Source organism: Nomascus leucogenys, chromosome 4 (assembly GCF_006542625.1).
Source record: "Nomascus leucogenys isolate Asia chromosome 4, Asia_NLE_v1, whole genome shotgun sequence".
NCBI lineage: Eukaryota > Metazoa > Chordata > Mammalia > Primates > Hylobatidae > Nomascus > Nomascus leucogenys.
In genome coordinates, this window is record NC_044384.1 from 25,429,068 (window position 1) to 25,573,246 (window position 144,179).

General features: G+C 39.7%; 1 protein-coding gene and 1 non-coding gene across 3 annotated transcripts; both read left to right on the forward strand.

The window, feature by feature from the left end:
- The first annotated feature begins 30,869 nt into the window (after positions 1-30,869).
- On the forward strand, positions 30,870-100,516 carry MBD2 (methyl-CpG binding domain protein 2). Of its 2 annotated transcripts, XM_030810402.1 has the most exons (7): positions 30,870-31,640; positions 49,748-49,907; positions 66,282-66,419; positions 89,159-89,249; positions 90,615-90,792; positions 95,420-95,558; positions 100,042-100,516. In XM_030810402.1, exons 1-6 carry the CDS (start codon positions 31,099-31,101, stop codon positions 95,544-95,546), a joined length of 1,236 nt encoding a protein of 411 aa, XP_030666262.1. In that variant the 5' UTR covers positions 30,870-31,098; the 3' UTR covers positions 95,547-95,558; positions 100,042-100,516. The 2 variants fall into 2 exon arrangements, with proteins under 2 accessions (XP_030666262.1, XP_030666263.1); XM_030810403.1 differs by lacking the exons at positions 66,282-66,419; positions 89,159-89,249; positions 90,615-90,792; positions 95,420-95,558; positions 100,042-100,516 and adding an exon at positions 51,804-52,229 and having other exon boundaries at positions 30,995-31,640.
- Positions 33,269-33,397, forward strand: LOC115834961. The gene has a single exon (XR_004029943.1). It is a non-coding gene; the product is annotated as a small nucleolar RNA SNORA30/SNORA37 family (small nucleolar RNA).
- Positions 100,517-144,179: the final 43,663 nt, after the last annotated feature.

A 144,179-nucleotide genomic window follows, 5' to 3' on the forward strand; every position in this document is an offset into this window, starting at 1 on the left:
ATATTTACCATTCAGAACCATAGTAAAAAATTAATGGGTAATCTCCTTGGCTGAAAGGTATCCTTTCAAAGCAGAAATAAATAATTACCCTTACTCTGATCTCATTGAGAGTTTCTAATAAAATATTTAATTATGGACTTCGGATATGGGAAATATTTTCTAGCTGATCTTTTATTCCAATACGTATGCTCTATAATTGGATTGAGTGACAAAGATCATTTACCTGATAAAGAGGGCAATTAAACCTTGTGGCTATTGTTGCTTTCACCTTACAATTAAAAGTGACATAATTCGATCCTATACTTTAGCACCCTGTTATAAGATACAGGTTTAAACCTATCCCTTACATCATGAAACCAACAAGTTTCACTCCATCTGACCCAGCAGCCCTTCTCAGTGGAGCTGATGTGCATTAAAGTGGTTCTGATATCCTCTTTGCCTGAGTAGACAATGTTCCCTCAAAGCTCTCTAATAAACACAGAACACCAATGTTCCCTACTGGAGTTTTCAAAACTAAAGTGTGACCTAGATGATCAGTTCCCAAACATTCCTGGTCCCAAGAATCACCAATCAGTTATCATTAAAAGTACCTTCTCTTAGGCACCTCATCGAGAAATTATGGTGAAATAGATTGTGCAGGGGCTTGAAGATCTGAATTTTAGACAAATGTCACTGGTGATCAGGCATATTTGAGGCATTGGTCTCAAATTTCAAAACAGTAACATACAATAAAGCATCAGTTACTCCTGTGGGGTGTTATTAGGGTACTGGAAAGAATATGAACTTTGTTATTAGATAATCCTCATGTTTCCCCATTTATGAATTCTTTAACCTCTCTCTTAATGACTGTTTTAAAAGATGATAATATCTATCTCTCAAATTTATTGTAAGTATTAAATATGAAGGATCTGGATTTGTGTGGATAAAGTGTGGTCTGGGAACCAGCAGGTAGCAGTCGCTAAAAGCTTGCAAAAAAAAAAAATGCAGAATCTCAGGTCTCTTCCCAGACCTGCTGGATCAGAATATGCTTGTTAAAACAATCCCCGGATGATTCACATGCACATCAAAGTCGGAGGGAGGCACTGACCTAGTCACTAAGTGTTCAGAAAATGCTAGATTCTTCCCTTCTCATTATGTTTCTTGTACCAATATTTCAACTCAGCTGGGACTCAGTGTCTGTCATCGCTGCTTCTTACTGTTGGTTTAAGTCCATCAGGTACACTTTGAGCTCTTGCATGAAGGAAAGGCATTCATAAATAAACAAATGCATGGGCTGGAAATCAGGCTACTGCAAAAGGTAACTGAGGATTTCTCTCTCAGACCTTTGCCCTCGCACGCTGCTGCAGGCGTGAAGCTGACAACACTCATTTTTCAGTCTTTTCTAAGCCTGGTTTCACGGCTTCTTATATGGGCTTTACTAATAGTTTCCTACACAGCTTTTACTACCATAGGAATTGTTAGCAGGGGAGACCTACAGCTAATAACTAAACCTGTTACTGCTTGAATAAAAATTGGGGGAAGGCTTCGTGAAAAGGTTTTGAGTTTTTTTCATTTCCAGAGTTTATCATTGAACCCTGTGGAGTCAGAGAATTAGGGAGAACCTGTCTTACTGCATCCAAGACATATTCAGTAATTGCCTGTAAGATGTATGGCACATGTTAGTGTATGACAAATGAAAATGAAGATTATATTTTGAATTTTGGGGGTTCACTGAGGGAACAATGGGAAAGGCTTGCTGTTGCAATTAATGTTTTTGCTGGGGCTAATTTTATGAAAATGTCACATGAATTTAATATTGCTTTTAAAATAAATAGACTCACTCTCAGATTTACAAATATTTTAGCCATAGAAAGACTTCTCCAATGCCTTGAGTTTCTTTTTCTTTTTCTTTTTTTTTTGTTTTTTGTTTTTTGTTTTGATACAGAGTCTTGCTGTGTCGCATAGGCTGGAATGCAGTGGTGTGATCTTGGCTCATTGCAACCTCCGCCTCCCAGACTCAAACGATTCTCCTGCCCTGCCTCAGCCTCCTGAGCAGCTGGTATTACAGGTGCATGTCACCAAGCCTGGCTAATTTTTGTATTTTTAGTAGAGACGGAGGTTTCACCGTGTTGGCCAGGCTGGTCTCAAACCCCTAGCCTCAGTGCCTGCCTCAGCCTCCCAAAGTGTTGGGATTACAGGCATGAGCGACCACGCCCAGATGTTGTGTTTCTTAAAGAGTTTGTTGTCCAACAGAATTTATTGAGATCTGGTAATTGTAAGTGTTCTATCACTGATATATTCCCTATAAGAATATTCTTCACCTGAGGTCGGGAGTTCGAGACCAGCCTGACCAACATGGAGAAACCCCGTCTCTACTAAAAATACAAAATTAGCCAGGTGTGGTGGCGCATGCCTGTAATCCCAGCTACTCGGGAGGTTGAGGCAGGATAATCACTTGAAACCGGGAGGCAGAGGTTGCTGTGAGCAGAGATCGCGCCATTGCACTCCAGCCTGGGCAACAAGAGTGAAACTCCGGCTCAGAAAAAAAAATATATATATATTATTTTTTATTTTCCCTTTAACACCAGTGAACACCCATCCTCAGAGGCTTCTGGTTACACTATAGTCTGTAGCTAAGCCCATAGCTTCACTTCAACCATAACACACCTCTTGCATTTTCCACAGGTCATATAGAAAGTTTTAAGGTGTGTTTTCACTTATTGTTCCTAAGTTCTTGGAGAAAGATCTGTATGTTGAAAGACTGACACACCAAGCTGGGTATGTTAGAATTCCACATGGTAGGTCTTTGAATTCACTGTCCGCCATTTACAATACTATGCAGGGTAAGCTTATACTCCTTTGTTTCAATAACATAGATTCAGCGGGATTAATGAGACATGCCTTGAAATTGAGGAAATAAAGAAAGAAGAAGTTTCTTTCACTAAAATCAATGGATTATCATGGCCAAGTGCAGTGGCTCACACCTGTAATTCCAGCACTTTGGGAGGCTGAGGTGGGAGGATCCCTTAAGCCCAGGAGTTCAAGACCAGCCTGGGAAACATGGCAAAAATCTGTCTCTACAAAAAATACAAAAATTAGCTGAGTGTGATGGCACACTCAAGTGATCCCAGCTACTGGGGAGGCTGAGGTGGGAGGATCACTTGAGCCTAGGGGTCAAGGCTGCAGTGAGCCGTGATCATGCCACTGCACGCCAGCCTGGGAGACAGTAAGACACTGTCTCAGAAAGAAAAGAGAACAATTTTCTTTTTGGTCTAAATATCTGGCACAGAAATCACTGAGTGTCCTAAAATTTATAATTTATAATGGTTATTGGTTTTAGTGGCTATTACTTCTACCATAGAGACTGGCAACCATTTTCTATAAGGGCCAGATAATAAATGTCCAGGGCTTCTGGGCATAAGGTCTCTGATGTTTATCACAACTATTCTACTCTGCTGTTTTAAGTGAAAGCAGTCATAGAGACAAAATGTAAACAAATAGGAGTGTTTCAATCAAACATTATGGACACTAAAATTTGAAATTTCATAGAATTTTCACAAATCACGAGGTATTCTTTCTTTTCTAACCATTTAAATAATTTAAAAACCACTCTTAGCTCAGAGTTTCTACAGGAGCCAATGGCTGGGGGATTTGGCCCTTGGGTCTGATATACCACAGTTTCCCCCCAAACAACTGAAGCCTGTGAATTCATGCTTGAAATCAGCCTTAAAGGTCATCTAGTTCACTGGCTTTGGGAGAAAAAAAAAATGTTTTGAAACAATGGGAACTTCAAAAAAAAAAGTAAGTAAAAAAAAAAAAAAAAAAAAGGAATGCTTCTCCAGTTAAACGGGGACAGGGATAGAAGGCACGCCTGGCATACTTCCTGCTTTGCTGTTTTTGGGCCCAAAATACTTTTCCAGAATCCACAGAAGAGTTTTTAAATCACTGATCTAGTCCAAAACCAATTTTTCCAAGAATAGTCCAAGACTGCATAGCTACTTACAGGACAAATGTGAACCAGAATTCAAGTCCATTGATCTGTGTATGAAATACTACATGAAATTCTTCTCAGCTCTATTAAAAGTCTTGTGACATTGCTAAATGGCTTAATGGCTGTGCTCCTATCAGTGCTTTTTTCTTTTACATTTGATTTTGAAACGATTCAGACCTACAGAAAAATTTTAAGAATAATGGAAAAAACTATCACGTATCCTTTACCCAGGTTTATCACTCTTTAACATTTTGAGACACACACACGTGCACACACACAAACACAATTACTTATTTTTTCTTAACTATTTCAGAATACATTTTGCATGTCATGTCCTTTATTCCTTAGTACTTCAGTGTGTGCTTCTTGTGTCCTATCACTTTTTAAAGCTGTAATTCTGTAGGCACAAACTTTGCTTTTACTGCAATCTAACCATCAAGTTTATATCCTTTCCTAGTCTTACTTTTATCCAACATGGTACACGATATGTTTCTCATATGCTATTCCTTTTCAAGTGTTTTTATGCCATTAGTTTTCTCATTAATCTTCACCTAGCTATGTAATGAAGGTTTCCCAATTTTTCCTCTTTCCTCATAGCTTTGCTTCTCCAAACACGTCTGTATATTTTCGGTACATTTCTGGTAAGGGGGGAGCCATAACTGAATCATAACTGTGCTCCACACTGTAGCCTCAAACCTAATCCTCAGAGCTCAGCTGTTATTTTACAAACCATTGTAATTACCCTCCTATTCATATTACAATAAGGCACTGGTTATTTTATTACTTTTATTTCTATTATTAACTTTGAGTTTAAGTGTAGTGTAGTTTCAGTAGTTAAAGGAAGTATCACTTCCTTTAGAAGTAATTCATGCATATGACTAATGATTCCAAGCAGTTATACTTCCTGTTGTGTGTGTTTTTGTGGCCTATGTAGAAATTTGCTGGAATCAGAGCATCTGAGTTTATGTTCCAGTCCTGTTATTTACCAGACAGTTAATTTTTTTTTTTTTTTTTTTTGAGGCTGAATCTCGCTCTGTCACCCAGGCTGGAGTTCAGTGGTGTAATCTCTGCTCACTGCAACCTCCAGCTCCCGGGTTCAAGGGATTGTCCTGCCTTAGCCTCCCAAGTAGCTGGGACTACAGGTATGTGCCACCATGCCCAGCTAATTTTGTATTTTTAGTACAGACGGGTTTTCACCGTGTTAGCCAGGATGGTCTCAATCTCCTGACCTCATGATCTGCCCACCTTGGCCTCCCAAAGTGCTGGGATTACAGGTGTGAGCCACTGCTCCAGGCTCCAGATAGGTAATTTTTACCAATCACCTTGTATTAGTCCATTTTCACACGGCTGATAAAGACTTAACCAAGACTGGACAATTTACAAAAGAAAGGGAGATTTAAGGGACTTATAGTTCCATGTGGCTGGGGGGGGCCTCACAATCATGGCAGAAGGTGAAAAGAATGTCTCACACAGCAGCAGACAAGAGAAGAGAGCTTGTGCAGGGAAACTCACCATTTTAAAACCATCAGATCTCATGAGACTTATTCATTATCACAAGAACAGCATGCGAAGGACCTGCCCCATGATTCAGTTACCTCCCACCAGGTCCCTCCTGCAACATGTGGGAATTCAAGATGAGATTTGGGTGTCGACACAGCCAAACCATATCACACTTAATCTCCCGTAACCTTAGTTACCACATCTAAAATGATACCCAACCTATCTATCCTCTAAACTTCTGCCTTATCTATTTCAGGAATTCCTGTGAGGAAAAAATAATAAATGTGAAAGGGCTTTATAAGAAATGCCAAAATATTTAGAAACAGTAGATATCCAAGTATGCAGAATGTGGAAGGGATCATAGAGATTATCCAATTGAATTGGGTTATTATTTTACAGATAAGGAAACTAAAAACCAGAAAGAACTTGCTCACAATTCTAACTCTTGGGCAGAATCAGGTTTTCTGGTTCCTAGACCAGTACTTTCTAACTTCAGCAAACTGTCTTCCTAGGCAGAGTCCACTTCTTGGTGGCTCATGTTTATCCTCTCCATATCATGGTTTGATGTTATAAAGAACACAAACACAAGAGCCAAGTATTTTTTTAAGCATCCACTGTAGAGAGTTTAAATAAATATGAAATTTAGAAAAAGCTAGATGATTTAAAGAAAATACACAAGAATTGTATGTGGCTTCAAATTATATTTAACATTATTTGAAATATGCCAGGACATTATTCTTGTCCACTGAAGTGCAGGTTTTATAAAAGTGTCAACAACCAGGATCTATATTGAGCTTGTACAGATTAGCCTTTAATTCAAGGTCAATAAATGGCCAATAAAAGCTGCCAATAATATTATCTTTTTACAATTGACTTCATTATAAGATGTTAAAATAGTAAACAGGTTAATAGCAGAATAGTCATGCCTGAAACCCAGTTCAGTATTGATCTGAAAATTTAGACTTGCAATTATTGAAGAGGATGCTGTCATAACTTGTAGATGAAATAGGCAACAAATTAATTTATCTATAGTGTTAGGTGTTGGAAGAATACTCTCTGACGTTGGGTTGAACTACTCTTTAGTCCATTCAAACAGATCTCACTGATTGAATATAAGTAGGTTAAAAGACTGGCAAGACTTGAAGTCCACAAATCTGAAAAGGTTTTTGAACTATTCTGATAGCAAAAGTCTTTTACTGTATTCCCTATTTAATTCAAAGCTTTTATTCACGAGAATTATATAAGGAGATATTAGTAGATTTGAATCAGAGAAAAGACTGCAGTTTACAAAGTTCAGGGCAATTGTCTTAAGATGATAGAACTGAAAAGGCCTCCAAAACGTCTGTCAGATATAGAATCTTCATAATCTCATACACCAGATTAACCCTACTGTCAGTGAGGGTTTGAATGGCCAGATCCAGGATTTTATAGATACTTTTATAGGTAATAAATTTATGATAACACTAAAAATTATTGAATTCTCAGATGGCCTCATATGAGTTTGTACCTCTAGCCAGCTAACTAATCACGGAATTTTTTTTTTTTTTTTTTCTGAGACAGACTCTAACTCTGCCACCCAGGCTAGAGTGCAGTGATGTGATTTTGGCTTACTGCAATCTCCACCTCCTGGATTCAAGCCATTCTCCTGCCTCAGCCTCCCAAGTAGCTGTGACTACAGGTGGGTGCCACCATGCCCAGCAAATTTTCACATTTTTTAATAGAGATGGGGTTTTGCCATGTTGGCCAGGCTGGGCTCCAACTCCTGACCTCAGGTGATCCACCCACCTAGGCCTCTCAAAGTGCTGGGATTACAGGTGTGAGCCACTGCACCCGGCCAGTCATGAAATTTTAAACTTTAGAAGGATAAAGTCAATTTTGAAGTTTTTACTGATTTGTTTTTAAATATCTGGAGAAAATTTCAGGAACAAATCAATATAATTTATAATGTTGATATAATTTACAATTGTATAATGTCAAAGAGGGTATTCTTCCAACACCCACAGGTATTTTAGATGTGCCTCCAGCTTATGATTTTCAATCAGAACATTTAAATTATTTTATTTTTATATTTAATGATTCCCTGACCCCACCGCCCCCCACAAATTTAAAAGCAACATGATAATCCTTCATCAATTGTAGAGGTTATGTTCCTGAATGGGGCTGTGGTTGGCAAAACTATTATTGCTAAGATCATGATCACAAAGAATATACAGTTTTAAGGGGAAAATGTATGCCATAAAAATATTATATGCGTTTTCAACTCAGTAAATAAAAGTAGACGTCATCTGCTTTTGAAACAAACCAGATTTGTTGGCATTCACACCTGCTCTGGTATTTTCCCTGAGTCACCTTTATCAATTCTTCAAGGAAAAATTCCTGAGCTTCTCAGGTTAGCATCATGTTATCAGACTATAGCTCTATTTAATGCTTTTGAATCAGCCCTTTCTGCCTTGAAATTTACTGTTTCTTTTACTGATGCTTTCCTCTGTTTCTTTTAAGTCTCAGCAAATGCCTGTGTAACACCCAGCCTTTTTACAAGGTATCTAAATACTTAAGTATTGGAGGAGAGAGGAGGGAGTCTGATCTTGAAGGCATCTGCAAAGAAGGTGGGACAACAAACAGAGTTCTCCATTACCTGCATTTCCGCCGAGCTGAGCAAGTCGGCCACGGAGGGAACAGAACAGCCACGTGTTTACATAAGTCAATCACAGCGTTTTATTTTTGTTGTTGTTTTTTAACCTCAAAGCCCATAGTTAAAATTCCCTCTAGATTCTACTAACTCAGAAATAGACCCAAGAAGGTAAAAAATGTTTTGGTTCTCAACTTTATTAGCAGTAAAAGTGGTTATGGAGGGGAAAAAGAAGTTTTCTCCTGAGGTCTCCTTCCTACATCTCTCATAGCTCTATCCACGGTGAATTGGAAATGAAGAGCCCCATGTGAACAGCAAACCTGATTCTTCCACTTAGTGGCAGGGTGAGAGGCTGCTTTTGAGAGAACAAAGGCCTGTCGGGGCCTGCAGGAGGCCGAACACACCTGCCAGCTTACTGATGAGAACCTGAAGCACAGTGAGCCCACAATGCCTTGGGGGAGGAAACCCAGAAAGGATTCTAAAGGCTGGGCCACAGCACCATTAACCCCACATATAGCCTTATGATTGTCAGACTCTCCTCCTCTCACTAATTAAGTAAACATCTGTTCTTGCCTTGGGGAAGAACAAAGATGGGGGGTGGGGCTGTGGAGAGACACACACAGAGAGAGAGAGTGTGTGTGTGTGTGTGTGTAAATACAGCATCTCTGAAAGAGGAGAGCAGAACTCTTCATTATTCAAATGATAAAGAGCAAAAGGGTTTAAAAACTCTCCCCTCTCTAGGTTGAAATTTTGTAGAGACAGGGTTTTGCCCTGTGGGCCAGGCTGGTCTCGAACTCTTGGGATCAAGTGATCTGCCCACCTTGGGGCCTCCCAAGATGCTGGGATTCCACACCTGCCCTGAAAAGATGCTTAACATTACTAGTCATCAGGAAAATGTAACTTAAAATCACAATGAGATGCCAAAGCACACCCGTTGAAAGGCTCAACTTTTTTTTTTTTTTTTTTTGTGAGATGGAGTCTCCCTCTCTCCCAGGCTGGAGCAGTGGCGTGATCTTGGCTCACTGCAACCTCTGCCTCCTGGGTTCAAGCGATTCTCCTGCCTCAGGAAAGTCTCAACTCTCTTTTTTGTTTGTTTAAAAAAAAAAAACTGACTCTACCACATGAAAATGAGGATATGGGGCAACTAAAACACTTAGATACTGTTGGTGGGAATGCAAAATGGTGCAGTGACTGTGGAAAGTAGTTCGTAGTTTCTTAAAAAGTTCAATATACATCTATTATGTGTCATTCCTCTTCTAGGTATTTACCCAAAAGAAATGAAAACATATGCTTGTATAAAGACTGCAAATATTCATTGCAGGCTTCTTAGCAATAGTCAAAAACAATCCAAATGTCCATCAATACGTGAATAGATATATTGTGGTGCAACCATGTAGTTGACTACTACTCAACAATAAAAAGGAACAGAGTATTGATGTTCACTGTTTACCACAACATGGATAAATCTTAAAATAAGTTGCTGAATGAAGGCTGGCATTGTGGCTTATGCCTGTAATCTCAGCACCTCGGGAGGCTGAAGTGGGAGGACTGCTTGAGTCCAGGATTTAGAGTTGGAGACCAGCCTCGGCAACATAGTGAGACCCTATCTGTACAAAAAAAAAAAATTAGCCAGGCATGGTGGTACTCACCTGTAGTCCCAGCTACTACTCAGGCGGCTGAGGTGGGAGGATCACTTGATCCCGTGATGTCAAGGCTTCAGTGAATTGTGATCACACCACTGCACTCCAGCCTGGGTGAAAGAGCAAGACCCTATCTCAAAAAAAAAAAAAAAAAAAGAAAGAAAGAAAGAAAGAAGGCCGGGCGCAGTGGCTCACGCTTGTAATCCCAGCACTTTGGGAGGCCGAGGCGGGCGGATCACGAGGTCAGGAGATCAAGACCACGGTGAAACCCTGTCTCTACTGAAAATACAAAAAATTAGCCGGGCATGGTGGCGGGCGCCTGTAGTCCCAGCTACTTGGAGAGGCTGAGGCAGGAGAATGGCGTGAACCCGGGAGGCGGAGCTTGCAGTGAGCTGAGATCGCGCCACTGCACTCCAGCCTGGGTGACAGAGCGAGACTCTGTCTCAAAAAAAAAAAAAAAAAAAAAAAAAAAAGAAAGAAAGAAAGAAAAAAAGTAGCTGAATGAAAAAAGGCCAAAAAAGAAAAAAAAAGTACGTACCGTATAATGCCATTTATGTAGAAGTCTGGAACATACTAATTAATCAATGGTTACAGAAGTCTCAGTGGCTCTCTGGAGAAGGGGTTGGAGGCAGGAAGGATTGCCAAGGGGTAAAGGAAACTTGAGGCTTATGAAAACGTTTGTTACCTTGACTGTGGTATGTATATATGTTAAGACTGATGAAATTGTACTCTTTAAATGTGTGTGGCTTGGTGTACTTCAATTATACCTCAATAAAATTGAAAACAACAACAACAAGATACATTGAAAAAGCTAGCACTTCAGGATCTTTCAATTTAGGTCCTTTCCTGGCCCCATTGCAGAGGAGGAATCTTTGTCAGTTAAAAGCATATACCAAGGAATCTACTCTGTTTTCTCTGTTTGGAAAATTGTATCATGAACCTCTTGCAGCCTACAGTTGACTAAAACTATAGCTGACAGTCAAGACTAGACCTTGTCTGATAAAATGCATATAATCAGCTCTTGGTGGTAGGAGAGTTATTTATTCAGATGTATGGCTTAATCAGCCACACAAGATGGGTTACCATGTGTCACTGTAGGAGAACATGAATGTGATCCTAAGTGGGTTCAATAAACCCATAGGTTAAAGAGGTGACATCAGTAGTCCTGTTATCAGACTAGGTAGATATGGTCAAATTATAAAATAGTGCTATAATCGAAGGAGGAATTGAATGTAATTATTACTTGATGAGGCTCCTGAATTTCTTAGATTCATTTACCAGCTACAGGTCCAGGCTTCCCGATATACTACTATCATTGCTCAAATTGTTTTGTGGCTTTCAAATATTTTTCAAGCAACAGACCCTTTAGTCAAGCAAAATCTCCAAAATCTCACTCAAAACACCCACCTCGGGCCGGGCGCGGTGGCTCACGCCTGTAAACCCAGCACTTTGGGAGGCCAAGGCGGGCGGATCACGAGGTCAGGAGATTGAGGCCATCCTGGCTAACACGGTGAAACCCCGTCTCTACTAAAAATACAAAAAAAAAATTAGCCAGGCATGGTAGCGGGTGCCTGTAGTCCCAGCTACTCAGGAGGCTGAGGCAGGAGAATGGCGTGAACCCGGGAGGCAGAGGTGGCAGTGAGCCAAGATCACGCCACTGCACTCCAGCCTGGGCGACACAGCAAGACTCCGTCTAAAAAAACAAACAACAACAACAAAAAAACCCACCTCAATCACCACCCCTGCTGTGCATAACAGAATAATTTTATGACTATGTATTTACTTTTTAATCCTTATATAATCAATAAAAATAATGTAACTAGAGAATAATGGCCACACGATTTCCCAAAGAGAGTTTGTGGATGACGATTGGTGATGTATCAGCATCGGCATTCATTTCTATACCTTGTCTGTGTGAAATTCCAGATTCACACAAACAAGAAGTTCCAAATGGTGGTGGCTGTTTCTCTTTTTTTTCTTTTTTTTCACCAGTGCCAGCTGAAAACTGAGTATACTCTGCAATTAAACTGATTCAGAAGCTTGAGAGAGGATGACAACAAATATTTGCCTCTAAATTGAATCACTAAGGATATCTAACAATTGATTTCATTCCTTATAAAAAAATTCAGGCAAGAAACACAAAAATTTAAAATAAATGTCAAAATGATCTAATGTGAAAACACCACAATTCAATATGCTGTACATTTACTTGTTACTGATAATTCACAATGGTACCCACATGTTCTAAGAGTGTTTTTAGTTGTACAATTTTATGTGTTCAGACATGCAAAAACCTAAATTAAAATTGACGAGAAAAAACAAAAAGCTAAGTCAGAACAGTCAATAACCATTAAAGCAATACAAAAACTTTGGCCAGGCTCAGTGGCTCACACCTGTAATCCCCAGCACATTGGGAGGCCAAGGCGGGTGGATCACCCGAGGTCAGGAGTTCAAGACCAGCCTGGCCAACATGGCAGGATGCTGTCTCTACCAAAAACACAAAAATTAGCTGGGCGTGATGGCGGGCGCCTGTAATCCCAGCTACTGGGGAGGCTGAGGCAGGAGAATCGCTTGAACCAGGGAGGTGGAGGTTGCGGTGAGCCGAGATCGTGCCACTGCACTCCAGCCTGTGCAACAAGAACGAAACTCCGTCTCAAAAAAACAAAAGAAAACAAAACAAAAAACAAACACTTTAAATATATTCATCCAGATGGCAGAAAAGTTGTGGTGGTCAGAATCTTAGGTGTGACCCTGAAAAGCTACAGATTTTGTATACTCCCCTCCCCTTTGAGTGTGAGCAGAACCTTTAGATAACTTTCAACGAACAGAATATGGCAAAAGTGATGGGCTATCACTCCTGTGATTATGTTATGTCAGCTGACAAAGGTAAAGAAATTTTGCAGATGTAATTAAGGTCCCCGATTAGTTGGCTTTATGTTAATCAAAGGGAAATTATTCTTAGTGGGCCTGATTTAATCAGATGACCCCTTTCAACAAAGGGTATTCAGATGGAAGTCAGAGGCTCTCCTGCGGGTCTTGAAGAAACAAACCATCAAGAATTCTATAGCTAGCTGGCCGGATGTAGTGGCTCACATTTGTAATCCCAGAACATTTGGAGGCTGAGGCAGGAGGATCGCTTGAGTGCAGGAATTTGAAACCAGCCTGGCAACATAGTGAGACTCTGTCTCTATAAAAAATACAGAAATTAGCTGGATGTGGTGGCTGTGCCTGTAGTCCCAGCTCCTCGGGAGGCTGAGGCAGAAGGATCTCCTGTGCTGGGGAGGTTGTTGCTGCAGTATGCTGTGATCGTGCTATTGTACTCCAGCCCCAGTAACAGAGTGAGATCCTGGCTCAAAAAAGGGGGTTTGGTAGCTGCAAGGAATGAACTGTGCTAACCACCACATGTGCTTGGAAGAGGAGTCTGAGCCTCAGATGAGACTGTAGCCCTTGTCAACACCTTCAATACACCCAAGAGCATAATATTCAGAAATGAGACTGATGGCAACGGCAGGCCGTCTGGAGCGGCTGCTACCATCATGCTGGCTGCAGCAGGGAGGCACGAGCAGTGGCAGCAGGGGTGGCTGTGGGAGCAGCGGTGGTGGCGGTGGGTGCTCTGTGCCCCGCATTTCCGACGCAGCCAAATGTGCCACCCCTACCTCGCACGGCTGGGCAGGACCTGCTCTCAGGTCTGGAGCCTCCACTGTGGCCTCAACCTCACTACCCGCTGCATCCCAGGAGCCCACGAGCACCCAGCTGAGGGCGCAGCCGGGACTCACAGGGCCAGCCCTGGAAGCACTGGGTTCATTTGTGTGGGGATGGCCGGGGCCAACGCACTGCGGGGAAAATATGAAGAGAAGGAACCCCAGGGCTGTGCGGGGTTCCACTGAGCCTGCTGGAGCCGGGGACAAGTGGAAGCTGCGCCCCTTCTGAGTTGGTGGGGCAGGAACTCCCCAGGTGTGACTGCAGCCGCTGAAGCCTTCTGTGACCTGAGCACCCCTGTTCTCTTGGGAGCCAGGAGTTCCCCAGGCCCAACTGCAGCTGCCCAAGTCACGGCTGCCACCCAGGTACCCCTGTGCTCTTGGGAGCCAGGAGCAGGCAGAAGCTCTACCCTCCCAGGCACAGCTGCAGCCACCCAAGCTGTGGCTGTGGACCCAGGGATCTCTGCACTCTTGGGGGCCCAGGAAGCCCCCGCTTCCCCTGCAGGCTTGGAAGTGCCTGTTCCCGCTGTCTGGTTTCTCCCCACTGTTGGCTCCCACTCCGATTGCCCAATCCAATCTTGAAGCAAAGTTGGGGCTGAACCCGAGTGCTGTTGCAGCCTGGCAGGGTGTGCACAGGCTTGGGGCAGTGCTGACACAGCAGCCTCCTGCCATCTCAGACCCCTCCAGACTTTGGGTGCCGACAAACATGAGAGGGAGGCCAAGGGGGTGCTGAGGACAGCCCAGCACTGGCCTGCAGGCGGCCCTTGGCATGAACAGCCTGGGCATCATGAACAATGGCAGGAGGCAGACAGGCTCCTGGATGGAAGGGGGTGGGTCCCTGGTGAAGCGCCACCTTCAAGCCTATTGGGCCTGAAAGCCTGGGGTCCAGGCTGCCCATCCCGGGGATCAGAGTGGGAACCTGTGGTGCTTTGCCCTGGGCCTGCCCATGGCCACCCATAGACCAATCAGTACACACTTCCTCCCCTCTGAGGCCCATACCCCCACCTCACTCAGCCAGACTTGAGGTGAGGATGGAGAGAGACACGGGACAACCAGCTTCCAAGAGGGGCTACCCTCTCTGCTGAGAGCTGAACACTCATCAGGACACCCTGGCTATGGAGAGGAGCTACCCACCATGGGTCTCCTCTAAGCTGTTCCATCACTCAATAAAGCTCCTCTTTGTCTTGATTAGCCTCCACTTGTCTGCATACCTCATTCTTCCTGGATGCAGGACAAGAGCTCAGGATCCGCTGAATGGCAGGGCTAAAAGAGCTGTAACACAAACAGGGCTAAAACATGCCCCTTGTTTGCCACATTGAGGGTGACTAGAAGAGAGAAGCAGAGAAGAGCTGCAACCCTTCAGGGAGCCCAGACCTAGACGCTCCCCAAGCCGGGGCTGTGACACCCTCTTTAGGGATCCATGGTTCCTAGTGTCTCCAAGCTTTTGGGCACCACTGCATTCCCCAGTGTCAGCTGTGGAAGCTGCTTATGGTACACCTGGTCTAGCTGCAGCATCTCAGGGAGCCGGTGCCTGTGCTGGGCCTGGAGCTGCCCGCCCCACTGCAGCCAGCATGCCTGGCTATGCGCAGTGGCCAGCCTCCACGCTTGCTCACAAACCCCTCGCTGCTCCGTGCCTGGCTCACCCTTGGCAGACATGGGATCCAAGCCGGTAGTGGAAGCTGAGCGCAGCCTGCCAGGCCGAGTGGGTGGAACAAGCCCAGCGGGCCAGAGCAAAACTCGGGCAAAGGCTCCACTAACCACAGAGGTTTCCAGCTGGCAAAGCAACGCCCCAAGGATCCCATGACAAGACCATTAGTAGAGGACCCAGTGAAGCCATTTCCACACTCCTGACCCATGTAAATTGTGTAATAACAAATGTGTGTTGCTTTAAGTGGCTAAATTTGTGGTAATTTGTTATCTAGCAAAAGAAAACTAACACAGATGGTTTATTCCCAGGCAAATAAATACTGAGAACAGTTCAGGGTTGTCATTCAGTGTTAAAATTTCTTTAAGCTCAGAATTATAGCTGAGCATAATCTCTGAAATGCAGCTCAGTTAGAGAAAAATACAATATGAAGAGTCCTTCAATATTATACTAAGAACCTGAGGAAAACAATAAACTGCTTGCTAAGCTCTATGCAAAAATTAGTTAAGCCAGCCGCATAAAATGACCTCCAATAAATTAAAAGTTGATGTATGGCTGGACGCAGTGGCTCACGCCTATAATCCCAGCAGTTTGGGAGGCAGAGGCAGGCACATGACGAGGTCAGAAGATCGAGATCATCCTGGTTAACACGGTGAAACCCTGTCTCCATTAAAAGTACAAAAAAATTAGCCGGGTGTAGTGACACGTCATTGTAGTCCCAGCTACTCAGGAGGCTGAGGCAGGAGAATCGCTTAAACCTGGGAGGCGGAGGTTGCAGTAAGCTGAGATCGTGCCACTGCACACCAGCCTGGGTGACAGAGCAAGACTCTGTCTCAAACGAACAAAAACAAAAACAAAAAATATCGTTGAGACAATTGTCAGAACTTGAATGTTGTCTGAGGATCATAGTAATATATCAATTTTAATTTCTTTATTTTGATGGTTACATTGCCATTATTAAGTAGGAGAATGTATTTGTAAGAATTACAGATTAAAATATTTGGGGTTATAGAAGGTCATGTTAGCAATTTTGTTTTAAAATGGTGAGGAAACAGATGTTCTTGCAATCTTTCCGGAAGTTTGAGATTGCTTTAAAATGAAAAGTATACAAAAAGCTATAACTTGGACTTTAAAAAAATTATGCATTTGGGAAACGCCTCAAAAAATTCCCATGAAGCAGTTTTAAAAGCCTTTTCTTCAGAAAAATAACAGTGTTTAGTGAAACTATTTCTCATCTATATGGCAACCGTATAATTTTTTATTCATTTTTAAAACTAAAATTTATCATTTTTTAATTTGTGGTTTCACTAATTACTTGTTTCCTTTGTGATAGATTATGATTTGGCTTTGAAAAGTTTGCAGAAGATATATGCTAAAATAAGAACAAATTTCTCTTTTCATATTTTCACACATCTATTAATTCTCCATTTCTCTCTATAATTAGTTTGATGCCAGGCGTAGTGGATCATGTCTGTAATTCCAGCACTTTCAGAGGCTGGGGCAACAGGATCGCTTAAGCCAGAAGTTTGCTATGGCAACACAGCAAAACTCCTGTCTCTACAGAAAAATTTAAAATATAGAAATTAGCCAGGCATGGTGGCACATGCCTCTGGTCTCAGCTACTCAGGAGGCTGAAGCTGGGGGATTGCTCGAGCAATTTTAAAAAATTGCCACTAGATTCCAAGAAGTGTTATCTTCCTATGTATTTACTCTAGACAAATGGCATGTTTAGAAACATTTGCAAACATTTCTGTTTATATGTCTTTTAAAGAAAAAATATTTCTCATTAAATGCTTTGATATTGCTTTAATCTTTTTATTTACTTTTATCTTCATGAAACTCCAATATTAGAACTCCCTGATTAATAGATGAAGGAGATGAGTAAGGGGAAGGAATGAGGGCATAATTCTCACTCAAAGAGCAAGCTTTCGTCTCTGTCTCTCCTAAGACTGCTGCTCTAATATTCAGCTTTGTAGTCATTGAACCTACAGGGACTCTGATTTTCTAGACACAACTCTCCTTCTTTAACAAATATTTTTATTCTCCCTTCACCAAGCAATCAGACTTGCCAGTAAACACCATGAACAGTTCAGAGCTATCACTCAGTGCTAAAAATTTATTTTGGCTCAGAATTACAGCCGAGAGCAATCTCTGAACCTCAGGTCAGCTAAAGGAAAAACAGGAAGAGTCCTCCAGTACTATATACTAGGAGCCTGAAGAAGATAGTAAGCTACATGCTGAATACGTCGATTTAAGGAATAATGCCATCACAAACAACAGTGACTCAAATGTACATAAAGTGAACACAGGGAATAATTAGTTAACGTACAAAAATTAAAATTGCATATAAACAAAGGTATAGTTGTACTTACCCACAATGTGTAATGGAAAGAGCCTAGGTTTTAAAACTAGATGGACCTAGGCTCAACTTCAAATTTATTATTTGTCATTTGGGTAAACAGCGATGGGTAATTTAATCTTTCAACGCCTTAGTTTTCTCATCTGTACACTGAAGATAATAATATCTACTTTGCATGGTGTTGTGATGATTAAACATAATGCATGCATAGTGTCTAACACAGGCTGGCATGTAATAGCCACTCAGGAAAAAGAGATAATTAACCTTAATATCATTAGGTTGTAAGTGAAGGTACCAAAAGAAAATCACATTACAATTTTTAAAAATTGTCAAATTTTATTCAAAATAATACAGGTACATGGTTCAAAAAGTTAAAGAACAGAAGTATATAAAGGAAATATGCAGTACCTTGTTGCATCTCTTTATTTCTTAGTCCCACTCCCCAGAGGTAACACATTTCTGCTTTTTTAGCTGCTTCCTCTAGTGTAGGTTCACCTTTCTAATTTTTGATTCAATCACTTAACCACTGTTACATACCACAAAATATCACTATATTATGACCATGATTATATTTCTTTTCTTTTTTCCCTTCATCAAGGAAGTTCATCAAAGAATTTCATCAAAGTTCAATGATGACCTCTTTTTAAAATTTTCTTAGTATTCTATGTAACTATCACTGATCTTTTCCCCACACGCTCCAAGAGCTTTTTAATATAATTTTCTACATAGCCATCAGCACAGATAACCAATTCTCTTTTTTTCCCCACTAGAGATGTGCCTTCCGTAACCTCTGTCCTCTTCCTTTAACCTGGAATATTGCTCTTCAGGCCTGTTGTGCAGATAAGAGCTTCATTCCTCATCATCCTGGAGTTCCTTTCCCTCTCTCTTGTGCTGGACTCCCTCTTGCCTGGATCCCCCATCTTTATAAATCTAGTTTACTCTTTTGTTTTGGTAGAACACATCCTCCAGCAACTTTCTAGGGAAGGGTGCTTGAGAAACATATTTTTTGAGATCTGCCTTGTAGTTCTGAGGATGATTGTTGACTGGGTATAGAATACTAGTTTGAAAATAATTTAAAAGCAAATTTTTAAATGCATTGTTTCTTTGCCTTGTAGCTTTCAGTGTTGTTGAGAATTTCAACGATATTCTTACTGTCAATCCTTTATATGCGAATTTTCTTATCTCTGAAGCTTTTATGGCCTTTATTTGTGATGTTCTGAAGTTTCATGACATTGCATGTAGGCATGGGATTGCATTTTCTTCATTATGCTGGGTTCTCAGTGGGCCTTTCAATCTGGAGGACTCATGTCATGAAAAATTCTTTAATTAGAAAAAAATCATTTCTCTATGTAATGTCTGTTATTTGTTTCTGGAACGTCTGTTTTGTTTCTGGACCTCCTTGTTTGACCTCCTTTTTTTTTTTAACATCCTTTTCCGGGAGATTTTCTTAACAATTTTCTAATATTTCTATTGATTTTTTAAAAAATTATGCTATTATAGTTACATTCCTAAGAGCTCTTCTTTATCCTCCAATTGTTCTTTTTTGTTTTGTTCTGTTTTGTTTTTGAGACTGAGTCTCAGTCTGTCGCCCAGGCTGGAGTGCAACGGCATGATCTGGGCTCACTGCAAGCTCCGCCTCCCGGGTTCATGCCATTCTCCTGCCTCAGCCTCCCGAGTAGCTGGGACTACAGGCGTCCACCACCATGCCCAGCTAATTTTTTGTATTTTTAGTAGAGACGGGGTTTCACCGTGTTAGCCAGGATGGTCTCAATCTCCTGACCTCGTAATCAGCCTGCCTCGGCCTCCCAAAGTGCTGGGATTACAGGCGTGAGCCACCGTGGCCGGCCAATTGTTCTTTTCTAATATTGTCTGGTTCATCCTAAAGGATTTTCAGAGTATGTTAATCTCTGAATAATATTATATCATCAGATTTTTTAAAAGGTTCTTCAGTTCCCTTTGTTGCTTCTGTTTCTGCCAAAGTTATTTTTTCCGCTGTTTTTTTTTTTTTTTTCTTGCTCTGTTTTTCCATGTTAAAGGCTTTCTTCAAATGCCTGGAGATCCTGGCTGCCCATATTAGTGAGTAAAACATAGGAAAGCTGTTTGGAAGCTCTGCGTATACGGGCAGGAAAGACCCTTAAAATGTCTTGAACGAATAAGAAAATAGTACAATATACAGAAAGCAGGGCTTCTACGTACCTAGAAAAAAAACTTGGAGATATGTGCTGAAAAGTTAAATAGTGTCCTCCTAGAAAAATCTATTTTATATAAAAAAAAAATGGAAGAAACAAGATAGGAAGACGCCAACGTGTTCTGGCCAACCTGCTGACGCATTTGAAATGTAATCAGCTGAAGGACTTTATCTGTTTAAGACAAAGTGAGAAGGCACAGTAAGAACCTAAGAATGGGATGGCCTGATCAAGAAGATAGTGGGAGAAAACATTTGGAAGTGATCAAGAAGATAGTGAGAGAAAACATTTGGAAGTGATCAAGATGATAGTGAGAGAAAACATTTGGAAGTGAGTTAAGAACAGGCTGTTGTGCTGAAGAATCTGGTGATATCATAATGTTAGTTCAAGGAAGTGAAGTTAGTAGCCTGCACATTCTGCTATTTCTATGGGGCTGAAAATCATCTGCCCTCTGCCTATGGAAATAAGAGCAACGCCAAAGTATCCATGAGTAAAAGGAATGTTAAAATTTGACATCCTGATTATTTCTTTTATTTCTACAATCCAATTATCTGAGCAAGGGACATGCAAAAAGTACCATCTGCACAACCCAGTCCCCCTCCAATTCAGCTGTATCTTGGAAGAGTAAATAACACATATTCTAAAGTCATAGTTCTTTGGCAAAGAAAATATATATATTCTCACAGTGGTCACAAAAGGCTCATTTAAAAGAAGTATGTTCAGAGATTATCTCCTTATCTTAACTGTTTCATGATAAAACAAGGTTAGGCAAAAACTAGACCTGAATAAAATTGTATTTCTTTTAAATCACATTACTGACTTTTTTTTGTGCTACCCCTACCTTTACAATATATGTCCCAGTGAAATCTCCAAACTTGCTTTACTTTACTGAAATAATACGGCAATATCTTGTCCTTCTATCTTTTTGGACCATTTAGATTTTATAGTCTGGTATTCTAAATTTAGTATTAATTCATCTGAATATTTTCCAAACTTCTGAGAAAAAATACCAACACTTTAACATATAATTTTTTTAAATTTCTTTTAAAATTGTCCTGGGTCTGTAGTAGATATATATTTATGGGGTAACATGATTTTGAAACAACAAGGAAACAGTTTTTGGCACTCACAAATGATATTACTATTAAAGGGGAATGTCACCTTTCTACTCCTGTTTTTAAACAGTGTTTTGTTGTTGTTGTTGTTGTTGTTTTCCTTCTTCTTCTCTTCACACTTGTGGTCTCTTTCCCCAATCCCCTGAAGAGACAGAGTGAATGGTGAATTTGGAAAGAACAGGATCTTGGTAGCTCAGCTCCTTCCTCTCTTTTCTTCCTTTTTTGGCATTTTCCTGCCTGCTTAGCACATTTGTTCTTGGTTATTCTTGGTCATGTTACAAAATGTAAGAGTAAAGGCCAGACCTCAAGAAGTGGATGGAGAGAGACTGTCGAAAGCCTAATTATAGCAAGGTAGATTAGGCCATTAAATTTTGGAATTCAGTGACAAGCCCATTCAGCTTTCACACATCCTCTAAGTGATACTTCCTCAAGATGGAGTTATTCTGGATGTCATTTTCTCATTCCTTTTCTTGTTTCTTAATTAGTTTCACTACTGAGGAGGGACAGAGGGGTACTAGATTTGGGACCTCCTCAAGACCTCAAAAGTAGCCAATGAGTGTGATCTTTCATCTGGAAAACTGCTATAGGGTTATCTATAGCATATATAGGATGATCTTGCCGATGCTGCACAAGCCATGTTGTCATTGGAGGGCAAGGGTGAGTTCCTGTAGCTAAAGCTGGTGAGTAGGTGACATTGACAAGGCAAAGCAGGTAGAACAAGCAGAAAGGCACGTAAAGATGGAACCTGGGAGAACAGATCATTTGAGGAATTATCCAAGAAAAAAGGTATACCAAACAGAACTGGAAAGTAATAGAAGGAGAATCAGAAGGGTATAGTATCTCATAAGCCAAGGAGAGAATTTCAAGATGGGTCATGAGAGACACATTTATTAATTTCTCAGAAATCTCATCACATAGGAAGAAAGAATTTGATGGTGAGACTGAAAATTAGAGAACTGTTTCTCAAAATTGAAAAAGGATATAAATTTCTTTTTCAAGGAAAAAATTACTGAGGACTCTATTCCACAGTGTTGAGTTAAATAACAATACGAATTACTATTATTTTGAGACAGGGTCTCACTCTGTTGCTCAGGCTGGAGTTCAGTGGCACCATCTTAGGTCACTGCAGCCTTGACCTCCTGGGCTCAAGCAAGTCTCCAGCCTCAGCCTCCTGAGTAGCTGGGACAACAGGCAGGCACCACCATGCCTGGCTAATTTTTTGTTTTATTTTTAGTAGTGACTAGGTCGCACTATTTTGCCCATGCTTGTCTTGAGTCTTGAGTTCCTGAACTGAAGCAATCCTCCTGCCTCGGCCTCCCAAAGTGCTGTAATTACAGGCATGAACCACCACACCCAACCTGTGTTATATTATTGTTCTGATGTTACATAAATATGTGAAAACATAAAACTCATTTTAACCTCATTTAACTCATTTTAACCTTATGGCTCTTACGTAATTATAAAAATTGAATAAATTTATAAGTTAAATACAAGTAAAATTATTAAACAGTAGTCAAGTCAAATCACTATTGTAGATTATTATTTTCCCAGAAACCAAATTATTGATCCCAAAGTGATGATACAAATTGACACTAGTCAGATACTTTGGGTTTTGGCCTATAGATGCCACTGTGTTCTTCAGGTGATTAAGTTTTCCCACCACTTTTCTCTGATGGAATGAATACAAAACTTTCATTCAATGTGCCCTGAAGTCTTCATATGCACAAACTCATTATTTGCATATTATGTTGGCATCTGTTCCTTTATCATTAGTCAATGTCATTCAAAGTAGCACCGCTTATTACCAACTAGATCAAGCTGGGGCAGTGAAATAAGGAAACATGACTCAGATACCAGATAGTTATGCAGACAGTCCGTTGTATGCTTATGTTGGTGCTTAAAAGAAAATAAAAACATTATTATTGAAATGAAAATTTTACGCTAAAATTTTGTGGTAGGGAATTGGCAAACTGAGTCTATCTGTGGATGTCAGTTGGAGAAACGCTGATCAAGGGTCTTCTTCCCCATACCTGTTACTGTATTCAGAAAAGAGGACAGTTGCTATGAAATGGTCAAGTTCAAAGATAATTTACTGGGCCATACCTTCTGGAGCTGGAGCTTGCATTGTGCCTAGCAAGGGAATTAGAGCCCAGGTAGAAGTGGCCCCTTGGAATGCCTTTCTTTCCACCAGAGTGTGAAAGGGAGATTTCTCCTGGACTGCTGCTACTAGGGGAAAGCCTACTAATCACTTTCCCCTGCTCTCTCTCTCTTTATATTTCTCTCTGGCTTCTTCCTTTACTCTTTGCAATCCCTTACACTGAGGTCTCAAGCTTAGGAGCTGCCTGAATTTTAGCAAGATTTAAACAATCCATTAAAGGAAGAAATTTTATTTCAGCAAAAAATGCTTTCTGCTGCAGGTATCCAAAAACTAAACAGTGGTTTAATCAAACATGGCCTTTCTCATATAACAAAAAGTCTGGAGATAAACAGTTGCAAGACAGTTCAGCTGCTCAATAATGTCATTCAGCTCTCCATTTTCTGGTTCTGCTATTCTTAGGCTGCTGGCCTTTTATCTTAGTGTTCTTTGCTTCATAGTTGCCAGACGGCTGTCACAGCTTCAGAAATCACGCCCAAGTTCCAGCAAGAACAAGGGCAAAAGGGGGATGCCGATCATATCTTTTTTATTTCTTTTATTTATTTATTTATTTTTTGAGATGGAGTTTTGCTCTTGTTGCCTAGGCTGGAGTGCAATGGCACGATCTCGGTTCCCTGCGACCTCCATCTCCCAAGTTCAAGCAATTCTCCTGCTTCAGCCTCTTGAGTAGCTGGGACTACAGGCGCCCATCACCATGCTTGGCTAATTTTTTGTATTTTTAGTAGATACGTGGTTTCACCATGTGGGCCAGGCTGGTCTTGAACTCCTGACCTCAAGTGATCCACCCACTTCGGCCTCCCAAAGTGCTGGGATTATAGGCCTGAGCCACTATGCCCAGTCTCTCTCTTTTGTTTTTTTTTGATAAAGAAGTAAACGGTTTCCCACAGTCACTCTTGCTTCTCTCCTATTCTTGCCTAAGCAAGATTGGGAGAGTGAGTATTTATACTTTCTAGTTTCTATAGAGAAGGTAGGCAAGGGAAACTCAAATTGCTAATGGGTGCTTGATTTTGCCAACCAGTGTGTCTGCCACAGATGGTGACAGAGAAAGTTGCTGGGTCACCATTGATCTAATCCCCCACTCCAGAGGACAGACTTCCAAGATATGTAGAAGGATATGAGGCAATAATAACAGCTGCCTGGAGAGAAGCAATTGTGTACAATGGTGTATAATTGTGATTAACTTGTTGGGGAGTCTTGAGGTAGGTAACGATTTGGGATACAAAGTCTGAAAGTGTTTCAGAACAAGGTCACTGGGCCAAATCATGAGCCCTCTATTAGGTTTTTAAACTATGCTCAAAAGTACTACAGATTAGGGGCCCATTAGAAATGAGCAAAGCCATAAAGAAAATACCCTGACAACTTTGAAGATGGTTCCAAAATAAAAAGACATGAGACACATGTGAGTATATATAACTTAGACTATTAGGAGGAGTCAAATTATTTGAAGTCAAATGAGTGGAAACATGAATGCAGATAAATATTTCAATTCAGAAATAGTTTTTTAGAAGTAGTCATTTCGTGATTATCTTTTATGATATATAATCTACAATATTTTTGAGGAGCTAATGAACAGTTCAAGTTAAAGTTGATGTAGAAGAGACTAAATAAAACATTATAACTGTTATAATCAAGTATATTTATAAAATGAATTTAAGCCTCATTTTTAATTAAAATAAAGTTAAATTCTGCTTATCTACCCAAAGTTAAAGAAATTATTAGAAATCATTATATCCAAAATATATCCATACTCATATGTTTATTGCAGCACTATTCACAATAGCAAAGATATGGAATCAATGTAAGTGTTCACCAACAGATAACTGGATGAAGAAAATGTGGCATGTACATACAATGGAATACTATTCAGCCATAAATAAGAATGAAATCATGTCTTTTGCAGCAATGCAGATGGAACTGGAGGTCATTACCTTAAGCAAAACAAGCCAGACACAAAAAGTCAAATATCACTGTTCTCACTTACAAGTGGGTATGGACATAGAGTGTGGAATAATAGACTATGGGGATTTGGAAGAGTGATGGGTGGGGGAGGGTGGTTGCTGAGAAATTACTTAATGGGTACAATATATATTATATGGTTGATGGATACCTTAAAAGCCCTGACTATCACTACACAATAGATGCAAGTAACAAAATCGCGCTTGTATGCCACATTTATGCAAAAAAGTAAAATTTATTGTTAAATATCTCTTAGGCATGGAAACTTTTTCAAATTTTCAAAGATTGGATGAACTGTGAATTTCTTTTTTATATAATCCATGTGATTATACTTCACTGAGAAGGAAATATGCTGCTCATTATTTTAAGACTTTACAATTTTTACAAAAGGGTCACCTAAGGTCAGGAATTCGAGACCAGCCTGTCCAACATAGTGAAACCCTGTCTGTACTAAAAATACAAAAATTAGCTGAGCATGATGGCAGGTGCCTGTAATCCCAGCTCCTCAGGAGCCTGAGGCAGGAGAATCTCTTGAACCCAGGAAGTGGAGGTTGCTGTGAGCTGAAATCATGCCACTGCACTCCAGCATGACAGTGACAAGAGCAAAACTCCGTCTCAAAAAAAAAAAAAAAGTATTAATTCAATGTATTCATCAGGTATCTAACGAACCCTTCCCATGTGCCCGACAAGTCCAGTAATAGGCACGGAGAATGCAGTGGTGAATATGAAAAGTGCCTTGTGGGCTGGTGGGGGACAAAAGACAATTAAAAAACTAATTCAAAAAGTACAATAAATGGATGAGGAAGTACCAAATGATACTAGTGTGGCGCACGGTATACAACCTGGGGGGCACCGAATCAGCAGTGGGGTTTCTGAGGAGGTTAGAAAAGGCAACTTGGATGAAGTGATGTCTAAGGTGAAACCTAAGAGATAAGTGGAAATTAGCCAAATGGAAGGTTGGGGTGAGAGTGTGGGTGGAAACAGACAATCTTTTTCCAATTTGAAGTAGCAGCAAGCGTGAGAGTGAAGAGGCCATTGAAGGTGGAACAGGCAGTGAAAGCAGATAAAGCTCTAAACTTGGAGTCAGGAAACTGGAGTTCTCATCTTTGCCTTGCCTCTTGTAAGGTATGCGTGAGGACTTGGGAAAGCCATTTTAGGTACAAAGTCTCTTTTGGTGAGATGTATTTTCTGATTTACTCAGTGACTACTCCTCCCTCACTTGTGAACTGCAATCATAGCATAGTCAGCTCTCATTTCTGATGGATCATATGTCCTAGCATTCTGGTGTTTGGCAGCCAGAATTAAAGTTAAAAACCACTGTTCAGCATATTAGCTGGCATCCGAGGGCTCTAAAACCTAAAGATCATTTTCTTTCTACCGGTTGCACTGCTTTGTTTTTTGTTTTTTTATTTTGGGGGAGTTAAATAAAATAAGTATGTCTCCATCCTTTATTCCTAAACGTTTACTTATGACAAATGTAACAACTGACAGAAATTTCAAAAATACCAGACACTTCTTAAATGATTTCCGTTTGTTCAAAATTTACCCCTTCTTGTTTTCTCTTGCTTTTCAGGTAATTAACTCTTCTCTTTTTAGTTTGAACTATGCAGTGCAAGATTCCTCTGTAGTCTTTCCAAGTGGATCATAAAAAAAAACCAAAACTTTATATTATGCCAGGTGAGGTGTCAGAGCCCTGGCATCGGAAACTGGTTGGCTCACGGGTCACAGGGTAGTAAGAAGAATTTACAGAAGACAGTATAGGTTCAAAAAAGAAAGTTTTATTAGAAAGAAAGAACAGTGCAGAAGAGTACAGCAGGGCGCCTCAGCAAGAGAGGACTGAGTGGATTTTCCTTAGGGATATTTATGAACCTTAAAGCAGAAGCTTAAAGGGAATTTGGGCCATATTAACCACTTAGGTCATGATAAATGATTACATTTTTAGACATTTTGGTGTCTTAATGTCAGCAAGGGTTGCACGATAAGTTTTGACATGCATGCATGGGAGACATGTAGAAATTCTAGTTACTTACAAGTTTTTGGGAAAGAAGCCTGGACCCAGATGCCAGCTTTAGATAATAGGGAGTCTAATTACTTCTAAATTTCTCACATAAGGAGTTTTGCCTCTGGATGGCCTGCTTGATGGTCACTAGGTGATCTCTGCCCTCTTCATACTACAAGCACTTGCACTGGAAAGTGTCATTTGGCCTCCTGACGTGCTGTGCCTGGGAATTAGGTGAGAACAGTAGTTGGGCCAACCTAGCGAATCATAAAACCTGTTAATTAGTGCTGGAAAATGTCCACCCCCGTCCCCCCCTCCCGCTGTGCCCTTACTCCTATGTAATGTCTTGATAAATTCTGACCTTACTGTTTGGAGTCTAAGAGGAAAAAACCCTAATGTCCCTGTTACCCTTTGATGCAAAAATGCTCATTTGAAAAAGTAAGGTTTTCCAATATTTGAAACGTTTTTCTGGCTGGGTGCGGTGGCTCACTCCCATAATCCTAGGGCTTTGGGAAGTGGGGCAGGAGGATGGCTTGAGCCCAGGAGTTTGAGACCGGCCTGGGCAATACGGGGAGACTCCCCTCTCTACAAAAAAAAAAAAAAAATTGTCTTAATTAGCTGAGTGTGGTGGCATGTACCTGTGGTACCAGTTACACAGGAGGCCAAAACAACAACAACAAACCAATAAACCAATCAACCAATCAAACGAAAAACCGAAAAACAAAAACCAAATCAAACCAACCAACCAACCAAACAAAAAAACCCCCCAGCTTTTATTGGGTATTTTATCACACTCAAAGATTTAAATACAGGTTATATATTTGACAAAATATATAGTTCTCAAAATCAGTCTCACCTCCTAATATTCTTCGAAGTTTCATTACCTGAATTTGTTCTAATTTTCAAAATAAAAATCCAGATTAACACCTTTCTTTAAAACAACTTTTTCTTTTCCTTAATTTTTTTTTTGAGACTGTTGCCCAGGCTGGAGTGCAGTGGTGTGATCTCAGCTCACTGCAAGCACCACCTCCTGGGTTCACGCCATTCTCCTGCCTCAGCCTCCTGAGTAGCTGGGACTACAGGCGCCCGCCACTACGCCCAGCTAATTTTTTTGTATTTTTAGTAGAGACGGAGTTTCACCGTGTTAGCCATGATGGTCTCGATTTCCTGACCTTGTGATCCGCCTGCCTCAGCCTCCCAAAGTGCTGGGATTACAGGCGTGAGCCACTGCGCCTGGCCACAACTTTTTCTTTAATGGCTTAACTTCATTCAGCTTTACCTGCTAAACAATAAAGGGAAAAATCAAAGAAAGAATAGTCTTCTAGGGGTGACAGTTGGTGTTTTAGCATCTGCCTTTATACCTGGGAGGCAGAGATCACAGGTGGTTACATCTCTGTTGTTCATTTAGTGGACCAGATTTCATACATAATCCTATCTTGCTTTTGTCTTTCACTTTCTCCAAGAGATAAGCTAGCAAGCCTTCTCCATTGTAAGAGAGACCAAATTGAAAATTTGGTCACAACTTTACTATGTGAGAAAAACAACGTTGCTATGCTTCCTGCAGGAGTGATAGAAAATGCATTTTCCTAGAATTATAAAAGGTTTATTATTTGTCCAGTATTTTAAGAGAAACAAAGGGGTCTGTCTCTCAGGTATTTAGCATCTATTCTTAACACTTTTAGATCTAGCCCCTTTGGAATTTATTGTTGCCTTAATTGGAGTATTTTTTTTTCTTTTAGTGGGAGAATAAATAAGAGCATTTATTTTTATTAAAATTTTTTTTTTTTTTTTTTTACTTTGCTGTATGGTATCACAGCAGAAAAGTTCAAGTGTAACCAAAAAGCTTTTGACATGTCTAAATGAGATTTTTCTTAACAGAGGGAACATTAAGCTACATCTTCTGGGATTTAGCAAATGGAATCTGGTAGTAGAAGTCAAAATAATGACCCGAAAATCCTGTGATTTATTTCTTTAATCATGCTTTTATATCCAATATATCATTTGATCTACAACCTTATTAGCACAGCATGAAAAGGTAGAATTTTCCAAAAGTATACCTGTTCCCATCTGTTGTCTCAACTATCTGTCTCAATTGCCGTTTCTACTGAGATTTTTGCTCATGTTTACCCTTTATTTTCAATTATGTGTGAAAATCAGAGTACTCTCTTATGTCATACAAACTGTTTTCCATTATTCCTTCAGTGGAACCTTAAGTATTGGCATTCCTCAAGATTCAGTTCTTGATCCTCTTTCATTATTAACCACGCAAGTCCTTCCTTGGAGAGCTTACTTACTTACTTGCAGGGCCTCCTTCAATTGTCACTTTCACAAATGAGTTTGTTTGTTTGTTTATTTATTTATTTATTTATTTGAGACGGAATCTCGCTCTGTCGCCCAGGCTGGAGTGCAGTGGCGCAATCTCTGCTCACTGCAAGCTTCGCCTCCTGTGTTCAAGCGATTCTCTTGCCTCAGCCTCCCGAGTAGCTGGGATTACAGGCGCACGCCACTACGCCCAGCTAATTTTTGTATTTTAATGGAGTCAGAGTTTGACCATGTTGGCCAGAATGGTCTCTATCTCTAGACCTCGTGATCAGCTGGCCTCGGCCTCCCAAAGTGCTGGGATTACAGAAGTGAGCCACCGCCCCCGGCCACAAATGACTTCTTTTTTTTTTTTTTTTGAGACAGAGTCTCGCTCTGTCGCCCAGGCTGGAGTGCAGCGGTGTGATCTCAGCTCACTGCAAGCTCCGCCTCCGGGGTTCACGCCATTCTCCTGCGTCAGTCTCCGGAGCAGCTGGGACTACAGACGCCCGCCACCACGCCCGACCAATTTTCTGCATTTTTAGTGGAGACGGGGTTTCACCTAGTTAGCCAGGATGGTCTATAACTCCTGACCGCCTCGGCCTCCCAAAGTGCTGGGATTACAGGGATTACAGGCGTGAGCCACCGCGCCTGGCCCAGAGACGACTTCTAAATGAATGTCTCCAGTACTGATCTCTCTCCTCAGAACTCATTTCTTGATGATTTTTTAGATTCACATTTCTAAATTTCTTGTAGGAAACCATAAATTAGTGTCTTTCAACTAAAGGACATTAAAAGAAGACTAAGGTCAGGTTTAGAGACGGATAAGTTTGTGTGTATGAGTTAATGTTTGCATATACTGCAAAGATAAACCAAATTAATTTTAGATTTTTGTTGCTTTATATTAATCAACTTTTTCTATACGTTAAACTTGGTCCTCAGTTTTTAGGGCATATGAGCATAGAAACCCAAGATAGCTTATCATCAGGCTGATAACATGTGCTTTACATTTTTCAATCTTCCAAACATTTCATAGTATATTATCTTAAATTTCAATAGCACACTTCTATAAATGTTCAACAACTTACAGAAAATTGCATTTCTGAAATTCAAGTTGGCAGACCGAAAAGAATCCCACAGTTTCCTAAAGGCTGTGACAGTAGGTTAGGCTGGACTTTCAACATAAGGGAATATTTACCAAATAAAAGGCCACTGATTTTTGTATTAGACAAAGACATCTGGAAATTTCTAGATGAATTTAGGGATTCTGATCATTCTAAGGAGAATCTAGAGGTAAGCCCCATCTGACACATGGGCATATTCCAAGTTATCATTTCCCTTCCTACCTCCATACAAAGTTCCAGGAGAATCTGTCAATGGCTCTGAAGCCAGGCTCAGGAGGGCACTGGTATTCAGCGAATGGGACACTTTGCTTCATTCCTTCATTATAAGCTCCCCTGCAAGCTTTGTGCAGAGGGGCGGGAAAAGGGGCTATCACCTCCTTAAATGAATAGCCGAGTTAGTATGTAATATAAGATCTATTTTGCTTGTTATTCATTAATTGGGAAGCAAAATAGGTAAAAATCACATAATGGTGGAGGTTACCCCGTTTGAAACAAACTGACCACAGTCACTATAACACCCCCAGCTGGTGACTAGCCCGGCCAACCTTCCCGGCTCCGCGCGCCCAGTGGGGGCCCGGGCCGGAAAAGCGCGGCAGGGGGCGTGGCCCCGAGGAGGCGGAGACAAGATGGCCGCCCAGAGCGCTTGGAGGACCTAAGAGGCGGTGGCCGGGGCCACGCCCCGGGCAGGAGGGCCGCTCTGTGCGCGCCCGCTCTATGATGCTTGCGCGCGTCCCCCGCGCGCCGCGCTGCGGGCGGGGCGGGTCTCCGGGATTCCAAGGGCTCGGTTACGGAAGAAGCGCAGCGCCGGCTGGGGAGGGGGCTGGATGCGCGCGCACCCGGGGGGAGGCCGCTGCTGCCCGGAGCAGGAGGAGGGGGAGAGCGCGGCGGGCGGCAGCGGCGCTGGCGGCGACTCCGCCATAGAGCAGGGGGGCCAGGGCAGCGCGCTCGCCCCGTCCCCGGTGAGCGGCGTGCGCAGGGAAGGCGCTCGGGGCGGCGGCCGTGGCCGGGGGCGGTGGAAGCAGGCGGGCCGGGGCGGCGGCGTCTGTGGCCGTGGCCGGGGCCGGGGCCGTGGCCGGGGACGGGGACGGGGCCGGGGCCGGGGCCGCGGCCGTCCCCCGAGTGGCGGCAGCGGCCTTGGCGGCGACGGCGGCGGCTGCGGCGGCGGCGGCAGCGGTGGCGGCGGCGCCCCCCGGCGGGAGCCGGTCCCTTTCCCGTCGGGGAGCGCGGGGCCGGGGCCCAGGGGACCCCGGGCCACGGAGAGCGGGAAGAGGATGGACTGCCCGGCCCTCCCCCCCGGATGGAAGAAGGAGGAAGTGATCCGAAAATCTGGGCTAAGTGCTGGCAAGAGCGATGTCTACTACTTCAGGTACCTGCCTGGGGGCGGAGAGGGGGGTGGCGGGGTCAGGCCGGGGTCAGGGGTCAAGAGCGGGCCTGGGCAGGGGATGCCAGGATGAGCGCTGGGGCCCGGGGCGCATGTGGCAGGGACAGGCTGGTTTGGTGGTGGAAGGTGGTGGAACCCTTAGGTGAGAGTTGACCCCAGTGCGGTGGGAGGCAGTGTCAAAAGGTGAGGGCCCGCAGGAGGGCATCTTGTGTGGAAGGCGTCGGGGAAGATGGTTTGCGAAGAAAGGGTTGGCCTGGCAGGGATGGTTAGTCCACTGAAGGGTTAAAAGGAGGTGTAATTCATCGAAACTATAAAACCCAGTCACTGTTGGCTCCTGTCCCAGCCTGTCCCAGATTCATCATCACAAGTGTTAAGCATGCACATGTGGAAGAATGAGCTATCTACAGTAACAAGGTTTCATTTACTTCATCCAAGAAAGTTTTGTGTAAAGCAGCTATTTGGAATGCCTGAAGTTTTTCTGGAACTTCCTTGGTATTGCAGAATATACTCTTTTGAAACTGACACACTGTACTAAGTTTTGAGACTCCTAGACCAAAATTTGCTCCCCAGGGAACATTTGTCAATGTCTGGAGACATTTTCGGTTCTCACACCTGGGGAGGGTGTGATACTGGCATCTGGTGGGTAGAGGCCAGAGATGCTGCTACATATTCGATAATACAAAGGAAAGCTCCCACAACAAAGAATGATCTGGCTCAAAATGTCACCTGTGCTGAGGTTGAGACATCCTGTTCTAAATGATTCAAGGTTTTTCACCTTAATGTGATCTTGCAATCCTGTGGTCATGCTGCTGATGTCTTCAGTTTGTGTGACCCAGTAAGCTCAAGAAAGTGCCTATGGCAATTGACATCCTTGGACTTAATACACATTTACTAAATTTTGTAATAAGCCATGCTATTGATAGAAGATAATATAAACTTGTATTCAGTAGTTTGGAGATACGTGTTTGTGGACTGATTGAAGCATTTTTCAGGGAATGTATATGGGTATTGGAGACAATTGTCATTTAGCTATAGTAATAATGTTATGAAGGATTTCCTGTCCTCTTCAAGTAGTTCTGGGAAAATGTGTCTGTACACATACCATGCTTATGAACTAAAAATACTTTTAACTAGATTGAAAAGGTTAAAGAAACGTACATACACATATATACATACATATGCACACACAAGAATGTGATCACTGCTGGTGCAGCATGTAAATACGAACACATTCCTGATGGTTGCTATATATGGATGAGTAGTTGTAGTAAGTTCACTTCACCTCAACTAAAAAGCAAAAGTGATGTTTCATTAGAACTTAGTTTTCCACTTGATCTGGACCTTCATCTTGAAACCTCATAAGATAAAATGGAGAACTTATTTTAAACATATGAAGGTGGTAATCGCCTGTGGTCCCAGTTACTCGTGGGGCTGGGGCGAGAGAATCTCTTGAGTCCAGGAGTTCGAGGCTGCAGTGACCTATGATTGTGCCTGGGCAGTAGAGTGAAACCCCATCTCTTTAAAGAAAAAAAAAGAAAAAAGAAAAAGTGTGATAGTCTTGGTTTGTATTTCCTCATCATTAAATATTTGATTTAATGGTAAGAAAGTTATTGTGAGCACTTTCATAGGTCCTCCCTCAGGCTGTGGGGCCAGGATTTGGTAGCTGGTGCTGAGAGAAAACCTTTGTTGGCATCCTTGCCCTGGGACTGTGCCAGTGGCAGCTGTCATTCAATGGGACAATTTCTTCTGATTAAAAAAAAAAGTTACTGTGGTTGAAAAAAGATTAGTTCTCTCAAGTTCATTAGTTTCATTTAGTGCTGTTCACAACTGTTCATTTTCTAGTATTCTTTCATTAACAGAGCATTCTGTTTTCTTTCTAAGCAGGCAGTCTGCATAACCTTCTGTGAACTATGTGCTGATGTCTTGTAGGCAATTATATTTGACAAGATTATTTTGTATCTGTGATTGAACTCCTTGAGGAATAGATGACTAGGCTATTCTCAGTAGAACATCTTGAACTTTGAATTTTACTCTCTGTGGCAGTTCTCCTGGGATATGGTTTGTTTGGTTTTGGGATGATGTTTTTGTTCAGACTAACTGGGTATTGCAAAGCTTTTTGTTTGTTGGTTTTCTTTGTAGTTGGAAAAGTTATTTCAAGAAGTCAGATTGTTGTAGTGCTCATTTGGATTTGTGGCCACTTAACATTTTCTTGGATGTTGTGTAAATTTTCTGATGTTAAATTTATTTTTTTTTTTTGAGATGGAGTCTCGCTCTGTCGCCCAGGCTGGAGTGCAGTGGTGCGATCTCGGCTCACTGCATCCTCCGCCTCTCGGGTTCAAGTGATTCTTCTGCCTCAGCCTCCCAAGTAGCTGGGACTACAGGTGCCTGCCACAGTGCCCGGCTAATTTGTGTATTTTTAGTAGAGACGGGGTTTCACCATATTGGCCAGGCTGGTGTTGAACTCCCGACCTTGTGATCCACCTGCCTTGGCCTCCCAAAATGCTGAGATTACAGGTGTGAGCCACCAGGCCTGGCCATTAAAGTTTTAAATACAAACTTAATAAGTTTTTTTTTTTTCTTTTTTTTTTTTTTTTTTTTTTTCGAGATGGAGTCTCGCTCTGTCGCCCAGGCTGGAGTGCAGTGGTGTGATCTTGGCTCACTACAAGCTTTGCCTCCCGGGTTCTTGCCATTCTCTTGCCTCAGCCTCCCAAGTAGCTGGGACTACAGGTGCCCGCCACCATGCCCGGCTAATTTTTTGTATCTTTTAGTAGAGACAGGGTTTCACCGTGTTAGCCAGGTTGGTCTCGATCTCCTGACCTCGTGATCCGCCACCTTGGCCTCCCAAAGTGCTGGGATTACAGGCGTGAGCCATCGCGCCCGGCCCCGATATGATCAATTTAAAACAAACTTTCTAAACAAATTCATCTTAAGGCAAGTCGTAAGCCACTATAGTGGTAATTACTCTCTAAAATGAAAGTCTTTTCCTGGGACATTGCAGCATGATTTGCCTTTTATTTGTTTATGTAAAATCGAAAGGACACATTGAACAGATTTGTGCCAAACCTGTTTCGTTCAGGGCCAAAAGGAGCATTGTCTGCTGTTTATTAACTGTCTACAGAGGTTCAGTTACTTTGCAGGATTGTTAACAACCAGTCTTATTTTTCTTCTGAAACGTTACATTCTGAGTCAGTAAGGTGTATGTAGCGTAATATGATAATTGTGATACAGTAGTTAATTTGACTTGTGACTGTAGCTTTCTGTGATGAATGATGGCAGTCACTTATTGTAAAGGAAGACAAATTATTTTTCAGATTACAGTGTCACTGCTTTACATATTAGTGTCCCCATATTTAAAAATTCCATTAGTTCACCAAACACCCACTATCTGCTAAAAGTGGGTTGAGTTAATTCTCCTGTTGGTAATGTGAACACCTGCACCCAGTTGTTCACACAGATTCTAATAATACTAACCCCTGAATTAGCCTGCCCCTGGGGAGATTAATTTAAACAAATCTGTGCCTGTTAATGTAGGGTGTGGCAGGCACTTATTAATTGGACCGAAATTAAGCTCATCGAGAAAGCCTCAAATTTTGGTAGTAGGTTTTTTGGCTGCTGTTTTGAAATTGCCAAGTTCTAATAGGAAGGCGTGCCCCTAGTTGCCAGTTAAGCAATATAATTATGCCTTCTGTCAGGATTACTGATAGTGTTGTGGCGGTTCATATGTTATCATCCAGTGTGTTTGTTTAAAAGGGTGTGGTTTGATTGGATCCATTGGTATATTTTCTGAAAAAGTTTGTTGCCATCATTTGAACCCATTATTTGAACAATAACTTTCTAACTTGTCTACTTGACTCCTGTCGTTTCTAGTTGCTTGCATAACACTTGCTGATTGATATTTTTGAAATATTTTCTTCCTCACATAGTCTTTTAGTAGCCCCCTCTTGCCCTTTTTTAAAAAATCAAGTCTAGGCCGGGCACGGTAGCTCACGCCTGTAATCTCAGCACTTTGGGAGGCCAAGGTGGGTGGATCACGAGGTCAGGAGATCGAGACCATTCTGGCTAACACGGTGAAACCCAGTTTCTACTAAAAATACAAAAAAAATTAGCCAGGCGTGGTGGCAGACGCCTGTAGTCCCAGCTACTTGGGAGGCTGAGGCAGGAGAATAGCGTGAACCTGGGAGGCAGAGCTTGAAGTGAGCTGAGATCACGCCACTGCACTCCAGCCTGGGCGACAGAGCGAGACACAGTTTCAAATATATGTGTGTGTGTGTGTGTGTGTGTGCCATTTGTTGCTAAAGATTAGTATGATGCTTCAAGAGCATGAATTCTGAATCACTGAGGTTCAACCATGCTCCTCTCCTCACCTTGGTTTGCCTTTAAAAACAAACAAAAAATAAATGGACCCTCCACGTAGCCTCTAGAAAACTGACTGAGTGGACCCAGGTAAGCAGTGTGACCATTGTCACAGTTCTTACATATTTGTGTTAAAGTCTTCTTGGCTTTCAATAAAAAGCCTTTTCTGATATTGTCCTCTTTCTCATAATTCCTACGTAGTTAAACTTGGTGTCCCTTGTATAACTGTCATATTCATTTATTTAGAACTTGTGGCTTTCTCACACAGCTGTCTTTCCCCTCGACACAATGCTGAACACTCAGATGCTAAATAAGGGTTTACCAATTGATATTCCACCTAACATTTTGTAAAACAAGCCTTAAAATGAGTTTGTAGTTTTTGCTTTATTTCTGTTCTTGTGGTGGTGTGTTGGGATAAAATTGCTTGAGATATTTTATTAATAAGGCTACGCATTTTGTGGTTTCTAATTTTCATCATCAATGTGAAGGTACTGCAGAAAGCCTTTTTCTGGGATTTTGAATATTAGAGATACAGTGAAAATGGTAAATAGGATGCTTATAGTGCACAGACACAGTGAGAAATTGTCATTTGAATTTCATTGACTGTGTAACGTAGGGTATAGTAGTGTAGGGTCTTCTGTGCCTTAATTCTATGTGTATTTGTGTTACAGCTCTCAGAATTTTGGCAGCTATTAGTAGTATTTTGCTAAATGCTTTACATGAATTATCATACTGGATTTTTTTCTTTTTTTTGAGACAGAGTCTTACTTTGTCACCTAGGCTGGAGTGCAATGGCACAATCTCAGCTCACTGCAACCTCCACCTCCTGGGGTCAAGCAATTCTCCTACCTCAGCCTTCTGAGTAGCTGGGATTACAGGTGCACACGACCACACCTGGCTAATTTTGGTATTTTTAGTAGAGGCAGAGTTTCACCATGTCGGTCAGGCTGGTCTTGAACCCTGACCTTGAGATATGCCCGCCTCACCCTCCGAAAGTGCTGGGATTACAGGCGTGAGGCACCGCGCCCGGCCTATCATATTGGATTCTTATAACCCTATGAAACGTAGGTACAATTGTCTCCATTTTACAGATGGGAAGTTAGCAAAGGGAAGTAGCATGCTTGGGGTTGTGCAGCTAATAAGTGCAAAGTTACAGTCCTGAAGCTGGTGGTTTAACCTCAGAACTCCTAACCACTATGCTCTGTTGCATGGCATAGAGATCCCTACTTGTATTCTCAAATATTGCAACACCCCATGTCTAATCTACTATATTGGGCTTAGTGTTCCATTAAAATAATGTGATTATTTACTATTACACTTGTATCCTGAAGATGTCAAAGGGTAAATTTTAAATCCTATTTGGTAGTGAAGCTATTGTACCAAAGGATAACTCTCCAGCTTTAAATAATCCTGGAGGGGAAAAAAATGTAATAAATCCACATAATTAAAGCAGTATTGTTCTCAGTAATAAAAGTGATCAATTTGTTCAAAAATATTCTCTCTTTGATAAATGTTCAACCTAGGATTAACCCTGTTATTTCTCAGATATTGAGGTTTGAGATACAGTTGAAATATACCCTACAGATCAATTTTTTAAAAATCTCTAGTTGGAGAAAGGAAAGAAATCCAATATTTATTTAGAGCTTAATTGCATAATAGGAAGTTTGTCTTGCTTTAAGTTGTTTCTCTTGATGTTGTGTGATTGAAGCCTGCATCCAGAAATGAAAGACATAGGTGTGGTGGAGATTGTGCTCTGATACATCTTCCTTAGCTGTACTATCACATCTTTTTGTGAGATGCCAAAGGAATTTTTGTGAGGGTGCAGCATTGCTGTCTGTCTTACATCTGATTTTTAGAATCTGACATGCAAAGTCTCACCTGCCACAACACCCACAATACCTGTATTAGAGGAAATACATAGCTCAAAGGAACTGATGCGTATACATTCTAAAAATAATCTCCAACAGAAATTGGTAGATTTTTTCACATTGCTTCTAAAAATTTTATTAATGAGATATAGTCATTTTTTTCATAATTTAGTTTTAATGGAATTTTAAAGGAAGGGATGATTTTTTTGATTTTGTTTTTTAGATTCTATAGTGGGGCTCATAGAAATTCATAACTTTTTTACTCATGTTTAAAATCTTCTCAAGACTTGCATGATGAATTAAAAATAAACCATAAACTCTTGCTGGATGTAGTGTTTGGCTGGGAATCTTAATGCCTCTTACAGCTCTTATGTATTGACCTTTCATTGTTCTTTGCCATTTCCAGTGAGAAACGATTAGGAAAATTTTGTAATATGATGTTTTACTTAATTGTATCAGAACTTCTAAAAACTAAAACTTCCCAAGGAAGGAGAATAAAAATATAGAATAGAATGAAGTTTGGATAATATCTGCAGATTTCATGATTTCATCCTGTCTTCATTCTCAGTATAATACAAATTCAAACTCATTTTGGGAACTTGATGTACATAAACTCTATGTGAATATAAATAATAAAATTTAAAATTAGATTTTAAAATTGAACACTTAGCATTTCTCAGGAGTAATCAAGTGTTTTACAGATGTGAGGAAGAAGAACATCATCCCCTTTTATATTTTATTTTATTTTATTTTATTTTGAGACGGAGTTTCGTTCTTGTTGCCCAGGCTGGAGTGCAGTGGCGTGATCTCCACTCACTGCACCCTCTGCCTCCTGGATTCAAGTGATTATCCTGCCTCAGCTTCCCAGGTAGCTGGGATTACAGGCACGTGCCATCCATGCGCGGCTAATTTTGTATTTTTAGTAGACAGGATTTCACCATGTTGGCCAGGCTGCTCTCGAACTCCTGAACTCAGGTGATCCACCTGCTTTGACCTCCCATAATGCTAAGATTACAGGTGTGTGAATGCTGAGATTACAGGCATGAGCCACTGCGCCTGGCCCATCATCCCCTTTTGAAGATTTTTTTTTTTGAATGCTGTGTCTTGATATTCTTTTCTTTGTTATTTTTACACGGGAAGAATGCATAGATAAGCAAGGATGCATGTCCTTAAAATTCTTTTTAACAGGCATTCATCTCTTTTAAAAAGCCTTTCCTAGAGTGCCCTAGCAGAAATGGAAACTTCTATGGCATTTGAGTATAATTCTGTTAACTCTTACCACATTTGCTTTAAGAAATAGTTGGCAAGTCTTTGTCGCCCATGAGATTCTGAACCTCCTCAGTGTCAGGAGCTGCGTCTGATTCATTTTTGAATCTTCATTATCCAGCATAGTCCCTGGTATAATATGGAACATTTTTGATAAATCTTTGCTAAGTGAAGCAAACAGTAAATACATTTCTCTATTAATCCAAAAACGTATGGTTAATCTGGCTGTATACATAGGCCTGACTGCCCTTATAGGGGCTGTTTTGTGTCCCCTGCAGTTACCAGCATCCTGCCTTGCACTAAATCAGGTATACAAATATTGAATAGCTGAAGTAAATGTAATTTTTTTCCTCAAAGTTGTGTGTATGTGGTGTTAATGTATATATATTACCTAGGCTTTTAGGTCTAAAATGATTTATAGGACTTTTGGTTTCATTTTTAATATTAAAATTCTTTTATATTTTGCTTGAAAAAAATCTATCTTCAAGGGCTGGGTGCGGTGGCTCAAGCCTGTAATCCCAGCACTTTGGGAGGCTGAGGTGGGTGGATCACCTGAGGTCAGGAGTTCAAGACCAGCCTAACCAACATGGTAAAACTCCATCTCTACTAAGAAATACAAGAAAAAATTAGCCGGGCGTGGTGGCAGGTGCCTGTAATCCCAGCTGTTCAGGAGGCTGAGGCAGGAGAATTGCTTGAACCTGGGAGGTGGAGGTTGCAGTGAGCCGAGATTGCACCATTGCACTACATCCTGGGCAACAAGAGCGAAACTCCGTCTCAAAAAAAAAAAAAAAAAGGCCAGGCTTGGTGGCTCACGCCTTTAATCCCAGCACTTTGGGAGGCCGAGGCAGGCAAATCACGAGGTCAGGAGATCGAGACCAGCCTGACCAACAAGGTGAAACCCCTTCTCTACTAAAAATACAAAAATTAGCTGGGCGTGGTGATGTGCGTTTGTAATCCCAGCTACTTGGGAGGCTGAGGCGGGAGAATTGCTTGAACCAGGGAGTTGGAGATTGCAGATTGCAGCTAGCTGAGATCGCGCCGCTGCACTCCAGCCTGGCAGCAGAGGGAGCTCCATCTCAAAAAAAAAAAAAAAAAAAAAAAGTCTGTCTTCAGAAATTGCTTTTGTATCATCTTGGGAGGCTATGTTTCTATGTAGTTTTAACTAATTTATTTTTTGTTTTGCTGTAAATGTGAAGCGTTTGTTAGAGTGGTCTGTATTAAAAAAGAAGAGAAAAATGAAGTAAAAGTGGACATACAAAAAACATGTTGCAACTTCTTAGTACCAGATTCCTGAGTCACATAAACTTACCCTGTCAAATTACCATGACAGTTTTCAAATGGTTTCTCTACACTTGCGGACTTATTTGAGGACCAGTAAGTTTGCACACAGACCACACTTTGGTTGTCCCGGTTTAGAATAAACAATGGAGACTTTTGAGTCAGAAGATCGGGGCTTGTATCTTGCTTTACTGTGTTAATCTTGGATGGATAAGTTTTTGTAAGCTTTTGTTTCCTCAACTATAAATCTAGTGTAAGAATTCTACCTCATGGAGGCCGGGTGCAGTGGCTCACCCCTGTAATCCAAGCACTTTGGTAGGCTGAGGCGGGTGGATCACGAGGTCAGGAGATCGCGACCATCCTGGCTAATACCGTGAAACCCCATTTCTACTAAGAAATACAAAAAATTAGCTGGGCTTGTTGGCTGGTGCCTGTCGTCCCAGCTGCTAGGGAGGCTGAGGCAGGAGAACGGCGTGAACTGGGGAGGTGGAGCTTGCAGTGAGCCGAGGTCGCACCACTGCACTCCAGTCTGGGCGACAGAGCGAGACTCCGTCTAAAAAAAAAAAAACGAAAGAATTCTACCTCGTGGAAATTTTTTGAGATTAAATGTGCTTGCCATGTGTAGGTGGTTAGTGCATCAGTAAAATGTTAGCTCCTTTCTCTTCGTTTAGTTAGCCAACAGAAATAGAAGCGGGTGCTTGGTAATTATGTGAAGGTTTACTGTATTTTGTTGTATTCCGAAATGTGATTAGGGCAGACCTTAGGTTATAAAGGTTCCTCAGAGTTTTAAAAAAATATTATGCATATGTCAGGTATGCTGGCACATACCTGTAATCCCAGCACTTTGGGAGGCTGAAGCAGGAGGATCACTTGAAGACAGGAGTTTGAGACCAGCCTGGCTAACATAATGAGACTCTTGTCCCTACAAAAGATTTTTAAAAATTAGCTGGGCATGTTGGCCTGAGCCTGTACTCCCAGCTACTCTGGAGGCTGAGGTGGGAGGATTCCTTCAGTCGAGGAGTTCAAGGCTGTAGTGAGCCACAATTGCTCCACACCACTCCAACCTGGGCAACAGAGTGAGACCCTGTCTCTAAAAAAAAAAAAAAAAAAATTTATATATATATATATATATATATGTATAATATGTATGGGTTATACATTCCCTGCTCAGTGGGAAAGTTGGGAAAATATAGAAGAGTATAGTGAAGTAATGACAGTCATTATTATAGTCCCAAAGAGAACTACTGTTTTATCAGGCAATGTTTGTTGTTAAAAAAAAAAAAAAAAAAAAAAAAAGAAAGAAAGAAAAGAGAACCACTGTTAATTTTGACGTAGTAGCTTCTAGTCTGGTTTTTCGGCATATTTGTCTAAGTAGATATTAATACGTGTGTATGTATGTATGTAAGATATATGTGTAAGGATATATATGTGTATACACACACATATACCTACATACACACACTTTTAATTATGGAAAAGTTCAGACATAGGCAAAAATAGATGGAAAAGTATAATGAATCCCTATATAGTCATCCAGTTTCAACAGTTACCAGCTCCTGGCCAGTCTTGTTTTGTCTGTATTCACTCTGTTCCCCCTAGTTATATTTTGAAATAATTCCCAAATATACTTGATTTCTGACAGTGTCATAGCAGTGTCTAGTCCCCAATTCAACCAAAATAACCAGTATTTTTCTTTTTTCCTTTCTCAGAAAGCAAATGCCTTAAGGATGAGACTAGGTAGAATTCTACATATATTCATTTTTCACATTTTAGTGGCACACCCTGGTCTTTAATTTTTTAAACATGATACAGAGCAGTGGTCCCCAGCTTTTTCGGCACCAGGGACTGAGTTCATGGAAGACGGTTTTTCCATGGATCCCGAATGGTTTTGAGATGAAACTGATCCACCTCTGATCATCAGGCATTAGTTAGATTCTCATAAGGAGCACGCAACCTAGATCCCTCGCATGTACAGTTCACAGTAGGGTTCATGCTCTTGTGAGAATCTGAAGCTGCCACTGATCTGACACGAGGCAGAGCTCAGGCCGTAATGCTCGTCTCCTGCTGTACCTCCTGGTTCTTAATGGGCCACGGTCAGTGGCCAGAGCTAGGGCTTAGGGATCCGTGAAATAGAGATAATACTATTAGCTATAGTAATTTACTCTAATAAATTTTTTCCTTATACTTTAAAAATAATCCCACCCTGCCCCCGTAATCCTTCCCCACCCATCCCCACTGCCAAGGAATTTTTTTTTTTTTTTTTGAGACAGGGTCTTGCTCTGTTGCCCAGGCTGGAGTGCAGTGATGAGATCATGGCTCCCTGCAGCTTCAAACTCCCAGGCTCAAGCAATCCTCTCACCTCAGCCTCCTGAGTAGCTGGGACTACAGGCATGTGCCACCATGCTCGGCTAATTTTTGTGTTTTTTTGTAGAGACTGAGTTTCGCGTTTTTTGCCCAGGTTTGTCTTGAACTCCTGGCTTAAGTGATCTGCCCGCCTCGGCTTCCCAAAGTACTAGAATTACAGGTGTGAGACACTTTGCCTGACCAGCAAATTCTTTAATGCTCAAATTGACTTGCCCAGAGTCTTGATATTTTTTTTTTAAAGCTTTCCTATTTTGGGGGGAAATCTTCAGCTAGCATACTTAATGTTTAACAAAATAGAGAAATTTTCATACATACATACAAAAGTAATGGGAACTACCCAGCTTAAACAATGTGTCAACACATAGTCAATCTTATTTCATCTCTATCCCAATTTACTACTCCTAACCCAACCTTCATTATTTGAAGCAAATGTGACGTCAAGTAAGTTCATTCATAAATAAGTATTCAATATGCTATTTGAGAAGATTTAACTTGTGAAAATTTCTACCAGTGCAGAACTCAGTGTTTCAAAGCTAGAACGAGGCCAACAGGCAGTTCATGATTATTTGCCTAACATAAGCAATAATTACTATATGGGTTCAGAGGAAAGAGAATTCCTGTTACTGGGTTCTGTGAAGGCTTTGTGGAAGAGGTAGTATATAAGGTGGATTGGTATTTCTGGGCTCTTGGAGACTAGGGGTAGCATCACGCATTATGGACCAAGTAAAAGACGTGGTGCTTGCAAAGAACTGTAGAAGCCATTTAGACTATTCAGAATAGAGTGATTAAACCAATATGGCTGGAGCAAAGGTCACTAGATAAGAGTGGAAAGTAGGGTTGAAGGTTAAGAGGAGGCCATAGGACCAACATAGTGAAACCCCGTCTCTACTAAAAATACAAAAAATTAGCTGGGTTTGGTGGCGGGTGCCTGTAATCCCAGCTACTTGGGAGGCTGAGGCAGGAGAATCGCTTGAAGCCAGGAGGTGGAGGTTACAGTGAGCTGAGATTGTGCCACTGCACTCCAGCCCGGGCTACAGTGCGAGACTCCGTCTCAAAAAAAAAAAGAGGAGGCCATAGGAAAAAGGATCTAAAATGCAAGCCTAAGATGTTTGGCTTTTTTGCTTATGGGGTAAAAGTCCACTGAAGGCTGTTAAGCCAGAGCTGTTGTCAAAGTGGTGTTTTAGGAAGGGCTATGTGGATAGTGTAGAATGCAAAGAGACTAGCAAAGTTAGCTTATCATGGTGATTTAGACCTGAGGTGATGCAGACTTGATTTGGGCAGTGGCAATGGAAAGGAAGGCTGTGTTTGAAGGTGATCACTTAGAAAGTAATCAGACATGGGAGATCCGAATAAAATAAGAGCAGATAAAATCTATCAGGGACAAGCTGTAGAGGAGTACTGAGGATGGTGCATTGTAGGAAAGGCCTACATTTAAAGATTAAGGGGAAAGGAGTTAAGGAGGTGCGGGGAGCTGACTTAGGTATATTTTTCTCGTGTATGAGTGTGTGTGTGCATATAGCAATGATATACATTCTTTTAATTTGGTGGGTTTCTGATTGTTTTGTATCTAAGTACAAAACAGTAATTCTAATTTCATGTTTTTAGTCTCAGATGAAGTTTGATTTCTGAAGAAAATTGTTATTTAAAGTTAGGGAAATGTTTCTTTGAATACTTACTGTTGTAAGTGAGAAGTAAGCGTTAACATTTAAAGAGATTTAAAACAATAGAAAGTTGATGTTTCTTTTAGTCTCAACATTTCCAGTGCTGTAGCTTACAGAATTTTTAGTGTGGAGATTTTTATTATTCCCCATAAAGTATTTCCTGATACTGATGGGAAGCGATGTGCCTCTGAACATGCTGTTTAGCTATCTAGCTAGCCATCTGCCATCTCTGACACCCCTTGTCACTCACAGGCCATTTCATCTTATTCCACTCTGGTGACTGCTACCCCCATCATGTTAGAAACTGATTTGAAAATAGACTTGTGTTTATTTAGAGCCCTGGTCTCCTCATAATGGTTTGACTGAACATTATGATTATCCATGTTATCAAAGAAACAAGGTATCTTCTGCTATATTAGAGCGGTGGTTTCAGAGTACAGTTTCACATGCAGGCAGCAGGTCTTCTGGAGATGTAATTTTATGTCATAGACTGGCAGGGCATATTATAGTTGTCTAGCTCAGGTAATGGTAATTACAAGTAAGTTCACAGTGCGACAAAATGTGAGTACCACTAAATTAAAGTGAGCGTAATCTGAGTATTTCTGGTTTCAATTACTTTTTTTGTTATTTTATTTTTATTTTTAAGTGATGAAATGTTCTTATGTGAACTGGAAAAATACAATTCATGTTTTGATTTTCATTTAATTAGTATATTTCTTCAGGGCTTTTTTCAGAGTTTATTTAAATAGTGGGTAGAAGTTGTTAAAGGTGTGATCACAGTTCAGGAATGGCATATCTAGGGGGCAGTTGATAGGGAATTTTTTTTTGTGGTTGAAAGTGAAATAGTATTTCATTACTGGGATTAGAAGTAATCATAATGGGCAGAGAAAACTGAAAATGACTAATATTCTTCACTCAGTCTTCTAGAGTTAAACAGGTTTTGAACTTCCCTAAGTTACGAATTGATGCTTTTAAAATAAAAGCTTAGTCACTGTAAGTCTTGGTGTTTCTGAGACCAGGACCTACAGCAGCCATTATCGAGGGTAGACAGGTGATTAAACTTAATCACTTTGGGTAAGACTAGAACTTAGGTGACAGTCTTTTTGTTCATTTAGCATTTATTTCCTCAGTTTGCCTCTCCCAGGGTCAGTTTGCTCCTGTACAGCTGGTCTGTATCTCATCTCATGGGCAGAATTCCTACTTAACCATTCCCTTGGGCCTTGCCCTCCTCCGTGTTTGCGTTCACCTCCTGAAGAGTAAGGTCTCTGGCCTAAAATCCCCTGGGGCAGCCAGGTTGACTTTCCTCAAAGCACCACACACAGACTGTAGCAGTTACGGAGAAGAAAATGGCTTGTACTACTGTTCTCTGAAGGCAGCAGTATGTATGATAGATACTTGTAGCTATCCAATACAGATGTTTCATAGAATTCCATCTGTAAAATAGGAAATGGTTATTCATTATGAATAAGAATTTACTGGTTACTAGTGAATATTCCAGCTTTCTTTTGGATATGCTAATAGTTAAAACTTCTACCTTTTTTCCTTCATTGCTAACTTAGTTTATTAGTAGAGGATGTCTAGCCTTTTTGTTTATAATAAATACCTTCCATTTCTTTTTTTTTTTGGAGATGGAGTCTCACTGTGTTGCCCAGGCTGGAGTGCAGTGGCACAATCTCAGCTCACTGCAACCTCCGCCTCCCAGGTTCAATCAATTCTACTGCCTCAGCCTCCCCAAGTAGCTGGGATTATGGGCGCACGCCGCCACACTGGGCTAATGTTTTGTATTTTATTAGAGACGGGGTTTCACCGTGTTGCTCAGGCTGGTCTCAAACTCCTGAGCTCAGGCAATCCGCCCTCCTTGGCCTCCCAAAGTGCTGGGATTACAGGTGTGAGCCACCATGCCTGGCCCCCCATTTCATTTTTAAAATCAATAAACAATAGAAATAATATGAAGCTGTGTTAAACTGCTAATCTAGATGATAAACCTAAGTGATCACATTTCATGAGCATAGCCTTTTAATTGAGTTCAAATTATCTTGATTTGGGGGAGAGATCTAAAATGAACTGATCTCTAATGAGTTTTGTTCTGTAGAGGAACATTGTAGTGAGGCTCTATTATGTTTTCAGCTGCAGTGGATAACTGACATTTCAACTTTAAGATAAGGAACTACTTATTGCATGTTTAATTTGTGAGGTTTGTCAATTGATTCCCTCATAAATAGCTTCCTATTTGTCTCTAAGCCGTAAGCTAAAAACAGTGTGCTGATCTCTTTGGTAAGAGTTACTGCCTGAATATTTCATCTTCTGGAAAATGAATCTGTTGAAATAAGGTGTCTACTCTTGAGCTGTTTTTTATTGCACTAAAGAGATCTATTTGAGGGATAGCTGATTGAGAATTGTCATTTTATTTTATTTTATTGAGACAGAGTTTTGCTCGTTGCTCAGGCTGGAGTGTAGTGGCGCCATCTTGGCTCACCGCAACCTCTGTCTCCTGGGTTCAAGCGATTCTCCTGCCTCAGCCTCCCGAGTAGCTGGGGTTAGAGGCATGCGCCACAACGCCTGGCTAATTTTGTATTTTTAGTACAGATGGGTTTTCTCCATGTTGGTCAGGCTGGTCGCAAATTCCCGAACTCAGGTGATCTGCCTGCCTTGGCCTCCCAAAGTGCTGGGATTACAGGCGTGAGCCACCGTGCCTGGCTATTGCAGCATTTTATAAGTGACATAATAGCAGAGTAATCTTACTAATTTTTCATATTAATTTAGGTCATTAGTAATACTTTATTTCTTATGTGGTAAAACACATTAATCATGAAAATGTTTTCTAGCTTAGTTTTAAAAATTCTTTGCCATATAACTTTTAAATAAACAATAATATTTATCCCATTGTGTCTGCAAATGAAAACTACATCCTTTAGTATTGAACTGATAAGGTTTTTTGCTCTCAGAAAGTTACCTTGTTCATTGCTAGCCTATAATGGTGTTTGAAGTTTAAGAGTGGCATTGTTTGACTCAGCAAGGAAATATATAGGAATTATTGTAATGAAAATAGAATTTTGAGTGGTAGTAGATTATTTCTAACTTGAATTGAAGAATCCCAGAAGACTTCCTAGTTGAGGTGGAGGATATTTTAGCCGGGCTTGGAGGATTTAATAGCTTTTTGATGGGCAGGATGTTGCTGTGCTCATCCTTCCATCTGGAAAGACATGACTAGAAGATTCAAAGGTATATGGCATATTTTGGTGATTTAGAGTTTGGAATGTAGGCTACCAAGGCTGGTGGGAAAAGAGTCTGGGAAAAAATATATAACAGACTGGGAAAAAATATATAAAGCTTTCGATGGCTTATTAAGGAGGTGAAGCTTTTTTGTCAACATTGAGGAGCTTGAACATTTAGAACTTGGTACTGGATGTGTGGCCGAGACATGGGGGCGCTGAAGGATCGTGATGTGGCCTTCTAGCTTGGAGAATGAAGTACTAAGTGGACAGCAGCGCTGCTGACACTGGTGTGGAATATAGAAGATCAGGTTTTGGGGTGGAACTGTGTGGTGGGCAGAGATGATTCAAGTTTCGGACAATATTGTGAGTGACTTGCTATTTTATTTTGTGTTACCGAGTAATCTGGAAATCTAGGTTAGAGTTGGAGTTGAGCTGTGCTTGTGTAGAATCCTGTACTCTTTCCTCTGGTGCTTTCTTGTATTGTTCTTGTTGTTACTGGTTGTTATTTTCATCTGCCTGCTGAACTCTATACCTTGAATTGTGTTTCACGAATACTTAAGTCATGTGGTTGTGGAAAAAGAATGTTGATAGGATCTTCAGTTGTCTTGAAGTGTGTTGGGACAGAATACCAAAGAGTTTGTGACAAGTCAGGGGTGTATTGCTGTGGATTTGACCCAGATAGAAGTTTTATTGTTCCAAGAGAATATTTATTGCTTGGTTTCTCAGCCTTTTTCCTTTTATCTTCTTATGAGTTATTTTTCTTTTATTGTGGTCACTTGGTGCAAGGTTAAGTTCTAAATGTGACACATTGGCTTCCTTGAGAAGTATTCTAGAATTCTCACAATTTTCTTGTGACATATCACACTGACTTTGTTCTAGCACATTTATTTTGTTCAGAAAATTTATTAGGTAACACTTTGGGGCATTATTCCTATACATTTCTTACAGATTAATGCCACACAGGAAAAAAATTTTTTAGGAAAGACTAGTCCTGCGCATAATTCTGGCACTTTTGTAACTTTCCAGCTTTGGCAGTATTACTTACAAGAAGTAAATTGTTCTTCATATGCTTCCCTAAGTGAGGAGTTTGGCTAACAAAACTCATGTCAGCATTGTACAAGCACCTTCACAAATATTTGCTCTAGTTTTCTCATTTTAGTAGTGTTAGAGAGCATTTAAATATTGTCAAGATTTAAGAATTTTTTTATTGTGAGTGTTACGAGCCCAAATTGGTAGCTCAGATATCACATAGATTCCACATATTTGTGTGTGTGTGTGTGTGTATGTGTGTGTTTTAAACAAGGGTTGCTGACTTCAGAAGAATTTGTTCTCAAGTTTTTTCTGATTGCTGGCATAGTTGTATATGTAATACTTGCAGGGGAAAAAAAGCATTTCAAAATCAATTAGGAAAGGAAGTTTGTGAGATTGAAGACATTTTTAGTATGCCTGTTACACTGTGCATGAAGTTTGGATTTAGGTTCTTGCAGTAGTTGCTGAGTGACCAATGGGATAGGCTGTGGCAACATGTTATGTATTCCAGTGGACTACCTAGGGGAGCGTTATATTAGGTGACGTGATTTTTTTCTTACAGGGAAGTTATGGAGTTCCCTGTAAAACTTTAACTTTTTTTTTTTTTTTTGAGATAGAGTTTTGCTCTTGTTGCCCAGGCTGGAGTACAGTGGCGCGGTCTTGGCTCACTGCAACCTCCGCCTCCTGGGTTCAAGCGATTCACCTGCCTCAGCTTCCCGAATAGCTGGGATTACAGGCGCCCACCACCACGCCCGGCTAATTTTTTGTATTTTTTGTATTTTTTTTTTTTGTTTTTAGCAGAGACGGGGTTTTACCATGTTGTCCAGACTGGTCTTGAACTCCTGACCTCAGGTGATCCACCCGCCTCTGCCTCCCAAAGTCTGGGATTATAGGCATGAGCCACCGGGCCTAGCAAAACTTTAACATTTCTTTAAAAATATGTAAAATTAGAATGGAGTATCAACTGAGGGTAGGGGAAGACATGAAGAAAACGCTTATGTAGAGACCTAGAGTAAACATTGTTGCCTTTTGTTCAATTAACCTTATCTTTCTTTTAGTCCAAGTGGTAAGAAGTTCAGAAGCAAGCCTCAGTTGGCAAGGTACCTGGGAAATACTGTTGATCTCAGCAGTTTTGACTTCAGAACTGGAAAGATGATGCCTAGTAAATTACAGAAGAACAAACAGAGACTGCGAAACGATCCTCTCAATCAAAATAAGGTTGGTTAATTTACTTACTGCATGTATATGCTACTTCGAAAGCTCTCCAAAAAGTATCTCACATCATAATTAAGTCACTGGAATTTTGGTTGTCCAAATGTCCCATGCATGTCCCCGTACCCTGCCCACCCTGTCCCAGCAAGAGAGAGCATAAGTAAATTGTGCACAGTAGAAAACCGCATTTCATTATCTCTCTAGGTCAGTGAACATCACACTTTTCTGACCCACTGGGGCTGTTTACAAAAGGTTTCTTTGGTGTTAATTGTCTGCTTTTTTCTTCTTCCCTCAAAATAGTTCCTGTTGTCCAAAAAGTGGCAAAATTTTAATGTGTCAGGTATCTTCGCCCCATAGTTTATAATTACGTATTGATTTTCAGGTTCAGGTTTTGAGAAAGGGCAGTGTTTTTTTGACCTTTGATGATGTTGAGGATAATGACTTTCTGGAATAATATTCTAATTCTGTGTTTGGATATTTTTCCATTAGCGCTTAGTTTTATCAAGCTGTTTGGTTGATAGTTTATTGTATAGCAATTTAAGCAAATCTTATTTGAATTATGATACAGTTTGAACATTCCAAATCTGAAAAATATCTGAAATCTGAAACTCTTCTGGTCCCAGGCATTTCAGATGAGAGATACTTAAGCCTGTACTAATTTAATTGTATTAAAGGACCCAATATCTTTACAAAGAAAGCTGCTTTTTCCCTGGGGACACCTAAACATATGTGACTATTTTTTCTTAGTTTTTCTTCCTCTAAACTTCAGGGATCTCTGTGTATGGGTATTGCCACCACCATTGTCTTCACACTGACAGTGAAAATAGTGGAGGGAGAAGTAGGGGCTCTCTTTCTTAAGATGTGACTGATGTAACCCCGTAAGTCCCTTGGGAGTGTGTGTTCATTTTAGGAACCCATTGGCAGTATAGTGGAGTAAGAAGCGCTTTGGACCCAGGAACGCATGGCTTGGTGAACTGGCTCTGCTACTTATTAGCTGATGCAGTCAGGAGAAACTTTCTTAGGCTCCAAGGGCCTTCGGTTTCTCATTGGTAAAATTAAAGTAAGAAAATTTTCCCTTAGCATTGTTGTGAGGAGTAAATGGGAATTTATATAGAACATCTAGCAAAGTAAATTTGACCCATGTTAATTCCTTTGCTTTCCACACTGCCCTTTCCCTAAGCCACCCCCTTCCTGAGCACCAAGCCACCTTGGTGAATAGTGTTGCCTGGTGGCCTGAGTTGGAAACTTTCTGACCTGAGCTCTCTTCCCTCTTGTCATTTTACATTTTCTGAGGGGCATGGGGTCTCTGCTTCATACCTGTCTTCACTCAATTTGTGCAGTTTACAGTAATATAATTTCTGATCATTGATGCAGAGGTCAAAATGCATTGTTTCTTTATATCATACCTCGCATTGGTTTTCATAGGGACATTGGCAGGTCCTTTGTTTAGAGAGGCAGAATGGGAAGAGAAGGCTAAATTGCCTCTGTATTGCTTAACTATGGGGTGGATTTGAGTTGGTCATTATGAAGGTGTTAAGAAAGGTAAGAATAGCAGTAGAGGGAGCCCAAGTTAGCAAAAGTTAGGACCCTGTGTGTGTGTAAATCACTGTGATTTCAGCTTCAGGAAACCTTTATTCTGGGGTTACTTTGCTTCTTAAATGCACAGAGGAAAATTCAGGTTTATTTTTCTAAAATTGCCATTTTAAAACACAGTGCTGGGTACATATAAAAGGGGCTTCAGTATTTATGAAATGAAGAGTATTTCAGATTACTGTAGTGTTACCAGAACCACAGTTTAGTTACGTTAAGTGTAATGTGAAGATTTATTTTCTGACACTTACGTTTCATCAAAAACCAAACACTAATTCGTCTCTTCAGTTTGTGTGCACCTTTCTGCTCTAGCTGCGCTGGAACACTCATCGTCCTGCACCATGGCATGCGCTTTCAAGACTCTGCTTGCTCATACGCTGTTTGCTCTGCTTGGAATGTGCTTACCCCCTTCCCCTTCATCTGGCGAACTCCTACTCATCCAAGACCCAGCTCCATTGTCTCCATCTCTGGGAAGCCTGCCCTGCATACTCCAGGCTGAACCAATCCTTTACTCCATAATGCTTCCCTGGTGCTTTGCCATTGTATTTGTGACTTGTTTGTCTGCTTCAGCTAGATTGTGAGCTCCATGAGGGCAGGGACCATGTCTTTTTTTGCTTTTGCACACGGTAGGTACTTAATATTGCTTTATGTTTATTTGATTTACCATCCACCTCATTCTAGAAGTGTATAGTGGTAATAAATGTTTATTAAATAAATAAATTAATATACCGTCCATTATTTTGGAAATACCTTTCATTTTCATTGTTTTCTGAAGGTTTCTGCCTGAATTTTTGGAGGCATGGTCTTTTTTTTGCATCTGATTTTATTTAAATGGTCAGAAAGTGGAGTTTTGCATTTTAAAAAATAAGTTCTCTTGGAAAGTAACACCAACAACATGTTGGGTAGCTCTATAAAGCAGAAAATGTATTTGTGGCTAGTTAAGTAATAACTGTATTATGTCTTTTTTATGATAGTACAGTGTAAAGAAAGCTAAGAGCTTTAAAGTAATTAATAGAAATCTGAGGTAATGTTTTGCTTTGTGGTTGTGAATCTGGCTTCAGTACATTACTGTGTTTGTTTTGTTTTGTTTTGAGACAAGAATCTCGCTCTGTCGCCCAGGCTGGAGTGCAGTGGGATGATTTTGGCTCACCGCAACCTCCGCCTCCCAAGTTCAAGCGATTGTCTCTTCCTCAGCCTCCCGAGTAGCTGGGATTACAGGCACCCACCACCACGCCTAGCTAATTTTTGTATTTTTAGTAGATACGGGGTTTCGTCATGTTGGCCAGGCTGGTCTCGAACTCCTGACCTCAGGTGATCCGCCCACCTTGGCCTCTCAAAGTGCTGGGATTACAGGCGTGAGACACCACGCCCAACATGTTTTGTTTTTAAACTCTTATCTTGAAAGAATTAGAGCTTTAATTGACAAAATAAACTTTGAAACAGGCTACATTATAATTTACATTAAGTAATTATAAGCTATGATTTTAACATGTTTTCAATATCGGAGTTGAATTACTGGTGATGAATAATATCTTTCAGTGTGATTGGAAAGATGTCTTTTTTTTTTTTTTTTTTTTTTTTTTTTTTTTTGAGATGGAGTCTCGCTCTGTTGCCCAGGCTGGAGTGCAATGGCGCCATCTCGGCTCACTGCAAGCTCCGCCTCCCAGGTTCACTCCATTCTCCTGCCTCAGCCTCCCGAGTAGCTGGGACTACAGGCGCCCGCCACCACGCCCGGCCAATTTTTTTGTATTTTTAGTAGAGATGGGGTTTCACCATGTTAGCCAGGATGGTCTTGATGTCCTGACCTCGTGATCTGCCCTCCTCGGCCTCCCAAAGTGTTGGGATTACAGGCGTGAGCCACCATGCCCGGCCAGAAAGATATCTTTTTAAGAACTCTTCAGAGTGGTTTTTAATTCTTTTAGGATGGGTGGGTAGGGTGAAGTGGGCATTGTTTTTAATCTCTACTACTATTTTTACAGTACCTATTTAGATTTCTCAAACTCAATCTTAACCTTACCCTGAAAATCGATTCCATTCTTGATTACATTATACCTTATTGATTTTCTTGACTGCCATAATTGTTTCCAACCACCACCTCCATCTCTTCAACTGACATTGTTGGAAATCAAGAAGGTTACTGAAGATATTCCATTAGGTTAATGGAAAAAGACTAGAGAAAGATTTGGAAGTCATCAGCACAGTTTATATTTGAAGTCATGAGCAGGTTTCTCAGACTTTAAAGGGAAAAAGTTACAGAGCAGCATATCCAGGGGAACATTCTATGATGGCGGGACTCTTTTCAGCCACAGGTGGCTGTTGAGTGCTTGACATGTGGCTAGTCTGACTGAATAACTCAATATTTTTTTTTTTTTTTTTTTTTTTTTTTTTTTTTAGAGACAGAGTCTCGCTCTGTTGCCCAGGCTGGAGTGCAGTGGCGTGATCTCGGCTCACTGCAAGCTCTGCCTCCTGGGTTCACGCCATTCTCCTGCCTCAGCCTCCCAAGTAGCTGGGACTACAGGCGCCCGTCACCACGCCCAGCTAATTTTTCGTATTTTTAGTAGAGACAGGTTTCACCCTGTTAGCCAGGATGGTCTCGATCTCCTGACCTCGTGATCCGCCCGCCTCGGCCTCCCAAGATGCTGGGATTACAGGCGTGAGCCACTGTGCCCGGCCTCAATTTTTAGTTTTACTTTAAAATTAAGTAGCCAGATGTACCTAGTCACTATCCTATTGAACAGCACGGAGCTTTGCCTCTCAATATGCAAATAAGCTTTGCCTCTCAATATGCAAATAAAAACCAAACCTTTGCTTCAAAAGCTAAATATTGTTTAGGCATTTATGTTTGATTTTTCAAAGAGGAGATGTTGCAGGGTTTCACAGATGTGACTGTCAACATTTTTAGCAGGGAACTGGGAGGAGAGGCAAGAACATATTAAAATTTAATTGGAGACACTCTAGGATTGGATAAAGAAGAGTACAGTGATTCTAAGTGCAAGATATGTTTAGGGGACTTCAGGTAGCTTGGTTTGTCACTAGAAGTTTAGTGTTTTAGATGTGTAAACATGCTGAATTTGTGTTTCTAGGTCTTAACATCAAATGTTTTGTAAATTAAATCTACAAAACTAATAAAATTCAAGTTCCCTAACATTAATTTAATGTGACATACGACATATTTTACAAATTGCTTACAATGTGAATATGGCATGGAACAAATTATTTTTTAGTTTTGCTTGACAATACTACTGGTATCTTGGAAAGGCTCAGTTCTTTCATCACATTTCTCTATTCACCCAAATTGGATACATTTGAAAATAAAGAACATCATATTCTCTTGAATGGAATCAGTTGTGTGTTAAGTCTGCCATTATTTATTTCTCATGAATGATCTTGGTTTAAGGTGGTAGTATGTTATTGTGAGTATAAACACACACTTGGATTGGTATATGGCTGTATGCTAGGTTCTCAGTCACATGATCTAGAAAGTACTTGTTTTAATTATCCTCAACAGTAATAAAAAATTTTGTGGAGAGCTCATCTATCTTGATGGCAATTTCTGTGTAGTTTGAGAAACTTAGTGGTGATGATAAGAATCAGATTTGGATATATAGAGTGGGGCACAGTATGGAGACTGGATTTGGGAAGGGATGAAACTAGAAGTAGGGAGAATAGTTGGGCTGTTGTAGTCTAGAAAAAAGATGGCCTGAATGAATCCTGTGCAGGAAGTATGGAAAGGTGAGACTTGAGAAATTAGATGTAAGTACCTGATGGTTACACAAAGAGAATGGATGCTGCAACAACCCTGGCTTCGGTCACTTGGGGCAGGGGAGTCAGGGAATAGGGGAATAAGGGCAAGTTTTGGGGGTGGAGTGAGGAAGATCGAGTTAAAATAGTTTTGTTCTTAGACTTCCAAAATGATCTTGGGGACCCCCAGGAATTCTCAGGTCACACTTTGACAACTCCTTTCATAGTGTTTTTGTCATTGATAATGCCCAAAATAAGGACAAATGAAGTGTATCTTGTCACTCTGTAGGCCCATGGATTAAATGAATAAATGAATCTTATGGAGAGTAAGTGAACCTTCCAGAAAAGAAATAGGAGAATCAAGAGAATGTGGTGTTACAACAGCCTGGAAAACAGATTTTTGTTAGAGATTAGGGAGGATAAAGACTTTGTCTAGCCATTGGATTTCTAAATTATGAAGCAACTGGTGACTTTACATTACCAGTTTCAATGGATAGAAAGGATAAGTCGTATTTAGAATTCCAGAAAGTTTCTGGGAAATGAGAGACTAGAAACACAATGTGCCTGTTCTTTCAGATGTTTTAAAATTGTACTGGCCGGGCTTGGTGGCTCAAGCCTGTAATCCTAGCACTTAGGGAGGCCAAGGCGGGCAGATCACAAGGTCAGGAGATCAAGACCATCCTGGCTAACACGGTGAAACCCCGTCTTTACTAAAAATACAAAAATTTAGCTGGGCGTGGTGGCGGTGGGCGCCTGTAGTCCCAGCTTCTCAGGAGACTGAGGCAGGAGAATGGCGTGAACCCGGGAAGCGGAGGCTGCAGTGAGCCAAGATTGTGCCACTGTACTCCAGCCTGGGCAACAGAGCGAGACTCCGTCTCAAAAAAAAAAAAAAATTATTATTATTTGGTTAAGTAATTTGGGCACATAGTGAAAAGGGTATTCAGTGAAAAATGTCTCCCTCTCCTGTCTCTCAGTCCCAATCCTCTTCTTTAGAGGAAACTTGTTAATGAGGCTTTTTGTATGTCTGTCTAGAGCTTATGTGCATTTATGAACATGTACACATACATGCATTTTTACCCCTTTCCACAAAAATGGTTGGCCTACTCTTAAGAAGCTTGAATGAGAATTGGAAGAGAGAAGACAGTATTCAGAAGAGAATGCCTGATCAAAGAACATTATGGTTATTTTTCCTTTAAAGGTTTAAAGAGGTCAGCTTGGAAGGAACCAATAGGCAGGGAGGTTTCTAATCTGGGCGACCATGCCTCAGAAAGACCTCCAGGAACCTTTGAATTGTGTGCAATTTTTGTGTGTGTACATTTTATTGTTGTTGAGACAGGGTCTCACTTTCTCACCCAGGGGGAAGTGCAGTGGTGCATCACAGCTCACTCAGCCTTGACCTCCTGGGCTCAGGTGATCCTCCCATCTCAGCCTCCTGAGTAGCTGGGACTACAGGTGCAAGCCACCACTCCTGGCTAACGTTTTGTATTTTTTGTAGTGACAGGGTTTTGTCATGTTGCCTAGGCTGGTCTCAAACTCCTGGGCTCAATCGATCCACCTGCCTTGGCTTCCAAAGGGCTAGGATTACAGGCGTGAGCCACAGCATCCAGCCTTGTGTACATTTCTCGACGAGAGAGCTTATTTTCCTCAAATTCTCAATGGAATCTATAACTGAAAAATAACCACTTTTTTAAAAGCAGGAGAAGGAGCTTGGCAGAAGATGTGAGGGAGTAGGTGAAGAGCCAGGTCACTTGCTGCAGCTCAGATTAGGCGTTTATTTGACTATGGAGTTTTCAGTTAATGAAGTAATGCCTTACTGGGCTGACTTATTTCTGCCTGAGGTACTTCATGGCCAGTTCACCACCATCGGAGCCCTGTGGTAGGACCATTCTGATGACCAGCTCCTGGTAGAGCACAGTGTGGTAAGAACTGCCTCTTGGCTTCTACCTTCCTAGGATTCCTCCATCCAAACTGAAAACAAAGACTTCATTTATTCCACCAACATTCCTGACCTATGGAGAAAGTAAAATTGTTGCCAAAGATACTGATACCCTTTTTGTCAGTTATTAAAGTCTTTCTCAACTGAGTGTTTTCTGGTCTCTCTAGATAAAGTTGGGGACAGGGAAGGGGAACGAATAGGTCATAGGTGATAAGTCCAGCATTTCTAGGCCCTAAAGTCACTCCAAGGGATAAGTGTGGGCCACTGTTGAGTACAGGTTTCTATTAATTTGATACTGAAATCAAAAGTACAAGTGAGGAGCAAGTAGCTGTTGTAGTATGATGATGATGATGATTTTGATGATGATAATGACAATGATCTAGACACGTGCCCGTGGAGATAGAAGTGGACAGATTCTAAATCTCTTTTGAAAATAGGATTGATTGGTTTTGCTGATGAATTGTGTGTAGAGCGTAACGGAGTACTTAACGGAGAATTCTTGGTTTTTAGATTAAGTGGGTAGATAGAGGTGCCATTTACTGAGGCCACTTTAGGGAAATAATTTATGTGAGTAAATAAAATCAATTTTAAATATTCAACATTTGAGGTGCTATACAAAAACCAGAAGGAGAAGCTTTCCCTGTAGAGGGAGTAGCCAGTGTAAATTCCCTAAGGAAGGATGCACTCATCATGTGAAGACAAAAAGACCAGGTTGGCTGGAGCTTAGTGAGTGGAGGAGTAGTACTAGGTGAGGTTAAAGTAGGCAAGCCTGAAAACAGGGCTGTGCCAGCCAGCATAAGGAATAGTATAGAATGCTGTCTGAGGGTTTTACATAGGGGGAAATAAGACTGCTTTGACCGTGTGTGGAAAATGTAGAGACACAGAAGTGGAAGTCGGAGGCCAGTTAGGAAGCTGTTGTATTTGTCCAGGTGGGGATGATGGTGACTTGGACAGTACTGGTTTAATGAATGAATAAAGGAAGAAAGGGTAAGATGTAGCAAAAGACAGTAGAATGAATTCATGTTCTCTTGTTCAAACAGCTTCTAATTTTCTCTTATATACAGAAATGTTTTTAGTAAGTGAATACATAAAGGATATTTAGCTGATATTCTTTAGCTAATGAAGATAATCAGGTTATTAGCTATTAATAATAGTACTGGTCCATCCTTTTGGCTAATTTGAGTCATGTAGATATTGATGGGATAGAGATTGCTAGGAAGCAAAGAGTGAACAGAAGAATGTTAGCCATGTTAGCAAATAGGCTTGCTGATGAGAGTGATTTGTTCAGTATGATACTAGCTTTATTATATTATAAACTAGTGCTTCAAATGTGTCTAAGTGTGGTAGAACTTTTTGAGAGGCTCTGGACTTGGCTATAGTGATAATCATGAAGGTAGATTCGGAGACAGAGTCGTCCATGGTATGGCTTTAACAAGATTTGTTTGGTATGCCCAGGTGTTAACAGAACTTTTATAGGTCCTGAAGAGTTAGCTTGTAGACTCCAGGTCAGCAATAGAATTAAGCCCTACAGAAAACCATTTGTGTCACTATTTCCATAGTTCTCTCAAGGATGTGTACATAGCTAATGCCAACTGAGAAGAAGATGATTAACTCCATATAATAACTGTCTGAGTTTGAGTAGGACTGTTCTAGGATATCTGGCTGAAACTCTGGCATCTTTGGTGATGTCCGTTACATTAACTAAAGCTCCAGTAAGTTATTTTTCAAGCAGAACTCTTCAAAACTTGTTTTCATTGATGAATTGTAATCATTCTTCTGTGAACAGGTGTAGTCCTTTTTAATGAGCTCAAAGTGTAGTCCATCCATCCTATTAATATTTTAATTAATATGCCATTAATCTCCTTAAAAAAAATCTTGTTCCCCACATAGAATATTAGACTAAGTGGATTTTCTGCATATGCATCGTGAGTACCAGATAATTTTTTCTTTGCTTTTTGTAAAAACCTATGAAGTTGCACAAATTAGTGAATATACTAGAAACCACTGAATTGTATATTTTAAAATGATGAGTTTTATGGTATGTGAATTATATTAATTTAAAACTTATGAAGAATTGTAAGGCACTTTCCATTGTTGGTATTTGGTTTTGTGGAAGGACATTCACTATGGACTACTGTATATATTCCGGAGCAAATCTCCAATTACTTTTTGAGAACAGCCTTGATTTGACCTAAAGGTATCACTCAGGCACACCTTTGTTTGAACCAGGGGATAGCTTTATTTCTGGGAAAACTTAAGAGGTTAAATTTCTAAATTTTAATAGCATGTTCAATAACCTGTTTAGGTTAAAGAAATAACTGCTATTTATTTAGAATTTGTACCAACATGACTATAAACTATAAACTTGTTTTACTAAGGGCCGATGTGTTTTTCTTTTTTTTTATGACTATATATGGATGGTCCAGTCGGTGCCTGCCACATAGTAGGCACTCAGTATTTGTTCAATGATCAACTGAATGAAAGCTGCATTTGTAGCAGCAGCAGCAGCATAACATGCATTATCTCGTTTGATTTTTGTAAGAATTTTATCCAATAGCTATTATTATTCTCGTTTACAGATGAGGAAACCGACCTTAGAGATATAGTCTCTGCTTCTCAAAATGGAGTATCTTTTGGGGAGTGTGCAGTGTATGCAAAAACCGCAGAATTAAAATGACGCTTGAATAATACTTGGAAGTGTCAGTTTTATTTGAACATTTTGGGTAGGTAGAGCAACATTTTTACCTTAAACATGGCTAATGTTTAAGGTAAAGTGCAAAATTTGAGTGAATTTTAAAGATAAAATGAGTCTACTAGGCTTGGACCCTAGAATAATGTACAATTTGAACTGTCATACCACTTTATTTCAAAGCCATACTGAAAAAAAGTGGTATTTACAATATAGTACAGTGTAAGTCCCCGGTGCTCAAACTATGCTGTGTGGAGGCTTTACATGATATTCATAGACATGGATGGTTTTAAAGGAATCCATTTTGATATCTTTAAATTCCGTATACACTCCTTCCTTCAATTGATCTGAGAATGTAACCTGTGATAGAAGTACACATTATTTTTTCTGTAATTCACCTTTATAGTCAACCTCCCATTTTACAGAACAGCATACTTCTCACTTGTGTGCAATATTACCATGGTACAAAATGTTTGATATCATAAAGGGACAGTATGAGATACTGGATTGAGAACACGAATGACTCAGGAACAGTCAGTTCTTTCGACAAGTACAATTACTTGCTTTCAACAAAATTTAGAGGACTTTATGTAGATGTTGACTGATTTTTAATTTTTTTTGATGGTTCACTGTTACATTCTATCATATAACTCAAAAGGAGTTCAGAGAATTTGAATGATGTGGAATAAAATTCATTCTATCTACTCATTTATGTGAACAACATTTCTCAGTGCTACATCTATGAAAAAGGAAGACTAGGAATAGAATTGATGCTATACCTTGTCCCATTCTAGCAATTAGTAATACGCACTTGAGAATATAAAATTATTTAAAAAATTATTTTCATTAAGCTACATATGTATATATACACACACACACACACACACACAATGAATTTCTATATATGTAATTTATGTACTAAAAATGATAATACTTTATTTTGGTCACATATAATTGTAATAAACCAGAAGAAATTTGTTGTTTTATCACTAAGAGCTTTATGGTCACAGAAAGTGAAATAATTTCATGATCCATAAATGATCAGTGAAAGTTTATCAAGTTTAAAATAGGAAATAAGTTTGGAAATGGAATTATTCAAAGAGCAAAGGGAATGAAAATTTATAACCATTGAAGAGTTTGTTTGTATTTAAATAGGTAATGGTGGGTACATTTAGATTCTGTTAGATGTAATAGTTTATTATTAAAGTATTAGCATTTAAATTACTTCTGGTAAGTGCATCCTTTGCAACTGATTACATTAAAATATGAAATATTCTTGCTGACTTTAAAATGCAGGTGGGGTATATATATTTTCAAATTTCTCATAAGGGGTAGAAATACAAAAATATTTGACAGCCACTGGCTTATGGTACATGTTCTTCAGCTGCCTCTTTAGTTATTCTCTTGTATCCTTAATCACGTGAGATCATTGGAAGGTTACACAATAATTAGGCCCTTTCAGACTCACCTTTACTGAGTTGTCCTTTAGTCTTATGTTCTTGGTTTTTATGGAAAGTCACTGAAAAAAGAAAGAGCATTTGGAATCTGCTTAATATTTGTTGTGAAGTTTAGTGTCTTTATCGATTTTCTTCTAGATTTAATACCTGGACATTTTTTGTTTTCCTCATTACTTGGTATGCGTCCTCCTTTCTGACCATGATATCTGAGTAATTGAATGTTTCTCTCTTTGCCCAGGCCCCTTGAAAATTCAGATCCACATTCGATGCTCGGCTCTAGTATCACTATTGATCTTTTCCAAAGGATATCTGTTTTTTTCTTTGTCCTTGATCTTCTGTTTTTAAAAATTAATTTTTGTGTATTTTGTCCTTTCGGAGTGTACAAAAGATATATCTCAGATACTTATGGGAAAGAGAGGAAGTAAAATTTTTAAAAATAAGCAAGATTTATTTTTATGTTCCTCCTTGCAGCTAGGGGATAAAATAGATCCTCAAGAAAAATACTTTCAGCCTAATATACACATTATTATAAAATGTATTACATTTTGATTTGAGGGCTAGTCTGTACATAGATTTGTCAAAGGTTGGAAACTTAGTTCTGGTATTAGAATGTGTTTGCCAGTTTAATTTTGCAACAAAGAATTTCTGCTTCACTTTTTCTCATATTGAAGATACAAGAAGATTGCATATACATAAACAGCTTTAATCTTGTGCCATAAAAAAGTGTCTGGCTTTTAACTCTGAAGCTGATGGTAGATTGGTCCTTTAGATTCTAAACTAAACTGTAGAAAAACTCCGACACACAACTGGGCATAAATTAATAGTGACTCAGGGCAGTCCTCAGGGTAGAGGTAATAGAATTGACTGTTTCTGTGACAGTTTCTGGGAAAACTAGTTAGTCCAGCTTTACAGATTGCTCAGCTTCATGTGATACTGTTTTAGAATAATAAATTAAAGACATTCTTTCTGTCGTCAGAGCTTCTAGGCCAGTTAAAAGGAGAAAAAATACTAAAAACCAAAATAAGATTGAGTGAAGAATAATGCAGCCCATTTTGAATAATGTCTCATTCTGTGCCAGTAGGGAATGAACTGTCTCATTAGACAATGGAAGTTAGTTGTATATCTTAAATATTTTAGCCAGGCTTTTCTTTTAATTTTTTTTATTGCACAGAAACATAAGTGAATGGAAAAACGTCCATCTTACCAGTGTAGCATCAATAGCATTAATAGTTTGACGTGTTCCATGCTTCCTTCCAGTCTTCATGGATTCAGGATTCATCGTTTAAAACAGTTTAGTTGCCTCCAGTCATCCTTGGTAATGAAAATCTCACAGGTTTGAATATGTTTACTCGTGCAGACAGTTGCAAATACTTCTGTGTGTCTGCTGAAGTAGACACGTGATGCCACCTTTGTTCTAATACCAGCAGAGTATATCATTCTTTATTAAGAACAAAGGCCTGGCACAGTGGCTTGCGTCTGTAATCCCAGCACTTTGGGAAGCCGAGGCAGGCGGATCACGAGGTCAAGAGATCGAGACCGTGCTGGCCAACATGGTGAAACCCTGTCTCTACTAAAAATACAAAAATTAGCTGGGTGTGGTGGTGCGCACCTGTAGTCCCAGGTACTCGGGAGGCTGAGGCAGGAACCCAGGAGGCGGAGGTTGCAGTGAGCCAAGATCGCGCCACTGCACTCCAGCCTGGGCGACACAGCGAGACTCTTTCTCCGGTTTAACAAAACATTAAAAGCCAAACAAGGCGTCATTTAGTGATACATATTGATTATACCTAATTAGTGACAAGAAGTTCCCTATAAGCATTTATGTGTGAAGCTGCTTAAGGATTGAATATTGTCTGCTGTTGTTAATAGGTTGGGTGACTTCACTTCGGGCCTCCAAATGGTCTGGATGTCATAAATCAGAGGTGTTCAAACTTCCTTTGCATCACAGAATGACCAGGAGAGCATTTAAAATGCGTACTCCTGAGCCTCACACTTTGTAGAGTTGGCAACCTAAGTGGTTACTTTGTAGCTTGTCAACCAAATTTGCACATTTTATATACTTTTTGAAAATCCATAAAGATAAAACTAAATACTTGAGAAATAATACTGTTAGAGTCATTTGAGATGAGCATATCTTTTAAAGGTAAGCAGAGACATCAGGGGAAAAAAATGAGATGAAGGAATGATGGGATTGCCCAATACAAACAGGAGGGCTGTGTTGTGTGGGGAGGTGTAGAGGTAAGGACACATTTAATAGTGGATCTAAAGAATACTGTAATTGAAATAATTGTCAGATGATTGTGAGGCTTACCTTTCTAGGCATGCTAATGTTCTTTAAGTAGAGGTCACAAACTCAGTGCCTACAGGGCCCAGACAGGTAATGCAAATGTGAGTTGTTGAGGAATGTTACAACAGGAGACCCTGAGGCCTCTACTGGAAAGCCATTTCTAACCAGTCACAGCCTATTGTTGTTGCCAAACCAAGTCCAGTATTTCTAGATCTTTTCAGTTTTTAAGAGAAGCTAGAATTCTGGATTTTATATGAAGACTGTAGATTTTTAGGTGCTGACTTAATTTATTAAAGGCACTAAAAAATGAACACTCATCTCTGGGTTGGGCTTGATCCACCTGCCATCAAGTTGCAATCTTTGTTTTAGAGCTGTGTTTCTCCAGGTGTGGTCCCGGGATTAGCAGCATCAATATTATCTGAGACCTTAATAGAAATGCAAATTCCTAGGCCCTATCTCAGACCTGCCAAATGCCCAGTGCCAGGGGTGAGACTTAGTCATCTGTGTTTTAACAAGCCCTCTGGGTGATTCTGATGCATGCTCAGTTTTGAGAACCCCTGTTTTAGAGCATGGAAGTTGACATTACAATTTATATGTGGGGGTAGTAGTAAAGATAAAAGTTCATCAAATATCCTGTAAATATCAAAAATATATCAGATGTATTTTGTTTTCAGGTATATGTAACTTCATCTTTTTTGCCAGAATCTCAGAAAACACAATAATTGTGTTTTCTCCCTTTTCTTTCTTGTTAAGAGTATTGCAAATGAACTTAATAGCAATTCTGTGCCACATTTTGACCTCACTGGAACACATCTTAGATTTTATTGATTGATTGTTTAAAACTAGGTAAATAAGTTATGTGGCTTTACGAAGCTTCAGTGTTAAATCTCCTTTACAAGTATTAAATATAATATTCAGTAAGTCCTCACTTAGTGTTGTTGATAGGTTCTTGGAAACCGACTTCTAGCCATATGATGTATAATGAAACATATTTACTCTAGGCTAATCGATATAGACAAAAATTAAGTTCCTGTGGCATATTTCTGGTCACAAAACATCCCAAACTTCTAAATGAAGACCAAAACACTTATAATGATAAACACTGAAATTAATGTGAGCTCTCCACACATTTAAGAAAGATTAATATAAACAAGATTATTATTCACCCACTGATTCCAGTTCAGGGTCGTGGGGGCCAGAGCCTCTCCCAGCAACTCAGGGTACCAGGCGGGACCCCACCCTGGACAGGACCCCATCCCATCACAGGTCGCACGCACGCTCACTCAGGCTGGGACCATGTGGATGCACCACTGAACCTAAAGTGCACTCATCTTTGGAATGTGGGAGGAAACAGGAGTACACGGAGAAAACCCAAACAGACCTGGGGAGAACATGCCAACTTCACACAGATAGGCTTAGGCTGGGAATGGATTTTTTTTTTCTCATCATTGTTATAACAAAATGACATTGAACAAAACGACATTATTCAAAGACCTACTGTATATTAAAAATAAGGAACACTTCCTTATCACATTTTTCTAAATTGAGTTCTGTTTGCTGGAATTAGAACTACCATTCATACTTATTTATTTTTATATAAAAGAGGTTAATTTATGTGATTTTATGTAAGTCTGGCTTCCTAATTGCTGATCAGGTTGTTTATATTTTAATGCCCAAATATGCCAATATTTTCCTCCATTCTCAATGTAGAAATGATTGCTATCCTGATTGTTATCCTTAAAGTTCTTGGCCAGGTGTGGTGGCTCACACCTGTAATCCCAGCACTTTGGGAGGCTGAGGCCTGCAGATTGCTGGAGTCCAGGAGTTTGAGACCAGCCTGGTAATGTAGGGAGACCCCATCTCTACAAAAAAAATACAAAAACTTAGCCTGCTGGTGGCACTGCCTGTAGTCCCAGCTACTCGGGAGGCTGAGGTCAGAGGATTGCTCGAGCCCAGGAGGTCGAGGCTGCCGTGAGCCATGATCATGCCACCGTGCTCCAGCCTGGGCAACAGAGTGAGACCCTGTCCCTAAACAAACAAAACCCCAAGTTCTTTTTTTGGATAAACCAATCTTAAACATTTAAAAGTCGTTAGTGCCTTGCTAATCAGACACGAAATTTGTGTAGAGAATTTTCTTACGCTTAAAAGTATACAAAAAGCTTGCCGGGCGCGGTGGCTCACACCTGTAATCCCAGCACTTTGGGAGGCTGAAGCGGGTGGATCATGATGTCAGGAGATCGAGACCATCCTGGCTAACACGGTGAAACCCCATCTCTACTGAAAATACAAAAAATTAGCTGGCTTGGTGGCGGGCGCCTGTAGTCCCAGCTACTCGGGAGGCTGAGGCGGATGGCGTAAGTAGACCCGGGAGGCGGAGATTGTATAAGTGAGCCTAGATTGCGCCACTGCACTCCAGCCTGGGCGACAGAGTGAGACTCCGTCTCAAAAAAAAAAAAAAAAAAAAAAAAACAGAGTATACAAAGTTTTTCATGTATTTTGAGGAAACTTCATACATGTGTCACGTATTAGGTGCTTAAAATGTACTTTAGAGTATTTAAAATGCTGCGATAGACTGAGAAGTTTGGAATAATTTGATTTAAAGTCATAGATATTGAATTAGTAAGAAGTCATCTGATTGTGTTTATATATAATATTTTAAATAAAAATACATGTATATTCACAGGGTAAACCAGACTTGAATACGACATTGCCAATTAGACAAACAGCATCAATTTTCAAACAACCGGTAACCAAAGTCACAAATCATCCTAGTAATAAAGTGAAATCAGACCCACAACGAATGAATGAACAGCCACGTCAGGTAAGGATCTAATTCGTTCTCCAATCTTATTTTTCAGAAAAATGCTGGTATTTTTACCAGAAATAATTCAAATAAAGTCTGGTTAAAATGGAGTATATTTGGAAAGAAAATTATTTTGTGTCCTAGGCTATTGCATGAATGCTGAAGTATGCAAAATTTAGGTAAAATATTTTTAAGAAAAAATTTAAGAAGCTAATTACGAATGAATCTAATTCATAATATGGACTAAATTTTTATGCTTTTCGTGTGGTAATATACATCAGACTTGGTTCTGCTAATCTTAGTTTTTTAAAGATTATCTTTCCAAGGATAATATTTCATAGAAGAATGAAGCATGTAGTTTGTGTTGCTTAGTTTAAAAATATTTTCTATTATTTGGAAGCTAAAACTACTTTTTATTCTGATTTCTTGTTTTGTGAAATCTGTCCCACCCCTTTTGAAAAACAGAATTAGATGAACTTTGTCAATATGGTATATTGTCCTGTGACTTCCATTTTTGTACAAATTCAATTTATTTTTCTCTTTCTTTATTGCTTCAGGCTGTATTCCACCAGAATCTTTTCTTAGAAAAAAAGCATTACCTGAAAGGCCTCCCTGCTGCCTATTAATGCCATATAGCCCGGGGAGGGAGACTGGACAAAATGCTTAAACCTTCCACATAACCTTGCTTATTCACTCCCTAATTGTGGTCAAAAAGCCTAGGTAGTTTATGAATTTTTAGTAGCAATTGGGGTGAGGGAGTGGAGGGAGAAACATCTGTGCGTTTTTTTTTCTCTCCTTTCTCTGCCTCCTCCCACCTGAGTCCACCTAAGGATTAGAAACACTGATTTACCTACGACGGTTATCTTTTGCTCTCGTATTCCCCTTTTAGATATCTCACTCCACCTTTTCATTTGAATTTTGTTTTTCACTAGTCCTTCAAGTGTCTCATCTCCAGACTTCATAAAGGATTGGGCCAAAACTTTCAGACAGTTGCTCTAGAAGAAACTACATAAAGAAATTCAGTTCCCACATCCTCTGTAGTGTTTTTTCCTCTTCAGGTGAGCCAGGAAAACAGAAGATATTTGGAGCCACATTGGATCAGCATCTTGCTATAGATGTCTCAAGATTTGAAGTTCTAAACTTGCTTTACTGTTGGTCCCCAAGAGATTCAACAGGGGCCATGTAAGTGTATCACATCCAACATAAAAGATGCGTACCTGCATGTGCCTTTAGGCTCTTGTCACCACTTAGGTTTTCTTTGGGCCATTCAGCTTTCTGTGTGAGGCTTTTCCCTTCTGTTTTACTACCACACCCAGTGATAGTCACGAAACCACAGGAGGTTGCAGTATATTCATTACAACAGGGAAGGAATTCTGGCATTCTGAACTTTGCCCACCTTCATAAAGCCATTCCCTGGTTGTATTCTTTCTCAGATACTGTCTAAAGTCTTGAACATCTTGTCCTTTGACTTTTTGGTGATTTAAAAATCATTTCCCCACAAAGATATTTATTAATTGAAAATTTTGAAAGTATGTAATTGGGTAAAACAGATTTGCTTCAAAAATTCTGAAAGATAAAGAAGGTGGAATGTAATATTTAATTAATAATATCGTTCCACGTTGGAAATTTGAGTTTCCTTATGAGATCAGATAGTATTTAATAGATTTTATCCTCATCTTTTCTTTGCCAAATCATTCTCAATATAGTCTATAAACCCAAATGTTTTATTTAAAGATCAATTGATTAGCAAATTCTGGCCATTTTAAAAGTAATTTAATTATTTTCTGCACCTAAATTCAGTCACAGTTTTAAAAACCTCTAGTAATTATTTACTGGGTGTTTCCCTGGCCATAGAGATATTGGTAACTTAGAGTTTTAAAGTTGAAATAACCAGACTAGTTGCTCCTTGTTCTTTGGTATGTTGAATAGTTTTAAGTTTTCCTTCTTTTATTATGGTGTATGAGATTATTCTCAAATGAAAGGTATGTGTCCAAAGAGCAAAGTTCCATCTCCTCCATCTCTCCCCAAAAAACTTACGTCATTTCAACCCAGATCTTTTGAGGGTTTAATCTTCTTTTTAGCTTGCATAGACAGGAAGTGTTTAAAATTATTTAGCAGGCCACTTCTCCAAAAGCTTTGGCTGTTTTTTACTTTATCCTTATGGTACCTGACAATTTTTGCTGGATGCTTTTGATTGTGCTAAGACATTAGTTGTCTTTCCTCTTTCTTTATCGTCAATGTAAGAATTAATATTTAACCAATGTCTCACCAATAGGACTGTGCATTGGGCAGAATATTGGAAAATAGTAAAAAGACAATTTTCATGTTACTGTTTTAAAAATCATGATCTGTCATCCAAAGTATTCCAGTTTAGATTCAGTTTGTTAGTAAAGGAAAGATGTTGGTTTTAATTCTATTTTGATATACATATGGCAGATGACTGCTAATCAGCTATTGTAATTGAGGAGATAGTTGGCAAAATATACATAGGCAAAAATGATTCTTCCAATTTTGCTATCCATTACTTAGATTCATTGAATTCAGTTGATAATATAAATTGCCAAATATTCCAATTGGAGAAGTTATTTTTATGAGAGAGTAAATGAATTAGACAGTGAGGTTTCTATTTTTGAGGTTCCCATAGATATAAATGTTTTTATTCTTTATATCACATTCTTTTAATAAGATGTTCAAGATAGTGATATTGTAATTCATTTTAAAGTGTTGAATTTTGAGGCCTGTAACTAGGATTAGGCTTCTGAATATTAACTAGGCTTTACTGTGAAAAGATTTGAAATGTTTAATTTAGACGAGAAGCAATCATTAAAAATAATAATTCTGTCTTTTATAACCAACATCCTATGCCCAGGTCATTTATATAGCAGCCTAATTTGAATTCTATGAAATACATAAATTATGAATTTTTAATGCATTGACTCCTTGAAAATGCCTTAGCTTTAAAAGTGCAAATTAGGGAATGTAAAGAAAAGCATTAAACAAAATTCAGCAGTGATTTCTACTTATAATTAAAATTATAAGGTAGTGATGGAATTTGTAAAACCTAGTTATAATAGGGTAGTAGCCAGCCATTTTTGTATGTAGCATCAGTGTATTTGATGATTGCTTGTCTTTTCTTTAGATTAAAAAGACCCCTGTAGTGGGGAGGAGGGAACTCTGCCAGTTATCAGACTATTATCCCAAACAGTAATCACTGAAATATCCTTATTCAGCTAGATGCATAAAACACATCTCAAGATCTTTTTAGTCTAATTGAGTTGTAATTTTTGCTGGTAACAATGCCTTTCCTAGTTTACCCCCTTCATAATGTGAAGAACTACCATTTCTGTTTCTTATTTCTTTGCTGCTGTCATCTTTGATACTATCTGATCTCTTGATTGCTTGTTTTTCTCTTTTAGCCTCAAACCAAAGAAGCTTCATCTTTGAACTATTACTTCTTACTTTTAATTATTAGATTATAGAGGGCTAAAAGGCTTTTGTGTTTTTGACAGTCTTTGAATATTAATTACATTTCTTACAGAATATTCACTTTTTTGTAGGAGTAATTGTTTAACAGTAAAAAAGCAGATTTGAATCTTCCACTTGATCTTAGATTTTTTTCCTTTTATTTCATTTTGCCAATTCCCCTTTCAGGGATATGAAACTTTCCTTCACCTACTTCCAGAAGCCAGCCTTTTCTTTTAGAAGGAATGTTTTAAAATGTATTAGAAGAAACTTTCCTGATTAAAGATAAATTTTGTAAATGTGCAGTTTAAAGTCACTGTGTATGAAAAGTGTGTAAAATAGTTCAGCTTTCAGTTGCTAAAACTCTGAGGGTTACTATTTCAGGCATTCTAGCAACATTTTCTTGTTTCTAATCTCTAACAGTTGTTTCTACTATAGTCTCATTATAATGTTCTTAATGATTGACAAATAGATAAGCTAAAGCACAGAGTCTCATGGTGGATATATTTCTTTGCTCCGGACAGAAAAATTGACTGCCTGGGCAGAGAAAATAGAGGATGTGTCCTATAACACTTAAAAATATTACTCTGGGTACTGTTGGGAAGATGCCATATACAAAGTGCCAAATGAATAGTAGAATAGTACAGGCAAGTGCTATAGGTGTTTAAGAAAAGTGAGGTTACTGTTGCTAGGAGGCTTGAGGAAATCTTTAGAACAGGCATGAAACATATGCTGGACATATTTTTAAAATGTAAAAAATATTTTCTAACAATATTTTATAATGTTTCCTTGGGCTAGATTCCCAGAAATATAATTAGTGTGAATATTTACATTTTTGATACATACTAGCAAATTGATTCCAAAGAGCTGTACCAAATTAAAAGACTATCAATAAGTTAGATACTTTCCAGTTTCAGCTTACCTTCTATAGCAGCAGTCCCCAACCTTTTTGACATCAGGGACTGGTTTCATGGAAGACAATTTTTCCATGGACCAGGTGAGGGGGAGGGGGATGGTTTTGGGATGAAACCATCCCACCTCAGATCATTGGGCATTAGATTTTTATAAGGAGCATGCAACCTAGATCCCTCACATGCGCAGAGCACAGTGGGGTTTGTGCCCCTATGAGAATTTACTGCTGCCTCTGATTGGACAGGAGGTGGAACCCAGGCAGTAATGCTTACCTCCTGCTGTGCCACCCAGCTCCCAACAGGCCATGGAACCACTACCCGTCTGTGGCCTGGGAGTTGGGGACTCTTTTTCTATAGCTTTGAGTATTATTAGTACTTTTTTTTGGGGGGGGGAGTAATTCAGTAGTTTAAAGGGGTATTTTATTTTAAATTTATATTTATTTCAATATGTATAAAGTTAAATAGACTGAGGCATTTGTGTTAAATTTAAAAAATGAGAAACGTTTAGAGCTTTTTTAACTAGGGAGTAGCTTTTATATTACCCATCTGAACTGAACTTAAAGGTATCTCCTGGTGGCTTAAAGCTAATTCCAACACCTGTACTCCGCAGATACACTTCCTCCTTCCTTCCCAGAGACCCCATCCAATGGAGTACGTCACTTACCTTTTATCTTCAACCTGTCTCTAAACTGGCTTCTTCCCAAAGCATTTAAATATATTCAAATCCACCCCATCTTAAAAAAAATTATCCACTTCACTGCTCCCCTTTTAGTGTTTATTCTCTTTCTTTTCTTGTTAAAGTCAAACTTCTTGGCATTGTGTGTGTTTACTATCTGCCTTACCTCTTACTCAGTATGTTTATGTCTCTGAAATAATAGCTTTTGTTCTCACTGAAACTGTTCTTTTCAGGATTGCTGATGTTCCTCGTTAAACTGAATGGACAAGTTTCGGTCTTTAAATTTCTTGCCCTGCTTTCACATTAAACAATATAACTACCCCTCTTTCTGAAACATTTGCTTTCGTTCTTTGACGCTGCACTTTCTTGCTTTTCCTCCATACTTTTTTTTCTCAATCCCCTTCTTAGGTTCTTCTTTCTCTGTCTTTTAAAATGTTGAGGTTTCCCAGGGAATACTATGCATTTTTTTTTGTATGTAAACCCTCCATGGGTGATTTCATTCATTCCCATGGCTTCAGTTATCATCCATATGTTAATGATCCCCAAATTTATATCTTCATCCTGAGCTTCAGTCGTTTGTGTCAGTTCTCCTACTAACATTGTTCACTTGGAAGTCTCACCAGCACCTGTAATCTATCGCTTTATCTCTATTAACTCCTTTGTCATTCAGTCAAATCTGCCTTTTATTAGATGTGCTTTATCTCAGTGAAAGGACCACTGTCCACGTGGCTGCCTAAGCTGGAAACCTGAGCATCATCCTTGATTCTTCCTGTCTTTCACCCCAAGCGTCTATTTAGCCAGCAAGTCCTATTGATCCTACCTCCTGAATGTTCTCTTGCTCCATTCTGAGACTAGGTAACTATCATTCATTTCATCTAATCTCTCTGCTTTTTGTCTTTTTTTTTTTGCAGACAGGGTCTTGCTTAGCTACCCAGGCTGGAGTGCAGTGGTGCAGTCACGACTCATTGCAGCTTCAACCTCCTGGGCTCAAGGGATGCTCCCACCTCAGCCTCCTGAGTAGCCAGTACCACAGGTGCACACCACCATGCCTGGCTAATTTTGTGTTTTTCATAGAGATGGGATTTCACTATTTTGCCCAGGGTGGTCTTGAACTCCTGGGTGCAAGTGCTTCCTGTCTTGTTCCCTTACTTCACTCTTCATATTGCAGCCAGGTGTTCCTCTGGCATGATGGTCTGATAGTGGTAATAGTGTTATACTGCTGAAAACCCTGCAGTGCTTTCTGGTGGCTTTTAGGGTAAATTCAGAACACTTTAACATGACTGCCAAGCCCTTTTGCTTACCTCTCTGGCCTCACCTTCTTCTTTTGTTCTACATTCAAATCATATAGAACATTTTTCAGATTTTTGCATATGCTATTCATCTCCTACCCCTGACCCTTACATACCTTGATCAGATTTCATGCTGTTTCCTTTCCCTCCTTCAGCTGGGTGTTTCTTACTCATCTCTCAAGTGACATCAAGAACTTAGATGTCACTTCTTCTGTTCAGAAAACCCCTGATTTACTAAGTTTGGATTTAGAGACCTTCCTTAGTGTTTCTTCTTTCTTCTTTTGTGACCACAACTGTGTTAGGTTATTCATTGCTTTATCCACAATTTCTCTATTATGTAAGTGCTTAATATGTAAATTTGTTGAATTAGTGAATTAAATTATTCATTCATTCAAAAATTATTTATTGAGCCTTCACCTTGTACTTTTCTAAACAATGGGATACTGCAGTGAACAAGACAAAGTCCCTGTTGTCATGGAACTTTCCATCTAGTGTGAGGATAGGAAGTGAGTCAGACAAATACATGTATAGATAATGTATCATGTTGTGTTAAGTGCAATGAAAAAACACCAGAAAAGTGAGAGAGCATGTGGTCTTCAAAAGCAGAGAAATATGGAGGGAACATTCTAGACAGATGTCTGTCAATTGTATATAGTATGAGGACTGACAGGGTTAGGAGATCATTGAAGAAACTCTTACAGGAAGTTAGGGCATAAGTGATAAGGTGTGTTTTATGCTGTTCATAAAATAACTGATGGCCGGGCACAGTGGCTCATGCCTGTAATCCCAGCACTTTGGGAGGCTGAGGCGGGTGGATCACGTGGTCAGGAGTTCAAGACCAGCCTGGCCAAGATGGTGAAACCCTGTCTCTACCAAAAATACAAAAAAAAATTAGCTGGGCGTGGTGGCAAGTGCCTGTAATCCCAGCTACTTGAGAGGCTGAGGCAGAGAATTGCCTGAACCTGGGAGGTGGAGGTTGTAGTGAGCCGAGATCGCACCACTGCACTCCAGCCTGGGTGACAGAGCAAGAATCCATCTAAAAAAAAAGAATAAAATAAATAATTGACAAAATTTATTGACTTATCAGCTCTGCCTATATGAAGAATCTTAGAATAAAGTGGAAGAATGATATCTTTGACAGAAATATGGACATAATAAAGGGTAGCTCAATATTTTTTAAAAATAATAAAATATGAATTTGAGTGGTAGAAAATTTATACTCTTAAAGTAATTGTTTCATGTTGAGCTAGTAAAAGATGATGGGCTAGAGCCCAAGAGAGTCTGGAGATATGGTCAGTCTTTACGGAGGGAAGAATTGCAATTGAGACATCACATGTGAATTTTTAAAAATTAAGGAATGAGGCTAGATGCAGTGGCTCAACATGTGTAATCCCAGCACTTTGGGAGGCTGAGGCAGGCACATTTCTTGAGGCCAGGAGTTCGAAACCAACCTGGCCAACATGGTGAAGACCCATCTCTACTAAAAATGACAAAAATTAGCTGAGCATGGTGGCGCATGCCTGTAGTCCCAGCTTGGGAGGCTGAGGCATGAGAATTGCTTGAACCCAGGAGGCAGCGGTTGCAGTGAGCTGAGATCAGGCCACTGCACTCTAGAATGAGACCCTGTCTCAAAAAAAAAAAAAAAAGAAAGAAAAAAAGAAAAAAAAAGAAAAAATTAAGGAATGCATAGGCCGTTGGTTCATAGTTACCAATAATTGTGTATTTTTCTAGTTCATTTTAAAAACATGGCAACTGTCAATGTGGGAGGATCTGTGAACTTTATTTCTCTAAGTAACATAGGAATACAGATGAAAAAATCGAAGTGTTTTTAAAAACTACTTCTCAAAACAGTAGTTTACTACTCCAGTTAAGTCTTCTAGTCTTTGCCAGAAACATTTATTCTTAATTCTTATCATATCTCTTTATAATTATCTTCATATTTCTAATTAATATACTTATTAGGCTATGTCTTTGTTAATTTTAGCCATTATTTCTTTACTTTCCCCAAGGACAGGTGACTACATAGTTCTCTCTCTCTGCCGTCATGCTCCCAACCTAGATGTATCACAATTTTAGGTAAATAGGTTAAATAGAGTTTACATTATTGTGAATGAAAATTTTTCTGGGTAGGGTAAGTAATGCCCTGCCACTCCTTTCTGTCATAATTCTTTGTTGTTTTTAATCTTAATAACTCTATGTTAGGTTTTCTAATATAATTACAGTTAACCTTTTCTGATTTTAAAATTTCTGCCACATGCTCATCAATAATATTTTCTTTATGCTGCTAGGATGTAAATCTGTGGGGAGAATTAATATTTTTATAATATTAAGTGTTACAGTCCACAAATCTTGCGTATTCCTCCAGTAAGCTTTTACAGTTTTCATTCTAGTGATCTTATATATCTTTAATTGATTCTTAGATATTTGATGTTACTGTAAATGGTGTCATTTATAAAATTTTTATTTTCTAATTATCTTTTGCTAATATTAGAAATGAATTGATTTTGTGTATTGACTCTGAATTCAGTTATCCTTCTAAATTATTAAGTCATCTATGATTCTTTTGGACTTTACATGTGAATAAACGTGTCATCTGTCAATGAGAGTTTCTTTCTTTCTTTCTTTCTTTCTTTCTTTCTTTCTTTCTTTCTTTCTTTTTCTTTCCTTCTTGCTTTCTTAACAATCTTTAAACTTTGATTTTTTGTCCTTGTTTTATTTTATTAGTTAGAACTTCCAGTACAATCTTGAATGGAATTGATGATAACAGATATTCTAGTCTCATTCGTGATGTCAGGGAACATTTTTAATGTTTCTCCATTAAACGTGATACTTGCTCTAGGCTTTTTTTGTAAATATTCTTTGTCAGATTAAGGAAATTTGCTTCTATTTCTATTTTACTAAGAACATTTCTTATGAATGGATATTAAATTCTATCAATTATTTTCCTCTACCTAGTTAAGTGATCAAATAATGTTTATTTATTCTGTTAATAAAGTGTATCATATTGATTGGTTTATGTGATTAATTTCACTGTTTGATGTTTTTGAATGTTAAACAGATCTAGAATTCCTGGAGTAAGCCCAATGTGGTTGTAACGTGTTATCATTTTTATCACTGTTTTAGAGTTGCTGTTACTAGGTTTAGGATGTTTTGCCTTTATATTCATGATTGAAATTGACTTGTACTTTTCTTTTCTTGTAATGTTCTTCTCAAGCTTTAGTATCAAGGTTTTCTGGCTTTGTAAAATGAGCTTGGAGGTGATCCCTCTTCTTATATTCTCTGGAAGAGTTTCTATAAAATTGGCATTTTTGAAAAACAAAAAAATTTCTTTTTGGAATAATTAATTGGGAGGTCATCTCGGCCTATTTTTTTTATGGAAAAGTTTTAACTTACAGATTCACTTTTTTTCTTTGTTTTTGAGACAGGGTCTCGCTCTGTCGCTCAGGCTGGAGTGTAATGGTGTGATCACAGCTCACTGCAGCCTTGCCCTCCTGGGCTCAAGTGAGCCTCACACCTCAGCCTCTGGAGTAGCTGGGACTACAGGTGCACACCACCATGCCTGGCTAGTTTTTAAAAATTTTGTTACTTTTTGTAGGGATGGGGTCTCACTATGTTGCTCAGGCTTCAATTTTTAAAATAGATACATGGAAGAATATTCATTTTTTCTTTCTAGTTTTTTTCATGTGATTTTCTAGGAATTTGTGCATTTTATAATTTTCAAAGTTAGTGGCAAAAGGTTGTTTATATATTTCTAGTAATATTTTTAATGTTTGCAGTATCTATTGTGATATTCTTTTCTCTGATATTGGTAGTATCCAAATGAAAAGTGGAATGAGGTATTGGGGAGACCTTTCCTAACAAGTTTTGAACTCAGTCTGTATATGAGCTTTTCCTCATTGAAATTCAAATCCAATTCTATCAAATTTCTTTCTATAAGAAAACATTTCTTTTATAGAAGTTATTTCTTTATAATGGATTATGCTTTGTCTTATTTGACACTGTTGCCTTAAAGTAATCTTATAGTACTATTGGGATCTTTGTTTTCTTTTTATGCCTGTATTTGTTTGCTATTTCTTTGCACTTTCTTTTTATTTCCAGCTTTCTGAGTCTCTTTATTTTTAAACGTCTCTTGCATAAAACATACAGTTGAGTTTTTTAATTTGTTTAAAAATATGATCTGAAGGTCTTTTTCAGAATTGGTGAGTTTACCATTACATTTATTGCTATTACAGATATGTTTAGTCCTAATTCTGTCACTGTGTTTATATACTGTTTTTAATATTTTGTCATTATTTTTTGGTATTTCTTTTTCTGTTCTGTGGTCTGGGTTTTTCATTTAAATTTATACTTCTGGTAATTTTGAGGATTTATAACCTGATTTTAATTCTAGTGGTTGATTAATGTCACATTCTAAATAGTGCATATGTACTTCTATGTCTCGATGTATTGGTATTAAAAAAGAAGAACGGCTGGGCATGGTGGCTTATGCCTGTAATCCAAGCACTTTGGGAGGCTGAGATGGGAGGATTGCTTGAGGCCATGAGTTTGAGAGCAGCCTGCCAAGAAAGTGAGACTCCATGTCTACAGGAAATTTTTTAAGAAACTAGCTGGCGCAGTGGTGTGGGCCTGTAGTCCCAATTACTCGGGTGGCTGAGGCAGGAGGATTCCTTGAGCCCAGGAGTTCCAGGCTGCAGCGAGCTATGATCATGCCCACTGCATCCCTGACTCCTGCTTGAGCAACAGAGTGATACTCTGTCTCAAAAAAAAAAAAAAAAAAGAAAGAAAGAAAAAAAAATAGTGCCTGTTAGTGTCCTAACAGAAAGAATAGGAATTAATTTGGCCGGGCACGGTGGCTCACGCCTGTAATCCCAGCATCTTGGGAGGCTGAGGCGGGCGGATAACGAGTCAGGAGATGGAGATCATCCTGGCTAACACGGTGAAACCCCATCTCTACTAAAAATACAAAAAATTAGCTGGGCGTGGTGGCGGGCGCCTGTTGTCCCAGCTACTCGGGAGGCTGAGGCAGGAGAATGGCATGAACTCCGGAGGTGGAGCTTGCAGTGAGCCGAGATCGTGCCACTGCACTCCAGCCAGGGCGACAGAGTGAGACTCCATCTCAAAAAAAAAAAAAAAAAAGAAGGAATTACTTTACACTACCAAAATTAGTTTCAAGAAAGCTTTTCTTAAGGGCATATCTTCTTATAAACAACTAATGATAGATCTTTATCAGAGATCAAAGTTCCTGCAGTTGAGTGGGTTTTGAAATCATCACTTTATTCATTCCACAGCAGATATTGCTGATTAACAGATGCTATATAAACAAAAAAGTCGAACATGTCCCCATCCTCATAAAACTTTGAATCTGAAAATCAACACTGAACAAATAATTCCAAGTATATTGACATGTGACAAATATGTGAAAAGTAGTGAAGGAGCACATCTAAGTTCCTATATGAACTTGTGTATCAATAAGAAAATGATTGTAGCTTTTTCTGTGTGAGGAGCACATGAAAAATCTAGGTACCACGAATGATACTCTTATTCCATGGTCATCTTAGGATAATTGTGCCTTTTCAGGCACTTGACAAGTATTGTATACCCACTGTGTGTAAGTTAGAGAGTATTCATGGCAAAATTTAGTGAAACAACTACAGCAAATGCTTACTGCACCTCTATCTTCATCAGCCCTAAAATTTGCCCTTTGCTTTATTCACCTATCCTGTTTAGCCCAAATTATCTTTTGCCTGAACAAGAGGTCACATTGTAGTTTGCACAGCACATGAAAGAACCTTTTCCTTGGTTTATGCAATAATTTTCTTGTCATTATCTAGCCCTTTCTTCTTAGGCCACCCTGACAAAATAAGAGGGTAGCTCATACTTGATCTTTGATGTTTGCAGGCCATGGTATTTAAGTTGTTTTTGCTGACCATAACTAGACAATTCAGATACTATATGGGGTTGATTTGAAATAAAGCAGTTTATAAACTGGACAGTGAATTTCTTCTTGGCAGGAAACACCATTCATCCACGTAGCCCTAACCCAGTGTCTTGTATATTTAGCCTTTTGAGAGTGACTAGAAAGTACACGCTTTCTGGATTTTGCTTTAATTGACAATTATGTGACGAGAGTCTCTATTATTTGATTAGATTTAGTAACTGCCTTATGAAAGTAAGATATTCATTGAATTGATGGAATCCTAACATTAGAAAAAAATTCTGAGCAATTTGATAGATTTGTATTCTCAAAGAACTTTCTCATATTTTATTAGTGTTTTGATAACCTGAGATAGATCTGACAGTTACTAAGATTTCTAGTTTACTAGTGAAAATATATGCAAAGAGATTAAGTGCTTTGCCCAAGCACATCTATTTAGTGTTCGAGCCAGGATTAAAGCATTTAGCTGCCAAACCAGCACTTTCTATCACCTTGTCCTCCCTCTGCTTAGCCAAAAATTCATCCCACAAACATCTGAGTGTGAATTTTGTGTCTAGCATCATGCTCCTGACAGATGTAGATTGCAGATAAAACTCTAAAAATGGTGAGATTTTTAAGGTAACTTTTGCTTCTTTTGTTTTATAAAGCATTAACACTGTTGTCCTCGTGTACTTTAAAAAGTATATCACATATCTTACACATTTAAATTTTTTTCATTAGAAAAAAGAAAATAAATGCTTGTAGTCTAAATCTTTGACAATTAATGTTAGACATTTTAATTTGTTGCTTAATAGTCATAAAGAATACAGAAACATACAGAGAACCATCACAAAAGGTCCTCAGTCCCCTGACAGCAGGCGAATGTATCAGTGAAGTAGGACAGGGAGGCTTGAGCTAGGAATTGGATTTGGTAATTAGGTGACTGTGACCTTGGGCAAGGTCAGTGTTCATATAAATAAGAGGGGCAGAGCCTGGGTTAGAAGGAAAAGAATGAATAGAATGTGAGGAAATAAGACACAAGTTCTCTCTCCTAGTGGGAGGGGAAGATAAAGATGGCTTGAGGGGGAAGCAGTGTGAATAAGGACATGTTTTAAGTTGTCAGTGTTCAAGTGCATCTGTCACTTAAAGGAAGAAGTCCCAGGAGAGGAGGGAAAAAATGGAAAATGTGAGAAGAGAAGTTGGGCAAATTGATGGGGCAAGATGAGGAGGAGGTAGAAGATGTGATCAAGAGCGCAGGTGGTGGGATAATCTTAGAAGGGCAGCAGGATTCTTATTTCTCTAAAATAGGAGGAGATCTGAGGTGGAAAGGACAATGTTCATAGAGGCTCTAGACCTTCAGGCTTCACGCCTGGCTTTTCTAGTCATTCTGAAGTTGCTCTACAGGCTTCTTGGCTTGGGGGTTAATATTCAGCTATGGTGTCTAAAATAAACAATAAAAAAACAGGAGTTTGGATACGTAGGAATTTTAGATGAACTTCCCTTAGTTTAATTATTGAAATTCAGCATGTTTCTCTGGTCATGTCACTTTTGTTCTAATGGAGATTATAATTTCAAAAGGGAAGATGCTTTTTAAGAAATGCATGAGGGCTAAAATAAATTTTAGGTTTTCGTGTGGCTCAGTTTGGTGAATTTTCTCCAGTTTTCATGTAAGAATTAGCCAGGCCTACTGATAGCTACCTGCTAATTTATGGAAATTAACATGTTCCAAATAAACCTGTCTGTTCTATTTTGCTACTGTACCTACATTTGAACACTTAAAGGCATTCTAAATGGAGTCATGCCTTTCTCAGTAGTCAGTGACAGATTCGCACATGTGTGGGAACCCCGATCCTGTGGTGAATAAGAGAGCCCCTTCTGAAATCTAAAATCTCTCTGTACAGACACTTTCTAGTTTACAGGTTGTGATATAAAATTTCATGTTTCATTTATTTGGTACTCTACATCTTCTAATAGAAATGATATTATAAATGGCTCTAGGGTCCCAGACCGCCCCATAAAAGACCATTTAATCTAAAGTATATCTGAATTATTAAAAATAATTACAACCACATTTCTAGCAGCAAATACGTTGACTATCAACTTTCTGAGGTATGAAATGTTTCTCCCAGTTGTGCTTTATCTTACTCTCCAGAATGACTGGGTTCTCCACCACTCCTAGTTGTCTGGCAGTAAAAAAAAAAAAAGAGGCACCCACCTCCAAGCCATTTAGATTGGTTCTTCTAAGGCCCATGAATGAGGAGCTGGGAGAGACACCACTGAGAACTGAGAGAGGAGCTTGCAGTGATGGTGCATGCTGGCAGGGGCCTTCTTTCTGTTTCTGCTGTGAGATCTGGGCACCTGCCTTTATAAACCTCCTATTTCCCTATCCTTTTTCTCTTTCTCTGGACCAGTGGTTCTCAACTAAACATGATTTTGCTTCCTCCATTTCCTCTTACTGCCCCACTCCCCACCTACCTGGGTACATTTGGTATATCCAGAGATATTTTTTGGTAGTCACAACTAGGGTGTTTCTACTGACATCTTGTGGGTGTATAAACCAAGCAAGCTGATAATCATCTACCCCCAAATGTCAAGAATGCCAAGACTGAGAAATTCTGCTCCAGACAGTTGCTACTGGTTAGGGTTGTTTTTGCCTTTTTTGATTCACTGCAGCATAGAAATATAGCCTGTGTTCCCTGATTCTCTCCCACCTTCTATTCTTGAAACAAGCTCACAGCTCTTTTGAGGTTTTTCTAAGGGCTTTACCATCATCATAACATGAAACTAGATGGACTAAAAATAACAAGAAGATTACAGTTTTAGGAAATCTTAATTAAAAGCTATCCATGCTCTCCACTGGACTTTAAATAGAGCAAACTTCTGATCCTTTTCTAGGCTTCAGTCCTTTCCTCCCCGTGATGATGGTTTCCTCATTCCCTGGTCTTCCAATCTTCCTTACTAATACTGCTCTGCCATGGAGAGCCTTAGCAGTGATCCTGTTCCTCCCAATGAGAAACAACAGGGATGAAAAATCCTTGCGTTATTTTAATGAGGAGTTAAGGAAAGGTTCCTTTGTATTGCATAGATCCAGCCAGAACTGTTTTCTGTTGTTCTCCTTCTTTTAAGAAAGTTTCAGGATGAGATTACATCCCAGCCTTTCCTTACATACTGCTGCACAGCACAGGGACCTCCTTTCTCTACTCTTCTCTCCTTCTTTCTAATGCTGCTCCATACTTGCCACCAATGCCAGCTTTGTGGACATGTGACCTGTGCAGTTACACAGGGCCTTGTGCTTAAAAGAGCCCCTCACTTAGAGGGGAGGGCCATGCCTGGTTTAATGCTCTGCTGCTATACCCTTGAAATTCTTAATTTTTTTTTTAACAAGAGGCCTTACATTTTTAATTTGTTCTGGGCCCAATAAATTATATATCCAGTACTGCTTACCAAAGTACTCCCAACCGACCTTAGATCCAGGTGAGAGGCAGTCTGGCTTGGAGGAGGGGAGGAAGAGGAATAATTTTAAAATATTTGTAGCAGCAAGAAATCCCCAACTGAAAGGGAAGGGAAGGGAAGATTCATATTCATGTGCTCAGACTCTTCATTTGCTAATACTTACCTTTCAGAATTGATTGTTTTTGCTTTGTTTATACTTACTAATTTTAATAAAATGACCAACTACTTATTAAGTGCTATTGTATGAACAGCAATGTGCTACAAGCCACAGGTGAAACAAAATAGTAAAATGATAGTTGCTGTGTACTGGGCATGTTCAAGTGTTTATAACACTTCCTCATTTTGTTCCCATAACCCTTTGAGATTGCTTATATTGTCCCATTCCAGATAGTATGAAACCAATATTTAGAGAGGTCAATTGTCCAATTTATAAAGCTAGTGAAAAAGCAAGTTTGAACATTGGTTGTTCAGATTCTAAAACCCAATCCCATTCACTCTGCTAATAAGTTAGATATTTCTGTCCTCAGGGTTGACTGTCAAGCTGAGGTTGTGAGTATACAGGGAAAGTCAGTTTCATTTTGTCTAGTGAATTATTTTTTTAACACAACAGAGACAAATCAGTACTTTTCAAGTTGGATATAATGATTGATGAAAATCGTGCTAGGATATATGATGTAGATGCTTTTCAGTGTGGTCATGAGAAGTAGCTATTAGTATAATTAATCTGAAACAGTATTCTTAAGAAAAAATTCAAAAGCCTTCAGTTACATATGCAAATCACTCCCTTTCTTTTTCCGTTTTTTGAAATACTTGCTCCCATACCATTGTTAGTGTTGCTTATCTGGAAGTGTTTTCTTGGAGTAGAGTCTCTTTAATTTCTATCCACCAAATAAAAATTTCATGTTCTATGTGATTGATATTCATAATTATGGTCTAAGAAAGCTAATTTGCAGAGAATATGTGTTACACCAATTCTTTATTTTTTACCATGTGACCTACTTCTCATGGCAATTTGATATCCCCATAAAACTCTATGCTGGTTTTAGCTTCAATATATTATAAGCCTGTCTTCTCAATTCTGCCTAAGGAAGAGGCAGGCATCAGGCACAGATCACCTACAATTGAGACTTATACAGTATCTATTACTTAGCAGTTAAATGGATTAAGAGTAATTTGATAGTTCTCTGAAAGTTTACTGATCTATTATTATCAGCCTTTGATGGCATGAGTAGAAGCGTCTGAGGCTTGTACTGTATAACCTAACAAGAGCCAAACATGTAAATGCTCTTTCAGAGCTTTTGTAAAGAGAAGGACTGTTTAATCACACTGACCTGAGTTTTAATTCCAGCTGCACCACAGATTAATTGTGTAAGTTATTTAAGTTCCCCATGCTTCCGTTTCTTTATCTGTAAATGGGAGTAATATCTTCTCCAAAATGCTGCAGGAAAGTTTAACTGAATTTCTGTACATAAGGCGCTTAGCACAGTGCCAGGCCTATGGAAAGGTGTTGATGGCTAAGTGATAGTTTTCCTCCTCTTCCTCCCCCTATTTCATCAAGACAGTATGACTGGGCATGGTTTCACTGGGCAAAACAGAACATTGGGTAAGCCCTTTCTTCATTTATACCTAAACAATTAGCTCTACTTTTAAATAAACTTATCTACTTTTAAATAAACATATCTCCTCCTGCAATGAAATAAAAGGAAGGCAAATGTCTTCCTCTTGTTGTCTGCAAGGAAGAGGATAGAATAGTATTTTTAAAAATCTTTCAGCATAATTAAGAATAAAACTTGGAGATCTTGGTGGTCACTACACCCCCACTACATGCACGCTTTTTTTTTTTTTTGAGATGGAGTTTTGCTCTGTCACTCAGGCTGGAGTGCAATGGTGCGATCCCGGCTCACTGCAACCTCCACCTCCTGGGTTCAAGTGATTCTCCTGCCTCAGCTTCCTGAGTAGCTGGGATTACAGGCATGCGCCACCATGCCCAGCTAATTTTGTATTTTTAGTAGAGATGGGGTTTCACCATCTTGGTCAGGCTAGTCTCGAACTCCTGACCTCAGATGATCCGCCTGCCTCGGCCTCCCAAAGTGCTGGGATTACAGGTGTGAGCCACCGCACCCGGCTACTACCATTCTTTCAACACAGACCAAACCAGTCTTTCTCATACCTCGAACCTGCATCAGAATCACCTAAGGTATTTGTAAAAAAAAAATAAAACTAGCTCTCTAATCCCAGATCTATTGAATAGAATCTCTGGGGATGAGGCCTTGGAATATATTTTTAAAATAAGCCACCTTGGTTATTGTTCTTTATAAGATCTTTAGAAACACTGACCTGCACTCTGTTACCTCCTTGCCCATACAATTTCTTGGGTTGGAATAGTCTTTTCTCTTCTACATGCCTATAGAATTCTTACACAATTTTCAAGGGCTACCTCTTCCTAGAACTAGCCTTTCCAGATCTTCCCAGATTGAAGTTAGTTTTGGATCTTCATTATTGCGGTCGGCCTTGTAGAGTTTTCCATGTTTTCCACCAAACAGCTCCTGGAGGGCAGCGGTTGCCGATTATCCTACCAAGCATCCCCAGTGCCAGAAAAACACGTTGCATATCATGGGCATTCAAAGAGTATTTGTTGAATATTGTTGATCCTCAAATTCCTTTTTCCTAGTAAGCCATCTCTTTTGTTCTTCACTAAAGAGTACAAATCTCTTAGCATAATATTAATAAACTGGGAGTGATGAAGGTAAATAATAATCAACATTATCGGCCTCAGTTCCCAGAGCATCAGAATAGGGATCGGTGTCTGTGAATGGTGGCGAGGAGTTGTTTGTGATCCCTGTTTCTTTCTCATCCTCTTTGGATATTCTTCATAAGGCAAGTTGAACAAAGCCCTCAAAGTCCAAGTTAAATACATAACACTTATGAAAAGAAAATGCTATCGTGGGTTCATTTTACTTTCAGTAAACAGATTTGATCGTTGACCTCACTAAAGAAGCAGTTTTTCTAATACACCTTCATGTTTGTTCTCTGGGACACTAAGTGGGGTAAAGTACAACGCAGCTCTGCTTCTGTTGATGTCCTTACTAGGAGAACTGTGTGGAGAAAATGTGTAGAGATGAACTGCAGTGACTACTAAGATGGTTTCTCCAAGAATGCTCTGCACTGTCACTTAAATTTTAGGCACTTTTGTGGCTTTAAGTGACTTTTAATTCCATCCCATGTTTCTCCCTCAATCAGCTAGTTTCCTGGATAGGACATTGCCCAGACTGTTAGTGTTATAAGGTGATAGGCATGTGGAGCTAGCCAATGTTCTAATACACTGGAAGGTGACAAAGAGAACAAGATATTAGATGTACTCAGAGCATCTGGTTAGTGAGGATTAAAGGGAGATGTAATAACTGAGGGTGATAGCACATTTTGGGAGTTTCTCCAAATATTAAATCACTGTTCCTTATACATATTCTGTTTATTGGTTATTTGGCCTCACACCAGGCAGCAAGATTAAGCTGAGAAAACCACTGGATTTGGCAGGGGAAATCAGATTTTCAGTGAGTAGTTTAGGATTTATGACAGCAGTAGTGCTGATGAAGTGTAGTGCAAGAGACTAGGTAGCCATCATAGAGGGGGAGTCCTTACGTATGTTTTGAATATTTTGAATATCACTCATCTTTTGAATATTACTGTCTTTGGACTTCTAATGGTTGAGAAAGTAATAGAGTGGGGAGACCTCCAAGTGAACAGAATCGCCAAAGAAAAACCTACTCACCTAAGTGAGTAGATCAGGAAATATTAAACTTAGGCAAAGGAAGACCTTTTCCTCCCCTGCTCCCTCTAAAGCACTGAGGGCTATAGTGGCCAAAGATAACAAGAAAAGATCATGGAATTTGGTGAGCAGAGCTGACTGACTATTAGAGTATGTTTAGTGCAAGTTGGCTAGAAAGGGGGTGGGCTAATAAAGTTGGCTTTGGAAAGGGCGATAGTGCACATTGGGCCATTCCTTGAGGAATAGGCTTGGAAAGAAAAGAAAATGGTCTTTATATAAGCTGGATAAAGTTTCAGTGTATTAAAAATCAGAAAGTATAGTCCTAGCACCCCAAAGAAGTTGCTTGTGCTGAGCCTTTGTTGTCAGACTCCCCTCCATCCCAATCTGGGGCAACCTTCCCTATAGGTTTTCCTTTTCAGGGTATCATAGGAGTGGAATCACACAGAGTGGGAAAGACTGGCTTCTTTCACTTAGCATAATGCCTACTGTATGTACCTTTAAAATGCATTTTAAAATGCAAAGAATCCTTGCCCCCGTCCCCCACCCAAACAAATAAAACAGGGATCTGAGAAGATGGATGTACAGAAAAGGTGAGTTAGGAACATCCTCAGATGTAAACAGACATTTACCTCCTGAAGACTGTTTCAGTTTTCAGTGAAATTAGGTGAGCTTCTTAGCTTTGAGTGAGTGTTGGAAAGATTGGAGAGGAAGTGACCTTGACCGGTTAAGTGTTTTCTTTTTTTAAACTAGCCTCCTTTCCTTCTCTGACCTTTTTCACTCCCCATTTCTCCCCTGGGTTGGGGATGGGAGAAGATACACACACACACAAAATATGCATACATAAATATATATATATATATATATATATATATATATATATATCTCCATTTTCATGGCATAACAATTTTATTATTTTTGCTCCTGGACTCTGGAAATGGTGCTTTTACTATCGAAAGAGCATATGCAAAATCTTAGTTTCTTATGTCCTCTCTTATAAAGAGGGCATCCACACATATCAGATTCTAACTTCAGCTGTAGTTGCAGGGTATCAGATGACATGTGGTGGTACCAGGATGTGATATAAGCTAGAGCCATATACTTGTATTTCAGTCCAGGATTTATTTTTACTAATTTTTTCTTTATAATTTTTTTGTATTGTTTTCCTTGTTACTGATAGAAGTTTAAAAGTTGAGAATTAAAAATGATAGAATAAAACAAATTATTTTTTAATATCTGGAATTGGAACTTTTAGATGTAAAATATAAACAATGTATCTGTTCATAATTCACATGTTTTTATGTGGTAGTGTTGATTTATTTTTACAAATCAGTGACTATGAGATTAGTAAGTGCTTTTATAATTGTGTATATATATACACACATATATATATAAATGTTTAATTATATTTAATTATAAAAGCACTTACTAATCTTATCCTCACTAATTCTCCTGGATGCTTTTTCATTAGAAATTTAACTGGGTTTTGTTTTCCTTTTTTTTTTCCTATAGCTGTGATATTCAAAACACAGATGATGTTATTCCACCAGAGAGCAAATAGAAAACAGGCAGGGCAGGTTTTCTTGAGACACTTATTGCATTCATCAATTATTACCTTCACCTTACTACTTTTCATCCATGATGATTAATGTATTTATATCCTCATATTGTTGACCTGCTTATATTGAAAACATATTCTACTGATAATGTGATTAGCAGGGAGAGGTAAGGAAATGTTACCATATACCAAAGGCCTTCCTTGGTGCTAGTATTGTGCTTATTACAAATTCAGCATATTGCTCTTCTGACATAAATAGAATTACACTACTTCATCTTCTCATTTGTCTGGAGGACAATTATCTGATACTTCACATATATCCAGAAGTCAGAATGTAAGCCCCAAAAGCCCTCAGAGTGGCCACAGTTTGCTAAAAGCAAATGAGATAAATCTTGTGCCCAGTATATAATGGATACTTTATACATATTGCCTTATTTAACTCCCACAGTAATCTTTTGTGATAGCCATTGTTGCCACATTTATAGAAGAGGAAATAAATTGAAGATTCTGAAGAGGTTATAGACCTTGTCCAAGGTCGTCTATCTAGAGATAGAGTGTTGCAGCTGAGATTTCAGCATGGGTTTAGACCTTGTCCAAGGTTGTCTATCTAGAGATAGTGTTGCAGCTGAGATTTCAGTATGGGTTTGTGTGTCCTCCAGATCCTCACGCTGAGTCCAGTTGCTCCCATTTTCAGTCATTCCCACAAATATTTTTTCAGTACCAACTATGTAACAGGCCCTGGTATCCAGGATTAAAGACAGTTATACAGAGTCCTATAGAATTCCTTTATCTGTTTTTTTTTTTGGCTGCAGTAAATGTGAAACAGACTAGAAAAGAGATGAGGCATGAGGACAGTGACATTGTCTCTCTTACTGACTGTCACATCTGCAGGGTGAGCACAGCACCTAGTAGGGGCTCAATAAAGATATGTCGAATGGATGAGTGATATTAGTGAAAAGTAATAACTAGGAGAGAGAATCAAATATGAAAAGGATATAAAATAAAAACCATAATTGCCTTGGACCATTTAGTGTTTGAATAAGCAAAAGGCTCCATAGCCCCTAGGGCATGAGGAGCCACTCAGTGTACTCACTGATGCCCATAATGATGACCTGGGGCTACTAAGTGACCATGGTGACCCAGGCCCTGTGCAGCAGGGAAAGAGTCACTCACGAATGTGACATCCAGTTTAAAAATAAAGGAGGCATCTAAAACATTTTAGAAAACTTTTCATTGAAAATGGTCTTTTCTCCCTTAAAGTGTGCTAAAGGGCTAAACTTCATTGTACTGGAAAAATCCTATTTTGGAGTAGCTCTTTCTCTAACGATATTGGATAAAGGGGGATAACACATCATATAATTTGTTTTCTTTTCCCTAATAAATCGTAGCATTAAAATTTCATGCCAGGTGAATCTTTAAAAAATTCAAATTATTTGCTTTGGAAGACACCTTATAAGAAACTATACATAGTATACAGCATATAACCATCTATAGTACTGTAACAAGTGAATAGGTTACGTAAAACAACCTTTTTTGAGCAATACCATCTGAGAGGATTATGATGTGTTGAAATAATTCATGTTTGGAATATCATTTAGCTTTTTATAAGGAACAAATGAGGAAATTATAGGAAACTATTGAAATGATTTAAATTTCGTTATTCAACAGCATCGATGCGCTACTTTCTTGTTTCAAGAATGTATCTATTAACAGTGATATTTTGCCTTACAGCTTTTCTGGGAGAAGAGGCTACAAGGACTTAGTGCATCAGATGTAACAGAACAAATTATAAAAACCATGGAACTACCCAAAGGTCTTCAAGGTATTATCTAAGTTCAGTTGAGCAGACATTTATCAAGTATCTACTGCATGCCAGGCACTCTGTTAGATGCTGTGGATTCAGCAATGACTGACAGGAGGTCTTTGCTTTGGGAGGTCATATGCCTTGCTGGATGACGTACCTCTTGTGTTTTAGTAAAGCCAGGCAGAAGAAGGTACATGAGAAACTTGTATGTTGCAGGGATGCTGCAGTGTAGTATATTATCTTAGATTTTTTTTCTTTGTAAAAACTTTGGCTTTAGGTTAGGTTCATCATAGAAGCTAACCCATGTGCTGCTTTTAGCACTGGTTTCGGATGAGTAACAGAATTTCTGAAAGCTTCCTGCTTATAGCAGCATCTGGCCCTATCACCTGCTCTTTCTCTCATCCTCTTCCCAAAAGAACAACTAACAGCTCTCCTTCTGCCCCTCCCTCCACAAACTGGTGCTCTAAGTAGCAGTGGGAACAGATGCACTTTGGTCCAGCAACAGCAGCCAGTGGGATCTGGGGTGGAAAACTCAGTCACAAGTCTACATTTCATGCTATATGAGAACTCCAAGTTCTAGAGAAGAGTTATTTTTCAAGTATTAAAACTTTGGCTTCTAAAGCTTGATATATTGTGGATTGCTCAAAAATCCTGATAATTCATGGTTAGATTATTGCCTTATCCCTTTATGTTCTTGGAAATGTTGGCCTTAACTAGTTAAACAGGTTTAGGACTTTAAGCATTGCATTTAAATGTGACCATGGTGCCAGTATCTTACAAGTAATCAAAGTGTGCAGTTATTAATTCTCTGATTTTGGATATTTTGTTAGGTTTATGAAAAAAGCTGTTAAAGCCACAGGTACAGCTTGCCTGCATTGGTGTTTTCTTTGAATCCTGAGACAAAGAAGATAATTGTTGAGATATTGCTGGAAATTAATGTTAAAAGCTACAAGGAGAAACTATACCAGTACTCTAGGAATACATTAAAAGGGATACTTGAGTATAGTCGCTTTACAAGGTCTTACCTCATTAAAATAATTAGCATTGCTTGAGGAAATATAGCCAACTTTTTAAAAGTTTAGTACCTTGGAAAATGCATTTTAAAGTTCTGGTAAAGTATTATTAAAATGCTCAGCTATAAGCTTACAGCAAGCATGAGGATTTGTTTTTTAAAGTAAGAAAAAATGCTCAGCTATTTTGTTACTATTTCTTTAGCGTGTCATATCTATTAAGCAGATATATTATCTTTTGCTGCTTTGTCTTATGTCAGTTTTACATATATGATCCCAAATGAATATAAAAATATCAGTTGTTTTAGGTCACATAAAGTTTGCTCAGCACATTGAGACATTTCCTTTAACTAGTACTTGTTTATCATTGCAGGAGTTGGTCCAGGTAGCAATGATGAGACCCTTTTATCTGCTGTTGCCAGTGCTTTGCACACAAGCTCTGCGCCAATCACAGGGCAAGTCTCCGCTGCTGTGGAAAAGAACCCCGCTGTTTGGCTTAACACATCTCAACCCCTCTGCAAAGCTTTTATTGTCACAGATGAAGACATCAGGTAATGCAGTTTAACATGACCTCATAAACTTGGGTTTTTACATTTAGGTAAATTTTATATTGTTCATTAGGTTCAGTGGCATGTCTAGTAAGTGATATATCACCTAGAAAGTTATACTTTTTCTTTTTTAACAGAGTTTTTCAGAAACTGATAGAAGGTGAAAAAAGACCATTATAACAAATACATGCTTGAAAGGGGTATAAATGCTGCATGCCAGGGGTATCATCACGGTCATGTCCAAAGGACAGGCACCAGATCGGTTATATTCCCTAAGCATCATTTTTACAATGTCTTTTGCAATTTGGGATTCTGACTTTGTATTCTAAAGAACCTCTTTCTGCCAGACACAGTGGCTCATGCCTATAATCCCAGCACTTTGGGAGGCCGAGGTGGGAGGATCGCCTGAGCCCAGGAGTTTGAGACCAGCCTGGGCAACATAGTGAGACCCCATCCCCACAAAAAATTTTTAAAAATTAGTGAGGCATGGTAGTGTGTAACTGTAGTCCCAGCTACTTGGGAGATTGAGGTGGGAGGACTGCCGGAGCATGGGAGGTCGAGGCTCCAGTGAGCCGTGGCCACATCCCTGCACTCCAGCCATGGTGACAGAGCTAGATCCTGTCTTAGAAAAATAAAAATAAAGAACCCCTTTCACTCAGTTATGCCTTTTCTGATTGCCTCCTTCATTGGTTTGTCTGGAAACCAATCTCTCTTTAAATCAGATGATAGTGATGCTGCTCTTAAACTTACTTGTGACATGGTAGAGCCAGAAGAGAAGCAAGTAAGAAAGAAGAAGCCACAGGTAAAGCAATAAAACAGAGCCAGGAATGAGACAAGACACAAACTATGTCTACTGACGTCTTTCACTCTTTCTAAGGCTGACTCACAAGTTAGGGTTTCAGCAGCAAATGGTAAAAGGAAAACATCCAGCTCAGTTTGGTAGAACCCAGAAAGTAGAAGCAAACCGTTGCACAGGAAAAGCAAAAGTACTCCAGTTAGTAAGACCACAGAGCAATTCTTATATGGGTTTTATGACCTCAATATCATTACTTTATAGTGATACTGTAGTATATTGCATTTATATTATAGTATATTATAGTATAGTGTATTAAAAATATGACCTTGTGTATACTTCACTATTTCTGTCCCCTGAATGTAAATCAGTTTAATGAGAGTATTATTCCTAGACAAAATCAGCAGATGACACTTTCGAATCATATAATTTTAAAATGTTTTATATTTGTTGTTTTGTTTGTTTGTTTGTTTTTTGAGACAGAGTTTTGCTCTGTTGCCCAGGCTGGAGTGGAGTGGCACGATCTCAGCTCACTACAACCTCCGCCTCCTGGGTTCAAGCAATTCTCCTGCCTCAGCTGCCCGAGTAGCTGGGACTACAGGCGAGCGCCACTATGCCCAGCTAATTTTTTTATTTTTAGTAGAGACAGGGTTTCACCATATTGGCCAGGCTGGTCTTGAACTCCTGACGTCATGATCCGCCTGCCTTGGCCTCCCAAAGTGCTGGGATTACAGGTGTTATAGGTGTGAGCCACCATGCCCAGCCTATATTTGTATTTTTTTAAAAAACCCATACAAAGTTGACATGAAAATGTTTTTAAATGGGTAAGTCTAGCTAGGTTTATAATGGGAAAGCCCTTCTTGGGTCTTAAAGTAATTATTTTGCAAAGATAAAAAGTGGTGCCAAGTTGTATTCATATGCCTTATTACATATGAATATGAATAAAGTTTCTTAAAAACCTTATTTTTTAAGAAAACAAAATGTAAAATCAATGAAAGGAATCAACTTGCTCGTTGGATTGTTCTTATCCTTGAGGAAGAAAATTACTCCAGAGACAAGTTCTTTTCCATCTTGGAATGAATACTGAATTAATCAGCAGGGATTCTGCCAGGTCCTTATGTGTGTTGATGGAGGTTCTCTGAGTTATATCACAGGAATATTGACGGCTTCAACACCAGTTCTTTTGGTAGTTGAGGAAACTATCTCAAAGCCAATTCTGGATGATTTCCTTTTTGGGTAAATTTGTCTAACAAATTGCTCATTTGATTTAATTGTCATGACAGAAATTAGGAAGCAAATACTCCTTGTTGAATTAGTACATGTTCAAAATAAATTACTGCAAATGGAACTGTCACTCTTTACCTAATTGGGTATCCAATAGTCTGTCGACATTAAACCTCCAACTGAAGACCCCAACAAGATATATCTCAAGTATTTTTAGCATATTTGATAATGTTTGCATTGATGAGTACTTTCGTTTTTTAACACTTTATAACAAATTCTCACAAACTTTGCAGCTTAAAACAATACCCATTTATTAGCTTAAAGTTCTGTGAGGTCAGAAGTCTGGGCCTGGTGTGACTGGGTTCTGTGTTTGGGTCTTAAAAGTGTCACCGGACTGTGTTCCCTTCTGAAGCTTGGGGTTCTCTTTCAAGCTCATATGGTGGTTGCAGAATTCATGCCTTGTGTTTTAGGGCTAAGGCCCCTGTTCTCTTATTGGCTATGGGATGGTGGCTGTCTTAGCTCCTGGAAGCTGCCTGTAGTTCCTTGTCTCGTGGCTCCTCCATGTGCCCCTTTATGCTTCTGTCAGGAAGATCCCAGCTCCACTAAGGGGTCCTATTATGTCAGGCCCACTATAATAATCTCTCTCTTGATTGACTGAAAGTCAGTTGATTGGTAACCTAATCATGGAGAGATATCCCATCATATTCACAAGTTCTGCTCACCCTTAAGGGGAGAGAATTATATAAAGAGTGCACGTAAGGGTGGTTTTGGGGAAGGGGTACTGTTGGGGAACATCTTACAATTCTGCCTGCAGCAATGGGCAAATGATTACATTTCAGCTTTCACAAATGTGGAAAGTAATGCTCAAGATGGAAGAAAATCAATGGCAAATGTTAGAGTTTAAGATAAAATTCTCCATCCAAATTACTGCCTATGGTGCCATTTGCTCCATCTTCCTAATGAGGCTACTCTAGGACAGCTGTGAAGATTCTTGTACTCTTATTAGTGAGAGACTGCCAGTGAAATCGATATGTCATTTGTCATAAACTTTGAATCACTGACCCAGAGGTGAGACTAACTGTGTAAGAAATAAACAAATGTGTTCTGCTTGACCCTGCCCCATGACATGAAAAATCTGTCGAATTCCAGTTTCTTTTAATATGACAGAGGCTATAGAGCTAAGACTGACCCAGTGACAGCTTCCCTCTTTTTGAAAATTCATTTAATGAGTGGAAGTCTATACCTTTTAACTCTTTGTGGTGTTTTGGAGTTTAATAAAGATATCCAGAGTTTTTGTGGGAAGCAGTACATATATGTTACCTTCACTACCTTGGACATAGTCTTATTTGGTCAAAGGGGTGTGATCTTGAGTAGACTGAATATAACTTGGCAGCTGGTTGAACCCCTATGCACTCAGGGACCCTTAGTGCAATCTTCTATAGCATTGCTCCTCTACCTCTCTGCTGTCCCAAGTTTGGGAATTGCTGCAATCTGTCTTCCTCAGTTATTGGTAGAGAAAATTACTTTTTTTTTTTCCAGTAGAACCGTTAGTATATTCCTTGTTGCATCTTCATCTCCCTGTCTGCATCTTTCCTTATCTCTTTTCTTCTGGTCTCAAGAGGTTTGCCCCCTTTTCTGTTCTGCTGACCCTCCCTCCTCTGCCATTGCCTTCTGTTCTTGTTCCCACTGGAACCTTTTCCTACCAGTCTTCTCTTTTCTCTTGTCTTTCTTCAACCTTTGCTTCTCTACTTGGTTCTAGATGTCAATTTCTATTTACCGAGCTTTGCTTGCTAGACCCATATTAGGAATTTATCTCTTACCCTCTGGGGGATCTACTTTTTTTCTTTTCTTTTTTTTTTTTTTTTACTTTTTAAAGATAGTGTATACTGATAGCCTTTCTTCCTGTGCTTTAATGGTTCAGAGCCTTTTTAATGACTCGGAGTTATTAACCCTCACTTTTGAGGTTCCTTTGTAATCACTGAGACACAGAGAAACTCATGGTGTGTTCTTAAGCAACTCACTTTCTTAGTTGAAGAGAGGCTTTTCAGTGTCTGTCCTCGGTGTGCAGGATCATGTGGTCTTGGCTCCTTCATGCTGACCTCTTGCCTGCAGACCTGGGAACCCAGGAGAGAGATCTCTCCTAACTAACCTAGCCTCAGAATGTCAGTTAAATCCCAGCTTATCACGTCTCTGCTTCCTCCATCTTTCTTAGTGCTTCTATGAACAAGTCACTTTTCCTTCGTTATTTATGTTCCCTCCATCTTTTATTCCTGCTTCTAAGTTATTTCTAATTGTCCTTATAGGAATAAACCCAAATCTTGACACAGTTGACATTTTCGAAGTTGAAGAAAAGGTCACTGACGTCAATCTGCTCTTTCTAGAATTTCATGTGTGATGAGGGATAACTGCCTGTGTGAACATTCCTCTTTTTGGCAAGGCTCATTGGTGAGATTTGATTTGTGTGTAGAAGCAACCTCTGCACAAAAATCTGAAAAGGAAGTCTATTCTTCTTAGGAATTTAATGATTTTGAAGTAAGGATGAACTTCTGTAGCAGATTCATATTGTCATTACTTGCCAAATTCTCAGTGCCTTTTTATTCTGTTTTTAAAAAGGAAACAGGAAGAGCGAGTACAGCAAGTACGCAAGAAATTGGAAGAAGCACTGATGGCAGACATCTTGTCACGAGCTGCTGACACAGAAGAGATGGATATTGAAATGGACAGTGGAGATGAAGCCTAAGAATATGATCAGGTAAACTGACACCAGAGAGAGTGACTTGGAACTTAAGATGTATTTTCTTGGCCGGACACAGTGGCTTCTGCCTGTAATCCCAGCACTTTGGGTGGCTGAGGCGGGCGATCAATTGAGCTCAGTAGTTTGAGACCAGCTTGAGCAACATGGCAAAACCCCATCTCTACCCAAAATACAAAAAATTAACTGGCTGTGGTATTGTGTGCTTGTGGTCCCAGCTACTCAGGAGGCTGAGGTGGGAGGATCACTTGAGCCTGGGAGGCAGAAGTTGCAGTGAGCCAAACTTGTGCCACTGTTCACCAACCTGGTAACAGAGTGAAACCCCATCTCAGAAAAAAAAAAAAAAAAAAAAAGGCGTCGTTGTATTTTCTTGTTATTTACCCTTTAGCTTCTTCAGCAGTGAATGAAAAAGCAACTGCTCTGCTCCGCATGTGCTGTTGTTTGGTTCTTCTCTCTGGATTGAAGGACCATATAAGTTATTGCATCCTTTTGTTCTCATACTGGGAGGACATTCACACCCCTGCAGTCACTTGCAAGGGATCTAGTCTCCTTTATTAAAACCAGTTGGAAAGCCTCTAAGGTGTCACTAGAGAAGAGCAGCAGCAGAAGAAAAGGACTTTGTCAGGTAGGGAGGAATGGCCCCAGGAGAGGAAGGTGACTGTCATCTCTATCACAGTAGCCTCCAGGGCATATTGCTTCCTCTTTAAAATTATGGTGGCAAAGCAGGCAAAATCTCTTTCTTTTTCTTCTTAGATTCTCCCTAGCCCAGATTTGATGCAGGGAGAACAAGAAGGACACTAAAAAGTATAATAAATACTTTACCTTAAAAAATACACATTTTTAGGCTGGGTTTGGTGGCTCATGCCTGTAATCTCAGCGCTTTGGCATGCCAAGGCAGGTGGATCACTTGAGGTCAGGAGTTTGATACCAGCTTGGCCAACATGGTGAAACCTTGTCTCTACTAAAAATATAAAAATTAGCTGGGTGTGGTAGAATAGCTGGAATTTTGTAATTCTAGCTACTCGGGAGGCTGAGACACACGAATTGCTTGAACCCAGGAGGCAGAGGTTGCACTGAGCCGAGATTGTGCCACTACACTCCAGCCTGGGATGGAGTAAGACTCTGACTCAAAAAACAGCAACAAAAATGCACATTTTGATCTTATCTCAAACTCACATTCCAGGCTCTTGGCTCTATGCCATGGGCATACCTTGTCTTCAGAGAAGCACATGCAGATCTTAAGGCTTTCTGTGGCGTATTGCTTCCCGGCTTCCATCCTGCTTTGTTTTGGCAGGCCATGTCTTCCTTTTTGGCACCCCAAAACCAATTACTTATTAGTTTCCTTTGAAGCCAAAACAGAGGGAGGGATGGGGTGCTAATATGATGTCAAGGGTCAACAGAGCCTCTCTGAGAAAGTGACATTTATGTTGAGCCTGAAAGATACATAGGAGTGAGCCAGGAGAAGTTTGGGTAAAAGTGTTCCCATTAGAAGGAACAGCAAGGAGAAACTTGGTTTCTTTAAGGAATGAAGAAATTATCCACGTGGTTGGAATGTAGTATGTCTGGGGAGGGGCGGGGGGAATGTGTGGGTGATGAACCTAGTCACGTAGGACCTGTGGGTTGTTAGGGAGATTGATGACCACTTGAGATTGATCATGAAAATTAGTAGGAATCAATGAAGAGTCAGTAGCATGATCAGTTTTGCTTCTTTACAAGAGCCCTATGGCTGCTGCATGAATACAAGGATTGGAGTAGGGAAAGCTTGGAAGCAAGGAGACCAGTTGGGATGTTGCTGTGGTAGTCTCACAAGAGATGATGATGGCTTTAGGAGGATGTTGACATGCCAATGGGTTGGGAGAAGAAGAGATGGGTAGATCTGAGATATATCTGGAGAAAGAATCACGTGACCAGGTGACTGCCTGGAAGTGAGGGTGAGAGAGTGGCGAGGATGCCTCAGGGTTTTCACTTGAGCCATCACTTGAGCTGGGTGGGAGGGAACTCTGTTTGGTAGGGGAACAGGCTAAGGGTAGGGATTGCAGGGAGGGTGAGTTTAATTGTTAACACAATTATCCCCTTCCATGAGTGCCTTTATCTTTCATGCCACAGCAAGACCAAAATCCAGTAATACATATAATGTCTTACATTTACATGTCCACTCATGGCAGCACTTCTGGGTCACAGTTTCCTGACCATACAGAATCATTTCAGGCTGGGTGTGGTGGCTCACGCCTATAATCCCAGCACTTTGGGAGGCTGAGGTGGGTGGATGTCCTGAGGTCAGTAGTTTGAGACCAGCCTGGCCAACATGATGAAACCCTGTCTCTACTAAAAATACAAAAATTAGCTGGGCATGGTGGCAGGCACCTGTAATCCCAACTACTTGGGAGGCTGAGGCGGGAGAATCACTTGAACCTGGGAGGTGGAGGTTGCAGTGAGCCGAGATCGCGCCACTGCACTCCCGCCTGGGTGACAGAGTGAGACTCCGTCTCAAAAAAAAAAAAAAAAAAAAGAATCGTTTCAATCCAGTTCAGTGCTGTTTTAGCTCTTTTCTCTTCCCTTATTGAAGACATGAAAATGCTGTGTTGATACTTGGATTTTGTTTTCCAAGCTGGCAAGGATGTATTTATGGGCTTTGATGAGTATACTTAATATGCTGGAAGTCTTTCAGAGGGAAGTCTGAAGTGTGTTTCTACTGTCCACGGCTTCAGCCACACCATCGCTGGAGCACAGAGGGATCTGGATCTCACCTGATCCAGCTTCTGCACTGTTGCTTCAGAATGGACTCTCAGAAAGCCATTCTCTTCTGTCAGGGCTTTTTGGTTTTTTTCTAGACTTTTCTCATGAAATCATTTCAGATAATCAAGGGTCACCTAATTGAGGTTTTACTAGACTTCTGCTTCCTTTTTTTTTTATTATTATTTTTGAGATGGAGTTTCGCTCTTGTCATCCAGGCTGGAGTACAGGAGTGCAATCTCAGCTCACTGCAACCTCTGCCTCCCGGGTACAAGCGATTCTCCTGCCTCAGCCTCCCAAGTAGCTGGAATTACAGGTGCCTGACACCATGCCCAGCTAATTTTTTGTGTTTTTACTAGAGACGGTTTTCGCCATGTTGGGCAGGCTGGTCTTGAACTCCTGACCTCAGGTGATCTGCTCATCTCAGCCTCCCAAAGTGCTGGGATTACAGCATGAGCCACCGGCCGACTTTTGCTTCCTTTACAGATTACTTGGCAGATTGACATCCAGACTATACCCTTGTTTATGTGAGCGAGCCTGTGTTGTAGGCACTGGCACTATACTTACATAGAAGTTGGCAACTGCTCATTGCCTTGCACAAATGTGGATAATAGTAATAACAAACTAATGTTGAATGATTAGAATTTTAATCAGTTCTTTAAAAGTAGCCATTATTTTGGCATGTTAGGTAGGGAGAGATTCACATTATTTATGTAATCTTCCAAACTTGAGAATGGCATTATTAGACCAAGCCATTAGACTTATAGATTGGGGAAGATTTAGATGTACTTCTTAATTATGAAAATTACATTTACCTTACTCAAATAACCCCATATATACCTAAAAGTTTTAATAAACTAAAGCATGACCACATGACTTAATCAGCTGTCCGTAATAACCTGTGGTATAGGTAGGACTTAGTTGGGCAAAGGGTGGGATGTGGCCATCTTCATGGGCTCATAAGAGATAACCAAGGTCCCTTCAGGTTGGCCAGCCTCATCATGCCTCAGCTCTTTCTAATCCTCCTATTAGTAAGGTGGGTGTTTATTCATTTATTTATTTGGTTAGTTAAATAACAGGTCGCAATTTACTGTGTTACTTAAATTTTACAATCCTAGAGAAGTGCCAGGATATTAGACAAACATTTTAGGACTGATTGTAAGAAGAAGATGACTACAAAAACAAAGGTGTGAATATATTTAGCTATACATGAGATAGGATATCAAATACATAAACAGTTCAATTTGCAGTTGCACAGTGCCATTTCACCCAGCTTAAACAATAGGAAGACTCGGTGCATACGTGTCATCTGTAAATGCTCTCATGTGAAAGAAATGGTGAAGTAAAATAAAGTATCTTGAGTAGAAATTTTTCTACATTTTCTCAAAATATATTTGGATTGGTGTGTATCTGTTCTGCTTTTTCATTTGTATGCCCTTTGAATTCTCTTTTTATGCCGATGTAGTTAATTGTAGTTAGAAAATATTTGCGTAAACATATAGAAGAATACATATGATTTCTTTGGAAAATTAACAGGATAGTAAAGGTTATCATCAAAATGAAACAAAACAATGAGGGGATATGTTGAGCACCTTTTATTTATGAAGTGCTGTAACTACATGTTCATCAAGGCTGTAAAAGCATGGTTCTAAGTGGAATTCAATCTCTAATTCTTTTCTGAGTATTGCTGACCTCTCACCTGATAAATCACTGGATTACTTAAGTTTGTTCTTTTTTTTTTTTTTTACAGGTAACTTTCGACCGACTTTCCCCAAGAGAAAATGCCTAGAAATTGAACAAAAATGTTTCCACTGGCTTTTGCCTGTAAGAAAAAAAATGTACCCGAGCACATAGAGCTTTTTAATAGCACTAACCAATGCCTTTTTAGATGTATTTTTGATGTATATATCTATTATTCAAAAAATCATGTTTATTTTGAGTCCTAGGACTTAAAATTAGTCTTTTGTAATATCAAGCAGGACCCTAAGATGAAGCTGAGCTTTTGATGCCAGGTGCAATCTACTGGAAATGTAGCACTTACGTAAAACATTTGTTTCCCCCACAGTTTTAATAAGAACAGATCAGGAATTCTAAATAAATTTCCCAGTTAAAGATTATTGTGACTTCACTGTATATAAACATATTTTTATACTTTATTGAAAGGGGACACCTGTACATTCTTCCATCATCACTGTAAAGACAAATAAATGATTATATTCACAGACTGATTGGAATTCTTTCTGTTGAAGAGCACACACAATAAAGAACCCCTCGTTAGCCTTCCTCTGATTTACATTCAACTCTGATCCCTGGGCCTTAGGTTTGACATGGAGGTGGAGGAAGATAGCGCATACATTTGCAGTATGAACTATTGCCTCTGGACATTGTGAGAATTGTGCTTTCACCAGAATTTCTAAGAATTTCTGCTAAATATCATCTAGCATGTGTAATTTTTTTTCCTTGCCTGTGACTCGGACTTCTGATAGTTCTATAAGAATAAGGCCTTTTCTTCCCTTGGGCATGAGTCAAATACACAAGTACCCTTCAGGTGTTACTAGAAGGCATCCATGTTTATTGTTTTTTAAAGAATGTTTGGCACTCTCTAACGTCCACTAGCTTACTGAGTTAACAGGTGCAGGTCAGACTCTTGGCTACAGTGAGAGGCAGCTTCTAGGCGAGTTGCTTAATGAAAGGGTTTGTAATACTTTACAAACCATTACCTGTACCTGGCCTGGCCTCCAAAATATTAACATTCTTTTTCTGTTGAAACTCTTGAGTGTAACTTTCATACCACTTGAATTTATTGATATTTAATTATGAAAACTAGCATTACATTATTAAACGATTTCTAAAATCAAAACATACTTAATCTGATACCAAGGAAGGGAGGGAGTGGTTATAAGCAAATTAAAACAAATTTTGAGAGACAGAGCAAAAGTAAAATCATTCTATAGAAAGGGTGTGTTTATTTCTTAATTCTTGAGTTCTTTTAAAATTAGACCCTAAATGATGCAGTCAGGGGTATGACCAATTCCACATGAGTGTCACCTGTACATTTTATTACCACTACCTCCAGTTCCCAAGGCAGGGAAGAAGAAGGGAATAGTCAAAGCAATATGACTGGCTAGGTTTGGGCTGCTGTTTTTCCTGGACTTTTATGCCAAACTACATAAATACTTATTGGAATTCCTGATTTACGCTCAACTTTGATCCCTGGACCCTAGGGCCCTTAGTTTCCTTGAAGCAGTCCTGCTGGTGGATGAGCAGGGAAGCTTGTAGACCCTGAGAGGCCAATGGTAGAAGGTGCCTGCCCACCCCGTCAGACTGTCCCAACTGGGGTGGGGGTAAGGATCATAGTGATTTCTTTTTAAAAGCTAGTATGACTAGTGAGAATGGATGTCCAAGGGCTTTTCTCTTCCTCCCCCGAGTCCATGATTCTTCATTTGTGATCGGGGTTGGGGTAACTTCACCTTGGTGATCATATATTATTTTTACAAACCAATCCAGCCAAGATACATGTGCTTTTCTAAACAGCTTGTAAAAGCAAAAACACAATGTATACACATATAAAACTGATTTTTTTTTCTGCTCATATACTTTGCTCAGGTGGAGAACAAGGTATGAAAGCCATTATATGGTGTCCCTTGGGGACCATCCCATAAGTCCAGGGTGTTCCCAATATACCCACAAGACAACATGTTCAAAACTTCATCACCTGGTCCCCACAAACCTACCACCCTCTTCCTTTCCCTCACTCTGGTAAAAGCAAGCCATCTTCTCCAGTTACGCAAGGCAGAAGCCCAGGAGTGAGCACAATGCTGCCCTTTCCCTTGCTTCTGACTTCTCATCAATCCTATTAGAACTACTGACTGCACCCCACATCTCCTCCATCCCCACGATCACTGCCTTCATATGAACTGCCTTTCCTGTCCCCTGGACTTTCAGTGGCTTCCTTTTTTTGCTCACCTGTCCACTTTCTTCCCCTTCCCTCTCTCCATCCCCCTTTTTCCCCCTCCATATAGTCATCAGAAAGATATCAAAACAGGCAAATGTGACTGTATTATTTCCCTCACTTATCTTTGTATGCAGTTTAGAGTGATTTTTAAGAGCACGCACTTTGAAATTAGGAGAACCTGTGTCTGAATCCTGATTTTTGCCATTTGTGTGACTTGTCAGGTTATTTAATCTCTTTGAGCCTGTCCCTCCTCAGTGAAATAGGAATAATAATACCTACCTCATAGAGTTGTTGTGAGGATTCAATGAGATAGACTGTTTCTGAAGTGTGTAGCACAGTGCCTGGCACATAGTGGGTGCTCACATTGGAGCACACTATTGTCCCTATCCCTGCAGGTGTGAGTTTTACATCCTTTCCAAGAGGCATTTGCTAATAACCCTAACTACCGCCTATCCCTGTGACACTATTTTCTGCCTCAGCACCTTATTTCCTTTGTAGACATTTTCTAAATCTGTATTTTATTTATTTGTTGGCTTTTTGTCTATTTCTCTACTAGAATGTAAGCTCCATGAGAGCAAGGATGTGTTTGTCTGATTTCCCGTTACAGCCCCAGCGTTTAGCTGAGTGACTGGCACCTAGTAATGACTCAGTAACTGTTTGCTGAATAAATGGAAGAATGGTCAAAAGGCTCTTCTTGATCTGATCCCTGCTTGTCTGTCTGGCCTCATCCTGCCACTATTCCTCATTGCACCTTCAGCTCAAGAAAAACCTCTTTACTTCCTTCTTTGAAGTGCCCCTTGGGCCTCTGTGTCTTTGTACCTGTTGTTCCCTTTGCCTGAAACACCCTTTGCCTGCCCGTCTACATGGTGAATTCCTAATCATTGATGAAGTCTCAGCTCAATGGCTACCTCCTCTGTGAAGTTGTCCCTGATTTCTCCAGGCAGATGTTCTTTTCCGCCTTCCCACTGCACTTTGTAAATACCTCCATGGAAGCACTTTATTGTATTGTATTGTAATTTTTTTGCATGTCTGTTTCTACTATTAGACTGTAAGCACCGTAAAAGCAGAGATTGTGCTTTTTCATCCTAATGTTCCTAGAGCCTAGCGCAGTGCCTGGCACATAATAGCTTGTCATTACATATTTGTTGAATGAATCTGTGAATGAACAAGAGTCATGTAGCTGGAAAGTGTTAGAAGCTGTATGTATTATAAAGGAAAGAAATGCCCTCGGTGGCTTCCAGGGTTTTTTTTTTTTTTTGGTCTAAAAAGGAGATCTAGAGAGTGTTATACAATCTCTTTGAATATAAGATTACTCGTTTGGATTTTTAAAATAATATAGATCTTCATAAATAATTGCAAAGATATAAACAAGCTTTGTGATTTCTCAAATGCTATGAAGTCCAAAATAAATATTTGCACTATTAGTATTTCCATAGTAAATGCTATGAGAAAATGTACAGCAATAAATTTTGAAGCTTTAAAACTGTTTGTGTAAGTCATCTTCAATGACTTAATCCATGAAGGACACCTCTGGATCATGTTTCTCGGGCACAGGGGACATCAGATTGGGGGGTAGGGCCCCAAAGTTCACAGGTGGGGCAGGGAACACCAGTCAGTTACAACCCAATTAGCTAGCAGTTAGCTGTGGGATTTGGACTTGGAGTAGCAGGCTGTCAAAATGCATGCCTCAAAGGATCTGGAGTGGGCTTTAAAATTTTAATTTGCATGCTGGTTTTCTCTATAAGGGCACATGCAAATTTTACGTGAAAATAGTTACTTTTATCAATTATTTGACTTTTAATGATGGGAAAACCAAGTGTTTTATTTCCTCACATTTATATAGCATTTTATAATTTATGGAACACTTTCACCCCATTAATGTTATCTTTGAATTTTAATCTACATGTAAGCCATGTAATATGTACATATTCTTCTTTTCCTCATTTATGAGTTAAGGAATCTAAGACCCAGACAAGTTAAATGACTTATCCTAGCCAATAAGATTCAGAGAGGGAAATTTGAATGTAAAAGTTTTCTGTTTCTAGAACGCCATGCAACCTTCCAATGCTATTCTCCACTCAGGTCTTAAGCTGATGAAAAGCAACACAGTTTGGTTTAACAAGTACAGTATGACTGTGGCCTGAAAGCAGAGTGATTCTTCCTAGGAAATCTGGTCCTTTTGTGGGTGACTAGTCAAAGCTTTTCCAGTAAACCCCCTTGCTGAGAAATCTTTACTAGGATTATTTATCTTATAAAAGAGGTGAGAATAGGTAAAGCTTCTTAATCACAGAATGTTAGGAATTATTTTTATCTGACGGTTAGCGTTTTCTTTGTAGTACTTTCAGCTTTTTGCCTCGTGAACTTGATGCTCTGAGAAATCTGGCAGCAAGATGCAACTGGACCATAGGCCCTGGGGGCAAGAGTCCCCAACCTTTTTGGCACCAGGGACTGGTTTCATGGAAGACAATTTTTCCAAAGACCAGGGTGGGGTGGGGTGATGGTTCTGAGATGAAACTATTCCACCTCAGATCATCAGGCATTAGATTCCCATAAGGAGTGTGCAACCTAGATCCCTCGCATGTGCGGGTCACAGTAGAGTTTGTGCGCCAATGAGAATCTAATGCCACAGCTGATCTGAGAGGAGGCGGAGCTCAGGCGGGAATGCCTGCTCACCTGCTCACCTCCTGCTGTGTGGCCTGGTTCCTGACAGGCTGAAGATCAGTCCGAGTCTGCTACCACCCAGGGCTTGGGGCCCCTGATGTAGGGCATGTGTAAAACCATTCACTGGGAGTGGGACCTTTTAATATTTGTTTTTATCTAATGTTTTTGTGATTCTAATTTTTGAGTGTTTTTTTATATACATATTAGTAGAACAGTACATGTGTATAATTTGTAAGTAAATATCCATCAATTTGGGAATACGTTTTTGTCTCCGAAAGGATTTATTAGCAAAGGAGTTTTGAGACCACTGCTCCAGTGCAGGACTCCTCATCGGGGGTCCATATTTCCCTGGAGTCAAGGAGCCTGCCAGACTCTTGCCATTACATACACAATTTTATGACGATGTGCCTTTCTCCTGGGGTAGTATCAGTAGCTTCTGTAGAATTCTCAATGGGGAATGTATATCCAAGAAAGAACCACTGAGGGCTGGTCTAGTGATTTCAGTTCACTCTTGAGGCAGAATGGCTGGCACATACAGCTTGATTTATTGTTGTTGCTGCATTTGTTGGTAGCCTCCAAATGACTTTCCATTTTGATTTAAGGAATTAATGCTAACAAAATACCTAATACAGTGGCCTCCGTATGGTAATGTATTTCATAAATGGGAGCAACCGCTTCCCTCAAAAACAAACAAAAAACGCTGGTAAATTGTTAGGTATTGGAATATGCTTTTTGGGGAGTTACCTTGATTTTTTGCTGACTGGATAAATACTCCCTGGACTGAGAGAGAACCAAAGCAGGGAGTTAATTGTGTGTGTGTTGGGAGAGGTTGACAGCAAGCAAGAATATGCTTGTTGAGCACAGCATGATTCATACAAAGGCCTTACACCCAACAATAGCTAGTTGTGAGAAAACAGAAACATTTGGAAACTTGAGGGGACTGATACGAATAGCAACATGGTAGAATGTGCTACTGGGAATGAATGCCTTCTTTTAAACCTTTGTCTTCCTCTCCTCTGTCTCCTACAAGAGCCGAATCACTTAGTATAATTTTACAAATGAGAAAACTATAACCTTACAACTATGACTTTTATTTTAAGAAACTCATGTGGCTTTTTGGAACAAACAAGATTTTGGTTTTACAGAAGCTGCTGTGAGAAGAGGATGAATTAGTCACCTAACTCTGAAAACATTTAACACTGGGGGTGGAGGGCTGAATGCGTTATTACTCAGTGAGTCAGAAACACACTCAACTTTACTGGAACTTTGTATTCATTCAAGGAATGGTCACAATCTTTGTTGTTGTTCTTCCTCTTCTTCTTTTTTTACAATGACGTTCCATAGGCTCTATTGCCATATTATTAAAGATCAATAGAAAGGCAAGAGGAAATATGGGTGCGAATTAAAGAATGGAGATAATTCAAACTACTCAGGGAAATTTCTTCCTGATAGGGTGGGACTGAGGTCCCTGGTTTTTTGCTGACTGTTAGTCAGAGTTTGTTCTCAATGTCTAGAGGCTGCCCACATTCCTTGGCTCATGGCTCCCTTCATCTTTTTTTTTTTTGAAAGCCTCGCTCTGCCACCTAGGCTGGAGGCTGGAGTGCAGTGGCTTGATCTTGGCTCAGTGCAGCCTCCGGCTCCCGGGTTCCAGTGATTCTCCTGCCTCAGCCTCCTGGGTAGTGGGATTACAGGCATGCAAACCACCATGCCTGGCTAATTTTTATATTTTTAGTAGAGATGGGGTTTCACCATGTTGGCCAGGCTGGTCTTGAACTCCTGACCTCAGGTGACCCGCCTGCCTCAGCCTCCCAAAGTGCTGGGATTACAGGCATGAGCCACCGTGCCCAGCCAGCTGCCTTCATCTTTAAAGCCAGAAATCAGGTCAATTTGTCTTATTGCTCCAACTTCCTCTTCTGCCTCATGTCTTTCACTCCAGCTAGAGAAAGTTATCTTCCGTCAATAACTCATTTAATTAGATTAAGCTCACCCAGATAATCCAAGATGATCTTTCCATTTTGAGATCTGCAACCTTAATTGTATCTGCAGAATCACTTTAGCCATGTAACCTAACATGATTACAATTTCTAGACATTAGGGCATGGGTAGTTTTTTGGGAAAGGGCCTTCTGCCTGCTACATACTATTAGCTACAAGTAACAGATTATCAGTCTCGGATGGCTTAAACAATAAGGAAATGTATATTAAATGTATCTAAAAGACAATTCTAGGCTACTTTAGATTCTTAATGCAAACTACAGGGCTCTAGCTTTGCTTCTGCGTGGTCTTCTAATCATGGCCTCCCCTTCATGAATTGACTTCAGCCTCAGCTCAGTAGCAAGATGGTTCCAGGTGTCCAGACATGACAATGGCCAGAAGGAGAAGATAGATGTATTCCTATGCCTGCTTTTTATTATTTATTTATTTACTCTTTTAAATATGTGATAGAGATAGGATCTCTCTATGTTGACCAGGTTGGTCTTGAACTCCTGATCTCAAGCAATTCTACCTCAGCTTCCCAAAGTGCTGGGATTACAGGTATGAGCCACCACACCCAGCCATATGCCTGCTTTTTAGAAGGCCCCAAACACTTTCCCTTGTACTTCATTGGCTAGAATTGGTTAACACGCACATTCCTAAACTAGTTGCTGAGAAAGGGGGTTGGAATGACCCCAGATGGCTTAGGTTAATCATCATATGGGAGTGTCAGGGCTGCTGGGGAGTCAACCACAACACCTGCTTCAATATTCTGTCCCAAACTGCCTGCTATTCTTTTGTGATTTCCCCTACCTTTGTGCTTTCATTTTTACTGGTTTCTCTGTAGAATTAGCTTCTTTTTTTCCTCACAATCAGTCCAGACCCTATATTTTCTTTTCTTTTTTTTTTTCCAGATTCTTTTACTTAAGCCAAAAAAAGAAAAAATAGAATCACATTTCTTTCCTAAAGCCTTGTCATGTGCATTCCTCCCTCCAATCTGTCCCTTCTCAGTAGCGTTACTCTGCCTGACACCTTGTATATGAGTACATATTGCCTGTTCCTCAAATGCTTCTCATCTTACCTAAGTTATTGAGTTCCTCTAAGACATGAACGATGACTTTTTAAAAGAATGAATTTGGGCATGAGTTCATCAACTCATTCCCAAATGAGTTAAGTATCAAAGTTGGAGGACACAGTCCTCCACCCTCACTTCTGACACCACTGCAATCTCCTAAACTTGCACAACCACCCTCAAGTTTGATAATTTGCTAGAAGGACTCACAGGACTTGCTAAAAATGATTATGTTCATGGTTATGATTTGTTGTAGGGAAAGAATACATGTTAACATTAGCCAGAGAGATACACAGTCTGCAAGGGTTCCAAACTTAAAGCCCACATTGTCCTCCTCCCATTGAGTGAGGAGACATTACCCTCCTAGCATTGACGTGTGATATATACGGGGTATTGCCAACCAGGAAAACTCACCTAAGCTTTGGTGTTCAGGGTTTTTAACCAGGACTGTGCTTAAGACGTGATTGATTGACTGCCCACACGATTTTACTCAGTCTCCAGGTCAACTGAATGCATAACACAAAATCCCCACCCTAAGTCACGTGGTTGATCTTTCTGGAGTGGTCAGATCCTACCCTGACACATGTGGCCCTACCCTAAAATCCAGTCTGACCAGGTCACACCCTAAAAAGAAGACACGTTTTATCAGATATGACCTAGAATATCCCCCAGACACTGAGGGGGAAAGGCTAGTTCTTTATTTGGGCAAGGCCAAATTCTTTATTTCATACTTCGTGATAAGTATTTTGGTAGTAAACACCAATTTGGTTATTACTATGGCCCTAAGAAGGTTCCTTTGATAATTAAATTAATATTTAGGTATTCTAGAATGATCAAATTTTAAGAACAATTAGCATTTAATGCCATTCCACTAACGCTTTGTTTTTCAACTTTATTCTTTCTATGCAGGAATACTTTCTTGTAATCATCGCATAAAATAAGCAAGATAATTTCTCTGTTGTGCTTTCTTCACAAATTATATAAGATAATTAAGATGTAATTGCTTTCTTTTTCCTTAATCTAGAGCAAATAAATGGTTCAAGAATAAACAACAAGGATATAGACTGAGTAATCTTGCAAACACTTTACCTCCTGGAAAGCAAAGGCAATGATCTCCGTTAAACTTCAGCAATAATACATAGTTATTGCAGCAATTACAAAGCCATAGGTCTTTCCTATCTTTAATATATTTTAAAACTTTTTAAGTCCATTTTTTTCCTATATCATATTAGAATTATTTTGGTTCTAATCTTATGACTCTAATAAAAGAGATAAACCAACTCAGTGAGGCTATAGGACAAGAGACAAAGTCTTGACATATATTATTTCTATAATAAAGTCATCATTATCTGGGCAGTCCTGAGGTTCCAAAGTCGATATACAAGGTGAAAAACATCTCTCTCTATCCACCCAGTCAAAATTACCCTAGAAAACTTTTTAAACCCCTATAAAGTACACCATATATAGTTTGGCATATTCAATTCTATGAAGTAATTCTTTTTTTTTTTTTTTTTCCTTTTGAGACAGGGTCTTGCTCTGTCAATCAGGCTGGAGTGTAGTGGCAAGATCTTGGCTCACTGCAGCCTCGGCTTCCCAGGCTCAAGTGATCCTCTCATCTTAGCCTCCCAGTAGCTGGGACTACCAGCACATGCTACCATGCCCACCTAATTTCTTTTTTTAAAAATAGAAATGAGGTCTCACTATGTTGCCCAAGCTCAAGCCATCCTTCTGCCTTGGCCTCCCAAGTTTTGGGATTATAGGCATAAGCCTCTGGGCCTGGCCAAAGTAGTTCTTAAAATTAGTCTAAAGCAGTGATTCTCAGTCTAAGACAGCTTTGCCTTAGACTTCCTAGGAAATACATGACAACATTAAACCATTTTTGTTGTCACAGTGAGGGGAGAATAGTGCAGTCGTTACTGACATCAAGTGCATAAAGGTCAGGCATGCTGCTAAAAGTCCTGCAATGCACAGGACACACCCCAAAAATATCAATAATGCCAAAATGCCGGTTTAAGGAAATACATATTTTTCAGGCTATGGAGATGTCTGATCATTTCATTTTGCCTTTCAGGTAACTGTCAATCTCCAGAAATGAATGGAGGGTGGAGGAGAGGGTAGAGAATTCTAAAGTTTTCCCGCATGCCTGAAAAGCTACATACCATTTTATTTTTGTTTTTGTGTTTCTGGTTGGGGTTCATTTATTCAACACATATATTAAGCACTTAATTTGTACAGTTGCTTTTTAAAAAACTAGGCATAATTCAGTGAACAAAGATGACAATCCTGGGCCTCAGTTCTCTTTTGGGCGTCAGACACTTACAGGTCATCATGTCCACAGAATGTTAAATGTGATGCCCTATCAGGGACCCCTCTAGGTATGGATGCATTTCCCAAAATTCTGACCTCAAGACCAAGTATAACATTTAAATAGATTCAGAAAAAATATTTGACATAGCTTGCCATTATTTTATGATAATAACTCTCAGTATATTCAGTGTGGAACAAATGTACCTCAACCCAATACTGACCATGCATGACAAACGCACAGGTAACATCATACTAAACAAAAACAAGTAAGGCTTTTTCTCTAAGAGCTATAACAAGACAGAGAAGGCCACTTTCATCACTTTTGTTCGACATAGTACTGGATGTCCAAATCTGAGCCTTTAGAGAACAAAATCAAAGTCATCCAGATTGTAAAGGAAACAGTTAAATCGTCCTTCTTTGCAGATGATGTAATTTTATATAATAAAAATCCTAAACACTCTACCAAAAATCTTAAAACTAATAAATTCTGCAAACTTTCAGGATACAAAATTAAAACACAAAAGTCAGTAGCATTTCTATACAGTAAGAACATATTCTCTGAAAAAGAAATCAAGAAACAATCACAACTACAATAGCTATAAAATATATATTTAGAAATAAATTTAACCAAGAAAGTGAAAGATCTCTACATTATAAGCCAAAGAACATTAAGGTAAGAAATTAAGTAAAGATTGGGCATGGTGGCTCACTCCTGTAATCTCAGCATTTTGGGAGACCAAGGCAGGAGAATCATTTGAGCCCAGAAGTTCAAGACTCGCCTGGGAAACATAGAGAGACCTCATCTCTACAAAATTTTAAGTTAGCCAGGCATAGTGGCATGCACCTCTGGTCCCAGCTATTCAGAAGGCTGAGGTGGGAGGATTACTTGAGCCCAGGCAGTTTAGGCTGCATGAACCATGGTTGTGTCACTGCATGTCAGCCTGGGTGATAGAGCAAGACTCTGTCTGGAAAAAAAAAATTAAGTAAAAGACAAAAAGAAAGATGTTCTTTATTCATAAATTGGTAGAATTAATATTGTTAAAATGTTTATATTACATAAAATGATCTACAGGTTTAATACAATCACTGTCAAAATAACAATGACATTCTTCACATACAAAAGGAATCACCCAATTTATATGGTACCACAAAAAACACTGAATAGTCCAAATAATTGAGCAAAATAAAGTAAAGCTGAAGGCATCACAGTACTTGACTTTGAAATATACAACAAAGCTGTAATAAGCAAAACTGCATGGTACTGACATAAAAACAGACACATAGTGCAATAGAGCAGAATAGAGAGCCCAGAAATAAATCCATGCATTTACAGCTAACTGATTTTAGACAAAGGTGAAAAAACACATAATGGTTAAAGTACCGTCTCTTCAGTAAATGGTTTTGGGAAAAAATGGATATCCACATGCAGAAGAAAGAAATGAGACCCTCATCTCATCTCATACCACATATAAAAAACAACTCAAGATGAATCAAACACTTAAATATAACATCTGAAACTACTGGAAGACAACATAAGGGAAAAGAAAATACATATTGGTTTGGGCAATTACTTTCTGAATTTAACCTCAAAATGCCAGGAAACAGGAGTAAACATAGAAAAATAAGATTATTTCAAACTGAAAAACTTCTGCATAGCACTAGATACAATCAATGGAATGATAACCTAGGAATGGGAAAAATATTTCCAAATTATGAATCTGACAAGGAATTAATATCTAAAATATTTAAGAATCTCAACCAACTATATAACAAAAACAAATATGTATTAAAAATAAGGAAAAAACTTAGGCATTTCTCAAAAGAAGACACATATATAACAAATAGATATATTAAAAATGTGAAACATTAATAATTATCCAGGAAAGGCAAATAAAAACCACTATGAGATATCAACTCACTCCTTTTAGAATGACTATTATTAAAAAGGCAAAAAATAACAAATGCTGACAAAGATTTGAAGAAAGAGAATGCTTGCACACTGTTGGTGTGGATGTAAATCCATACAGTCATTATAAACTTTCCCGGTTGTATTAGTCTATTTTCACACTGCTATAAAAGAACTGCCCAAGACTGGGAAATTTATAAAGAAAAGAGGTTTAATTGACTCAGAGTTCCACATGAATGAGGAGGCGTCAGGAAACCTACAATCATGGCAGAAGAAGAAGCAGGCACGTCTTACATGGCAGCAGGTGAGAGAGCGTGTGAAGGAGGAACTGTCAAACATTTATGCAACCAACAGATCTTGTGACAACTCACTATCACAAGAACATCATGGGGGAAACCATCCCCATGATTCACTCACCTCCCACCAGGTCCCTCCCTTGACACATGGGGACTGCAACTCAGATTACAATTCAAGATGAGATTTGGGTGGGGACACAGAGACATACCATATCATGAGTCTTTCCTTAAGTGTAAATTATAATGACCACCACAATTTCCATACCTTCTCAGTATTGGTATTTTTTTTTTTAATGAATCTTTTGTGCATTGTTGTGGCTGAAGATCTTTTTTTTTTTTTTTTTTTTTTGAGATGGAGTCTCGCTGTCGCCCAGGCTGGAGTGCAGTGGTGCAATCTCGGCTCACTGCAGGCTCCACCCCCGGGGTTCACGCCATTCTCCTGCCTCAGCCTCCTGAGTAGCTGGGACTACAGGTGCCCGCCACCTCGCCCGGCTAATTTTTTGTATTTTTAGTAGAGACGGGGTTTCATTGTGTTAGCCAGGATGGTCTCGATCTCCTGACCTCATGATCCGCCCACCTCGGCCTCCCAAAGTGCTGGGATTACAGGCGTGAGCCACCGCGCCCAGCCTGCTCTGGCTAAAGATCTTGAGTGAAATGAGAAGATGTAGCTGAATGTTTGACTACAGTCTCATGTCTCTTCACATTCCAGGGCTCTTTTCTTTGCTCTAGGGAGGTGATCAAACCTGGCTTAAAGACAACGAGGCCAATGGAGAACAAGTTTCCATAGTTCTCTAACATCACATGTCTATACAAATTTTGCTGAGCAGGGTCCAGGAATTTCCACTTCTCCAGAGAGAATTCTATGGCCACATAAAGTCAACAGCTTCATTTCCTGGCTTCCAGGGAACCTGGTGTTTGACTTAGGGATCTCCCAATACCTTCAGATCACAGGGCCATATAGGAGCAGAGAACACAGAGCAGTGAAGACAGAAACTGGAGCTCTGTCTGGAGTGAGAGACAAAAGCCCCACCCCATTCTGGTTTAAAACAAAACTTATGTTTATTTGAAAAATTATATACATTAAAATTTAGCCTTTTTGATGTGCAGTTCTGAGTGTTGACAAATGAATAGAATCCACTGCCGTAATTACACAGAGCTATTTTATCACCTCCCCAAATTCCTTAGTGATACTCCTTTGTAGTCAACACCTTCCTTACCCTGATCTGTTGTCAGCCACTGATTTGTTCTCTGTTTGTATAGTTTTGCCTTTTCCAGAATGTTGTATAAATGGAATTATGCAGTATGTAGACTTATGGGTCTGGCTTCTTTCACTTAGCATTATACATTGAGAATAATTCATGTATCAAGAATTTATTATTGTATTGCCATAGATTTTTAAAATCCATTGTTATCCTTTCACCTGTTGAAGGATAATACTTCATTCTGTTCTAATAGCAAAGATTGATAACCTTGACACATTTTGAAATTTTTTTGTGTTGGGAGAATCAAATACAAGAGAAGCCTTATATCCTGTACATAATGAAGTTCCAAATTCAATGTAGGTGAAAGGCACAAATGATGCAATTGCTCTGTTTTTAACCATTGTGTTTTTTGCTTCAGAGAACTGCATTCATTCACCTTAATATATGCTCAGGATTGTGCTGGATGCAATCATGAAAATGTAAAATACTCTACAAATTCAACACGTATCCCAGCATAATAGTCAAAGCCCGGCAGGAAATTGATGCCGCCCTCAAAGAGATTAACTAAATGTTACTCAAGGAAGGAACTCAGTGAAGGGATTATTTTCATAGGGGTTGGCAGTATTTGAATCAAATGCTTGTTAAACATTCAGAGACCAGCCACACCAAGAACCCAACAGGAAGCCAGAGGGCATGTGTGTAGAGCCCAGCTTTCTGGAACACAGGGCAAGGCAGAGAAAGATGGGTTGGGACAGGCGGGCACACTGAGTAACCTGCATACCCTGCTAGGCTCATCTTCTGTCCTTGTCTTTCCACTAATGTTGGTTTTGCTCTTGTTCTTGTCCCCAGTTCTTTCCCCTTTAGTTCTACAGAAATATAATCAATTCTGTAAGGCCCTTTCTCTATAAATCACTTCACCCTTACTCCAGTCAACTTTGATCTTTTCTCACCTCTGCTGTTCATGACATCAGTTGTCTGTATCCCACTTTCTGGCAGTTGGTTACAGTCATTTGGGGTTGTTATTCTATGCAGTCTTATTCCTAACCAATCCTATTGCTTTGTCTCATCTTCATAACCAGATTGTAGTGACTAAGCAATGTTTTTTATTCCCCACAGTTCTTGGCATAGAGGAGACCAGATATTTTTTGAATGAATAGCAAGTCTATATCACCAGAAAGCACTTATTGCTTACTTTTAGGTGGTACTTTAATAACTGTTAGATGGAACAAAGCCAGAGTATTTGTTCTCACACTGCTATAAAGAACCGTCTGACACTGGTAAGAGAAAAGAGGTTTAATTGATTCATGGTTCTGCAGGCCCTACAGGAAGCATGGATATGAGGCCTCAGGAAACTTACAATTATGGTGGAAGCGTGAAGAGGAAGCAAGCACATCTTCATCTGGTGGCAGGAGAGAGAGAGTGGGAAGAGGGAAGTGGTAAACTCTTTTAAACAACAATATCTCATGAGAAATCACTCACTATCATGAGAACAGCCAGGGGAAAATTCACCCCTATGATCCAATTACCTCCTGCCAGGTCCATTCCCCAACATTGGGAATTACAATTCAACATGAGATTTGTGTGGGGACACAGAGCCAAATCCTATTATTCTGCCTCTGGCCCTTCCCAAATCTCATGTCCTTCTCACATTTCAAAACACAATCACATCTTCCCAATAGTCTCCCAAAGTCTTTTTTTTTTTTTTTTCCAAAGTCTTAACTCATTCCAGCACTAACCCAAAAGTTCAAGTCCAAAGTCTCATTTGAGACAAATTCCTTTTGCCTATGAGCTGTAAAATAAGAAACAAGTTAGCTACTTCCAAGATACAATGGAGACACAGGCATTTGGTAAATGCTCCCATTCCAAAAGGGAGAAATTGGCCAAAACAAAGGAGCTACAGGCCCAGTGCAAGTCTGAAACCCAGCAGGGAAGTCACTAAATCTTAAAGCTTTAAAATAATCTCCTTTGACTCAATGTGTCACATCCAGGGCACACTGATGCAAGGGGTGGGCTCCCAAGGTCTGGGGAAGCTCTGCCCTTGTGACTCTGCAGGGTACAGCCCCTGTGGCTGCTTTCATGGGCTGGCATTGAATGCCTATGGCTTTTCCAGGCACATGGTGCAGGTTGTTGGTGGATCTACCATTTTAGGGTCTGGAGGACAGTGGCCCTCTTCTCACAGCTCCATTAGGCAGTGTCCCAATGGAGACTCTGTGTGGGGGTTCCTATACCATTTTTCCCCTCTGCACTGCTCTAGTAGAGGTTCTCCATGAGGGTTCTGCCCCTGCGGCAGACTTCTGCTTGGACATCCAGGCATTTCCATATATACTCTGAAATCTAGGCAGAAGTTTTCAAACCTGAACTCTTGCCTTCTATGTACCTGCATGCCTAACACCACATGGAAGCTGCTGAGGCTTGAGGCTTGCACCCTCTGAAACAACAGCCCAAGCTGTACCTTGGCCTCTTTTAGCCATGGCTGGAGCTGGAGCAGCTGGGACACAGGGTGCCATGTCCAGGCCACAGATCAGTGGGGCCCTGGGCGTGGCCCATGAAACAACTATTCCCTCCTAGGCCTCTGGGCCTGTGATAGGTGGGGCTGCCACAAAGTTCTCTGAAATTCCTTGGAGTCATTTTCCTCATTATCTTGGCTATTAACATTTGGCTCCTCTTTACTTATGCAAATTTCTGCAGCTGGCTTGAATTTCTCCCTGGAAAATGGGTTTTACTTTTCTTGCACATGGTCAGGCAGCAAATTTTCTAAACCTTTATGCTCTGCTTCCCTTTTAAACATAAGTTCCAGTTTCAGATAATCTCTTTGTTCACACATATGAGCATAGGCTATCAGAAGCAGCCAGATAACACCTTGAATGCTTTGCTGCTTAGAATATTCTGCCAGAAATCCTAAATCATCTCTCTCAAGTTCAAAGTTCCACAGATCTGTAGAGCATGGGCACAATATCACCAGTCTCTTTGCTAAAGCACACCAAGAGTGACTTTTACTTCAGTTCTCAATAAGTTTCTCATCTTCATCTGAGACCTCAACCTGAACTTCACTGTCCCTATCACTATGAGCATTTTGGTCACAACCATTCAACAAGTCCCTAGACAGTTCCAAACTTTCCCTTATCTTTCTGTCTTCTTATAAGCCCTCCAAACTGTTTCAATCTCTGCCCATTACCCAGTTCCAAAGTTGCTTCCACATTTTCAGGTATCTTTATAGCAACATCCTACTTTTCTGGTACCATTTTTTTTTGTATTAGTCCATTCTCACACTTCTGTAAAGAACTATCTGAGACTGGGTAATTTATAAAGAAAAGAGGTTTAATAGACTTACTGTTCTGCAGGCCGTACAGAAAGCATGGTGGGAAAGTCTCAGGAAACTTATAATCATGGCTCAGAAGGGCAAAGGGGAAGCAAGCACATTTTCACATGGCAGCAGGAGAGAGAGTGAGCAAACAAGGAAGTGGTACACAGTTTTAAACAACCAGATCTCATGAGAACTCACTCTCATGAGAACAGCAAGGGGGAAATCCACTCTTGTGGTCCAATCACCTTCTACCAGGTCCCTCCCCCAACATTGGGGATTACAATTCAACATGAGATTTGGGTGGGAACACAGAGCCAAACCATATCTATCAGTCACAATAAGACAAATAATGTATAATTCTACTTGCTTGAGATATCTGGAATAGTTACATTCATAGAGAGAGAAAATAGAATGGTGATTGCCAGGAGCTTAGGGAAAGGGATATTAAGAAAGTTAGTATTTAATGAGTGCTAAGTTTCAGTTGGGGAAGATGAAAACATTCTCGAGATGAATGGTGGTGATGGTTGTACAACAATGTGAATGTGCTTAATGCCACTGAACTGTACACTTAAAAATTGTTAAAACTGTGAATTCTATATTATGTATATTTTACCATATTATAAAGATAAAAATAAAATAGTTATGTTAGATAATGAGTTAGACATCACTTTTATCCTCTGGCCTAACCCAAGATAATATGGAGATGTGATTTGCCTGGTAATCACAATCTTTGTGGGGCTAAAGAGAAAAAGGAAACAATAGAGTATAATGCTAATGATATTCTTATGGAACTATAACTTAATTCTGATATTTATTTCCACATTTCTCTAGTATTTTTGAGTGACCTTTTTCTTATCTTAGTGACTTTCATCCTTAGAGATCAGAATTTCTTTGGCTATCATACTATTAAATAAATGTAGATAGGAGGCTACACGTCTGGCTGCAACATCTGCCATACCACAAATCTGCAGGACAGATTCAGCAGATCTGGCCAGAAAAGGGTGTGTTGCCTTTCTCATTTATCATTTATCAGAGAAAAGAGAATGGTGATTGCCAGGGGCTTAGGGAAAGGGATATTAAGGAAGTTAGTGTTTAATGAGTACTAAGTTTCAGTTGGGGAAGACGAAAACATTCTTGAGATGAATGGTGGTGATGGTTGTATAACAATGTGAATGTACTTAATTCTATATTATGTATACTTTACCATATTATAAAAATAATATGGTAATATGACCCTCCTCAAGCTCTGAGAAAAGGCAGACTTTCTAGGTAGATCTTGGCCATGGTAGTCCAAATGTGGAACTTATAAGTCATAATAGCATCTTCCTTACTACATACATTTCAGTTTTAATTTCTTTCCTTTCTTGATGGCAGACTAATTTCTGTGTTTTCTTGGATAGTTGGGGGGCAATTTTTGGTTAATTTCTGAAGAAGAAAAGGTGAAATCTGATTTCATCATCTGTAGTAATCCTAAATAATGAAAAATTGGCAGGCTGAACTAGTGAACGTAGGAAATAACTCTCAGTTTGATTCAGTGATGTGCTATGAAAAGATGCAACTACTTTTAGAACCCTGTGTGAAGAAACAGATGAGAAGGGGAAGAGATATAGGAGGCAAGAACCCAGAGTCACTCTTGTGATCAATTAGGGGGCCACGTTGGAAAAGGGAGAGAATGTCCTGCAATGACTGCCCTTCCTGCCTGGGAAATTACATAGGTAAGACACATCCAGGATAAATATTACTTTCTTGTTTCTTACCACAATCCATTTTGGCTTCCATAGAAAATGTTAATCAGTCCTTACTGAATTGGTGAAGTTCCAGAGCCTAGCTCATGAAATATAGTTGACCCTGGAATAATGTGCACAGCCAAAAATCTGCACGTAACTTTGAGCTTCCCCAAAACTCAACTACTAATAGCCTGCTGTTGACTGGAACCCTTGTCAATAACATAAACCGTCAATGCATATGATGTATGTTTTATGTATTATATACTGCATTCTTGTGATAAAGTAAGCTAGAGAAAAGAAAATGTTATTAAAATCATAAAGAAGAGAAAACATTTACTATTCATTAAGTGGAAGCGCATCATTATAAAGTTCTTCTTCCTCATTGTTTTCACATTGGGTAGGCTGAGGAGGAGGGGGGAAAAGGAAGGGTTGGTCTTGCCATCTCAGGGGTGGTAGAGGCAGAAGAAAACCTGCATGTAAGTGGACCAGCGCTGTTCAAACCCATGTTGTTCAAGGGTCAACTGTAATAACAATAACACCAGATATACATGGTCTCAATTTAAACTCACAGTAACCCTACAAGAGAGATATTACTATCCCCATTTTGCAGATGAGAGAACTGAGTCCTAGAGGACCTTCAGCAAGGCCACTCAGCTGGTGGGCTGCAGACAGAGCTTGAACCCCAGCAGTGTGGTGCCAGGTCCACACAGGACACCATCTTCACCTCTCAATTCTCTCTGTGTGGGTCAGGTTAGTGTATTTGGAGAAATAATGGCACTGGGGAACCACCACGATCCTAGAACAAGAAAGATTGTGTTAAAGGGAGAGAACAAACTTTTTGGCAACAATTATTGTAAAATCTCCAGAACTGAAAGAAGTAAAATAATCTCTATCAACTGGTGAATGGAGAGTTTGAGAACAGTAAGGGAATTGGGAATGAGGAAAGAATGAGAAAGGTGAGAAAATGTGGCTTGTGGTAGAAATACATACATATATATTCCTTATTCCCTATTTTAAAATGTATATATGGGACCATACTCATATATACAGGAAATGATAAGGAAAAATGATGATTAAAACAAAACAAAACAAAACCTTGTGTCAAAGATTGAAAGAAAATAAAGGAATAGTCCCATGGTGAGAGAAGCCACATTTAGATACGTTAGAAAATATTGCTTCTTTAGCATTTTGCATCTTTGCTAGTCCCCTGGTGAAAGCAGCCACATTTAGATATGTTAGAAAATATTGCTGCTTTAGCATTTTGCATCTTTGCCGTGTTTCTTTAATGCTTCACTTTTTCTAGCCTTTGGCTGGGGAGGCAGCATCATTACCTTCATTTTTTTCCTAGCTCTCCAGATAGCTCAGGTTCAGATGGGCCAAGCAGAGTTAATGACCCAGGCAGTGTAAATGGAAAACTTTCTGTACTCTTGGGAATAAGTCATCAATTTAATGTCTTTCCTGAATGCTACATTCTTTCTAAAAATAATATAAAAAATGTGTGCAAACCAGTTTCTGAATTATTTTTATTCAAGAAAATTTAAGATGAGCATTGCAAGCTCATTCATCAATGTCAGTGAAATACTTAAAATGAAATGTGTTCCGTGAAGCAGGCGTTAAAAAGTTACTGCTAAATTTCTAAAATAACTCTTCTGAGGTCCTATTCAAGTTTACCATACTCAGACATTTTGTCGTGATTCCTTTACAGAGCTGGTATGTAATGATTGTCCAGGCTACATCAAAGAGAACCATTTCTAGGATGGGGAGGCTTTCCTTTCTTTCTTTCTTTTTGAAACAGAATCTCACTCTGTCTCCCAGGCTGGAGTGCAGTGGCCTGATCATAGCTCACTGCAGCCTTGAATTCTTGGCTCAAGGAATCCTCCTGCCTTAGCCTCCTGAGTAGCTGGGACTATGGGCTTATACATACCACCATCCCTTAGCTAATTTTTTTTTTTTTGGTAGAGAAAGAGTCTTGCTATGTTGCCCAGGCCGATCTTAAATTCTTGGTCTCAAGTGACCCTCCTATCTTGGCCTCCAAAAGTGCTGGGATTACAGGCATGAGCCACCCCACCCATCCTCCTCTCCTCTTCTTTCTTTTCTCTCATTAGCACCACAGTGTGCATAGCTTCATTTCAGAATCTGTTTCAGGAGAGGAAAAGCAATCAGGGTTGGCTGACAGAATTGAGCAATTATTTCCCTTGAACCTGCATTTGGTGTTAACATTCACATCCCATCTACCTGAAATACAGCCCTACCATTACCCTCAATTATGTATGCTGATAGTCTAGGTACTATACAGGGAGATATAATTTTTGCCTTCTGGCCAAACCCAATGAGTGTTTTTAACAAGGGACAGCCACAGTTTTCCCCCAAACATAAATACCTACATCTACATCTTTCATGCTTGTGAGTACTTGCCTATGAATTCTTTTCCTCTTACCATGTAATTGAATTTATGTGGATATGAAAAGCTTTGTATTTATTGCTGACTCATTGGGAGTAATAAATTGTATCTTACAGAGTATCATCATATTATAATATTTTAGGAATTTCAAAGCATGTAGTAGTATTTCAAAACAAGGTCCCAATAAAATTCATAATAGCAATTCCAACAGAATTCAGTTTTTCTTCATCTTTTTTCAATATCAACACATCAAAGTATAAAGGAATAAAAGGAATAAATGTTCTTCCTCTTTTTTGCCACGTTTCCCTTTCTGGTGTAGCGTACTTCATTGCTCCCACTGTTTCTATTACCCTGGCTATTGGTTTGCTAGGGCTTCCATAAGAAAGTATGACAGACGGAGTGGTTTAAGCAACAGAAATGTTCTTTCCTATAGTTCTGGAGGCTAGAAGTTCAAGATAAAGATGTCAGCAGGACTGGTTTCTTCTGAGGCCTCTCTCCTTGGCTGGTGGGTGACCATCTTCTCTTCCGAGTTTTCACTCTGTGCCTGTCTGCATCCAAATTTCTGCTTCTTATGAGGACACCAGTTGTATTAGGTTAGGGCCCAGCCTAATGGCCTCATTTGAACTTAATCACCTATTTAAAGATCCTATCTCCAAATATGGTGACATTCCAAGCTACTGGGAGTTAGAAATTCAACATATGAATTTGGCAGGGGTTGGGGATGTGGGGACACAGCTCTGCACTTAACACCCTAAATACCTCATACAACATCTCAGATGTTTATATTTGTTAAATGTATATGAATGTTCATTGTGCAAGCATATTTTCACTATAAATATGACCTTGGTTTAATGCAAGGCTTCTTATCTAGAGCCCATGGGCTACTTGGGGTAGGGGTCCATAAACATGCTGAAATCATATGCCAAAATTTATTATGTTATACATTATGAACACTTTTCTATCAGACTCTTAAAATGTTTGTCATGCAAAAAAATGATCTAATGACTGACCTAAAGGGATTTTGTCTTGTTCATCTCACAATATCTTTCCAATTAATAACAAACACTCCATGTTTTGTTTCTGTATTCAACCATCACATATATAGCATTGTATAACCCTGACAATGTGCCAGACTCTGTTTTAAGTGCTTCCCCAAATAGGATCTCATTTAATCCTCACAGGGACACTTGAGGGAGGTAATATTTACAGATGGGGAACTGAGGTACACAAAGGTTAAGAAACTTAGGTCACAGAATTAGCAAATGGCAGAGCCAGGATTCAAAACTAGGTGCCTGGCTCAAGAGTGTTAACCGCGACCTTGGACTACTTCTCCTTTCTCATCATAATACACACGAGAATTCCAAGCCATGTTATTTGCACCCACAGAATCAATGATCTTCATTACTGTGTTAGTCTGTTCTTGCATTGCTATTAATATAAAGAAATACCTGAGATTGGGTAATGTATAAAGAAAATAGCTTTTATTGGCTCACAGGTCTGCAGGCCGCACAGGAAGCATGGTGTTGGCATCTGCTTGGCTTCTGGGGAGGCCTTTGGAAACTTATAATCATGGTGGAAGGTGAAGGGGGAGTAGGCAGGTCATGTGGCCAGAGCAGGAGCAAGAGAGTGGGGAGGTGTCACACACTTTTAAACGACTAGATCTTACAAGAACTCATTCACTATCCTGAGAACAGCACCAAGAGGATGGTGCTAAACCATTCATGAGAAATCTTCCTCCATGATCCAATCATCTCCCACCAGGCCCCACCTCCAACACTGGGGATTACATTTCAACATGAGATTTGGGTGGGGAAAAATATCCAAACTATATCAATAACTATTGGCATAACTTACATTTTTTTTACCCAAAACTTACAATGAGAAGGAATTTGAAAGTTCTGTGAAAGCCCTTGCTGTGTATGCATCTCACTTTGGTAACTGCTAGTATTACAGCTCTCTACCTCCACTTAGTCAATAATTTTGTATTTCTACAATCTTGCATTCAAGCAACATCCAAATCTCCTAAATTAAACTCTTATATTTGCCTGGGATGTATGGACAATGATAATTGCATGTAAACTCAATAATAATCAGAAGTCGCTTTAATAATACAAATAACGATCTTTAAAACTTTATCCAGCTTTCTAGAATGTCATAGTATGTTGATCTAAAAGGAAGAAGCAGAAGCAAAATTAATAAAAGTAGAGAGTTTATTTGGGTCATGCTTGAGGATTGCAAGCATAGATTCAAGTTGCCCTGAATATATACTCCTATTAGCAGGTGTTACAAGTAGTTTTTTTTTTTTTTTTTTTTTTTTTTGACACAGATTTTCACTCTTGTTGCCCAGGCTGGAGTGCAATGGCGTGATCTCAGCTCACCACAACATTCGCCTCCCGGGTTCAAGTGATTCTCCTGCCTCAGCCTCCTGAGTGGCTGGGATTACAGGCATGCACCACCACACCTGGCTAATTTTGTATTTTTAGTAGAGACGAGGTTTCTCCGTGTTGGTCAGGCTGATCCCGAACTTCTGACCTCAAGTGATCTGACCGCCTTGGCCTCCCAAAGTGCTGGGATTACAGGTATGAGCCACTGTGCCCAGCCTCAAGTAGGTTTTTAAAGGAAAAGAGAGAGTTCCTAAATTGTTAACCAAAAATCTACATTAAAATAATAAGCTATGATTGGCTATACATTGTTCTTTGTGTCACAAATTCCAGAAACATAAAGACTACAAGTGAAGCAGCAAGTCAGGAACAAAATGCCTTTAAACAACTGCCCCCAGGCAGTGGTTGGTGGGAATGGAAGTCCCTTACTCATATCTTTCTGGGCTTGATAAATTACTGAAGTCTCATACTCATGCCTTTCTGGGACTGATGCATTTTGCAGAGCTCACATAGCTCAGACTTCTCTGAGTTATTTTTCTTTTGTCAATCACTTTATGTATACCCAACATTTTGAAGGCAGGGAAAAAAAAAGATTCTCAGTACAATTTTTACTTTCTCCTAGGCTTTGAAAGAACAATAGTATTGTCAATGGGCTTCTTTAAATAGAACATTCTATCATTTGTCTTGGGCTGGGGTGGGGACGGGAGTTAGCCAGGCATTACTTGCTTTTGTGATTCCAGTGGCTGCCTAATCTCTACTTACTTTTACCTTCCAACCCCAGGGAGAAGAAGAAGTGCCTTATTCCCTCAGGCAAAAGATGCTTAATTAACAAAACACAACTGACAGGGAAAGTAAATATTAGTGACATCTTTCTGTAATTGGGAAATATTTGTATGCTCCCAGTTTTTCAGAAATTATAGCTGTAACCATGAAGCCTTGTAAGTTTGCAGCTGGTGTTTGTTCTGATACTTTTTGGAAACTCAATATATGTGTAAGGAAACAGGATACATTTTTAAAGCATTCATAGTCCTGTATGCCTTAGGACTGTGTCAAGGTTCCTTAAGTAAATGAAAATGGGAGCTCCTAGAATGAAGGTTGCCAACAGTGAGGTGAATCATTTAATGACTTACATATTTAGGCATTTCTTCTGCTGAGCTTCTCGGCATACTTTCTGAGTGACAACTGCAGTGGGGAATTGGAAAATTTTGTGAATAATTATGATTCTCTGAATCTATTGGAGTAAATGCATAACATCCTAATGGGTGAAAGATGGTGTGGTGAGTGAACACCTTATCTATGGAAATTGTCAATCCAATTATTTCAGCTAGCTCACCCATTAAATCAGATCACTGCCCAATCAATTACTAGATGATCAGTAGTAAATACAGCCTGAAATTCCAGATGTGTAATGCTTAGGCCAGTGTCTAAGGCACAAGTGTAATTTCATGAAAAAGGCAAGTGGTTAAGCCACATGACGTAAGTGGTTTAATTACTTTCCATGTTTTTATTTTTGGTGTCAAATCAAATGTCTAGACTAGAAATAACTCCCTCCTCTTGTAAGTTTTGTAGACCTAAAAGGAAGAGCCTGAGGCATAACATACAATGTAAAGAGTTTAATTGAGCCAAAGTGAAGACAGCTGCCTGGAAGACGCAAACCCTAGTAATCTTGGATATGAGCTTCTTTTGGCCTTTATTACAAGCACGTTCTTAAAGGCAAAAAAGAGGGAAAGGGAGTGGCTGATACAAAATTGCTTTGTATAAATCCAAGAATTCTCATGGGTTTATAGAAATGACACTGATTAGTGATTGGCTATACATTGTTAAGTTATAGGATGTGGGTAATCGTGTCCGGGGCAGCATTCTTAGGTGACTCTATGGCTATTTGTGGCACTAGTAAGCAGTTTCAAGAGATGAATACATAGCTGAAAGTGGGGAGTCGTGCGTGATTGCTGTCTCATTGTTGTGTCTCTCTGGGCCTGATCAGTTACAAAGACTTGCATGCCTCAGATAAAAGTTCTTTTCTCATATTCATTTTTCATAAGAATAAGATTCACCCATATATATACAGGTTTAAAAATGCTTCCTCCACAGTTCGTAGAGATAAAGAGATTTACCTAAGATTACCTCTTTCAGGTTCACCAGTTTTCAATACATTCAGCCTCTTCCCAGGTGCATGCTCTGGAGAGGCCAGCTTTGTTTGAGGTGGTAACGATCACCACCGCTGAGGAAAGGAGCTTTCAGGTAGCTGTCATGCAGGTAAGACCATTATTACCCAGAGGGAAATTGATTAGGACTCTCACAGGAACTCTTGCATGCTCAAAGACAGTCTGGCAATGAGGATCCCAGACACCATGCAGCTTCTCCCATTGACCCCAGTGAACTCTCCAGGGCAGTTGGGGAGCATCGTCCACTCAGTGGTGATCAGGTGGCCCTGAGTCCTGATCCTAGGCTGGGTGCAAATGAAGCCACTTTAAAATCAGAGATGCTGTCTTGGAAGGGCAAGGCTCCTTTAGGTAGAACTGGGCAGCTTCACATGTGAGAAAATCTGTACGTGATGTATAGAGAGTAACCAAGCTATTGTTTTCAAACCGTTGTTTCCAAAGGGCCTTACATTTTTCCTTCTTCCCTTTTAGTGAGACTATGGATGATGTAGATTATATATAACTATATCATGTAATCTATATAACTGTAATGATGGATGCACAGTTGTGGATTATTTGAATTTTAGAGCACATGTCCCAGCCCCCTCTTGGAACTCTTATTCCTCTGGACTGTCTGCCCTGAAGAGGGATTAATTCCTTAATTTGAGGGACATACACTCTTAAAATTGCCCCCAAGTCACACTTGCAGACTGGAAATTCCAGCTCCCTCAATATTTCTGACTTCTTCCCTTCCTTCTCCATAAGAGGACAGATCTCTGGATGGCCTGTGGGTTAAAAATCAAATTTTCTATTGCCATAGGAGTGTCATTAAGATTCTTGTGAAGACTTGACACGCCACGCTCTTTTTCCCCCTACGCGATAACAATGATGCAGCTTACTTCCCCGAGCAGAGGTGTGTTTCAACCTAATGTGCATTGTGGGCACTCTGGGGACTCAAACTTCTCCTCTGGGTGAGATATTAAGCAATGCGGCAGTGATAAGGCAATCCAAGCAACTGGGTCTTCAGACAGCGCCACGACTTCCCACCGTCCTTGTATTGGGAAGGGACTGGACGGGGTTGGCAGCTGGTCTAGGGTCTTAGCTGCGACATGGGGCAGGGAATCAAAGATGCACATTTAAAATGCAAGCACTTGTTCCCAATGTGTTTTACTAATACTGTAGCAAGCTTAACTGCTGGTGCTCGGGGCATGAGAAATTCACTGACAAGATTTGCTCCTCTTATTAAGGTGGTTTTAATTGATAGCACTTGGCAGTGAGATCACGCTTTCCTTCTTTTTCCTACTTTTCATACCCCTTTTTATCGTTAGAAAGAAAAGCAACATTTTCCCTTATTTTATTTTCTTCCCCTGGGCCAAGTGTATAGCACATTGTGAATGAAAAGGAAGAACCTCTAGGGGTCAGTGCAGCGTAAAAGATGGCCAAAGCTCAGGCCCTGGAGCCGGGTCTCTAAGGTTTCAAGAATAGCTTTGTTCCTATTTCATTCTAACGAGGTAACAGTCCCATTACTTCATGCTGCTGAGCCTGACTCCAGAAACAATCCCCTTGATGGTCATTTTCCTTTAATATAAGTTTAAACATTTGCAATCAAAGGAGCTCTAATTTGAAATTTAGGATTGGGAATGCTATTTTCAAAAATGATGCTTTTCACCTTTTCTGTTTGAACCTAGAAGGTTCTCCCCTCCCACTGTCCTTTCATGGGTTCCTGCCAGGGTGGGCAGGGCCTGCTGTTCTTTTACTTCCCTTTAGCTGCCCCCAACTTCTATTTCTTTTAGTGAAAGAGCCTTGGTTTGTTTTTTTTGTGTGTGTGTATATGTGTGTGTGTGTTTCCTTTTCCTTTTGTATGTCTATGTCCCTTTGGCCTTTATCTTTTTTTTTCTGAGACAGAGTCTCAGTCTGTTACCTGGGCTGGAGTGCAATGGCACAGTCTCTGCTCACTGCAACCTCCACCTCCTGGGTTAAAGTGATTCTCCTGCCTCAGCTTCCCGAGTAGCTGGGATTACAGGCATGTGCCACCACGCCTGGCTAATTTTTGTGTTTTTAGTAGAGACAGGGTTTCACCATGCTGGCCAGGCTGGTCTCCAACTCCTGACCTCAAATGATCCACCTGCCTCAGCCTCCCAAAGTGCTGGGATTACAAGCGTTAGCCACCATACCCAGCCTGTCTTTTAAATTGGAAACTTCCTAACTTCTTTCATTATATTATCAAAGAATAGTTAAGTTTAGGGCATGTTGTGGGTAGTGTGGGTTTTTTGGGAGAGATGATTTAAAAAAAAACACAGGACATGGGCAACATAGTGAGACTTCGTCTCCACAAATAACTAAAAATTTGCTGGGTGTGGTGGTGGTTGCCTGTGGTCCCAACTACTCGGGAGGCTGAGGCGGGAGATTGCTTGAGTCTGGGAGGTGGAGGCTGCAGTGAGCTAGGACCACACCACTGCACACCAGCCTGGGTGACAGAGTGAGACTCTGTCTCAAAACAAAAACAAAAACAAAACCCCAAAAAGCACAGGACACACCAAAGTGGTAGGCTGGGATGAAGAATTCTGCTGATATTCCTGGGCAGACATTGGAGACTATGTTGCCCAGGCTGGAGTGCAATTACGCAGAGGAAAATTGATTAGGACCTTCACTGGAACTCTCACATGCTCAGACAAAGACAGTCTGGCAATGAGGATCCCAGACACCATGCAGCTTCTCCCATTGACCCCAGTGAACTCTCCAGGGCAGCTGGGGAGCATCGTCTACTCAGTGGCGATCAGGTGGCTCTGAGTCCTGATCTAGCTAGGCCAGGTGCAAACAAAGCCAGTTTAAAACCAGAGATGCTGTCTTGGAAGGGCAAGGCTCCTTTAGGTAGAACTGGGCCGCTTCACAGTGTGGGTAAGACACTGGGAATTTCTTGAGTGCATTGTCTTTCCTCACCAAGGTCATTGAAACTCCTCCCCTTTGCTCTTCAACTCTCCTCAGTTCTGCCCCCTCGAAATCAATGAGACAGCTCTCCATGAAATCACAAATGTCTAATTTCCAGCCTCCCTGCTTCAGCCTGTAATTCTGTATCATCGTCTGATGCACCTGCCTCCATTAAACATGTCTTTCTGATGTGTTTTCTTGTCATTCTTTTGCACTGTCACCTCTTGCTGCCTCCTTTTCCTCTGTCAGCCTCCTAAATCTGAGGTGCCACCACTTCCACCTCCCCTGCTGACTAACAACTCTGAATCCATCCTGGCACCCTGAATGTAGCCCTAGAGTCTTCCTTGGGGACTCCCTGCAGGCACTACCAATTGATCAATGTCAACATGGTAAATGAAACCTCCTTTCCAGCCTCCCTTAATTGTGCTTCTCCTACAATCCTTGATTCCATTTCATTTTGATATCCAGCCTTTCCGTGGATGACATCATCTCTTCTTGCCATTTCAATTAGTACTCAGGTGCAAAAAACATGCCAATCTCTAGCTTGAGAACAAATCTTTCCCCTGATCTCTAACACTGACAATTGTTAAGTCAAAGTCCTCTTTACATATTTTAAGTTCAGCCTAAAGGTTTCTTCCTATATAGTGAACTGTAACCCAACTGGATGTGTAAACAGACTGTACTCTACTCTTGTGCCAATCATGGAGAATCTGCCAATTACAGGAGGCTGACTATTCAAGTGTTCAAATAAGGGAAATGCTAAGCCGTAATCAATCCAGCTGTTTCTGCACCTCACTTATGGTTTCTGGACCTCACTCCCTTTTTCTATTCATAAATCTTATCCTACCATATGGCAGGCCCAGAGTCACTCTGAACCTATTCTGGTGTGTGTGGCTGCCTGATTCACAAATTGTTCTTTGTTCAGTTAAACTCTGTTAAGTTTAATTTGTCTTAAGTTTTTCTTCTAACTTAGTTCTATAACCAATTGAATTACTCCATCTGGAACTCCTACAAACATTTCCAATTTAGCATGTCCAAAAACAAGCTCACCATACACCCCCAAATCTCAGTGGTCTATATTCTCCACCTTTATTAATGGCATCATTATCCATCTGGTAGCCCAAGCCAGGTGCTTCTCTTCCTCTCTTTCAATTCCTCACGTTCCTGATCCATCATGGCTGCTTCCTTTCCCTCAAAATCCAACCATAAAAAAGGGCATATATGAAGTGCCAAAGGAGTAAAATAGGTAATTATTTGGTGGAGAGGGCTCTAGCTTTTTTTTTTTTTTTGAGACAGAGTCTCACTCTGTCACCCAGGCTAGAGTGCAGTGGCCCAGTCTCTGCTCACTGCAACCTCTGTCTCCCAGGTTCAAGCAATTCTCCTGTCTCAGTCTCCCAAGTAGCTGGGATTATAAGCATGTGCCACCACACCTGACTAATTTTTGTATTTTTAGTAGAGATGGAGTTTCACCATGTTGGCCAGGCTGGTCTCAAACTCCTGACATCAAGTGGCCTGCCTGCCTTGGCCTCCCGAAGGGTTGGGATTACAGGCCTGAGCCAACGAACCCAGACCCTTTTTCACAATCTCTATTAAACCACCCTTCCCATCCAGCCATCCTATGTAAACATACCTTGGAAGTATAATGATGTAGTTTCTTTGCAAACACAGCTTCTCCATGCAACCTCTCATTCGAGGAAAGCTGCCCTTAAACTTCTGTGTATGAGTTTTGGAGCTTTCTCCATGGGAGAGCTATCTAAAGCATAAATCTAGTCACACCACTTCCCAAATTAACAAATCTTCTCTCTCTCTCTGTGTGTGTGTGTGTGTGTGTGTATGTGTGTATCTTTGCTTATAACATAAATCCTAAACCTCTTACCATGTTATCCAAGGCTCTATCTGGTTCCACGTTCCCTGTTCAACCATGTTTTCTGCCCATTCCTTTCCCCATATCCAGCCCCTATGCCTGGCGTGTTTCTTACACACTTAATTAATTGATATTTTTCAGGACAATTTCCTTGCAATTCTGTTTGGTGTGCCTTTTCCTACTAATTCTCTATTTGGTCACTGAGATTTAATGTCACTTCTGGGAAATCTTCCTCAACTCATCCAAGCAGACCCATAAGAATTAGGTGCTTTCTCCACTATGGTACCCCAGGATCCATTTCTCAATAGTGTGTATCCTGTAGAGTTCTAATTGTTTGTCTGATGACAGATTCTAAGCTCCTAGAGGGAAAGACTGCTGCTGAGTTTTTGAGTCCACGGGATCTTGCTTCATGTCTAGCACAAGGCAGATATTCATTGTTTTGTGAATGAAGGAGGCAGTGGATGTGCTAAAAGAGAAAATGAGTGTTATTGATGACAAAATGTTGTTAGAATTTTACTTCAGGCAAATCCCTAGTAAGGACATTTAAAATATAAAAGTGTAGTTCTGTGCTCTGCAAGGTACAAAGGAACCCCTTCCCCACCCTGAGCTGGGATGAGGAAGAGAATAATATGGTGTCTGTGGAAGTTTAGACTCTGTACTCTGGTCAGTCTCTCTCTCTCTCTCTCTCTCTCTCTCTGTGTGTGTGTACATGTAGGGGAGGATGATGGGGTAGGTAATTCCCCATGGAATTATCTGTTTATAAGCAAAACAAGCATTCCCCACTGTCAAGGATAATAAGACTTGGTTTTCAAGTCCTGTTTGAGCCGTTCCTTTGGGCAAAGCACAGAGTAGTGCGTGCAGAGGGGTACAGAGGAATAGGACATAGTTCCACCATTGAGTCCTTTGCAGCTCAGCCAGGGAGATTAGATTTTTGCAAAGGTAGGTTTGATAAGGTGGATGGTTGCATTTTATCATCCAGACTGGGACATTTTTGAGCATTTGTAAATGCTATTAAGTACTTCACCAGTAATACAGGTGCAAACCAGGATTGTTCCACACAAACTGGGGACAACTGGTCCCATTAAGGAAGACTATCAGATGTGTAATGTGGACCATAAATGTTCTAGGTTCAGAGGAAAAGGCAATCACTACAAGACTGGGAGTTCACAGAATCTCTGAAGAGGGATGCCTTGACCTAGGCCTTGAAGAAAGAGGAAGAGTTTCTTTTTCTTTCTTTCTTTTTTTTTTTTTTGAGATGGAGTTTCGCTCTTGTTGCCCAGGCTGGAGTGCAATGGTGCAATCTCGGCTCACTGCAACCTCCACCTCCCTGGTTCAAGTGATTCTCCTGCCTCAGCCTTCCGAGTAGCTGGGATTACAGGCATGTGCCACCATGCCTGGCTAATTTTGTATATTTAGTGGAGACGGGGTTTCTCCATGTTGGTAGAGCTGGTCTCGAACTCCTGAACTCAGGTGATCTGCCTGCCTCAGCCTCTGAAAGTGCTGGGATTACAGGCAAGAGCCACCGCACCCGGCCAGAAAGAGGAAGATTTTTTTAGTGAAAGGAGGCGGGAGAAAATGTTGAAGTGTGGAAAAGTGAGTGACATAAATTCACTGGGGGAAATAAGATGGTCTGTATGAATAACAGAGAGCAGGCCCATTTATTTGGAGCAGAGAATTCATAGAAGGTGGTGATGAGGTACGTAGAAGAGGGACTGTGGAAGTTAGGAGGGTACCTGAACGCCAAGCGGGAGCTGGACAGAACTTTGTCAAACTAGGAAATTTGGATTTTTTATTCAAGGCAAGGAGGGACTGATATGGTTAGGCTTTTGGTCCCCACCCAAATCTCATCTTGAATTGTAGTTCTCATAATTCCCGTGTGTCATGGGAGGGACCAGGTGGAGATAATTGAATCGCAGCGGTGGTTTCCCTCGTCCTGTTCTCATGACAGTGAATAAGTCTCATGAGATCTGATGGTTTTATAAAGGGTAGTTCCCCTGCACATACTCTCTTGCCTGCTGCCATGTAAGAGCAAGATGTGCCTTTGCTCCTTCTTCACCTTTCACCATGATTGTGAGACCTCCTCAGTCACGTGGAACTGTGAGTCCATCAAACCTCTTCTTCTCTATAAATTACCCAGTCTCAGGTATGCCGTTATTAGCAGTGTGACAGCAGACTAATACAGGGACCAATGACAGTTTTGACTGGAGGGATTTGCTCAAAACCAAAGAAATTATACGTGTGTGTGTGTATTTATTTATTTATCTTTTATTTATTTATTTTTTGAGACAGGGTCTCTCTTGCCCAGGATGAGGTGCAGTGTTGCAATCATGGCTCACTGCAGCCTCTATCTCCGCGCCTTCAGCAATCCTCTCACCTCAGCCTCCCAAGCAGCTGGGACTACAGGTGCATGCCAGCAAGTCAGGCTATTTTTTTTTAAATTTATATACATGGGGTCTTGCTGTTTTGCCCTGGCTGGTCTCGAACTCCTGGGCTCAAGGGATCCTCCCACTTCAGTTTCCTAAAGTGCTGGGATTACAGGCATGAACAACCACACCCAGCCTATACATTTTTAAGTTAAGGTTAACCTTGCAATATTTTCAGGATGTAGCAGGGAAAAGCTAGAAGTGCAACAGGAGATTGTAGCTATCTAGCCATAAGGTCATAGAATCTTCAGCAGGGTAGTGGCAGAGGAAATGGAAAAAAAAAAAGATGTTTGCAAGATAATTTATGAAGGTGGGAAAAAAGCCCGAATGTAATCTGGAGACTGTTTGCATCTGAGAGGTGAGCAACAGGGAAAGGAAGAATCCAGAAACACCTGAGGTTTGATACTGGGTGACTGGGAGGTGTGGCCCTACCATTAACAGAGAGTAAAAATGTAGGTAAAAATGGTTTATGAGAAGATACTTAAGCTGGAAGGATTTTTAAAATTTTGTTTTTTGACTTTGATGTTAAAGGTAATACACACTGATTTTAGGGAACTTGGATAGTGCGGAAATTATGGATGAGAATTTTAGCATCTGATGATTTTGATATGTCTTATTCCTGGGATATTCCTAACGTCTAACTAATTCTGAAGGAATAGATGTAAAAAGCAGGTGGAGTAAAGTGAAGCCTGATTTCCATGTAAGTTTTAAGAATGGGTTGCCTTCTGTGTTGGGGAAGATATTTAACTTATAAAATATGTTTATTTAAAATGTATTGGTCCCTTACGTTGTACCAGACACTGTGGAGGAAAAAGATTTTAAAAGTGGGGTGGAAAAATCCAGAGGTGAAAACCTGTGGGACAAGTTTGATATGAATGATGATAAGGAGTTCGGATACCCAAATGAAAAGCTCAACTGAAACATAGAAAATATGAACTCCCATGGTGGGAATAATTAACACAGTGAAGATGCTGACAGGTTCCTTGTATGTTTGAGGTTTAGACAATTGAAGATTCTCTGGGTTTTATTCTCTATGGAGCCTGGGTTGTTCCAGTCTTAACCAAACTATTTAGTTTCTTCCAGCCTTCTTCTGTTTCCTTTGTTCTTGATGTGTGTTCATTCATCAGAACTGTTGCCGCCTTATCAGCAAGAAAATTTATGTTGCATATTGGTAAGTCATGACAATGTTCCAGATGGTGCACAGGACTGATGGGACTTTCTTTATCAAGCCACATTAGCTTGCTCACAATAGTAGTGTGAATACTACTTGTCTGGCTCTTTCCTGTCTTGCAATTTTAGGATCTTCCAACAGCCAGTTATTTCTAGCGATCTTCAGAGAGTATCTCATGCTGCTCATGAATATAATCCTGTCAGCCACCACAAAACATTTCCATTTTCCTTCTATTTGACAACATATCCTGACCTGTTCTGCCAAGGTCATTGGTGATGTGGATCCCTGCAATGAATGGTGCCTCGTTGCTTTTGGTTCTGGTGCTGCTGCTTGCTAAGTAGCTCTTGGTTATCAATATTTGCTTTTGGCCCCTGAAGTTGTGCTGTGCCATCCTTAAAGGGTCCTGTAGTTATTGCCCTGTGCTAAAACACTGACACTGCTGAGGCTATTTCATGTCCAGTGCCCTTGATGTGATGGTGCCATGCTGTGCTGACAGGGGAGGTGAGGGGACATCATTCCCCTAGCTTTGTGTCACACACTCTTGGTTCCAGGGCAGTGCTACCTTCTGCTTCCATGATAACCCTGAAAATAAATCGGTTTTTACGAGCAGCTCTCAGCTTTCTAAAATTCTAGCAGAAGACCAGAGCTTCTTGGGCCAGAGGACAGTCTGAGTGAAGGATACGTGCTGTGCCCAAAATTATCCCTTGGCGTCTAGAACATTGTCATGTGACCAAGTGGATGGGCATAATGGCTTCCGCTTGAGCTCTTACCCAAGGGCTCTCCATTTCTCTGGTCTCTCATATCTCATACCTCTGCAGAGCCTACCCAACTAACCGAAAGACATACCAAGATGTGTCTTTTTCCTAGCATGACATGACAGTCAGGACGGAATCCGTACTCTTCTGGTAGTTCAGTAACGATGTTCCTCTAGTTGCAGGCAAATTTCTGTTGTGGAAACCAGAAAAGCAAGCTTGAAGTGCTAATCCCATCTTTCCACTAGAGGGCAGATATGGCATATCTATTGAAACACACACAGGTTATGTTTTACAATAAAAACCACATTAGTAAAAAATGTAACCTAACGATTATGTTCCTGTATCCTTCTCTGCAAATCTTTAATATTTACGAGCATCTAGAGTATATTAGTATATATAATATTGATATCTATCCTAAGTGAATGTGTATTCTTATAGTGGTTTTATGGACACAGAAAGGGTATTTAGCAATAGAAATTGTTTTGTATACCCTGGTTTTCCTTTGAAGCATAAACTAGTCATCATACAAAAAAGAGATTTTAAGAAGAAATAAATGTAGAATTAATTGGCATGGCATGCCATTTGCAAGAATTTTTGCTCTTATATCCTACTTTTGCCTGATATATCTTTGAAAAAACAATTCTGATAGGCTGATTTTTTTTCAGCTTGTAGAATAGCGATCTGCAATTTCTAAGTGGCAATATTTTGATTTTGAATATCTTTTCTGCAATTTACTTCTACTGATTGGAAGTTAAATCCTTTTGAGTGTCATGATTGATTTGTGGTTTTAGGGAGTTCTCTAAACCACGTGGAAACGGAAGCCTTACAATGGCAATATGAGGTGGGTCTTCTTATGGATTACTCTTTGACTATTGAGAAAACCAAGGTACAGAAATTATTCTGAGGCCCAGAGAGGGTGAAGTTCTTTATGTGCCTGTTTTGGGGCCATGGCTTTTAAAAAGTTGGTGCAATGGCTTATCCACAATTTTTCAGTTAAAGATGTGTTTCTAAAAATATAGAACTATAATCTCATAGTTAGTTTCAAAGTTGATACAGTGCTTAGAGCCCAAAGGTATTCTGGGGCTTAGGTACTCCTTTTGCCTTAGTTCAATGGAAAAACTTAGCATATCCAGCACCTCTCGATTGTTCCAGAGACATCTCAAGAGAGGAAGAAGCCAGAGTAAAAGGCATTGCATTAATTTTTTTTTTTGAAAGAGTGCGCATAGGAGGCTCAGAGGAATGATATTGTGCGAGATCAAAGCTAAACGTTTGACCTTTCCCCAGTTACCCTGCTTTTTCACTGCTGTGGTGAAATAGAAAGACTCTGCTGGAAATGTTATGGTAGCTGACTCCCTGCACTAAACAGAGGGCCCCTTCTACAGAAGTGAGGATGGGGATGGGAATGCGACAGGAGAAAACAAGAGGAAACAGAAAACATTGTCTCAACGAGTCCCCCTTTTTTCCTGCCTGTTTCATCACTGATATGGTTTGGAAACCTCAAATATATTTTGCCTGGATATTCAGGTTGCTGATAAACTGCACAGTACACATGCTTCTTGCCATTTATTTCATCAGCTTAGCTTAGATCCTGGCTGCTTAAAGCGTGGTGCATGGACCAGCTGCATTGGCATCAGCACCCAGGAACTTGTTAGAAATGCAGAACCTTGTGCCTCACCCCAGACCACTTGAATTAGAATCTGCATTTTAACAAAATCCAGGTGCTTTATGTATGAGTTAAAGTTTGAAAAGTGCTGGCTTAGATAACACTTTCTGTTTTGTTTTTTAACCTAAGGTTTCCTGGAGCAGAGACTGCCCCTCCTATTCTGACTATTTTCTGGGATACTGGTCTATTTGGTGCAAGTGGTTCAGAACTAGAGCAACTGATCTCATGCACCTAATGACGAGACTGCACGGAAAGATAAAGTCTTCCGGCATACTCTTCAATATTACTTATTTATTTAACATAAATAGAAGGTGCAGTTTGTCGTTCATTAAGCAAACCTGACAAAAATCCAACTTACAAGACATACAATAGGGACGTGATTATTCACATTATAAGAGAGTCTTTGCTTTACAGAGACATTTTCCAAATTATTTTTTTAAATTGCCTTGAGGTACATTTGAAATAGAATTTGACTCAAATATTACTTCACAGTCCAGTTTTTAAGATGGCACATAACACATAAATTGAGACATGATTGTACAGATAGTAGTTTTGTGCACATTCTTTATTAATAAATTTCTGAAAGAGCTCTTAACCAGCTCTCTCATTTCTTTTTCCCATTTCATCCTAATTTCTCTAAGTCTACAATCTGGAATCACTTCTTTTTATTCATCTACCAACCTATATAACCCTATTGCTTCACATCCTTATGAAGCCAAAGACCTCACTGAGATTGAATTAGCAGAGGAGACGCATAAAGATGAATTCAAGAAAAACGACCCTTCAGCCTGATGAATAGTAATAGTGGTACTAACACTCGATTTGAGCTTGTAAAGTCCTCTCTGGCAGTAAAACCTTGCCTAGGGAAAGCAGATAAATTCCAGCAGAACACTGAGCAACAGCACAAAAATATTTCTTGGGCCCCAAAATATTATCTATAACTGGTAAACCACATTGAAATAGCCACTGTGATCACCAGCTCTCCTAGATTCGCATGGGTCTTGTTCATATCTCTAATATGGTAGATATATTTCTATAGTGCAATCTGTGTTTTTGACCATTTCTTCTAGGGTATTTGGAGGTCAAGGACTTTGTTTTTCTCATTGTTATGCATCCAGTGTCTAGCATGTAATAGTATTTCACACAAGCTTGTTGGATGAAAGTCTTTGCAATCTATTGCACAATTACTGATACTTTTAGAAAGGAGCAAGAATTTGACCTCTGAGCAAAGCAGCTACAAAAACCTGGTGAAACACTGATGTGTTATCTCTTCCCACAGAGGCAGGAGTAATGCAGTTCATCTAAAATATCAGATAATAAAAATGAGTATTTGGCTTAGAAGTTGTGACTATATTTGAATGTCAATAACTATGAAACACTAAAGAGGAAGAAGAAAATGATGGCTGCTTCACTGAAAATCTCTACTAACCAGTTACATCTCAAACTTGTTTATCTCAGAGGCTGGCTATGCTTATGCACGGAGTCACTTCTCAGGTCAATACAAAGAACTCAGCTCTGCTGGAAACCTTGCTTGTTCACATAGGCAGATAAGGTTTTTAAAAACAGGCCTTCTTTTCTAGGCTTTGCTTAGAAAGAATCACATCTTTGTCATCTAAGTACTGAACGAAATGCAATGAGTCCTCCCAGATGGATTAAAAATCCTGCCAAGGTAACATACTAGGAGGTGGGTGATTTTCTGGAGTAACATTCTTTTTGCAGTTGGAACAGCTCCCTCCTGGTGCTAGAATCCTAAATACTGTAGTCATTTGGGTCGCCTGTGTTCAGATATCTGTCCCCCATGCTATCTGGAGGTAGCTGTTACTTCAGAAATTTGTGAGGATATATTAGTTCGTAATGATTGAACTCATACTTCGGAATGAAAGTCACACAAGTTTTCTATGCACTTAAATATACACAACAAATCAAAAGTAGGGTTCTGGTAGAAAGTTTCTCAGTAAGAAAATGATGAATGAATGTAAAGAGAAGAGGCCCTGTTCTTGTCTACTCTGGGCATCTCTTTTTCCATTATATAAAATGTGATTATTCTCTGAAGAATTTCTTATGCTTTTTTCCCCCATACTCGTGTATCCAGAGATTTCATTTGCTTCCATCATGAAACCCAGTGGCAGGAAAACAAAAGATTTTGTTTTTAAGAAGAAGCAAGATATTCTTTCACTTATGCTGTTTGCCTAATGAAGCTTATTACCTCCAGAAGGCTCTGAAAACTGTTGTTATTATTATCCCAGGAATGGGATGCCAGCTGTTTGTTCTGATAGCTCTTTGATCCTCAATCCAATTGCTTTCAGGGCTTTGGCCATCTTCCCTTGTATTTTCCATGATCTACCCCTTAACTGTCATTACTATTGACAGCAAGAGTCACTTTCTGATCAGTGTTAGAACTAAAAATGTATCCTCAGTTAGATAGACATATGGGCACCAGGTGCTTTACATGCGCCACTATTAAATACATCTCTCCCCCATTGCAAAAGTCAAGTAGTGCTTCTCTTCAAAAAATTCCACACCCTGTATCTCATGGGGTTTCAAAAATAGAGTTGGTGGCAAGAATAATTTCGAAGGGCAGATTCAGAATAAGGTAAAATATCATGAGGTTTAAATCTTTGAGGATAATTGAGCTGGCATAGGCAATGGTCCAGGGGCACAGATTTCTCATGAAAGGGACAGAATAGAAAGTTAAGGCTGTCTCATTAGTGATTCTTGGAATTACATGACAAGCAATCCTTCTTCTTCCACCTTGGGAAATAGCTTCCACTTGGAGATGTGAAACTTGTATGGAACATTAACTTTACTCAAGTATTTTAATTTTTTTAATTAAATTTTTTTTTTTAGAGATGGGATTTTGCTACATTGCTCACGCTGGTCTCAAACTCTTGGGCTCACGTAGTTCTCCTGCCTCAGCCTCCCAAGCAGCTGGGGTTACAGATGTGTGCCCAACTTTCTAAAAAAAATTATGAACTTACAGCCACATTTAATTGAGCATTTCAGAAGTGAAACTAAATATACACTTGACTGATTGCTTGCAATGTCAATCTCCTTTGTGCCTGGGTGACACATGGATAGTATATGAAAATGTGTGTGCTTTAGTTTAACACCTGGAAGGGAAGGAGGAGCTTTTGAGACAGGTGCCTCAGTCCTTGGCATTTTCTCTCTGGGGCTTTACAAGCTGCCTGTTTTCTTGGACACGTGCATAATGTAGTACGTCTAGGGACCTTCTTTTGTGGCTGTTGGAAGTGTGTCCAAATATGTTATGAAATGTAGCTCAAGCAGTTGACAAGTGATAAAAGCAGTTGATCTCTTATCTTTTATGTGCTGTTTTAATGCTCTAAGCACTCTCCTGAAGGAGATAGGAAGCAAAGATATTGATTTTTGCTCCATTTGGGGTGGGGTAGGCTTTAGTTGTACTGACAGAGGCATGTCGCCAGGGAGTTTGTTGGGAGGAAAAAATACATCTCTTCCCTGGGTCAGACAGGCATTTTCTCCAGAGGGTTCCAACTAAGAGTGAGCATGGAAGGATTTCTCAGGCTTGTGTTTTATACTACAAAGGATTACCACCAGTTAGCTGAGAATGCCGGTTGTTATGATTTGTTTTATATTAAAGGATTTAGAGTCTTTGGGATTATCCAGTAACTCAGAGTCATCAATCCCAATTATAAAAAGATTAGAACCTCTTTCCATAGGCTACAGTAATAGGAGAAGGCTGTCTAATAATGCTCCTTGACATCTACCAGCCAATCTAAAATTATTGGATTAGCATATAATTGTTGGTCTAAATGTTTGGATTGTTTTCAGCCCAGAAGCTGTTTGGAGCACATGATGTACTTCTCAGACACATTTATAAGAGAAAAAATCAAACTGTAGCTTATTGAAGGAAGTACACAGCCAGATTTGACCCAAGAAAAAGCAGAGGGGGAGACAAATTTCAACTCAGCAACTCAAGTATTCCTACTGGATGTTAAATTTCCCTTTTCCGTACTCCCCAGCTGAGGCAGGAATGCATAGTTGTTTTCTTTTTAACCTTAATAATAAGATTTGGATACTTGTCATGTCCATACAATATACATATTCATTAACAATTTAAATGGCTGCTTATTATTCTATTGTGCATTTTCTCTTCCTTGTCTTAGGTATGCAGTGTTCATGGGCTCTCCATATCTTCCTATCAAAATCAGCTTTAAGAAAATTCTCTGATTAATCTATAATCAGAGCTTGTTAATTCATTCAACAGACAATTGTTGAGCAAAGTATACTGGTGTTAAGGAAGGAATAGAGGCAAAAGAGAAAGGTATGAAGAGGAATGGACAGGAATAAGATAAGATATACCCTCAGTGCTTGAGTTATGTGCTACTTTTCCTAGAAAAATGTAATTTTATTGTCAAATATGGCTCCACGGTCTTGTTTTCTCTTAAAGAAATTTCAGCCTCAGTTATAGGGGAAGGGTAGACTTGTGGGAGTAGAGGGGCTTTTCCAATCACATGTTATTTTGCAAGTGAGGCTACTATATGAGAGTTAGTAGAATAGATACATAGCTGCATACTTCTTTGTTAAGAAAGGGGCTCTTTTTTCCAAGTGGCATCCATGTATTTTAAAAATTGCAAATAGAATGGAAACTCATTGCAGAAAACTAAAAAAAAAAGATATGAAAGAAGATCATGAAGATCAGCTCTAATTGCGACATCCAGAGAAAAATATTTTAACGTTTTGAGATTGATTATGCCTTTTTACAAAATGAGATTATAGATCTTCTTATTTTTATGAAAAGGCAGAATCTCTGAGACACAGCAATAGCAGTATTAAAAGAGAAGATTATAGTGCTAAACGCCCACATCAAAAAGACCTCAAATTAACAAACTGACATCAAACTTGGAGGAACTAGAAAAACAAGAACAAAACAACTCCAAAGCTAGCAGAAGAAAAGAAATAATCAAAATTAGAGCTGAATTGAATGAAAGTGAGACATGAAAAACCATACAAAAGATCAACAAAATCAAAAGTTGGTTGTTTGAAAGAATAAATAAGATTGATAGACCACTGGCTAGACTAATTAAAAAATAGAGAAGATCCAAATAAACACACTCATAAATGACAAAATACCATCGACCCACAGAAATATAAAAAACCCTCAGGGACTATTACAAACACCTCTATGCATACAAACTAGAAAACCTAGAAGAAAGGGATAAATTCCTGGAAACATACTACCCCACCAAGATTGAACCAGGAAGAAATAGAAACCCCAAACAGACCAATAACAAGTTTCAAAATGGAATCAGTAACAAATAGCCTACCGGCCAGAAAAAGCCCTGGATCAGACAGATTCACATCTGAATTCTATGAGATATGTAAAGAAGAGCTGGTACTAATCCTATGGAAACTATTACAAAAAAAATGAGAAGGAGGGACTCCTCTGTTACTCATTCTATGAGGCCAGCATCATCCTGATGCCAAAACTTGGTGGAAACACAACAAAAAAAAGGAAACTTCAGGCCAATATCCCTGACGAACATATATGCAAACATCCTCAAGAAAATCCTAGCAAACTTAATCCGGCAGCACATCAAAAAGTGAACCCACCACAATCAAGTAGGCTTTATCCCTAGGATGTAAGGTTGGTTCAACGTATGCAAATCAATAAGTGTGATTCATCACATACACAGAACTAAAAACAAAAGCACATGATCATCTCAATAGATACAGAGAAAGCTTTGGATAAAATTCAACATCCCTTCATGATAAAACTTCCAACAGGCTAGGCATTGAAGGAACTTACCTCAAAATAATAAGAGCCATCTATGACAAACTCATAGCCAATATCATACTGAATGGGCAAAAGCTGGAAGCATTCACCTTGAGAACCAGGACAAGATAAAGATGCTCTTATTACTCCTATTTAACAACATGGCACTGAAAGTCCTAGTCAGAGGAATCAGGCAAAAAAAAAAAAAAAAAAAAAAAAAAAGAAAGACAGACAGAAAGAAAAGGCATTCAAATAGGAAGAGAGGAAGTCAAACTATCTTTCTTCACAAATGATATGATTTTATACCTTGAAAACCCCATAGTCTCTGCCCGAAAGTTCCTAGATCTGATAAGCAACTTTAGCACAGTTTCAGGATACAAAATCAGTGTATAAAAATCAGTAACATTTCTATACACTAATAATGTCCAAGCTGAGTGCCAAATCAAGAATGCAGTGCCACTCACAATAGACACACACACATGCACACACTACCCTGGAATACAGCTAACCAGGGAGGTGAAAGGTCTCTTCAATGAGAATTACAAAACATTGCTCAAAGAAATCAGAGCTGACACAGATGAATGGAGAAACATTCCATGCTCATGGTTAGGAAGATTCAATATCATTAAAATGACCATACAGCCCAAAGCAATGTACAGATTCAGTGCTATTCCTATCAAACTACCAAGGACATTTTTCACAGAATTAGAAAAAACAATTCTAAAATTAATATGGAATCAAAATGAGCCTGAATAGCTAAAACAATCCTAAGGAAGAAGGACAAAGCTGGAGGCATCACAGTATCAGACTTCAAACTATACAACAAGGCTAAGTAACCAAAACAGCATGGTGCTGGCACAAAACAGACACATAGAACAGTGGAACAGAAGAGAGAACCTAGAAATAAGGCCACACACTTGCAACCATCTGACCTTTGACAAAGTAGACAAAAACAAACAATGAGGAAGGGACTCCCTATTCAATAAATGGTGCTAGGATAACTGGCTAGCCATATGCAGAAGATTTAAACTGGACTCCCTCCTTTAACCATATACAAAAATCAACTCAAGATGGATTAAGACTTAAATGTAAAACTTAAAACTATAAAAACGTTAGAAGAATACCTAGGAAATACCAGTCTGGACTTGGGCCCTGGCAAAGAATTCATGACATACTCCAAAAGCAACTGCAAGAAAAATAAAAATTCACAAGTGGGATCTAATTAAACTAAAGAGCTTCTACACAGCAAAAGAAGTAATCAACAGAGTAAACAGACAACCTACAGAATGGGAGAAAATATTTTCAAAGTATGCATCTGACAAAAGTCTAATATCTAGACTCTATAAGCAATTTAAATTAATAAACAAAAATAACCCCATTAAAAAATAAGCAAAGGATATGAACAGACACTTTTCAAAAGAAGACATACACGTAGCCAATAAGCATATGAAAAAATGCTCAACATCACTAATCATTAGATAAATGAAATCAAAACCACAAGGAGATACCAACTCATACCAGTCAGAATGGCTATTATCAAAAAGTCAAAAAATAACAGATGATGGTGAGGTTGCAGAGAAAGGGAAACACTTATACACTGTTGGTGGGAATGTAAATTAGTTCAGCCACTGTGGAAAGCAGTTTGGAGTTTTCTCAAATAAATTACAGCAGAACTACCATTGAACTAAGCAATCCTATTACTTACTATATACCCAAAAGAATGTAAATCATTCTATCATAAACACACATGCATGTGTATGTTCATTGCAGTGCTATTCACAATAGCAAAGACATGGAACCAACCTAAATGCCCATCAACGGTGGACTGGAAAAAGAAAATGTGGTACATATATACCATGGAATACTACACAGCCATAAAAGGAAATGTCCTTTGCAGCAATATAGATGGAGCTAGAGGCTGTTATCTTAAGCAAATTCACGCAGAAAGAAAACCAAATATGGCATGTTCTCCCTTATAAGTGGGAGGCAGACATTCAGTACACATG

Bases quoted from the DNA above. Each gene is read 5' to 3' on its own strand.
- MBD2 (XM_030810402.1), top strand. From the start codon at position 31,099: ATGCGCGCGCACCCGGGGGGAGGCCGCTGCTGCCCGGAGCAGGAGGAG. The intron at 49,908-66,281 runs GTTGGTTAATTT...GTATATTCACAG, and splicing joins ATCCTCTCAATCAAAATAAG to GGTAAACCAGACTTGAATAC. The intron at 66,420-89,158 runs GTAAGGATCTAA...TTTGCCTTACAG, and splicing joins TGAATGAACAGCCACGTCAG to CTTTTCTGGGAGAAGAGGCT.